The sequence below is a fragment of the Rhamphochromis sp. 'chilingali' genome, assembly GCF_963969265.1.
Source record: "Rhamphochromis sp. 'chilingali' genome assembly, chromosome: 12".
Classification (NCBI taxonomy): domain Eukaryota; kingdom Metazoa; phylum Chordata; class Actinopteri; order Cichliformes; family Cichlidae; genus Rhamphochromis; species Rhamphochromis sp. 'chilingali'.
The window spans coordinates 4381808-4501817 of record NC_137939.1 but is presented as its reverse complement, the minus strand read 5'-3'; the positions used below and the strand labels follow the sequence as shown (position 1 = coordinate 4501817).

General features: G+C 41.2%; 12 protein-coding genes across 15 annotated transcripts; 5 read left to right on the top strand and 7 right to left on the bottom strand.

Annotated features, from left to right (window-relative positions):
- The first annotated feature begins 9043 nt into the window (after positions 1–9043).
- spsb1 (splA/ryanodine receptor domain and SOCS box containing 1) lies at positions 9044–17764 on the top strand. Of its 2 annotated transcripts, none has more exons than XM_080898154.1 (3): positions 9044–9208; positions 12692–13572; positions 16712–17764. In XM_080898154.1, exons 2-3 carry the CDS (start codon positions 12879–12881, stop codon positions 16837–16839), a joined length of 822 nt encoding a protein of 273 aa, XP_080754280.1. In that variant the 5' UTR covers positions 9044–9208; positions 12692–12878; the 3' UTR covers positions 16840–17764. The 2 variants fall into 2 exon arrangements, with proteins under 2 accessions (XP_080754280.1, XP_080754281.1); XM_080898155.1 differs by lacking the exon at positions 9044–9208 and adding an exon at positions 9592–9776.
- Positions 17765–22195: 4431 nt separating this feature from the next.
- On the top strand, positions 22196–28767 carry slc25a33 (solute carrier family 25 member 33). Of its 2 annotated transcripts, none has more exons than XM_080899686.1 (7): positions 22196–22385; positions 24124–24297; positions 25422–25499; positions 26605–26705; positions 26902–26968; positions 27666–27946; positions 28059–28767. In XM_080899686.1, exons 1-7 carry the CDS (start codon positions 22345–22347, stop codon positions 28256–28258), a joined length of 942 nt encoding a protein of 313 aa, XP_080755812.1. In that variant the 5' UTR covers positions 22196–22344; the 3' UTR covers positions 28259–28767. The 2 variants fall into 2 exon arrangements, with proteins under 2 accessions (XP_080755812.1, XP_080755813.1); XM_080899687.1 differs by lacking the exon at positions 22196–22385 and adding an exon at positions 22560–22674.
- Positions 28768–33983: 5216 nt separating this feature from the next.
- On the top strand, positions 33984–44209 carry LOC308407804 (uncharacterized protein). The gene is made up of 8 exons (XM_080899684.1): positions 33984–34518; positions 35094–35132; positions 35214–35522; positions 35662–35970; positions 38030–38344; positions 38465–38614; positions 38716–38788; positions 40876–44209. Exons 1-7 carry the CDS (start codon positions 34485–34487, stop codon positions 38757–38759), a joined length of 1200 nt encoding a protein of 399 aa, XP_080755810.1. The 5' UTR covers positions 33984–34484; the 3' UTR covers positions 38760–38788; positions 40876–44209.
- Positions 44210–44482: 273 nt separating this feature from the next.
- Positions 44483–50979, bottom strand: LOC308407805 (uncharacterized protein). Its single transcript, XM_080899685.1, has 7 exons — positions 50646–50979; positions 50412–50510; positions 49842–49873; positions 49449–49474; positions 49266–49319; positions 49112–49174; positions 44483–45193 (listed from the first exon to the last, which is right to left on the bottom strand). Exons 1-7 carry the CDS (start codon positions 50725–50727, stop codon positions 44983–44985), a joined length of 567 nt encoding a protein of 188 aa, XP_080755811.1. The 5' UTR covers positions 50728–50979; the 3' UTR covers positions 44483–44982.
- Positions 50980–52099: 1120 nt separating this feature from the next.
- LOC308406594 (uncharacterized protein) lies at positions 52100–54706 on the bottom strand (the record flags this gene model as incomplete). Its single annotated transcript, XM_080897674.1, has 7 exons — positions 52100–52216; positions 52302–52421; positions 52513–52582; positions 52659–52725; positions 52828–53917; positions 53963–54549; positions 54667–54706. 7 exons carry the CDS (start codon positions 54704–54706, stop codon positions 52100–52102), a joined length of 2091 nt encoding a protein of 696 aa, XP_080753800.1.
- A 585-nt stretch (positions 54707–55291) lies between these two features.
- Positions 55292–57305, bottom strand: dnase1l1l (deoxyribonuclease I-like 1-like; the record flags this gene model as incomplete). Its single annotated transcript, XM_080899114.1, has 9 exons — positions 55292–55372; positions 55456–55552; positions 55632–55789; positions 55912–56024; positions 56479–56597; positions 56692–56778; positions 56859–56947; positions 57030–57176; positions 57255–57305. 9 exons carry the CDS (start codon positions 57303–57305, stop codon positions 55292–55294), a joined length of 942 nt encoding a protein of 313 aa, XP_080755240.1.
- A 2197-nt stretch (positions 57306–59502) lies between these two features.
- On the bottom strand, positions 59503–65119 carry traf3ip3 (TRAF3 interacting protein 3). The gene is made up of 14 exons (XM_080898737.1): positions 64982–65119; positions 63995–64405; positions 63743–63887; positions 63541–63658; positions 63412–63439; positions 63148–63177; positions 62558–62653; positions 61853–61924; positions 61465–61605; positions 61146–61283; positions 60920–61055; positions 60691–60836; positions 60264–60380; positions 59503–59998 (listed from the first exon to the last, which is right to left on the bottom strand). The coding sequence occupies exons 2-14, from the start codon at positions 64370–64372 to the stop codon at positions 59798–59800; spliced, it is 1746 nt and encodes a 581-aa protein (XP_080754863.1). The 5' UTR covers positions 64373–64405; positions 64982–65119; the 3' UTR covers positions 59503–59797.
- A 1885-nt stretch (positions 65120–67004) lies between these two features.
- On the top strand, positions 67005–72112 carry atp5pb (ATP synthase peripheral stalk-membrane subunit b). The gene is made up of 7 exons (XM_080898649.1): positions 67005–67116; positions 67691–67727; positions 67825–67970; positions 68503–68666; positions 68846–68971; positions 71273–71452; positions 71854–72112. Exons 1-7 carry the CDS (start codon positions 67089–67091, stop codon positions 71929–71931), a joined length of 759 nt encoding a protein of 252 aa, XP_080754775.1. The 5' UTR covers positions 67005–67088; the 3' UTR covers positions 71932–72112.
- A 129-nt stretch (positions 72113–72241) lies between these two features.
- On the top strand, positions 72242–83364 carry eps8l3b (EPS8 signaling adaptor L3b). 2 transcript variants are annotated; one of them, XM_080898648.1, is made up of 19 exons: positions 72242–73328; positions 73584–73696; positions 73782–73846; positions 73948–74106; positions 75985–76134; positions 76219–76304; positions 76417–76541; positions 76738–76859; positions 76960–77092; positions 77197–77282; positions 77414–77488; positions 78326–78471; positions 79540–79711; positions 80135–80178; positions 80303–80396; positions 81003–81119; positions 82027–82115; positions 82211–82343; positions 82424–83364. In XM_080898648.1, the coding sequence occupies exons 1-19, from the start codon at positions 73291–73293 to the stop codon at positions 82463–82465; spliced, it is 1989 nt and encodes a 662-aa protein (XP_080754774.1). In that variant the 5' UTR covers positions 72242–73290; the 3' UTR covers positions 82466–83364. The 2 variants fall into 2 exon arrangements, with proteins under 2 accessions (XP_080754774.1, XP_080754773.1); XM_080898647.1 differs by having other exon boundaries at positions 82015–82115.
- A 462-nt stretch (positions 83365–83826) lies between these two features.
- LOC308407485 (glutathione S-transferase Mu 3-like) lies at positions 83827–86830 on the bottom strand. Its single transcript, XM_080899135.1, has 8 exons — positions 86759–86830; positions 85711–85786; positions 85559–85623; positions 85380–85461; positions 85138–85235; positions 84954–85046; positions 84177–84287; positions 83827–83982 (listed from the first exon to the last, which is right to left on the bottom strand). Exons 1-8 carry the CDS (start codon positions 86792–86794, stop codon positions 83896–83898), a joined length of 648 nt encoding a protein of 215 aa, XP_080755261.1. The 5' UTR covers positions 86795–86830; the 3' UTR covers positions 83827–83895.
- A 7019-nt stretch (positions 86831–93849) lies between these two features.
- LOC308408089 (glutathione S-transferase Mu 3-like) lies at positions 93850–99322 on the bottom strand. The gene is made up of 8 exons (XM_080900171.1): positions 99183–99322; positions 95698–95773; positions 95553–95617; positions 95380–95461; positions 95154–95251; positions 94958–95053; positions 94386–94496; positions 93850–94237 (listed from the first exon to the last, which is right to left on the bottom strand). Exons 1-8 carry the CDS (start codon positions 99216–99218, stop codon positions 94148–94150), a joined length of 654 nt encoding a protein of 217 aa, XP_080756297.1. The 5' UTR covers positions 99219–99322; the 3' UTR covers positions 93850–94147.
- Positions 99323–106739: 7417 nt separating this feature from the next.
- On the bottom strand, positions 106740–110578 carry LOC308406593 (low-density lipoprotein receptor-related protein 1-like; the record flags this gene model as incomplete). The annotated part of the gene is made up of 4 exons (XM_080897673.1): positions 106740–107995; positions 109090–109234; positions 109905–109943; positions 110571–110578. The coding sequence occupies 4 exons, from the start codon at positions 110576–110578 to the stop codon at positions 107858–107860; spliced, it is 330 nt and encodes a 109-aa protein (XP_080753799.1). The 3' UTR covers positions 106740–107857.
- Positions 110579–120010: the final 9432 nt, after the last annotated feature.

The following is a 120010-nucleotide window of genomic DNA, read 5'->3' as shown; positions in this document are numbered from 1 at the left end:
GAAAATGCCCCTGCTGGCATATCTCTCACATACCCCACGCCATTTTCAGTAATGGCATCCCTTATAATGAATAAGCCATGAGGAGGGGCCCTTTTACATGTCCTATTAGATTACCTCTGTATGCTTTACCTGGCTACTGTCACTTCATCGCCTTTGCTTCTCCACTTGACTTAATATTCTCTGACACTGTCCCAGCCAAGGACACAGTGGGTAAATATTTGTAAAGCCTCACAGATTATGTGAGCGTATAAATTCAAAGTTGTTTCATCTATTCGGTATGCTTAGTTCAGTGGACGTGTGAATACACTCTTGCAGAAGACTTAATCAATTTTAGCAACTAATTGCCTTTTTGGTTTTTTGTGCCACAGCAGCCGGTCATCTTTTAGTAATTCTTTGACTAAACTGAGGTTAACGCTAAACCGTGAGAATAAAGGTTATCTGTCAAGTATCTTGACTCCCGCAAATAATGGAGAAGGCTGTAACGCTTGCCTGGTGAGTTTACGTGCGGCTTTTTTTTTTTTCTTTCTTTTTGCCATTCATAGCTCATTCCTCAGCTTCATTGATCTGTCCGGAAAAGATAATAGACACATTGATTCACAAGCTCAGCAGCCTGCTTGGTTTACACATCAGTTCAGAGTAATTCTCAGTAGTCCTTAGTCAAAAAGCAGAATTGCCTTGACTGAGGACAGACTTCTTTTGAAGGTGTAGATTTACCATCTTTTCTGTGAACACCTTGTTTCGTTTGGTTTTTACAGCACAGCAAAATTCTGAGCATCTGACAAGATGCAGCAAAAAAATAAATAAAAAATACAGAAATCTGGAGCGTAGTTGGAGTTGAATGCTATGTTAGAGGGTTTTAAGGTGGCGTAGGAAATGTGACATTGCTGATGAAAACTGGACTCAGGAAGGAGGTTGAGGCGAGCTGGCAAAAATCTCTGCTCACTTCAGTCAGTCAGTCTTACGGAGATGGACTGAATGCAGCGTTCCTGACTTCGTAGAATAAGGTGGTGTGTTTGACTGCACCAGTGCTTCTTTGCTGACCTCGTTTTGTAAAGCTGATGAGATTCCTCCCAAGGCCAAGTCGAGTGAAAAAGACACTGTTAATGACACAACAGATCAAATGTGGTTATACTGGAAGGACTGTAAGCACGCAGAGGGACAAACACACTGTGAAGTGTGAATTCCCGGCAAGTGGAGCGGTCCAAGATATCTTTTATTTCCTGATACGGATTTTGAAAGAATCTCTTACAGTATTACTAACCCCCTGATATTAAAGATCCAGATTTGAAGGCCGAGCTTGATATGTGAAACATATGAAGTGCAGGGTGTCATCAGTTTCTCCCTCAGTATGAGAGAGATGGTAGTACAGGGCTGTGATGGATTGATATAATAGCGAGAGGCTGAACTTGTGACAGCTGGCTGCTCTGTTGTGAATGAGCGGCAGCTCTGTCAGCTGTCAGTGTCAGCACCAGCCAGTCTGCTCTCTACACTGGCGCTGGAGCAAAGCATAATGCCCACATCAGCCTTAAGAGGGAGAGACTGCAGCTGGAAAGTCTCGATTAAGCTCTCATACAGCTATAATAATTTCAAGCATGCCCGTGAACAACCCAGTTTCCGTAAGATCTGGCATGCCACGCAGAATGTAAATAAAAACAGATTGCAGTGATCTGTTTAACTGAAAATACCTCAAAGAGCACATCAGATACTGAAACTAAGATAAAACACACATGATGTTGCACTATTTAACAACTAATTACGTTTATAAGATTAAGAAATGAGCATCTTGTGAGGCTGATCTATTTAACCTGTATGTAATCGGGCACTTTAATATTCTCATTGAGAATGAAGGTGAATTCACAAGAATACAATCAGCAGGCACAAACAAGAGAACAGAAGAACAAAGAATGAAGAAAACCATTAGTAATATAGTTTTAAGATCTCAAAATTGGTCCCTATTTCGAAGCCAGTTTGGAGATTGTGTGAAATATAGTAACTGTATCAAGGTTAGTGTAAACAAGTTAAGTATTTATTGGATTATGAGCTGAGTTTAGTTTATTTAGCTTGAAAAAGACAAGAGATGCGAGGTAGTTTGGAAGCGTCAAAGGCTTCATAATGTGACAATAAGGTGTCTGTTTACTCTTCGCTGTAAGGAAACACGCCCATCCTCTTGATACAGTAAAAAACAAGGAGTGTGAAATTTGTGGTTAGTGATTAAAAAAAAATAGGGTTTAACTGCTAGAGTGTGGATGGGGTAGCAGGATGACACAGAACACGTCCTTAACTTCCAAACAAATCTTATTTGATACGTGAGTTTTTGAGACTTCTACACCATCAGACCTCTCAAACCTAAATAAATTGCACAATACATTTTAAGCAAATACCAGTTGTAGCAAATATGGTACAAATTAAAACTCATGTATACTAATTCAGATCTATTTTTTAAACCTTTGTTAGAAGGTCCAATAAATACTCCATTAAAAAAAAAGATATGGCATTCGTTTCATGGTTCAGGCTTTAAAGGGTTAACATCCAGCACTCCTTCGAAGAGTGTGTGGGCAAATCATGCTTCTCAGTGTGAAATTGCTAATAACTTGGGGATTTCATCATCTTTGTTACACATAATTTAAAAAAAAATCCAAAGAAGCTTTTCTCTCTCTATCCACTGAACGAATGGCAGTGAAAGCTCTACTGGGGGCACAGGTTTGGGGACACACAAGGTGTTGAGTCATGTGATGAAATAAGAGCAGGTCTTGCTTATTTCAGCATGAAAATACCAGACCTGAGTCTGCACACCAGCGTAACACAATGTGCTGTTTAAAGAAGAGCCAATGCCTCTTAAGTAGTATTAAACATGCCCCGTCCCCAGATGTTAATCAGACTCTCATTATTATTATTATTATTATTTTTACTAACTTCAATTGTCTGAACTTTTCAAGTTTCTGTTTGATTGCCATATTTTTAAGACAAACAAAAATAAAATACATGGATTTTTTTTGGGGGGGGGGGTTACCATTTGACTGTCTTTGAGAAAAAAAATAAAACAAAAAAAAGCAATGTCATGTAAATGCCTAAAATTCATACCTGTAAATATAACATTTCACAACTAAATTTCTATATTTCTTTATGGGAAGAAATTAAAGAAACTGACACAAAAACATCACCATGAAATCATCCTAACATCCTGTGTTGGTGACGTTATGATTGTCCTCTTTGAGACACTGTTGTCTTCATGTTTTTGAACAAAACCAATGGGTTTCCATAATTATGTGTGCGTGTCCTGTTCATCTTGCATGCAGCCTGTTGGTGTGGTCTTTTTTTCACTTGTTTTGTGCTGGACTATATTCTGCCTTCCCAGTTTTTGGAGGAGCGCTCCATATCCTCCATAACAAGTGTGTCATATAGACATCTGTGCTGTCTCTTGGCCTACATTCACTATTGCCATTTGTTACTGCCACAAACAGGTAACACAAAGGGACAAAGATATATAATATATAGGTTCCTCCAGAGTGGCCTGTTGATGTGTTTATCTGCCTGCGACCCATTTTAGCAGCAGAAGCAGGGGCAGAGGCTCCGGGGTGATTCTTCACATTTTCACTGTCTTCACCAAAAGAAATCCACGGCTAAACGAGTGAGTGTTAAACAGAAAAAGCCCGACTCAAAATCAGAGGTAGTCTAGGAGGAAGAAAGGTTAACATTATTTTTACTGATGGCTTTCATTTATACTGCTTTTAGTCTGCTTTTTTTTTTTTTGTTGTTAAATTTTATAGCTACACCGAATTAAATCGACATTATACACAATTTTAATTACAGCGCATTACTCCCACTTCATGTGTACTATTGATAAAAACTCCACACTCATTTCAAGTCTGCAACAGTTAGTGTTCTTTAAAGTGTACACAAATTAAATAAACGAATTGAAAAACAACCAAAAATTCATTGCTTGCTTGTCTGCTTTCCCAGTTCTTCCCATTTCTGAGCCTGCTTGTAGTGCTCAGCTGCAATCCCTGATGAAAATCTTCAAAATGAATCATGGACATATAGTTTTTTTTTTTTTTTAATAATAAAATTGGATCAGCAATTTTCTGAAACAGATGGGACTGTAGTTTTTTACTCAAACAGGAGTAAGCACCGGATATTTGGAAACTATTTTCATCCACAGATTAATTAACATTTGGTATTTCTGGCAGCCTAACACTGCATGTGCGCCTGAATTCATTTCTTTGGTTTTTTTGTGACCGTTGTAGAGACAATAAAAGTGTGGCTCGTGTTTTATGACAATGAACGCCTATGGCTCAGAGGAACGCTGGACCCTCTTAACACACATGCAGTAGTTGGATTAAATTGTTGCTTTTTTCCCCCTCAACAGTAAAGGAAATTTAAAATATCCCCAACAATGATTTAAATACGGAGCATCACATTAATATTGTCTTTAAGCTTTGCCTGAAAACTCGTCATTATTGTCTTCGCTTAATGAGTCAATATCTTGCGTTACAGTGAACACAGCTTTGATATTTAATTGTATATTTTTATCTACAACTATTGCACACTGCTAACAACCTGACAGCATAAGGGTGTTATAACACCTTCATCCACTGTAGGCTTTATTCATGCCATCCATTATTTTATGCACCTGATGAGCCAGATTAGAAAATATGGTTTCATTTCACTGATTCGTGTTTATAATTTCTTGCCATGTAGATGTCTGCCTGTCAGGAAAGAGTTGCCGCTGCAGATTTCCAAATTGGATGGATACCATGCTGAGCTCGTGGATGCATGCTTGCCTTATGGAGGCAGCCAGGAGAGCCTTAACCACGCGAGAGTCTGCTCCTGCCATCTGCCGAACCGCTGTGTGACTGATGAGAAGGGCTGGTGCGTGTCCTGGATACTTTCTAATGAGCAGTGTGAGCTAATGCCGGCCTACACCTCATCAGACACCGGTCACTTGCAGGCTTTATCTCCAGTTGGGATGCGCACGGTGAGTTTTGCGTCTAGCACCAAACATGCACAGCAAATATTTCTGAGATTAATTTCTGATGAATACACTAATCAGTTATTCAAATATCCCCTAGGATGAAATGGTTACCTTAGAATAATGCAGATCTGTCTGCAGTTACTGCAGTAACCCTCTGGCTGAGCTTATTTTGTTGAGAAAAACACCATTTAATTTGCAGATCACCCAGGAAGGCTATCATCCACCTGGGACCCCTCCCCGGAGGTGTGCCGTTCCACTGCTGATTGCCTCTCTGTTTTAGCAGCAATGCACCATTCAAGTCTGCAGGCAACTTGACAAATGAGCAGCGACCTGAGCAGAGGGGATGCTTATACTGCACCACACATCCTGTCCCATCCACAGCCTCGCGTCCCGCAGTGGTTCACCTTTCCCAGCCGATGCCCTTTCCTTATTGTAACGCTGTAAGTCACACATGTAGAGTACATGCTTAAATTCATGCTTGCTGATTCACGTACACACAAAGACGCTGCTTAAAGAGCGTGTAAGTGATCAGAAGCCTATGTATTTTCTATTCTTTCTTCTTCATATATGCTAGGCTGCCCAAATTGATCGTGTAATTTTTCATCATTTGGCAGAAAATGATAAACTGGAACTGGAACGTAAGCACATAAAAATAAAACATTTTCCCCAAACTTTAAAGTGTGCCGCTTTTCTTTCTTTATATTTTTCTTTTACATAATTTTAAAGTCACATTCTTTTAGTTTTGGACCTTTATTTTGACAAGAAAAGACATCTGAATTATAGCTGCAGTGATGGGAAAAACAGCAGCAGGCATTTCTGACAATTTATGTCATCTTCTAAATAAAGTGAATATCCAATTACCTGCGATGTTAGGAGATGAATCTGTTGGAAATACAAGTGCGATTAGAAGCTTGTATAGCTTAACATAAAAAAGGGAGACCATCGTTGTTAAAAAGTTGGGGGGGGGGGTCTACTTTTGCTAGCCAGACATCACTATTCACAGACTGAATTATGTTCTAAACCTCACTGTCTACGCTCATTTCTTTAATAACCGATACAGATAATTTTTTTATTGCTGTGTAAGGATTTCTGCTTTACAAAAATGGACTCTGCTCGTTTTAAATTGCAAGCAGTCCTCTGAAACTTGAGTAGTCTTCTCACCTACAGCCATGAATCTATTTAAGTTCTCAACCTCCAGTACACTGAAAGAGGTGTAAGCAAAAAAGCCATCAGGAGAGCTTCATCAGTTGCAAATCTTTATTTACTCTCTGTGCACTTTTGTGAGCCGGCTAGGAGATAGATTTTTCTGCATGAAGTATTTAATAGCTACAGAAGCTTCATCAGTATGTAGTCTGCAACTGCATCCAAATGCTTTAAGACAGCATCCACCCACCGGTCCTCCTCAGAAACTGCACCTCGGAGCGAGTGAGGAGCAGAGTGTCTGACGCAGCATGCGATCATTCACCTTGACTGCGTGAGCCACTCGCTTGGACTTGCCTCGGCGCAGCTGTCCGCACACACAGAGGCAGAGCACTCTGGCAGCCATGGTTTGAGTGGGACGTACTATCGATCCTGCTGAAATGATGGTTTCTAAAAGGGAGGCAGTAAGCATGTCTGCACGCCCCTCCTCCACTTTGGAGGGGCCCTGAGATATCACCGAGCTCAGCACATTGCACCATCACCGTATGGGGAAAATGGGATTTTCACAGGGAGACGAGCTGAGGGGAAGGTAATTCAAGTCGCCACGCTATGCTCCTCACCAAGGATGTAAAATGAGCCATGTTACCTTCAGACGCCTCACAGAGTGGACAAACAAGGTCATTTTAAAAAGTCCTATTAATTCCAGGCCTTGACATAGGCACAAGTTCTGAAGTTAACAAGGAAGTGAAGAAAAGGAAGATGGTTAATTAGCACTTTCATCCACGCAGCTTTTAGTGTGCAATCAGGACAAGCGCCACTGTGTGAATTATTATTCTGAATAAGGTGTAACTGATGTGGAGTTTTGTGCAGACTGTGCGATGCTCTAAACCTCATCCAGAAGGTGAGTATTCAGAGGATCCACTAGATGGCAACACTGTCCTTGTGTTTCCCAACATTTGCGCATATGTTTGCTCTGACTTTCACATTATTAGGAAATTCTGTGCAGGCTGTTATAGCAGGTCCGCTTCCACTCCATTCATAGGTGGCATGCACTGTACAGGAGCTTTTCAGAGATGTGAAGCTACTGCACCCTTTGCGTAGCAGATGACGGTTGTATGAAGAGCATACATGTCATGTTTGGTACAAATCAGTCATCACTCGACACACACGACTTTCCTTGGGGGGGGGGGGGGGGGGGGGTCAGTGTGTCAGTGAGTTGAGTATGATTTGCGACCTACTGAGCGACACTGACTGATGGCTCCGAGGACCGCAGCTTACCTCAAAATCATTAGCTCCTTTTTGAAGCTGTCCAAGTGAAAGACAGCCTGAAGGTCAAGGTGAAGAAGAAAATGCATCAGTATCATCATGACGGTCATATGGTGTCTGTGCATACTTACTAACTGTGTTAATCGCCATCACTGTTACATATCCACGCATAAGGACAAAATATTACATCATAATTAAGTTCAACGATACACAAGTGAACACAAAAGCAGAAATATCCTATTATTCGTGTTTGGTGTAGCCATTATAAAGAAGTATTTAGACTGAATATAAAACCTCCAGCACATACATGTGAAAAATATGCCTTTCTTTTTCTGAAAAGTCTATAACAGCAAATATAAGCTCTGAATTAACAATAAAGGACTTGTCTACCCTCCTTTTTTTCACTCTCTGTTTCTGTCTCCTCTTTATGTCGTTAATGCTTCTCTTTTTCCAACTTGGAACTCATAGCATGCCAGCTCCGGCACTGTATAGCTACACAGATAATGTGGATAATAACATAAAATGAAAAGAAAAGAAAAAAAAAAGACTAAGAAGATGAGCCTATAGAGAGTCTACAGCGCTCCTCTTGGCAAAGTAAATGTGTTTGGCACAACAAAGCATTCAGACCGTGATTCTGCTTAATAAAACACCCAAACAGGACAAGAAAAAACAATAAAAGTGAATAAACAGTTGATGTGTGGGGTCCTACTTGACTTCTTTAACACTGAAGGGTGAACTATACTGAAGTTAGCTTTATACTGGAACATTTCAGTAGGTTTTCCATTTACAGCAATGTGTAAATTTTGTTTTCAAGTCCATGATGAGGTGTATGATTGTTTAGTATCTACATATGGACTCACTGCCACTTTGTTAGGTACATGTTATTAGTACTGGATTGTTCTTCAGAGCTGCTTTACACCTGGTTTATGCTTCGGCAGGAAATCTACCTCATAAACTTCCATGTGTGATCACAATCATCTGTTGTCTACTTTTGGGAAACCTGGGTGAATTGTTGCTTCAGTTTTCTGTTCTTAGCTGACAGGATCTGCACCAGGTGTGGTGTTCTACTGCTGTAGCCCATCTGCTTTAAGGTCTGATGTGTTGTGTAAGATGCACTTCTGCACACCTTGGTTGTAATGAGTGGTTATATGATTTAATTTTCCCTTGCTATCATCTCAAACCAGTCTGACTATTGTACTCAACAAATATAGTTGCAAAGCTCGTGATGAGTGTAAATGCATTTGATAAATATTTTTATATTTGTACACATCTTTGACCACATGCACAAAAAATTAAAAATAATTTAACCCATGATACTGGACTGTAGGACCATTTAAAAAAATACATATATCTTCGGATTCATCTTATGAAAAATACACCTTTTCACTATCTTAAGACGCCAGAAAGGTTAGCATAACAAAACAGTTCTCTAGAAAGTGTTCATATCAGCAGTGAAATGTATTAGAATCTGATATTATAATTGGGTTTACATCTTCACTTCGGATTAAATATCGGCACCGCATATTATTTTTGATTTTTCGTGAATACATTTATGGCCTAAAGAAAATCAGCATAAACTGCATTACCAACACGAAGCCATCTTTGCTGTAGCTGCAGCCGCTCTGTGGGGAGGTCCTAATCTGGTCTAGCAGCTGGGAGCGTTTGACCACGTGACGCGAGAGCTGCTAGAGAGCAGCCATCACCATTTCACCTAATTCATGCCCAGCCTGGGAAAAAAGGTAAGAGCACAAGGAAGAGGAAAACTACGATGGAGTAGCTGAAGCCGTGCCTGGTCTCATCCACTGTGCTGCCGCCTCACAACTTAACAAGGTGTGTTTGCCGTGTGCTTTTCCTCTTGTGTTTTTGTGCTTACTGTGTCGAAACGTTTGTTTCGCTTCTAGTGTTTCTCTTTACATCACATTTAAATATCTGATATAAAAAAATAAAACAACGCCTGCAAAGCCTCCTCCCCCAGTTTAGACATAGCGACACAGTTTACTGGTTACTATCTTCGTCCCCCCCTTCTCTCTTTTATTAACATTAGCCATATTGTGTAGCTGCTTCAGCTAACGCCGACGGTTTTTGCTGTTTGTCGGATAACAAATGTTTCGCAGGCGGTCGAGTTTCAGGTAAACAAAGAAAAAAAAAAACCCCGAAGCTAAAGAAAGGCCAACCGTAAGAAACGGTTGACTCACGCGCTTCTTCTGTTTGTAGTTGCGCGTGGACGGTTCCACGAGCTCGGACCACACGGTCGCCAGGTCCATTTAAAACTATTAAGCCCAGGCTGCTTTTACGGTAGCTAGCATGGCAAAACTCTGAGGAATAAGTGTCCAGAAGGCCTACATACGCTCATTCACACCCTGCTGCTTCAGCTGCCAGCACGCTTTACTTTCACACAGTAAGTTTAGTTTTTATTCGGGCTGTTGTAGATGCGTGTTGGTACCAGTTTAGTCAAGGCCTGGAGGTAGAGGCACTATTGTTATACCTGGCTTCTCTTATGCTAATAGTCTGTCCTCAGTTTCAGAACGTGTGTGTGCTGTCTGTTTAAAGCTGTTTAGTTAGACATGAACCAATCAACAAAACCTGGATATTCTAACTTGAAAGGCGATCTTCATATGCCTGTGTAAGGTTGCATTAGCTATAGCGTTGTGCTAAATCGTGGTGATGACAAACTACAAAAAGTTAAAACTCAAAACAAAGCAGACTATATTAAATTCTTGAATGCACTCCTGTGCGACACAATGACTGTCTTTATTAAAGCTTGACCTGTATGTATTCAGGAAATCAGAAAAACAGGCTGTGGTTTAAGTTCAGGTGGGCCTGGTCTAAATTGAGCCTTACAATAGAAACAAGTGTCTTGATGCATGTTCAGTGATGTCCAGATGAACAGAATCAACTTTCCCGGATAGAAACAAATGTTTCCTTGGCTCAGGAAATCCGGCGAGGCCTGTCCTTCTGCATTTTAATCAGCTTCAAACCATTTGGGGGGCCCACGAACCCTAAACAAACCCAGGCTAGGATCCCAGCCCAAATACACCCCTCCACAAGCCGTCTTTTATACTCCCTGTGGGTATGTTTGTTTTGAAGTCCAAATGAAATCAGGGACGACTTCTTATTGTTCTTGCATTTTTGATTTGCCTGCTAATGTTGCATGCGGTGTAAGGTGGCCCTGTGCGGTGGGAGGGGGAGGGGGGGATGGTAAACTCCTGGCACAGAGAGTGTGCAAATTAACATGTTTCACTCTCCATGAATGCTGGACAGCCATCGAAAAAGAGATTGTTTACATTCAGATGCTGGCCACCCACTGCTTGCTTTTTCTTCCCCCCTTGCTTTCCAATCACTAAAGAGACATGACCCATTTAAATGGTTGTTTACTTGCATTAGAAGAAAGGCCAAAGCACTGCTCAATGAACTCTTGTCTACAATTCAATTAGAGTGGCCTTCCCTGCAGCACCATTTTCCACATTACACAATGCTCTCTACAGCTTTGCTGCAACATGGGCAGAAACGGGAAGCCCAGAAAGCTGCAGCTGTGACACCTGGGCCCACAAAAGTCACATATGTCTTTGGGATATTATTTCCAAACTAATCTTGCTACTGATTGCTTCTGGGCTTATTAAGGGAAACATGCTTCATGCTGTAAAAAGAAAAACTAGTATGAAAATTAAATTTGAAGACATAAATTCTTCATTTTTCTTTAACAGTAATGAGAAGGTAGTCCATCAGGCTTTTATTGTCCAGTTTCTCTGCTGAAACTATTTCTGCCTCAAAAGAGCTCCTGTCCAGCTGTGCTTCTCTAAAACTTTTTTTAAAACCAGACATTTTATTACAGCTTTTCCTGTTGCCCTCTGACTAGACAGCAATATAATAGGAAATGGCTGGAGTTTTTCCTGTCTTTTTTCCCCCTGTTTGTGGAGGTTGTGGGAATATTTCACTTTCACATTTGATGCGTCATGTTATCCTGTGGAGAATGCTGCTTTTTATGCTCTTTTAACATTTCCAAAGCCAGCACTATTAGAAGATTTAATCGCATTTGTAATGCCGCAGAGCAAAAACTCCTGTTGATTTTATTACATACATTTTGTTGCATTCAGGGTTGGCCTATCAGCCACTTGATAAATGGTCGAAATTGGCAACGTCAAGTTTTCGTGAGTTCTCAGATGTACTTTTCTTTTTCAAGAAATGTTGGTAAAGTAATGCATGAAATTGAGGACAACTAATCAAATAAGACTTGAATGTTTTTCATGTTGTTTGTGCAACGTAATCCCAAATTAAATTACTTAGCCAAAAGGAGAACACAATAACATGGGTGTTTACCACTTACACATGCAGAGCTATGTACACTGCATGGATCTGGAGCTATATTTTATCCAGACGGTTACATTTATGTGAAAAAATCTAGTTTTGTCGGTCTGCACAACCACATCGAGCCACAGGCATAGTCGGATTATGTGGTTGTTTTTCTACATCTATAATAAATGAATTCAGTTAAGCAAAAATTCAAAGCTGATTATCACAGTTTATCTGCTGCAGTGTGATGAACGTTGACTTCTGGGTAAAATAAAACTGAAGCATACATTTGTGCTCATATCAAAAAGAGTTTTAAGCAGACACATTCCTAATAGTATAAAGTGATAACACCAATAGGATAAATTTCCTGTCATGGATTTTATGGGATGCTGCCATCTCGCCCAAACCTATATAGCCATTTGTTTTATAAGACCCTGAAGATGGCATCTATAATCTGTCGGTTATTAAATGTTGAGCTGTAGCTGTCCAAACTGCCACTTTAACTAGGTCAGCCTATTCTCTGTGACGAGTCTAATCCATTATACAAAATCGTTTCAATCTAGCAAATACACTGTTGACTAAGTGATGAGAACTCGTTGGTCTTGTCTTTCTTGGCTGGCTCAGCATAAGAACTGAAACTGTTGAACTGGTTTAAATGGGGGGGGCGGGACTCTGCCTTGGTCTCACTGTATGAAAGCTGAAGAGTTTTAAGTTAAAGATAAATGAATGGCAGTGATGTCTTTTGTTAAGGTTGTAGAAATGTGGCTGTGGTCAACAGATGCCTGCTTCCTGTTGTATGATGATGTTATCTTGTACTTGGTTTTATATCTTTGGTCATATGACAGTGCCTTCTTTATGTTAAATGCAGTCAGTCATGAGAGCAAAGTCACTCTTGAGGGTACATAAGACTTGCTGTTTTCCTTATACGGATCCTGATGATGTTTTGTTTTATCTAATGCTGTCATTGTCTTAAACAGATTAGTTTGAACTTTGTTCTGCTTTCATTTCCTCTGACCTCATCAGGTTGGCTTCCAGCTCGTCATCTGGCCTTGGCTGTCTGCATCTAACAAAGCAAAAGGACAAACCTGCATCTTAGGTGACCGCAGGACACTGGAATAGAGGGTCTGTGGCTGATTACTCCCCCCATTAGTCTTTGAGGAAGCGGGGGGAGGAAGAGGAGGAAGAACGAGCTGCTATATCTACCTGTAGCATGGGGCAGAAAGTCCCAGGTGGCATTAAAACCATCGATATGCGGGATCCAGCATTCAGCCCCCTGAAGTTGGAGCTACAGGCCCTGAATCACACTAAGCCATCACGACTGGATCTGCTGCTGGACATGCCACCCGCGAGCCTGGACATCCAGGTCCAACACTCGTGGAACAATGATGACCGCTCCCTCAACGTCTTCGTCAAAGATGACAACAAGCTGGTGTTCCACCGGCACCCTGTTGCGCAGAGCACGGACGCCATCCGGGGCCGTGTTGGCTACACAAGGGGACTGCATGTGTGGGAGATAAGCTGGGCCATGCGCCAAAGGGGTACACACGCTGTGGTCGGAGTGGCTACAAGTGACGCACCTCTACACTCAGTGGGCTACACAGCTTTGGTAGGAAGTAATGCTGAATCCTGGGGCTGGGACCTGTGCAGGAGTAAACTCTACCACGATGGCAAAAATCACCCAGCAAAACCCTACCCGGCCTTCCTTGAACCAGACGACACCTTCATAATACCAGACTCTCTCTTAGTAGTCTTGGACATGGATGAGGGGACTCTTGGTTATATAGTAGATGGACATTATTTAGGGGTGGCATTCAGAGGACTTAAAGGCAGGAAGCTGTACCCTGTGGTGAGTGCTGTGTGGGGACACTGTGAAATACGAATCCGGTACATAAATGGACTTGATCGTAAGTATGAATTTTAAATTAAATATTACTCCCGTTCAGATTGTCTGTCATGTTCAGCTGTGTCATTGTGATCTCTTGTTTACTGAGCTCACCTAACCAGTGGGAGGATTTATTGATGCAATAAAAAGAGGTTTAACAGTTAGGGCTTGTCCCAGTGTCTAAACAGGCCATGTTACCAAAGAGTAGCATTACTGTATTTGTGTGGCTACCTCTCTAAATGTTATGTAAAACAGTACATATATCATTACACAGTGTGTTATCTTGCTGTTCAGTCCAGATTACTTAGAAATTTATATATAGATGCCTCTCTGGCTTAATTTGCCTGATATCAGACATAAAATGGAAGTTAAATCACTATTAAAGTCTGACATTGCATCCACTCTGGCAGCAATAGTAAATGTCTCAGTTTTGGTAAACAATTTTGGATCACTCTAAAGTAGAAATGTAATATATTTATATATAAGTATGTGGTGTCTCTCTCTCTCTCAGTCTTTGTCTACTTCAGAAGAGGCACAAGCGCAGGTTGTCTTCAAATCACAGGGCTGGTGTTTCAATTCCTGGTCCCTTTGTAGAAATACAGAATCATCCTTAGACAAGCCACCAATGTCAAGCTGCTCAAAGTATCAGGCCCTGCATGGCAGCTTCTCGACCATTAGTGTGATTAAAAAGTAGTTACCAGTAGTCAGCTATCACTAAAAAGGTGTGGTATATGCTTAGTTCATTCATTTATTGACTCTTTTTTTGTTTGTTCAAAAGAAGGAGAAAGATTTGTAAACACAAAGTGCAAACAAAAGCAGTCAAAGGTAACATTTTTTTCAAAGGTAACAAAAGCAAAGACAGGAGAGTGAGGACTTGTGAGACAACAAATAAAAAGTTTCAGAAGTTCACTTTAAGCAGTTCTTTGTTTCAAATGAACTTTGACCAAAATTAATTTTGTGACAAGTAAACTACATTTTGCCCTCTTCATGGCCAGATTTTAAAGAGACGGGCAAATAAAAACTTAATTCCAAGCGTATCATAAGCTACATGTTGCATTGTAAGAGGAAATCTGTTTTATATTAAAATTGCAGGTTTCTCAGGTTAATAGAGTGCATAGCAAACTCCTGTCAAGTCCCAGAGCTCTCTCCATCAAGTTAACATCTGAGGTTGCCTTTGTCTTACTTTCAGTTTTTAATCCTCCCTCTTTGCCAGCTCAGAATGGGGATTTTTTTTTTCTTCAATGTTTTTGGTTTGGTACATTTTCTGTAGGTATTCTAGTTGTTCCGCTGTCTGCCATTTCACCTACATGGGGAAACCTACTAATGGGTATCGGGGAAAATGACAACACTGTCTTCGTGTTTTGGTTGTTCTGTCTACTTCATTTTCTTGGTAAAGGTACCCTGTGTTAGGCTTTTCAGATTTAGTCATTTTTCTAATCCGCATTTCTCAATTATGGATTAATGGTTATGCCTGAATGAGCGAATGGTATCATATTTGACAAAATCAGTTTCTTATGTATCCCTTGTCTGAGGTGTTGTCTTGAGATTACCTCAGACAGCTGTGTCCTATGCTGAACTAGTGCATGAACAGACATGCTGCAAACTTCCCTTTCTTGTCATTGCCTGCACTTTGGCTTGCTTTTAATCAGAACCAGGTGATCCTTTATGTAAGTGTACAAAAAACAACATGCTAGTTGTCCCATCAGACAAATAATAAGAAATGACTCCAGTTGGATTAATCCCAGTTATTCCTTGGCTCATGAGGTTTCAGTGAGGAAAGATGGTGCTTATTGAAACATGTTGTACTACCCGGATGTCCCAAGTGTTCTGTGCTCATTAGATTTTTATGTTGAGCTCAGATCTCTTGACCTAGTTTCAGCCTGAATAAAAGAAACTGTCATATACATAAAAGCCTCTTTGAAGTTGATGATTTTTTTTTTTTTTTAACTGTTGTATTTGGAGCAGGGAGATCTCTAATCTTAAGTAGTCTTGTTAAACGCACTTGGTATCATTATATGTAGTTAATCTTGTGACTTGATCCAATGTGCAGAGCTGCCACAGCAGCTGAAGTCCACACTTTTTGTTGTCTCAAACAAGTCCAAACCTGGAGAAAATACGTATACTAGAGTTGCAAAGTTGAGATGAGATAGCCTTTATTTGTCAGTTGCAGGTCTTTTGCCCATCTGTTCCGCACATACACATTTTATGTTCTACATTTTAAAATATGACAAAAACTGTAGTGTACCAGTATTTGGCACTGAAGACTTTTGTCTTTTAAATAAACTGAGACGGCGTATATGTTGTTGCTCACGAAGTGAAATGTAGGCAGTAAAGTTAAATAACCTAGAATCTTTGTATCAGAAACTTCATTCTCCTGCTGCTACCTCCATTACTCTTAAAAAAAAACAAATAAACAAAAAAAAAACTGCCTGTATTACCAGGTGATTCTTATGGGACAGGCATGGTTGTGCATTGGTCATATGCAGTTTTGCATGCACTTATATATTGTAGCTGCTTACTGTCGTCAGAGGGCAGTGTCATAAATGTGGAACAACTTGTCTGTGGGCAACTCTTGTTTGCATCAGGCTTGCTGACAGATTCTTGACTTCTGCCTGCAGAAGTGGAATTGAGCTAGCCCTACAAAAGCCAAATATGTGATCAATAGATTTTGTTGTTTTTTTTAAAGGAATATTTTAGATGCATTATGGTGTACTCTACTATTTAACTTGTGTAAGCTGTCATATAAACAGCTGAACTGCATTTGCAGTGTTCTTTTGTCCATGGGGCATGTGTGGATCCCAGATGTGTTAATACTGTGTTAGAAATCATCCATTTTATTTCAGAGTGCATGTTTTGATGGTGTGAAGTGCCTTTGAATATCTCAAGCCTAAAAAACTTAAGCTCAAATGTGGAACATCATAATGACTGATGTATGGAGACATAATTAGTTTTTGAGGGGGAAGGTTAGAGCTCAAAATTTGGCTACAGTCCACTGAACCTGCTGCCTTCTCTAGAGCAGCAGCCTCCGGTTAAAACAATGTTATTGGACATGACACGATATGCACGCTGCCTTTTTGCTCGACTTATACATGCTCCTGAAATTAGCGTCTGTCTCTGCAAATGCATAATTTTAACTTTATCACCCTCTTTCTCTCCCCCAGCTGAACCGCTCTCTCTGATGGACCTGTGTAGGCGTTCAGTGAGGGTGGCATTAGGAAGAGAGCGTCTGAGTGAAATCCATAGACTACCCCTGCCAGCCTCTCTCAAGAACTACCTGCTCTACCAATGACGCCGCCGACAGTCACAACATTCTGAGCACACCCTCATTTCTTTGTTTCTCTGGGATCATTCTCGGGTTAAACCTGTTTGACAGCATTGCTCAAGCCTCCAGGACTGAATCAGCCTCATGATTCTATGAGTACGCTTCCATGTCAGTGGCTGGACTCCTTTTCAGTTTCTTATCTTGTTTTTAATGACTCTTTCTCAATTGTATTATCTAACTTTATCAAATCAGGAATCACTGAGCACTATGCACACGCTGATCCAGGCGATGCCCTGGCAGTCACCAGTTTGTAGGTTGCTGTGGTCAAGGTAGTTAAGTGGTCAGTACCTCTGCTGTGACCTCCAGACTTTCTGATTTATGCATTAATGGCTTGCAGGCTCAGAAATGTGATACGCTGTAGTACTAAAACACCTAGTGATGAATTGGCTCAGCAATGCATTGCCTGTATCTGACCACAAGGTGGCAGCACATATCAATCTGTAAAACAACTTAAATTGAGCATTATAACAGAATTGTTTTTAGAAATCAGAAGATTTTAAAAGTGGTAGTGGATTAGAAAAAGGAAAAAAAAAGTGCTCCAGACACAACACAGAAAAGAGATGCTTACCACTCCATAGAGAGCGTCTGTAGTGCAGTGCGGTTAGTGCACTGTGAGGCCCCTGAGCTGCTCTGACCTCTCACTGTGCTATCAGGTTTCTGTGATCTAAAAGGGCCGCATCACTAGCCATCAGGCATCCGACAGGAATGCGATCAGCAGTAATTTTAACAGAAATATAATGTCACTGTGATTATTTGTAGCATGCATCTGCAGGAATTGTTTTCTCAATAGAGTCACGTCTTTTTATCATTTATCACTCCTGCTTTCTTGTAGTGCAGTAGTTTTCAACCACATGCCGTTGAGGCCCAAGAGTTTTTTTGTTTTTGTTTTTTTTGGGTTTTTGTTTTTAAATCAGTCTCTTCATCGGATGACTTCACTGGTTTGCACAAATTAAGCCAGGTAATGGGGAAAACAAATGAAATAGCTACTTTAGTGTAACAGCTGACTGACTCTTGGGTCCCACTGGCTCATAGCTGAGAACCATTGATGTAGTGTTTGTGTTTATTACATTAAAAAAGAGGGGCAAGGGGAGTTTGAGGTAATGGGCTATGTAGATGCCTGAATTCACAAGCTAAAGTTTTAAGGCACTGTACTGAGATAAAAAATGACAATCTTCAACGTGCTGCACAAATGTAATAAAAGGTCAAATTGCCAACGCAAATATCATAGACCTGTTGTCGCTAGTATTTTTAAATGTGCAAATGTGACACACATTCAGGAAGCAGCTGAACGTGGACACACTTCACTTTTCCTTGCTTGCAGCTTCCTTTTTTATTTGTACTTCTTGTTGTAGATTTGTTTGTAAGTATCTATTAAAGATGATTTCAAATTATATAGTGTGCATTGTTTTAACTGCAGCCAAAGCAGTACAATCTCCTGTACTCTACAAACTCCCTGGCTGTGTTCACAGTATGGAAACTATATTAGAAGTACTGTAACTAATGGTCATTATTAGGTCTCTTTACTTTAATAATTCTTTCTTAAATTTTTTTTTTAATTTTTAAAAAAATTGTTTTTTTAAGAATGAGACCGTTTTAACACTTAGATGACAGAGTACTGAGATTTGCTGTCTCCAACTCATTTGATGGAGATTAACCATTAAAATAAAGGGAGCAGAGATGGTGTCATTATAAACTGAAGTAGAGTTGTTTAGTTATTCCTATCTAAAATATAATGGATTTGTAAATAAATCATTCAGTCATTTTGGAATAGCTTTGTCACTGGATGCTTAAGGAAAGAATAGGAAACAAACGGATGCTACATTACCATCATCCTCCCACACAGGTGTTTTCACTGTTTGGTCTCAGTGTGTGGAGCAGTGCGTGGGTGTGTCCACTGAGTCTATGTTTGTACCTGTTTTTCTGACATGAAACAGGTAATTGTGTTACTAATCACAATAATTAATGTTTTGTTCCTAAACAACAGAACCTTCATTTATGTCATTAATTAGGGTTTCTCTGTTTAATGTTAACATAGCTGCTGTGAATCCAATTACTGAAATGACTTGCAGATATGAAAGAACACTTATGTCCTCCCAGTTAGATTTGAGTATTCCATTGATCCTATACTTTTTATGCCTAGTAGGTAAAAATACTACAAGCGGCAAATTTGATTGTATTCTTATGTGCTGGCTTTCAGATGGGACTGATTTTAGTGAACAGGTAGGAAAACATGAGTGTATATAATGACAATAATGGCTGAATTCCATTTCGCTGATTCAGAGAGAAGTAGTTGTGTGTTGAGCTAATGTCACACTGCGATGGCTTCCTGGGAGACATGGATATCACGAGCCTTTATTAATGATATTAATTACAAATGACTGCATCAAGGCTAAAGATTAAGAGTATTTTTGTTTGTGTATTTCTTTGTTTTTGTCTTTGTTTTTGTGGCAGGAAGTGTTGCACTCTAGTACTAGGTAAACAGACTTTTGTGACCTCACTGGACCAGATGTGAAGTCTTATCAGCCGGATAAATGGAAATCACCTGTGTGGAACAACAAGAAAAACAAGTTTACTTGTGTAAGCTTTCAACAACGAGGCAATTCAAGATATGAGCTAAGATAAAAAAAAAGAGTGTTTAAAAAGTTTTTAATCTTGAAGTTAAACTGAAGATTAATAGTTAAATTAACATTGTACACTATGACAATCCAATGCTAGATAAGAAGAAGAAGGTTTGTTCTGCATAACCTGAGAGATCCAGAAACTGACTCATGGATTGTCTAAGTTCTTAGAAAACAGGATGCCATTATAAGGATCTGAGACACTGGCTCATGTGATCCACTGTCCTGTCTTTAGTGAGAATGCTGCCACAGCTCAACACTGGACTTTTGGTAGAATCCAGCTCATCCACACACACATACATACTGTATATCAGCGGTTTCCAACCTTTTTTGCGCCACGGACCGGTTTATTCCTGACAATATTTTCATGGACCAGCGTTTAAGGTGTCGCGGATAAATATAACAAAATAAAACTAGTACCGGTACCGAAAAAAAGAAAATTTATTCATAACACACGTGAAAAGACCCAGGAAAACAGAGTAAACGATAAAAACGATAACAAAATAATGCTGAAAACCGATAAAAACCCTGAAAACTATACATTTCACACCTGAGCCTCAACTCTCGCGGCCCGGTACCGGTCCGAGGCCCGGGGGTTGGGGACCGCTGCTGTATATGATAAACCATGGGGGACATCTTAAGCTTCTCCTAAAATTTGCATTTAAAGCTAAGTTACTGAGCTGATTTACTTGAAAGATTTTAGCCATACTATACAAAGACCATGGGGAACATTAGCTTTTACAAACTGGATCCTTTGACCCACAACTTTTAGGTACATAAATAGCACGAGGTCTTCTGAATGTCAGTGAGATGCAGAGCCACATTTTGTGGCTCCTGACACTGCATGTCCTACCACATTTCACAGCCTTTATTTTATTCCTCATATAATAAATACCAATTAAGAAATATATAGGTGCTGGTTTACAAGTTTAAAAAAAAGGTAAACAAACACACTCGGAGTGCTTTAAATGGTAATGGGTAAAACCAGTAAAGTCGGGAGCAGGCAGTGGTGGGATGGGTGTGGGTGGGATTTAACTTTCAAGACTGCATCAGTCTCCGAGGCCTGTGACCGTTTCTTTGACGCACAAACCGAGACCCTCCAGTGCATGAAGAGGTTTTAATTTAATTTAATTTTTTTTATACAGAACATACCTTATTAAGCAGCTCTTTTAGCAACAAAAGAAGACTGATTTGTGCTTAGAATGCTTAGAAATGCTAGAAATGTTAGTGTGATAGTGAACAACCTGTTTTAAAGATTAAAGTAAAATTGATTAGAAAAACCTGAAATAAAGAAATCAAAGCAAACATGGGTTTTATAGCTATGAACAGCCACACCAAATATGCATTTATTGCAACTGGTCACTTGATGTCAGCATTCGCAGTACTTAACTAACCATAAAAACAGTTGGTGGTTTTGATTTTTTTTTTTTAAAAACTTCTCTAATGAGACTCATTCTAATTCAAAGTATCAGATTGCACAACCCTTTTAAAACTACCTGTCAAAGTGGGTAGGCCAGAAGATGATTTATAGGACATGAAAGAGGAAAAACAAAACGCTCCTACGCAAGTGTGTTCCTGTGTTCCTGCACTTTGGACTGAATCTATGCTTGTGCAATGAAAACTGATTAATCTAACTTCTCTGGGCCCCAACTGTGAAACGGTAACAGACCTAAAAAAACTAAGGCTTTCCAATAAATTCAGCATAGTAAAAATATATTTGTCTGTGAAATTAGACGTAGGAAGTGACATGATCTCCAGGGCACCTTGTGCCAGAGGCTGCCTCATTTTCTTCCAATCAAAGTTAGCATGATTTGTTGATAACCCAAATGAAATAATAATACATATAAGTAAATAATAATAAGAAGACTAAAAAAACATGGAAATAGCAAGTATAAGCTAAGTTCCAGTGTCAGTGCTCTCACGTCAATAACAAAAACATGTCAATACAGGTTTGCAAAAGCAATTTAAAACATGACAAAATGTGCCAGTGAGTCTGGTTTGACGACGTTGCGGCAGAGAGACAAATGTTGTTGCACAGACAAACAGCCCGCAAGGTGCAAAACAAGGTTACAAACTCTCTCTGCTACCTGTCCTCAGTGTAAGAACAGCTGCAGTAAAGTATTACTGCACACTATAACATGGGTGGATGGCTCATGCCACAACGCTGCATATCTATAGTATACAGCCATTAAGTGATATTTTGTATTGAGTTAACTCAGAGGTCTTCCTGTTGATAAAGACTTGTTGTTTTTACTTTTTATATCCCTCTTTCCAGGCTCGTTACAGGCACATGTGCAGAAGCTTGAGGTAGCAAATGTTAGATAATTGGTCTGTGATATGTTTACAGATTAGCATGTTCGGTATTTCTGTCTTATGCCTTGCTTCTATACTGACTTTGATTCCTCTTTTTTTCAGAGCATACCTCCACCTATGCACCCACTAAAGAGTTGGTTTGAGTCATAAACTATAATTCCCCAATGAAGAGCAAAAGTAACACAAAAGTGTTTTTGTTGGAGTCAGGAGGCATCGATTTCTGCTGTTGATGCCAGTAGTAGGACCAGTACTTATGTAATAATAATTTGAATAATAATAACTTGAAACAAGCAAAGGCGCAGGGAGGGCGAACACATGGGCCTACGTCACGGACAACACCCACCAGCCCGCCCTCTGACGTCAGCACGATCGGCTCTTCAGGTCACCCTGTCGCTCCACTAAGCCTGTAGAGGGACGCAGGAAGACGAACAGGAACAGACTGGGAACATAAAACCATAGCAGTGTGTTCTCCTCGGTACAAGCGCGACTTTGTTCGAAAAAGTGATAAAAATATGTTGGACTTCTGAAAACAAAGAAAAATATGGCACAAAAAGACACGCTGCTGCATCTCTTCGCCGGGGGGTAAGTCTCATTAATGCTTTCGCTTCAAATTCACGGTATTAATAGCTCACATGTTAATACAACACGAGAAGCTTGGGCAACGTGTTACTTAATAGCTATATAACTACTTTAAACATGATTAATTTAAGGCATTTGTTATATGTGAGAGCCCACAGCCACAACATGCTGAAACAGAAACGGGAGCTAGCTCGTGTCTGTACTTCGTGACCATTTAATTATAGTCGGACACGTTTCTATTTTCACTTCAGCGGTGGGGCTTTTTGTGTCTTTTAGTAACTACATAAAAGAGGCGAGCAACGTTTGTGTTACCAATCCATATCTTAGACTAATAATCCAGGTAACGCCGCGGTGAACAATGAAACCCCCGGCTTTTATTCCCGTGGGTGAGCTAGCGTGCAGAAGTTTGCTAATGCCGGTTAGCTACCGTTAGTTAGCATTAGGATGTTAAAACGTTTGGAATTGTGGGATGTCGTAATATTTTTGAGGATGATAACATCGTGTTTAAAATTTTACACTGTGTAAAAACTAACATTGTGAAGCGTGTGTCGATATTGTGAAGTTGCGGCTATATGTAAGCGTGTCGTCGCGTTTGTGATGCCTGTGGTGCAGTCACGAGAGGAGAGCCTTTAGCTCTGTCATGTCCTTCTGTGCTATGTAATCCTGAAAAGCTGGACATACATCAATACTAGCGATGCCAGCACCAGCTGTTCAAATTCTGAGTATTTTTTTGTAATTAGGCTGATAATATTTAAGATTGAGAAGCCGTGTAGCATCGGCTTAGTGTTAAGGTCGCGTGTAACATCATTGGCTTGTTTTTTTAATGACGCCATTTTCCCCTTGAAATTGTTACGGCTGGCCTTAAGGGTATTTACTGATCTTGGCTTGTGAAATGCCCAGTGATACACATGTGGTCTTGAAAACACAATGAAAATTGAATTTACATTAGACATTATACATTAAAGTGGGGATGCCGGCTGAGCTTTTAAGCCAGCCTTTTCTGTTTAAAGTCGAGCTGGTAATATCAACTGTGCGCACTGTTCTATCCATTTCCCTGGGTGGCTCATCTTTGTGGTTATGATCGAAGCAGCTCTCCAACGCTTTATTTCAACAGGGTTGCGTGTATGTGTGTGTTTGTTGATTACGTAACGTCTACCTATGCAAGAGTAGATTTTTCTGTGCAACCCCAACAGGGGAGGATGAATGATTAGTGAACAGAGAATGCACAACTGGGTCAGGGGTTACTTTTGCTAAGATGTTTGACTCTGTCCTTCAGACACAGAGAAGCTTAATCTAATCTCTTCTAGACTTCTAAGCTTGTCAATGACAAGGTTACACGTTTAATAAAGCTGCACCAGAGAATGCTATAAAGACCTAAATAAATAGTTTGTGCAGAAATTAATGAGAATACTATGTGCACTTTTCCAAGTGTAATTAAACAGTCTGAGCTGTAAAACTCCTTTGCCAGATGTGTCGGGTTAACGCACAGTGTTTCCACAGCAGACTAAATGACCTGTTCTTTGACCGTAGATGTTCATTGCACTTGGCCCAGTAAGCTCTTAAGCTGTTTTTATTATAAAAACACTCTACTCAGTCAAAGTATGGCCAAAAAAAAATAGACTCTCACTACTCTAAGCAGGTTGGCTGTCATTTAATAGATGGACTGAGGAAGTATCACCTTCTCTGCTCTGCAAAATATTAAACGTCCTAAGGCCAATAATCCTGATTTTTCTATGTGCAGGTGTAGTGGTACAATGGGAGCCATCGTGACCTGTCCCCTGGAGGTGTTGAAGACACGGCTGCAGTCCTCAGGCTTCACCCTCCGGCCTGTCTTCCAGGTTCAACTTGGCACCCTGAGTGGCACGGGGGTTATCCGACCAGGGGGTGTCACACCTGGACTGCTGCAGGTCCTAAGGTAAGATGTTTGTGTTGTTGTCAGGCAAATGGAGCTGCAGCAACCTGTCTGAGCCATTCCCTGCGGCATTTGAATTTCCCTACCTGCAAATTAGGACAGTGTGTTCCTTTGTGACGCGTTGGGTACTTTATTATTATTTGTGTTGGCACACAACTGTTGTGTATTTAGGCTTGCCTGACCTGTCGATGTAAAGTGTTTGTGTGGTAATGTTTGAGTCAAATAGTTGTATAAACTCCTGTGAGGTTCTTATGTGGTCTGTGGAAGTGGGTTGGGAGGCTGTCATTTGCTTTCTGCTTTCGTAGTCTTAAAACGATGCCTCTAATCCTGTCCTATATTAAGTGGGGATTAGGGGCACTGTATCCTGCTCCTATCAACTCCATTTTACCAGCTTTTTGAAGAGACAGAACAGTCCTTTTCTATGAAGCTTTAAGATATGGATAAAACCAGTCTTTATGGCGTCCATTAAAGTGGTCCTTTAATGAATATGCTTGAGGCTGGGAAAGACTAGAAGCAGTTCCAGTGGGGAGGTTTTAACCACAGTGCCATCAACTTTATATAACACTCCGAGGACTGAACAGGTCGAGACTGGTGTCGGCCTCAGCAGTAGGCTATAAAAACTGCGTATTCTGTAAGACATAAACATCTCTTCTCACTGAGTAGAGGTTTTGAGTGTTAATGAGAGGAGTGGAATGCATGGACCCTGCTTGATTGACTAGGTTTACATTACAGAAAATAACCCACACTGAAGTTGTAGCCTCCCTCTTTGGTCAGTCCCACACAGAGTAGACTGTCACATAGAGATCAAATTTCCTTCAAAGAGTTTAAAAAAAACACTGGGAACACCGTCGACGTGACAAGTGAAACGCTGTCAGATGGACTGGGTTCAGTACCAGCTCAAGTGAACTGGGCTGGTGTAACACTCAGAGCGATTGCAGGATCACGATTGCAGCTATCAGATTAAATCCCCTAATAGAACCTGGAACAACCCTGCACAGACACTTGCTGCAGCAAATATGGAGACAGTTTAACATGTGTGGCAGTGCAAGGTTTTTTTTTGTTTTTTTTTTAAAGGTCATTCAATAAATCTGTCTTTAATGTCTGGTGGTCCTTTGCTTCTGTTTTAGATCCATTCTTGAAAAAGAGGGACCAAGATCTCTTTTCCGTGGACTGGGTCCGAACCTTGTGGGTGTTGCCCCTTCAAGGTACAATGAATTCAATGTTAACCGTTCACATGTTAGTGGCTCTTTTTCTTTTTCATCTGTCACCACATTCTTTCCATTTTTTTATTTTATTTTAAAGTCTCAACAAAAAGTTTCTGTATTAGTGATACTTCCTGTTGGCAGCTAAACGCACAATGAGATGTTTTCTTTTTCAGAAACAATAAACAAAGCAGAGGAAGTAAAATGGAGCAATTATTTCTGAGTTTGCAGTTTTTAATGAGCATAGACACTTCAGAGTGTTTTAAACCACAACTTCTAACCAAAAACAAAAAGGAGGAGACCCTGCTTATGTTTCTCTTCTCGTGGTTGAAAACAAACTGTCTATAAACAGGAAGCCGTTATCATGCCAACAACTTCCGAGTCTGTCTGCCCCCTGCCTCGGTTTCGTGACTGAGCTGTTTTGCTCATCTGGGCGGGCTGCCTATACATTAGTAATTGTTTAAACTCTAGATAAATGGGCTTCTGTGAATGAGGTTTGGTATTAACAGATGCTGTGGCGAGAATATGTTGATATTGTTGGCTGTGAAACAACATGCCATTTGTTCTATTTTTAGTGTCAGCAAAGAGTCAGTACTTCTTCCTGTTTCCCCGGAGCTGATAGTGTTGAATGTAAACTTTGCTACACAACAGCAATAAAAGTGTGAAATGAATCGTCATAATACTTATGCCCTAAAAGCCGATTAGACTTTGGGACTATGTTAAAGTGAAAAAGGTTATTGATTAGTACAGGTACTTTTCCCTGTTGGTTAATTAGTAACCACAGGATTATCCTTTGGTCAGTAGTTCCACTGTCTCTCCACTCTTCAGGCCAGCTGATATTCAGAGCAGCTCTGTGGGCATATGTTGTGCTCAGTGCTTATTCAGCTCGTTCTGGTGCAATGACTGTGTGTTCCAGAAGCCAAGCAGAGAGGGCAGGGAACAGATTGCTCTGGATGCGCACTGTCAAAGGCTCACAGCAGCCTGAATGGAGTCATTACATAATTGTTATGAAACCACATTTACTTTTCTTAAAAAAAGGCATCCATAAATAAGCACGTTGATGCCTCTGTGCAGAGTTCTTAACAGTCTGTGTTTCTGTGTTTTTTAGAGCCATCTACTTTGCTGCATACTCGAAATCTAAAGAGCTGTTCAATGGGCTGTTTGTCCCTAATAGTGGATTGGTACACATGTCATCTGCTGGTGTTGCAGGTGAGACTTCTAAATTTGACATGCGTGTCATTAACATTAGTAAAATGTAACGCACTTCAGTTCTGTGCAAAAATGTTATCACTTATATTTGTATATCATGTGGACAGCTTCATCATTGGCTGCTGTTATGGGATCACTTTCATATATTATTGTCCAGGGATAATACTGAATATCCTCATTTTGCTCCTATTTTCAGCTTTTGTTACCAACTCTCTGATGAACCCCATCTGGATGGTCAAGACCAGGATGCAGCTGGAGAAAAAGTAGGTGTACAGTTCATTTCTTCTATCTCGTATGTATAAGATTTATTTAGTTTTTCTTTAGACACCGTAGTGTTCAGTTTCAGATCTGTGTAAAACGGTCTGGCCTATTCCAGAGTCTCAGTGGGTATGAATGTACTCCATATACCGTGACCTTAACAGAAACCTTTAAATTGAGCCTACCTTCTTGGTACTGTCCTTGGGTTCTGCAGTGCACGAGGCTGAGTGTGTGACCCAGCTCCATAAATACACACTGCTGACGCACTGACCTGCACGCAGAAGAGGAGTCCATATTTGCATTGCCAAGTACAGGGCAGTAGTATCATGTGAGGTCACAGGAGCAGGTCTGTTCAGGCTGTCTTTGAAGAGAAAACTCATATCTTGTAACACAAAGAGCAGCTTGTTGAAGGAGGGTTTAATAACTTAAAGCAACATTCAGTCAAGGTTAGACCAGCTGCTTGTTCATCCCAATAAGGAAACTCGATGATGCTTCAGTGTACAGTTGACTAAGCATTCACACAATAAGAAAATTGTTCTTTTGTAACTTTACATTATGACTTCAACTTTTTATTTATTCCAGTTCTTGGCCTCTGGTGTCTTGTGATACTTGTAACGGATGACTAAAAAAACCATGATTGTTCCATTAACCCCTTCACCACATGTGATTTTTGTCACTAATGAGCATGTCTTAACTTTTCAGAGCCAGAGGAGAGAAGAAGATGAATGCACTGCAGTGTGCTCGATATGTTTACAAAACAGAGGGAGTCCGGGGCTTCTACCGTGGCCTGACTGCGTCCTACGCTGGCATTTCAGAAACAATGATCTGCTTCCTCATCTATGAGACACTGAAGAAACAACTCGCCAAGAGGCAGTTCAGCTCGCCTAACGGTGAAAAGGAGAAAGGAGCGTCAGACTTCCTCAGCCTCATGATGGCAGCTGCTTTTTCAAAGGGTTGTGCATCCTGCATAGCCTACCCACACGGTAAACACACACACACCCACACCCATTGTTTACCTATTACAACATAACTAACGTCAGAGAAGAGGAAACTTAATAGTTAACCTTTTCCAATTCTTCTTGTGTGTCCCCACAGAGGTCATTCGGACAAGGCTGCGCGAGGAAGGCAGCAAGTACAAGTATTTTTTCCAGACAGGGAGGTTAATAGCAGTGGAAGAAGGCTATGCAGCTTTTTATAGAGGACTCGTTCCACAGCTAATTAGGCAAATCCCTAACACAGCCATCGTCCTCTCCACATATGAACTCATTGTCCATCTGCTGGGAGACTCCAAGTAAAGACATGTTTGAAACTGGGGATTTTCCTGACGAACTGTGGATGTCACGCAGAACCCAAAGCACACTGGGCCTATAGACTTTTGAAAATGCAGCACATAGTTTTTTTTTGATGTGGTGCTACAAAGACTCTCAAGATGGAGCTAAAGCAGGTTGTACTGTCGTCCAAAGAGCTAAACACAACATTTTATTGACATATTGTTAGCTTGTTAAAAATACACAAGAGGTCATGGTACTCATTGAACCTCCAAACCTGTGGAAAAAGGTCATCTTCTCTGAGGACTAACTTTAAGTTAATTAAATTATTTTTGTTCTGTTATTGTTTTTGGATCGTGTTTGTTTCCTTGTATCAGTGGAAATTCCACCAGCATGCACGATTTGACAGGTTTGAAGGAATATTATTGAGAAGCACTGAAAAGTGCAGTTCTAGATTATTTTCGGTTCTTGTTATACTTTGCCACAATCTGCTGGGTTTAAAGTTTAAGTTAACAGAGAAATGTATCATATTTTTTCATTAAGTCTGTATATGTGTAATATATTAACTGTATGTTTTCTTTTGTGGAAAAGAGAAAATAGGCACCTTTTGCAATATAATGAAAACATGGATGGTTAGTTGACCAGTGGCTCAATAAAATGCATCAGTTGGCTGACAAAATAGTTGTGTTGTAAAAATCTGCCTTATCTGTTAACGAGGATAAAGCATGAAGTATGAGCATTTTTCTGCGCAACGATACAAAAAAATCCCTCAAACTAAGTGGACTGAACGAGGCACTGAGCCGACTACGAGTAAACACGAAAGTGTCGCTTTATTTAGTCTACCCTGTGTGCGATCATCTTGTGTTTTATTGTCTACGTGTCTGAGTAAAGCCTGATGTTGTGTATGTGTTCATCCATAACAATGGCCAAAAAAGCGTCACTGGTGTTGACTAATCAGCCAGTGAGACTGTTCTGTGTGATGATAGATCTAAGCAGTGGTTCTCAAACTGTGATGGGGAACAAATGCGAGTGGGTACACAGAGAACCTGGGGAGAAATAAACAAGTTTGTTTTTAATTCAATCTGGGCAGTTTTTACATTTTAGGTTTTTTTTTAATTGTTATTGACTGCCAAAAATTCTAGTGTGTGAACAGAACAAGTTTGAGAACCACCAGTTTAGGGGAAGTCTGCATGCATGTGGTTTTTGGGTTTTTTGTTCTAGTTTAGTTCCCAGAGTGTGTTTGCTTGTTTCACTTTTGAAGGTGTTTAGTTTTATTTATTTTTATATTATAAAAATGAGAGCGTTTAACGAGCATGTTAAAGACATTCAGAACAGATGTTGAAACACAAATAAAGCACTACTTAAAGACAGTGAAATTTAAGTCATGTACACATCAAGATGTTTACCACAGCCTCATTGGGCTGGATAAATAAATTGACCAAAGAGAGAAATTCATGTCATCAAACTATAGCTTTTATTTAATTTCAGAGAACTCAAATTGGATTTTTAGTAAAAGTACATTCAGTGTAAAAGCAGAGCAGATGTTTGTGGGTTCAGGCTGATCACTGCTCCAGGGAATGGGAAATATCCAGTAGAAAACATGGGTAACGTATTAGCTGCAGGTGTACGAGTACCTATTTTGGAAACTGCAGTGTAACAGAAATGGCCACCATTTTTGTAAACAGGACACAGATCAGAGAAGTTGTGAAATACTTAATAGCCATCAGCTGTGAGCAGCCTGCTTGTTACGGCTGGTATGATGATGGTACTGCACTCTGGTCACAGAATTATCAGTGACTGCGAAGTTCAAGCCTAGTGCCTAAAAGAGTTCAACTTTTAATTGAAAAATAACCATCAGGGTTAGTTTAAGGCCAGAATGACTGAGCTGGTGGTTGCTGCAGTCCCTCTACATATGTGAGAGACAGACATTTCCAGCAGAGCTTTTACAACTATTGACTTTTTTAAGAGTCAGCTTAATGTGTGAAACGTGTGTGCTCCTTCCCCATACATCACCCATTATCATGAGATATCATTTCCAAAAAATGGCATGTTTATTATTGAATAATAACAGGCTTTTATATCTCTTTATCAACATAGACAAAGGGTATTGTTTCAAAATGAAAGCAAATATTGACTTACCTTACCTTTTTATTTTTAGAGTCCACACAGGCTTCAAAAATAATTGAGTAAGGTGGCCTTGACTGCCATGTTGCATTTGGACTACATGACAACTGCCATCGCAAATTCTTGATTGGATGAAGTTCATTTCAAGGTCATTTTAAGCCTCTACAAGTAGTTTTGGTTCTGCTTTGGCATTAGCTCTGTTTATATCTGCATGTGCTGGGATGGGGTTGTCATGTGTGGGGGACAAAACCACAGCCTCATCATCTAAGACATCTCGTCAAATGAAAGAAAAATGCCATAAAAGCAGGTATTTGTTAGTCACACGTTTTGGGAAACCATCTGAGTGCTCAGTGGTGAATCATCAAGAACTTGTCCTTTCTGCTGCATTTTGTTTTAGTTGATTCACTCACATGGCCCTCTCCAACCAGCACAAACAGGTTTCTGACCAAAGGACTGCGGCTAAGGCTGTCATGTGGAATTCCCATTCTAGGAAACGTATACAGGGTGTGACTTCCTGATAGGTCACCCTTTTATAAAGGCTTTAAAAACTGTTTTTATATTTACTAGTAAAGCCCTTGGTAACTCACGATTATTTAAGTTAATATTTAAATTTGAGAGAGAGGGAGTTGCTCTAGCTCTGTTTTGCATTTTATCTCTCAAATACACAGAGCAATGAAAAAGTATTTTCTCCCTTCCTGATTTCTTTAAAAATCTTTCTCACAATTAACAAATTTTAATATTAGTAAAAAATAAGCAGAGTAAATAGAAAACGTAGTGTGCAACCTGACAACGTGATGCAGATCTCCCAAAGCAACATATCATATATCATATAAAAATGATAAAATCTGATTGAGTTGCTTTGCAATGACCTTAAACAGGTCTTCATGCTCGAAAACTGTCCAGTGAGGCTGAATTAAAACAACTGCAAAGATCCACAGTGATGTGAAAAACAAATACTTGATTGCAGTTCTTGCTCCCATGGGTGCCAAACTGTTATTAGACTTAGGGAACAATTATTTTTATTTCACACAGGGCCAGGTAGGTTTGCATTTCTTTTTTTCCCCCCTTAATAAATGAAACCATCATCTAAAAACTACATTTTGGATTTACTCTGGTTATCTTTGTCTAATACTACAATTTGTTTCGTGATCTGAAACAAGAGGCCAAATACTGTTTCACATCATTATATATACACACAAGAGGTAAGAGACTGTCAACAACATGTCAAACTTAGACGCAGATGAGCTACAGCAGCAGCAGACCACACTGGGTGCCACTCCTGTCAGCTAATTAACAGGAAACTAAGGCTACAGTTTGCATGGACTCTCTAAATTGGTACAACAGAAGACTGGAAACCTGAAAATCTGCTGTCACATTAAACCAAATTTTGTGTTTTGTATGTACTGTGATAGTACAGAGCCTGGCATTTCCAGGTATCTCTACAGCTATGAGTGGGTGGTTTGATCCAAATATCCATAGTATCAATATCAACATGGGCATTGCAACTAGATCGTTACACATTCACACACACTTCAATTTCAAAATGAAGGGAGATGCCTGCTGTGCTCTATTGTGTTTTGTAGTGTGCGATCATATGACTCAACAGTGCTGAGCAGACAGTGAGTGAGAGCATGATGGCAGGAAAAAAAGGAGACTCCTGTGGAATTATTTTGTGGCTGTAAATGAAAACACAGCAGACAGTGATGCGTGCAGGAAGGATTTTTTCTGCTATGACAACATTTTATACAAACATGAAAAACTGTGAAAATAAGAACTCGGAGCAGAAAACAGAAAATGAAGAGACGAGGAGGAAAAATACCCTTAGCACACTGGCACTGTCCTTCCAGAGAGGAAACGAAGATCCAGGAAACTTATAGCTGTGGTCAGAAGTTTGCATATTCTCATGAGCATGAATATCATGTTAATTTTGGGCTTTTAATGATTTCTTTGAACTGTTTTTTTCCAGGGTGGAATGATTGTACAGCAAACATCTTTAATGACTTTAAAAAACATGAACTGGGTGCAAAGTACAAATTAATTTGGAATTTTCTCCAAAGTATACATACAGGCTCAAGTATATACATACATTCCCACTAATAGTGTGTGAATGTGTGTGTGAATGGGTGGATGACTGGATATGTAAAGCGCTTTGGGGTCCTTAGGGACTAGTAAAGCGCTATATAAATACAGGCCATTTACCATTTTTACCATTTAATATTTAGTTGACATGTTGCACCTCAACCAGATTCATTTTGTAGTCACCAACAAGCTTCTGCCATACTTTTGGCTTGATAATTGATTGCTCTTATTGGCAGAATTGGTAGAGTTTATTTGAACTGGTTGGTTTCCTGGAACAGACTCTGCTTTTAAGTGTAGTCCATATATTTTTTAACAAGGTTGAGGTCGAAGCTTGGGAAGGTCAGTCTAAAAGCTTCATGTTAACCTGCGTCAGCCTTTCCAAAACCAGTTTTGATGTGTGTTTGGGAATTTGGAGGTAGTCGTCCTCCATCATTCTATCCACATTGTCCAATTTACCAGTCCCACTGGCAGCAAAACAGCCGCAGAGCACGATGCTACCACCACCGTGCTTGACAAATGATACAATGTTCTTATGTTTGAAAGCCTCACCTTTACCTTACATATTTTTTTTAATTGTGGCCAAATAATTTTTGTCAGCAAATTTCAGTGGCGCTTGAAGGCATCAATTTGGAGCAGGTGATCCTTTTTTCTTCTCAGCAAAGTGAAACTTTCTTCACTGTGGACAGAGACTTCTGGTGTTCCAGCAATTTCCAGTTCATGGCAGGATTGAGCTTTGGTTGTTCCTGAACATCCTAACCAATTTCCTTTCATCTGAGGGTGACAGTTAGGGCCTTCTTCCAGAACTTGGCAACGTGGTGACACATCTGAATAACTTGTACTTATGCACAGTTTTTTTGAACTGATGACCTTAGAATCTGCAGTTGTTTGGAAATGACTCCAAGAGACCTTCCCAACATATGTAAATCTATAATTCCTTGGACTTTGCCATTGTTCTCAATATTGGTCAGTCCAGTGACTGACCATTTGTAGTAAATCCTAATCACTAACAATAATATAATAACGCTTGGTCTTGTCAATTCAAAAGACACTGTAGAACCTTCAGCACCACTTATTAAAAGACTTAAGTGAGTAATGTACATATTAAAATCTGCTTGTACATTTTGGACCCTTAAAGATGAAAGAAAATCCAAAATAAAATCAAACGTGTGCACTCAATTCTGGTTTTTAAAGTAAAGTAATGGTGTATGCTGCACAATCAATCCATCCTGGAAAAAAGAACAGGGATGAATGCCCATTATGACTGTTAAATCAATGGGAAAGCAAAAATCCAAATATGTAGTGGTCATTAAAACGTATTGATTTTTAGCATATTAGTGATGCATTCATGCTATAAATCCTGACACCGTGCTTTACCCCACAAATTCCGCCTGCATAAGTTAAAAGTATCGGTATCTGTACTTGGTGATAATGGTTTTTGCAGTCCACCACTTCCAAAGACGAAAGGTGAGACCAGCGTAGCACTGCGGCTGGATGGTGACCCCTGTCTGTGGTAGAGAGAAGGAGCCGAGGCTGGGAGAGCAGCTGTGCTGTGATTCGTTAGTACCGTCTGGATAGGTTGGAGGATTGGTTGTTAGGAATTTGTTTGGGCGGGTCGCAGCAGAGCTGATCCAATCTAGCAGGGCCTAGCACGAGCGAAGAACTCAGCACCTGGCTGGCTAATGTCACCGTTGACGTGAGTACGGCAGCCAGAAGGCACGTAGGTAGCTATGGACGTTGCAACGCTGTTTGCAACACCTGGATTCGTCACAATGAACAGCAGGAGACTCACTTGATCTGTGCGCAGGAATCCACTGTTCACCACTCCATTGTCTGCCACTGCTCATATCTCGATAATGTTTTTATCTACGGCCGCTGCTGCCCCACTGTTAGCTGTTTACACTCGGTTAGCCGTTAGCCCTTTCTTCCTCGTGAGTTTCTGCTTGGTTCAGTAGCCCACCCGAGTCTTCTTAGCCGATGTGTTTCAGCGGCTGTCTGCACCAACAGCAAGACAACGGGCTCCCTGCACAGCCGATGGAAGGCTGAGGAGAAGATGCTGATGGGATTCCTTTACATCCTTTTAACGGGTAAGCTAAAAATGCCTAGCTTGGCCTGTCTTCCAGCTGTATGTGAATTAGGTTGCTCTGAGGTTGGTGGCTCATATTCTGGTGATTATAAGATAACCAGGTAGGACTTTGTCGTTGGTTACACATTATATATGTATTCACCCACGTGAAACTAAAAAAACTAACAAAAAATCTGCTTAAAATCATATAAGTGGGCAAACTGATTTCTAACGTTACAAAACTGTTTCGTTAGCTTATATAAACAGTAACCACTATGGTATAACTTTTACTGCGAATTGCATCGGAATTGCTCAGCTAAAATGTTTTTCAATGTGACCTTCATGAAGGTCTTAGTGAGTGCTATTTTAAAATGGACAGTTATTGCAACTTTGATGAATTGTTGGGTGACATCTGAGGCATCTAGTCCACTGAAATCAGGTAGAAAGCCTATCAGGCACATCTTTACGGCTTCACAAACCATTAACGGATCACAAGGTTGTAGCTGTAGTTTCCCACTCCCACCAAAACTGGACTCTCTAATAATGAACAAGCAAGAAAATGGCTACTATTCTTTTGTTTTTGTTATTTCCTTTCAGGCCTGCTGGGTGCTCTGTGGGATAGAGTGACCGCTTTCGGTAAGCCTAGAACTGATTTAAACCTCCTGCATTCACAGGCTTGCACTTTGTATGTCTAAGTAGTTTCCTCCTGATCCTCAGGTGGGGTCAGACTAGTGGATGGGGACAACAATTGTTCTGGCAGAGTTGAGGTGCTTCGCCACAAGGAATGGGGAACTGTCTGCGACTACGGATGGGATTTCCGGGCCGCTGATGTAGTGTGCTTGGAGCTAGGTTGTGGCTTGGCTGAAAATGTCCATAATGGTCTAAGATTTCGTAAAGCCAGTGGACCTATCTGGCTGCATCAAGTCCAGTGCTCTGGACAGGAGAGCAGTTTATTACACTGCAGTGTTGTCCTCAACAGCAACCTGCACTGCACCCATGAGAACGATGCAAGCGTGAAGTGCTCAGGTGAGATCGAACAGTGCTGAGAACCAGTGCTGAGTCATTTCTGCTTTGTTGATACATAAAGACTCTGGACTGAGTGTCAGTGTCATAACTGAAAAATGTAATGTAATGTTGTGGTTATATTTTTTTTCTATTCTCTCAGGTACTCTTTTAACACCCATCCTCACCCTGATGTCACCCCACACTGTGTTCTTCCCCGGGGAGTCCGTTCGCTTTGTCTGCAGGGTTCTGTTGGGTCATCACCTCAGTGACTTTCACCTGTACAAAAATGGAGTGTCCACACCGCTGGTTACACAGAGAGCAGACCAGACCCAGAATATGATGGAGCTCACCCTGTCCGATGTAGAGACTTTCCACCAAGGCAGCTACAGTTGTGGGTACAGGATCAAGAGTGGCTTTCCTACAAGGCTTCTCAGTTCCCCACCCAGCAACGCAATCAACATCACTGTAGGTGAGTCACTGCTGCTTTGACAGTAACACTATTGCGCCATTGCCCTTTTCAGTTGCACATTATGTTTTGTGCAATCTGCTGTGGTGTGAATCTGAAAACTCAAGAACACTTCAGATGTCTTTTGTGTCTTTTTTTTTATCATAAGAGCCTATGCAAAAGGATCAGCATGAACAGACTCGCAAAATATTTTCTGCACTCACAGAGTGCACAGAGGCACCTCGGTGGGAGACATCTTGATAAGGAAAACTGACCTTGAAGATGTACAGAGTGTTAGCAGGCAGACTGGTTCAGACTGGTTAGTCACACCCAGCATGTCTGCCATAAACAGATGGGTGCTCACACAGCAAAAACAGCATTTTAGAAGCGTCTGTGCAGATTTCTGTTTCCATTGTACGACATCTGACTGTTTATTAATGTGTGTCAGATTATTAAAATGTTATTGATGACTGAGAATGAACTCGACCTCAGTTCCCTCAACTGGCTAGAAATGTTCAGATTAGATAGGAAAATATACTATATTGCCAAAGTATTCACTCATCTGTTTACACACACTTAAAAAATTGAGTGACACCCCATTAAAACCCTCTATAGGTTGTAATATGATATCAGCCCACCATTTGCGGCTATAATGGCTATTCTGGCAAGGATTTCCATAAGGTCCAGGAGTGTGTTTATGGGAATTTTTGATCATTCTTCCAGAAGGGCATTTGTAGGTCAGACACTAATGTTGGACAAGAAGCCCTGGCTCGCAGTCTCTGCGCTAATTCATGCCAAAGGCATTCCTTTAGGTTGAGGTCAGGACTCTGTGCAGGCCAGTCAAGTTCTTCCACACCAAACTTCCTCCTCCATGTCTTTATGGACCTTGCTTTGTGCTATGGTGTACAGTCATGTTAGAACAGGAAGGGGCATCTGGGGGCCACTGTTCCCACAAAGCTGGAGCATGAAATTGTTCAACTTGTCTCGGTACGCTGAAGCATTAAGAGTTCCCCATAATCCCCCTCCATAAAACTTTACACTTAGCACAATGCAGTCAGACAAGTACTGTTCTCCTGGCAACCGCCAAACCCAGACTCATCCATCAGATTGCCAGACAGAAGCGTGATTTGTCACTCCAGAGAACTTGTCTGTATTGATCTAGAGGCTAGTGGCGGTGCGCTTAACACCACTGCATCCAACGCTTTGCATTGTGCTTGGTGACGTGAGGCTTCGATGCAGCTGCTCAGCCGTGGAAACCCATTCCGTGAAGCTGTCTACATACTGTTCTTGAGCTAATCTGAAGGCCACATGAAGTTTGGAGGTCTGTAGTGAATGACTGCAGAAAATTGGTGGCCTCTGCCAACTCTGCGCTCAGCATCCGCTGTCACTCTGTGACTTTTTACATGACCTACCAGTTTGTGGCTGAGTTACTGTCTTTCCCAATTCCTTTAATTTTTTTTATAATACCACTAACAGCTGAATTTGGAATATTTAGCAGTGATGAAATTGCAGGACTAGACTTGTTGCTCAGGTAAAAAGTCCAGTACCACACTGAAATTCACTGAGCCCCTGAGAGCGACCCATTGTTTTACAGCTGTTTGTAAAAGCAGTGCCTAGGGCAGTGGTTCTTAACCTTGTTGGAGGTACTGAACCCCACGAGTTTCATATGCGCATTCACTGAACCCCTCTTTAGTGAAAAATAAAATATGATTTATTTCAAATTCAAGACATATGTTTTTTATTGGTGCACAAAATGAGCCATGCATGTCACGGTGGAGGCTCTGCCGAACCCTTGAGACCGACTCACCGAACCCCTAGGGTTCGATCGAACCCAGGTTAAGAACCACTGGCCTAGGGGCTTGATTTTACACACCTGTGGATGTTGAAGTGATTGAAATACCCAAATTCAGTGATTGGAATTGGTGAGTGACTTCTTTGGGGAATTTTGTTTTTTAAAGTATTTTGACCAAAACTGAAACCATGTTGGATTTTTCTCCATTTGTCCATCTTTTTTGACATTATTTTAAAATTCTGACATTGATTAACCAGTTTCACCGTTTCATTTTTATTGGCTGGTCTACAGTGGAGCTCCTGACTCCCCAGCACTGGTACAACACGTCCGCTGAGGCCCCGGCTGGTTCTGTCATCAAAGGCCAAAGTTTTAATATCACCTGCTCCACCCTACAACAGTACCCCGGGGGTTCCTTCCAGCTGCGTTTGATCCGCTCTAATGGCACAGTGCGCCAGACTCTGCCCGCACTCACCCCGTCCGTCACTTTCACCTTTCCTAACGCCCAGAGCTCCAACGAGGGCTACTATTACTGCCTGTACCGGGTCCAGCTAGGTGGGCGTACCTTCGTCTCCAGAGAGAGCCAGCCCCTGCCTATAGCTGTCAGAGGTGAGACTTTGTTGCATGTCGATATAAAAAAACATGTTTTTTTGTTTTGTTTTTTTAAATATTCGTTTTATTTAGATATACAAGTTACACATACCTACAGAAAAGTCCTCTCGTTCTCAGATCCAGATCCCATCCTGAGTCCAATGGGTATCAGCTGGCTCGTGTCTGGTCTGACATTTGTGGTGGCTCTCATCATCATAGTCATTGTGGCCAAGGTACTGTGTAATAAGGAGAGGAAGCCCTCAGAGCTGGAGAGAGAGACCAGAACCTGTGAGTTCCTTTTTCACCTGCAGCAGAGATTTGAATAACTCTCTTTTCTGAAAGCATCCTGTGTATGTACCCAAGGGTAAGAAGTGTGCTTCTGTTGGCAGGTGTGGACAACACTTATATTGCTTTATCGACAAACAAGCTGTGATCTGGAATGCAGGCAGCAGATACCTGAAGGTATTTCAGTACATAATTCTTGCACGAACCACAAGGTGCACCGGATTATAAAGCGCACTGTCGATGAATGGGTCTGTTTTCATACATATGGCGCACCGGATGCTAACATAGCTGTGTCGCTAGCGATCACGTAGCACATCATTATATACCAGCTAGCCCAACTTCAGTAACCCTACAAATATCACTGTTGTTAAGTTTTCTGTCTTCATTTATGTTGGAAGTGATAGCAGAGCTGTAAGTTTTAAGTTTTTCAGAAATCTCTCAGTCAGAACATGCAATATGATGTTTAGGAGGAAACTAGCGAGCTAACTTCCTGCTAACTTCTAACTCCATTAAATTTTATACATTCTGTTTTCATGGATGCCTGGATGTTAAACTTAATTGTTACACCCGGTAAAGGCAAGGCAAGGCAAGTTTATTTGTATAGCACAATTCAACAACAAGGTGATTCAAAGCAGCAACGCTGATCATTTTATTAAAGATGAAAGAATTTAGACAGTTTTTAACTCTCAGTGATGCTGCAGTGTTTTGGACCTGAAAGGGACGGAGTTTTGGACCCAGATTACTGTGCGAGGCTCCTGACTACGGTAGCCGTAATGCTCCGACAATCCGTCAAGCGGTGCGGCTTCGTAGCTTACCAAAGACATACTAAAACATTTTTTGACAGATTTTTGAGCGCCGTGTACCACATAAAATCGGTTCAAGGTCAGTACGCACAACCAGAATTCATACATAAGGCGCACCGGATTATAAGGCGCATTGTCGATTTTTGAGAAAATTAAAGGATGTTAAGTGTGCCTTATAGTGCGGAAAAATATGGTAACAATTTATCTTCTGACAGGGATAGAAGTTTATTAATTTTTGCCATTATTTGTTTTAAAAAACAGTTTAATGTGGTGTTTTTTAGTATATAAACTAGCGCTGTCGAAATTAACCGTTAACGCAAACTAATCTGCCATTACGGTCAACGAGATTAAATTTTTAATGCAATTAACGCATCTGGAGTGCAGTATGTCAAAAAATCTGAAATTTTTCTGTCAATGTATTTTGGGCAATTTGTCCAAGTGGAGGTACCCTGGCACATGTGCAAATGGGGAGTTGTTCTGAAAGTGACGGGCAGCTGAACCAATCAATTCAATATTGAAAATGATAAACGCACATTGGCTCGCTCAATGGGAAATTTGAGTATTAAAAAAAAACAAGACGGAACAGTCAACCGACATAAAGTATTATGCACATTGTGCAAGAAGGAATTTTCTTTTCACCGAAGCACTTCCAGCTTGAAATATCTCATCGACGTGAAGCATACATTAGCTGGGGATGCTGCTAGGACTTTGGCTAAAGCGTCACCCAGCTTGCGACAGTACACTCGCGCAGCATTGGGGACTCAGTAAGTCTACCTCGGAAATATTGACTGACACAATTGCCAAGTGGATTGCAACAAACTGCAGACCTATTAATGTCATTGAGAACACGCGCTTTACATATCTTTGGTTCCTCGTTTCAAAGACTTGAAGTGCCTCCCCAAGAGTGGCAGAGAGAGAGTGGATACATGTTTATGGAGTTTTTTGTTAACACGAATGTTCAAGATGTTCAATAAACGTGTTAAGTGTGTATATTTCCCCTTTTTTTCCGAGTCTGTTTGCACATGCAAATTTAAATGCAATTAATATGAATAAAAATGAATGATATTTAATCGTGATTAATCAAAATTAATCCACAGTAACCCTGTGATGAATCTGATTAACCATTTTTATTGTTTGACAGCACTAATATATATATATATATTATATATTAGTGTATGTTGAAGAAAACTATTCAAATTCTCTTTGGATTTAAGCATACATTCTTTGTGTTTACTCTGCATTTACTTGATTATATTGCATAAATGTCAGTTACAAGCTTAAATACAAAGTTGAAAAAAAATGTAATTGCAACCAGGCTATTGATCAAGTAAATAAAATACAAACATGAATTTCATGTGCGTTATAGCCACTCTAGTAGTTTAATTTATTGCTTATATGCTTTTGTAGAATTTGTGTCTTGACTGACTTATTGGAGAGTAATATATATTTCCCCTTTTCAAGCCAATTTTCAGGGCTCTCCGTGTGTCCTTCATGGATCTAGATGGCAGGAGATGTAAAAACAGAACCAACCAGCTTGGCTCCTAATCTACCACACCTTTTGGAAAAGGTGCCAGCTGGAACCATTTCACTAAATCCTGGATGAGACAGTCTTTACTTGTGATTACCACCGACCAATCTAAGGCTGCGTTACTTCGTTCGTCTTTGTTACTGTGGCAGAACAAAAGACCTGAGTGACCATTCAGCGTTGCATCGTTGTGACACTACCACAGAAGACTGTGTCTGAAATCCCTCACTATAAAATGTATGGGATCACTACATGCTATTTAGCGGACTCATTCAACCCCACAATGCACTGCAAACAAGCCCAACACGGAAGAAGAAAAATGGCTAATATGAGAAAGGAAACAAACTGCCACAGAAGTATGTGCATTAATCATTAGGGGGAAAAAAATCCTTGGTGTAATATATATTTATCACAAAAATGCATGCCTGTATTTATTTAGTCGACACCTACCCATCATATTTGAGTAGCATAATCCTCTACACAGGACTCAATGAAAAGTAACAAAGCGTAGTGAATGATTTCAGACACGGTCTGACGGACTGTAGAAACTATTTCTGGATCCAAGTCGATAAAGACTCAGAGTAGCTGTGAGATTCACTCAGACATGACTATTGCTGTGATGTATGAGGTGGAAATTGCTACTAAAAGCTAAACTGGGGAAACTGTGACGTAGGTATCTATGTATATGTAGTTTTTTTTTAAAAAAGTGACGCTAATGAGAGGCATTAAAGGCTCGATGCATACTTGCCTACAGATCAATGATCCTTAAAGAATAAATTGCCATTTTTGTATGTAAAGTTCAACACTACTATGCATCTTATGTCATTAACAATGTAATGAAGAGGTTGCTGTTTCAGAATAAACCGTATTCTGTTTTGGATAATACTGTGCACGTCTAGTTAGCCCTCTGCACTTTTACTGCATTCTTTAACATTTGCACACTAGAAATCATAAACTTGCACATGACAACTTTTACGAATTTGCTGGTTGTTTGAACATTTTGACGGTTTATGTGTGTGACTGTCTTGCAGGCGCTTGAGCAACTGCTTAGATAATGATAGCCCACGATGATTACCATGCAGCTTAGAAAGTGTGTGTAAATGTATTTGTGCATTTTTATTTTTTTTTTGTAGTAAGTGGGAGTGCTAATTTTAGTGCAAAGTGGATTTGTGGGGTGGGGTGTGGTTGAATAGTCCACACAATTACCTCCTACCTTATTTCACGGAACACTTTTCCTTGAGTTTGTTGGAAAAAGTCAGGAGGTCAAGGAAAGGTGTGAAGGAGATTGAAGGAGGGCTTCTAGCAGTACTGTGCAGTGCTGAAACTACAATATCCAAAATGCACTTCTTAATTCACCCGCATGTGTTCTTTACCATGTCGTTTCATGCAGGACTTATAGCCTAACAAAATGAGACTACATCTTATTTTCTTATTTCATAGCTGGATGGAGATGCAACACTCCAAACCTTCCAGCTCCCTGTTCACTTATCCCGGCTGACATAAAGCTCCATGATGATCCAAAAGTGTGGCAGTACAGACACTGCAAATGCAAATCGAACTGTTGTGTTCCTTAAAGATCTAAACAGCTCAATCTTATATAAATAAACCTGTTCTTCATGTCAGGTAATTCCCACCAAAACATACCTAGAAGCAGATTTTATCACAGTAGCAATCCTATTAGTTTGGGAGTGATAAACAGCCTGTTGTTGAGAATTCAAAAGAAACTGGTAATGGAAATGGACATATTTTAATATTTACATGATCTGTGCCAGGTTGTCACTTTTCTTAACTGTTTTCATGATGGTCGTATGATGCATCCCTATGAGATTAACTCAGAAGCTTGGTCTAATCTATCCTATGCCAAACACATGAAGCACTGAAGCACCTTTCCTTAGTATTCAGAGAATTTGAGTAGCTCTTATTAAAAGCTGCCTCACAGATGCAGATACGTCTGGGTCACTTCCCTCATGCAAGAGCGCTGCTAAGCAAATCTGACTATTCAGCTGCACCCTAGCATTCATGCACCTGTTTTTCTTTTCCTTGGTCCCTTTCAGTGTGCTCTGCGTATGTGTCCCCTGGGGGTCTGAACACTAAAGGTTTCAGTCAGCCAATGGCACAGTGGCTTCATAGTGTTATGGAGGTCACTATGCTATTGATTGAGCAACTCTTCCACACCATTGTTTCTTTTTGGTTTTTTCAGTGGCCTAACTGGGATTTCGGGATTATGTTTTTTATTATAGTACAAAAAATTAATTTGCCATAGTACTAGAAAAGAGGAGCAGGAGCAGCGACGTGTAAAAGCCTGGCTGATGCCCAGTTAGAGTATTGTGCTGGTGATTGTAGAAACCAAATAAGTACACTAAACTCATGTTCAAGAAACCAGCTGGAGATGATCTGAGCTTTGTGCCATGGTACAAGATTATTATATGCTCATGTTACTTGAGCCAAATTCTGACCGTACCACCCAAATACTGAAGCAGAAAATTGAGACTTGTGCTTTTCCGGTCTTCTTTTGTTGAATTTTAGCGAGCCTTTGTGAATCCCAGTCTCAGCTTGCTGTTCTTAGCTGATGGGAGTGGCACCCAGTGTGGTCTGCTGCTGCTGCAGTCCATCTGCTATGCATTCAAAGTTGCTTATCTACATACCTTGGTTGTAATGAGTGGCAATTTGAGTTATTCTTGTCCGACTATTAGCTCAAAGCAGACTGACCATACTCCTTTTACCTCTGGCGTCAACAAAGAAAACTGCTGCTCACTGGATATTTTCTTTTTGCACAATTCTCTGTAAACCCCAGAGATGGCTGTGTGTGAAAATCCCAGATCAGCAGTTTCTGAAATATTCAGACCAGCCCATCTGGCACCAACAACCACGCAGTGTTAGAAGTCACTCAAATAATCTTTCTTCTCCCATTCTGATGGTCAGTTTGAACTTCAGCAGGTCAACGTCTACCTACCATGTTATGGGCTAATAAGATATTTGCTTTACCACGCAGGTGAATAGGTGTACCCAATAAAGTGACTTCAATAAAAAACAAAATACCTAAAGCTTTAAATGTTTACATATATAAGCTTCGTTTTTAATAGTTACAATTTTGAAACAGGAATACAAAACAAATCACAACAAACCCGGCTGATGTTAAAGTTGGATTATGTAGTACAAAAATATGATATCCAGCTTAATTATACTGAATCAAATCATAACACTGGGGGCAACAGCTCGTCTAGTGCACCTTTTACATTTTTAACCCCACCCAAACTTTTTTTTTTAAAATCTCCAAATACACAGAGGCACTTGCATTACAGCTGGTTTGAAAATGTCCAAAATATACTTGATAACTGAAAAATGGAAACATTGTTGGACCCGTAAACTACAAATATTTAAAAATACACAATGAATTCAAAACACCTGCATTACTAGCAGTATGTTGAGGGAAAAGGGTACATACTGAATAACTAAGTGGATATGCAGGTTGGGTTGACGCAGTGCCACGAGTTTTTGTTTTGAGGGAAATAGCCTGTCAAAAAATATTGAGAGAAATGTATGCATGTTGTACAAGTTTGATGTTTATTTAAGAAAAACAAAACAAAACCCTGCCACCCAAATTTTGGTCATGCAGACAGATTCACTGTGAACTGCAGAGGCTAAAAGAGACAATCAGCTGAAGCTTTAAAATATGAGCTTCAAAATCTTGCGTGATACTCTTTGGATGTTTTATGGTCAACTGCGGCCATATTTGGACTAAGCTGTGGACGATCATCTCTTAAAACCTCGACAGATCACTTGAAACTGCAGATGGAGGGACAGTTTGTGTCCAGATAAAAAAGAGGAAGATTTTAGTGTGTTTTAAAGTGGTGGGCTGGTTGATTCGAGTAGTGATAATGTACTGAAGCTCAGTGACAAATAAACATTTTGCCTAAAAGCATAAGCAGAGAATGTACTGCTGTTAAAAACACAATCTTGCATAAAATGTCTAAAATGCATGCATTTAATCATGTGCATTCCTTAAAATTCAATATAAGGAAATAATGGTTTTAAAAAAAAAATCATTTTATCCCTTTGGGGGTTTCATTTGTCTCCATAGTGGAAAAAACTAAGTAGAGGAAGACTGCCACAGCCAGGAAGAACACAAACTGAACCCACAGTGGGATCAGACGTGATGACTTTGGTGCATCTGGAACATCTTGACCTGATTTCATGGGTGGCGATTTAGCGTAGGTGCTTCTGTAAGTGGACGGAGTGTCATACATGTCGGGTCTGGAAAGGAAATCGGGGGAAATCATGCATCAGCACATAGTTAAAATTCTGCATCTCAAACTAGTATGATATCGCTTGTTTTTATCTGGCATGAAAATTGCTCCCACAAACTTTCAGTTTGATAAGAGGTCAGTGCAAAATAATTAGAGCCTCCTAAAATATTACTGGTGTGCTTTTGGACTGATGGTAAGACAGAATATGATGCTATGCATATTCTAAATTAATGCTAAAGGAAATGTTAGATAATTTTCTGACTACATTACAAGTTATTACTCTGCATCAAAGATTAAAATTCAACTTTAGTAACGTGTGAACTTAAAAGTTTCAAATTAAAATGAATTGTATTACCAGTGCATCAAAATGTTACATTGTAGCCTGTCTAATTACACTTTCTTTTATACACTGTAATTGGTTCACTTTTAACAACACATCATTAAACACCAGAGGTGGGACCAAGTCATTGTTTTGCAAGTCTCAAGTAAGTCTCAAGTCTTTATCCTCAAGTCTCAAGTCAAGTCTCAAGTAATGTCAGGCAAGTCAGAGTCGAGTCTCAAGTCACTGGTGTAAAAGTCCGAGTCAAGTCACAAGTCTGAAACTTTGAATTTCAAGTCCTTTCGAGTCTTTAAAAAAAACAAAACGAAAAAATAATGTTGCAGTTATATGCTAAATGTAAATATTAGACCATGTAATTTTAAAATCTGTGTTTTTCTCAACACATGACAAAATAGTGAACTTAGAAAATATACACAAATTGTGAAATTGCACCTCTTTAAAATGCAGCTCAATTAAACCTAGCTCCAAGAATAATTTTCACCGACAGTTCTGAGATAAGCTGCATGTTATTCTTGGATGCGGTTGTAGGACCGGCTTTAAAATCGCATGACAAAAATATCATACACATTAAAAAAAACTGTATCACCAACGTAGCCTGGACAACATTTGCTAGTTAGATGAAGTCAGCTATCTCATCTTAGCATATTTATATGCATATTTATAATCATACGGTTCTTGGAGTGAGTGCATACACTCATGAAGTTTAGTAACTTCAGGTCACTGCAACAAGCCCAGGTACAGTTTACCGACGGATGGGTGCAGGACCTTGAAACGCACCGTGTAGAACATAGGTGTCAAACTCTGGCCCGCGGGCCAAATTTGGCCCGCAGCCTAATTACATTTGGCCCGCGAAGCCATACCAAATTACTATCAGAGCTGGCCTACTGGTATTATACAGCTAATATATATATTGTTTAGTATTAAGCTTTGCTTGTTCCATATTCAGTTTTTCAGCAAGTCTTTGCGTTTGATAATTGTTTCATTGTTGTTTTTCACAGTGTTTGAGTCCATAAGAAAAGATTCATTCAATAAATATTAACGTTAGCCCGCGACTTTGTTCCAGTTTTGAAATTTGGCCCACTGTGTATTTGAGTTTGACACCCCTGGTGTAGAACGAAAGACCATCGTACGTATCATAAGTTTACCAGTCTCACAAATTGTCGTCATAAATACACATTCCTTAACCGTTTATTAATAGGACCTTTGAGCTCAACGGTAATTAATTAGTAGTGGAAATAATTTCTGGTACCCATCACAGAAATGTAGCAGTGACAATAATACTGTATGCTGTAATCGTACTGGGCAATTAGTGATACAAAAAACCTGTTTTATCCTGTGAATAAAAGTATATGTTTTTGTCAATGTACCATAATAACAGAAGCGAAACGCAATATTGTGTCAGGACAATTCACTATTTATGCACAATAAACACAATAAATAAAGGAGCATAGCGCGACAATTTCTGTTCAGCGCCAGACTTGCTTGTAACCTATATCACTAATTATGTTATGAAAATGACGTATTAACTACAACAGCAGACTGACCTTCGTGTAAATGCTTGGAGCAGACTAACCTATGAGCTGGAGTGTTCTGGGACGTTATAATTGGTCTTTGAATGGCTGCAATCCAGGCCATCCGTCGCGTCTTTGTTACTTCGGAAACATGGCTCGAACAATTTCTCTTCAACGACGTAATCCGATAACAACCGATCTCTTTACCCGTCGGCTTCCCGTGGCTGTCATGCGACCGGCTATTGCAGTTAATAATACAACAGCTTCTTGACATTTTTGTGTTTCTTTTTATCGCTGTATAACTGATTTCAATTGAAAGCCTGCGTGCGCTAGTACCGCTTGCCACGAGTTCCCAGAATCCTTTGCGGTTCTACCCGTGAATCACGTCACATTTTCAATCTCTATATAATATGCATGTTAAATTTTATATTTGGGGTAAAATATCAAGTCTTTTCAAGTAAACCGGTTCAAGTCCAATTCAAGTCCCAAGTCATTGGTGTAAAAGTCCAAGTCAAGTCACAAGTCTTAGAACATTTTTTCAAGTCAAGTCTAAAGTCATAAAATTAATGACTCGAGTCTGACTCGAGTCCAAGTCATGTGACTCGAGTCCACACCTCTGTTAAACACCATATCTGCCTCTGAACGAGGAGGAGGTGAAAGCGTAAAATAGCAAGAACACTCAAAGAACAAATAACCAAAATCATAGACATAAGGTTTGCCCTGAATATAAGTTTCTTTCTAAATAATAATATATGATCCAAGAGTTTTGATGCGTATGGGTAGTTTCTAGGAGGGTTGGGCATTAAATGCAGCTCAATACTGTACACTATGGTGGCCTTATAAACACAAGTCAACCTCTGGATTTAACTAAGTGAATAGCAGAAACCTTTCACTAGATAATTACTGCAGTTATTAATGTGTTTCTGCTGGGAGCAGGTTATTTAGTCCTGACTGAAGCACACCCATGTCAGAAAACATATCCTGTGCTTGTGAGAAAAAACAAGATGGACCTGATGGGCCAAATTATTAGCCCTGGAGCAAGCAAAGAGAACAACTAAAGAGACTGCTGAAACTATTAAAGTTGGGTTAAAATTATTCAGAACATTATTTAAACCTGGAAGTTTTGCTTGGGAGCATAATTTGCATAATTTTATCCATGATTTGTAATCGTGGATAAAGGTCAAGTGGTTTGATGACTCCAGGTCTAACCTGCTCTCGAGGGATTGCTCATCAGGAAGAGAAGAGAGGAAGCAATGCACCCATCATGCCTAGTGCCTCCTGTACAAGCCTGTGGGGGCATTGTTATGATCTGGGGTCTAGGATCAGCACAGTTATGTGCCCAAATTAAGAGGTCAGCTGACTATCTGAATAAGTGTTATGACCAGATTTTTCCATCAGTGGATTTCCCCTCCCCTGATGACAATTCCAGTTCATCACACTGAAACTAAAAGAGTAGTTCAGGGAGCACAAGACATCATGAATCCTGACATTAACCCCACTGAGACTCTTTGAGCTATGCAGAGAAGACTTTACGCTGTGCTCCAACAATACTGTCATCAATACAGGATGTTGGCAAAAAATTAAAGCAACTCTGGATGGAAATAAATGTTGTGGGACTGCATAAGCGTATTGAAATGATGACACATCCTCACAAGGGAGCTGCCATATTAGACCATGCAGGAGGCACAGCATGAGATAACCACTCACTCCCTGTGAGCCCACGGGACAATTACCTGTGCTATTCTCATAAAAGCGCAATGGGACATCATACAGACTTTGCACTAGAGAGCTGTCAGTCTAAATGATTCTTTAATGTGACATGGATATTTTGATTTCACAACTTCAGAGCTGCAGATTCTTAAAACTAAAACCAAAGCATATCCTTGTTTTTAAAGAAGATGAAAAAAAGCAATGATTTGAAATTCATTTAAACTCTTAACTCTTAAGGAGGTAATGTATTTTGAATGAAAAAGCATTCCGTTGCTATTTGCATTTACCCGGTGGCTTAGCATTTTGAGGTTGAAGTTTGTCTGCAAAAAAAAAGAGGTATGACCATAGATACAAAAATACTTACTCGTTACCATAACTGCTTCTGTTGTATTCAGGCTTGGGCTTCGAGTAGTTCGAGTAGGATGTCCTGTAGAGGGAGAAAAAGGTTAAAAAACAATTGTTCATGAAGGGTTTTTGTGTTTCTCCCAAAAACAGCAGTTTGTAAGACTTTCACTCACTCGTGCTGATAATCTCTCTCATTCCACTCTTGTCTGGCCCTTGGGTAAGCCCCCCTGGACAGAGACACGCAGCAGTTACTAACTTAAGATTGTTTTGTTTATTTAAATGACTGAACAACAGGGGGGATAAAAGCAGGAGAAAGGGAGTTCACAGGATGGTGGAGGATTTGTGAGAAAACTGACCTGTCACCTGAGGCTTCACTTTTGGTCTGCAAAATAGAAACAAGAAAATTATGAAATGAAATGAGTACTGTTCCAGGTCAGACAGGTATGGCATTTTGCTACGTGTAAGTACAACTAACACATTTCTGCTAGAATCAAAATGCGTCTTTTCACTCCAGAGTAATGCAAAACAATTGAGGCCCCACCTGAGGCCTGTACTACGAAGCAGCATTTCATCTTATCTACCCAACCTCAGGGTTAACTTAGCAAGCTGATAACTAGCTTTGTGTGACTGGTTCTCCTGGCTGCTGATGTTAGCCTAAATGAAGTCCAGATAATGGGAAGACAAGCATAATATCTTGAACTCGCTTTTGCAGTACAGACCTCTGGAAGGAGTGCGGAAAAGATACTTACGGGTGTCCTGTAAACATAGGTGACTTCCTCCTCTGAAAGAAAACACAAATATCATGTTCACTACACTGTTTCCTGCACATTCTTAACTCTGACTGTAGTGAATGACGTGATCAACAACCTCTCATTTGAAACAGAACAGTAAAAAGCCTAGCCAGCTGCTTGGCTTGGCTAGGTGTTTCTTTGTGTGGAAGACAAAAAACAACAACAAAAACAACTTAAATATAAATACTAAAATGAATTATTAAATGCACTAAAACCCTACAGATAAATAAATTTTTGTACTGAAAAAGACCCCACTCTTACTATCTAAAATTAATTATGAAGCTACTGTCAATCATTACCTTTTTATTTGTTTATGTCTATATGTTCAATTGCTTTAAACGAGCTTAGGACATTGTATCTTACTGGCCTGCCTTTAAATAATAAATAATATTAATAATTACACAGAAATTACTACGATGTAATTCCTTTACTAATTTATAGTCTTTGTAATTACGATAGTATAGAGTTTCCACGCCTTTTAAAGGACACGAGACAAATTTGACACATATATGAAAATGTGAATCGCACCCTCTTCTCTGTAGTAGGTTTTGTCAGGTGATGGTTTGGCTCTTTTGCCTTTAGCCATGGCCTCTTTCAGTTTCTTCTCATACAGGTTTCTCGTAGATTCTGTGAACAAACAGGACACGGGGAACCTTTATTACAGGTAAAACTATTCATCTAGGAAAGAGCTGTAAAGTTAGCTGACACGGATACTGATTCAAAAACGGGCGCATAGGAAACAGTTGTATCTGTGCCACTCACCGACCACAGGTCCGTGCTTTATTCCGTATTCATCGAGCAGGTCGCTGATTTCCTGCGCCGATTTGTCACTCAGGGAAGACATTTTCGCTTTGGCTTATTTAAAAATGTGTTATTTATCTCTCTCTGGGCTCTCCTTTCGGTTATGTTTTGCTTGTAGTTAGTTTCAGTTACCAAAAAAAGAAAATAGATAGACCTCCTCCCAACGATTATGGCTGAGCGCTCGTTTTGTTGCACGATTTGGCGGGAAGAGCCTCAGTAGAGCGTGCGGAGTCGAATGTTGGCGTGGGAACGTGGAACACCTCAAACCCCGCCCTCGTTTATTGAGCCAAATGTTTAAAAAAAATCGCACCTTAACTAAACTTTTACATGTTTCCGTTTCCGTTTGAGGAACTCTTCTTTGTTTATTTTTTTCTTCCTTTTAGTCGATTTTCTTTCCAGAACCGAAACAGCGCCACTACTGGGCTAATGTTAATAAGACTACTGAGACCGAAGTTTCTGATATAAAATGTCGACTTTTTGTTACACGAAACAGTTCACAAAAATAGAAAATGATAAAAATCTAATGATAAATAAATAAATAACATCATAATATTTAAATATTTAAACTAGTCATGTCCACATGAATTATTGAGGAAAATCTAAACGAAATCTAAAATCTTAACACTGACAGACACCAATTAGAAACTATATTCATGAATACGAATCAGCCCAATTTACAAAGAAATACAAAGAAAATATAATGTATATGATGTGCCTTAAATATATATATATATATATATATATATATATATATATATATATATATATATATATATATATATATATATATATATATATATATATATATATATATGAATGTTTTATCTTGTGAACTATAAACATGTAGGATTATAACTTCCACCTGTGTAAAAAAACAAACAAAAACAACACTTTCTTCCACTGTGAAAAACAACAATGAAACAATTATCAAACGCAAAATCGTGTTTAAGTTCTTGAGCAGCACCACTTTACAGATAAGAATCTCCAACAGGACTCACATGAACCGGAAACCATAGTCAGAGCCCAACTTTAGCTTTTGCCTCTAACATATCTTTGTACTTCATTCTTTTCTGGTTTATATTTGTAAACTAGAAACCATTGTTACGGAGTAAAAGGTCCCACAGGATTTCTCTCTGAGATGTTGTGGAGTGAAGTTCTTTCTACTAAACTTAATTTATTCCAGGCATGGTTGTCTTCACGAAAAAAATGGAGGACTGTTTAACCTCAGCTCAGAAAACATCACTGTGAGCATACCTTATCTGGAATTCATGCAATTTAGCATCATTTTGAACAAACACAGCTCTTTATTAAGCAAAAAATCTGCACAACGACACATACTTAACTTTACACTGCATTCTTTACAAACATGTGCGAGCACACAAACAAGTTTTAATGACCAAGGACGTTCCATAGCCCTAAAAGAAGAAAACCTGGTTGAGCCATTCTCCTTGATCCGTAGCCAACCAGAACATCAGCAGTCCCATTCCGGTCAGCACACCCATCTTCAGTATCAGCTTCATGATGCTGCCACCCTGTGGGACCAAAGTTTAAGCACGTGAACTGAAAATAACCAAATCACACAGAGCAGACATTCAGTAATGAGCTGTGATTTCACACCTTGTGTTTTTCTGTGCAGGTTTGTGTGTTGCTGAGGTCTGGCTCACTCTCTGCTAGCTGAGCTTTGGGAGGATCACAAGCAGGTTTCATTGGCAGGGTGTTGTCAGGCTCCCTTGGTTCCTGACCACAAACGAAACAATTAAGTCATGTGTTCATTTATGTGTATGCGTGCATGTCTCCACAAGCAAAAAAAAGAAGAAGATTTTCTTACATCCGATGACTCTGTGGAGCTCAGGTCCTCCCTCCCGCCGTCTGTGGAGCTGCTGAGTGACTCTTCATCACTGCAGGGAACAAGAGAAAGCAGCGTTTTGGTTGGGACGGGAAAAATAAGGTTTACACATCAGGAATTCTCCTTACCTGTCACTTTCATAGCGAATGACTTGAGACAATGGCTCTGCACAAAACTGAACTTTTATCTGCCTCCCTGAAAAATGCACAGGGGAAAACAGGTTAATTTATGAAAACGCTTTCAAAATGTTACAGAACTTATTCTGATTACATTTAGAGACTTGTCCTCAGCACTCACCTTCTCTTTCATTCTCCTCATCGCCATAAAAATCGTTGAAAGCTTTGATTCTCTTCTCTTCTTGCTCCCAGTTCCTTTCTTCTTCATAGTCCTCCCCTTCCAGCTTTCCCTGCTGAGAGATGCCAGAGGCCTCAACATTGTCGAAGAAGAAGCTGTCATCGAGGGATCCCTGGTAGGAGGGGCTTTTAATTTTGAGAACTTCACTCTGTACCTCAGAGTAGCTGATGTATTCTGGGTGGTCCTGGTTAACACCTGTGGGAGTTGTTTCTGTCATGTCTCCTGTGGTTAACAGGTATTCAGTCAGAAGGCTATCAGTATTTAATACATCAAATTCCCAGTTGAGGATATCTGCTCGATCTGCTCTGCTCGTGCCATATATCTGACTGTCGGCCGGCTGCTTGTTGTTTTCAAGCTCTTGAAGGCACCTACGAGCCCCGTCGTCATCACTGGAGCTGTAGTCGCTCTCAGATGTGTCTTCTTCATCGTCAGACTTGGTCGCGGCTGTGCTGCCTCTGTCTCCAGCTGCTACGTCCATGCTCATCAGATTCTCAGCATCCATCTCTAGATCTCTGCTGTACAGATACCCATCTTCCTTCTCATCGCTGTACTCAGCGTGGTCCATCTGTGTAATATCTTCCACAGGTCCTTCCATGAAAGCATCCTGCTGCGTGTATGAACTGCATTCAGATGTACCGGGCCCAAAATCTGGCCTGCTTTCCTGATTTTTTGTCCCATCTTCTGCATATTCACAGGAAGAAAAGTCTGAGGGGTAATCTGCAAAGCTCTCACCTGCCTCTTGGTGCTCATCCCCTGAGAAATCTTTCATTTTCTCTGCATATTCCCCTTTATCACTTTCACCAGTGAGCTCCTGCAGATTTTGCAAGGATATGCAAGGAAACTCTGAACTAGCTTCCTCAGGATCATCCCCGTAAATGTTTTCCACCTCTTCCTCCTCCTCAAGAGGCTGTCCGATAACATTTTCCTGCTGTTCGATTTTCATGCCCTCACACTCAGAATCAGATGATGTGTCTTCTTCTTCTTCTTCTTCTTCTTCTTCTTCTTCTTCTTCTTCTTCTTCTTCTTCTTCTCCTTCTTCTTTTTCTTCTTCTTTGCTTTCTCCCTTGTCCTCTCCTACCTCTGCAGCTTTTATCACAGTCTCATTGCCTCGGTCAGGGAATCTTTCCAAATAGGACACGTCCCTGTCGCACTCAGCCTCACCTCGCTCCTCGTTTCTAACTTGAGGGTTTTCAGCATCCTCCGGGGCCAGAGGTTGTCCCTCAGCAAAGATCTCGTCCTCCTTATCGCTGTCGTTGAACTCATCACTGCAGCGCACTGACATCAACAAATCCCCTGATGTCTCTGCCACTCCTATGTCCTCTTCCACACCCTCATCATCTTCTCCAGAGACGGAGCCTTCGTGCGCAGAATCTCCATCTGAGCTCATGTAATCCTCCTCTGCTGTTTTGCCACCGTCCACGGCACCGATCCCCTCACCTTTAAAATCCTCCTCATCTGTTTCATTGTCCGACTGCTCTTCGTAAACATTTTCAACCGTCTCTTTGGTTTCAAACAGAGCTGCCGCTTCACCTGTTGCTTCCTGGAGCAGTGCCGCCTCTTTATTGTTTGTTGTTAGGTTTTCTGTCCCGTCTTCATCAGACTTTTCTTCAAAAGTTAAATTCTCAAAGTCCAAATCTTCGTCCGGGAATGGAGGAACAGATGTCTCTGTAAAAACAGCATAATCTGAATAGTAATCTTAAAAACAAACAAACAAAAAAATGCAAAAAAAGTAATATATGTGTATCTATAAATGCCAGAAATAACCACATATGTATATCTTACCTGAAAATGCATCTGTTAGGAGATCAGTAAAATCTTCCATCTTTACAAAGACAAAACCAATAACTTATCTTAGAAGTTATATCGAGACAAAAAATTAATGCATTGGCACAGATAATCTCTCGTCTCAGAAAGGAAGAGCGCACGAAGTAACTCTCATCTGTTGTAGCTACAAGCAGCTTCCTGTCAAACAGACCGTGCAGAGGTTACATATTTAAACTGAAACATTCAATGAAATGCACGACACAGAGTCTCCACGTGATGTTTACCTACCATCAAGGATGAAGATTTAAGATGATTTTCTCAGGTTCCTCTGGAAAGCAAAGTCCAAAAGTGATGTTTTGTGTTTTCGCGTTGCTGCAGGAACGTACCTTCATGAGCTCATGAAATGATGTCAGCTTTGATGTGGTTTTGGTTTCAGGGGCAGAATATAAACTCCAGCAGTGAAGCACGCAGTTCTTACTTGCTGAAAAAACTCAAGTTTATTGGTGCAACTGAGAGGAGTGCAGTGCCAGTTTAGGATCATTATAAAAAACAAAAAAACAAAAACATAGCTCTGTATTTTGTTGGTTCACATCATCCACTCATTAAAATCAAGCAAAACACTGCAAAAACATTAGTGATTGGTTTACAGCTCATGGCGGAGGAAGTAGCGGTGGTTGGCCTTCAGGTCAACTTCTACAGGAAAATGGTCGCTGACCTCAAGAGCCTGAAGTGTCAAAAGAACAGAACAAAAGGTGAAGTTAAGTCAGAAAATGAACTCGAGGGAGGGGTTTCTTTTGAGAGGTTTACCTCTGCCTCAGTTAGATGGAAACGCTCTTTAAAGTTGAAGGGCTGAGCTGAAGCTGGGACTACACTGGAAACAACCTCCGGTCCGTGCACGATGATCCTGTTTCACAATGAGGAAACTTTATAGTTGGGCATAAGAAACTCCAATATATGTGCACCAAGTCACTGTAGACACCGACCTGTCGTAGGCACAGTGTGTCTTCTCCCTGACGGTGGTGTCTTGCTCGTCTCCGATTAGCCAGTGAAATTTGGGGTCACTCCTCAGGCGCATGGCTCTCCATCCTTTGGTGGTGATGTAGCTGCACCCAGCGTTCAAGTCACCTAAGATGATCACATTCTGAAAGCACGCCATTAAAGGGAAGTTAAAAAAAATCATGAAAATTCTTACAAACAACATGATGAGGAACCAAGATCTTGCTAAAGAAAGCAAAAGGGATTAAACGATGTGTTTCAACCTACATCTGTCTTCCACTTCTTGTAAATCCTTTTGAAGACAGCGTACAGTTCATCGAGCTCCTTCATGGCGGTTTTCGGACTGGTGTGCTGCCCTATCAGGACAAAATCCTTCACCACTGAAAACAAAAAACATCACAAAGCGCCGCGGTCCAGTCTGACTGTGTGTCTCTCATTCAGACCTCCAAATTCAACAAAGGTGCAATTTCTCTGTGACGTTGATGGCTGCGTGAACTTTGCTGGATCTTTATTCACCTTTGATCAAGGTGAGCTTTAGTAGCAGCACAATTGTTTACAGTGTAACAAGATTCACTGAAGATTAACCTACAAGGTTATAACCCAACACTAACAGTCTGTGACACCTCTGGAACAGTGGCTCATCGTTAACATTGTTGTGAAGCAAATAATTAGAAAGCAAAAATCATTTAGAAGCCAGAGAACCTAATCATAAATCATTAAGTCGTTTAGATTTGCCTAGAGAAAACGATTCTGGATGACAAGTCAGAATCATTTTTTATTTTTGCCAGCACAAAGCTCTTTGAAGTTTCATGTTTTTCCCCCTTTTAACCTTACATGTAATGGGGGAGTGAAAGTGGATGATGAAGGGCCCTCTGGAGAAAACATCAGTTTCATTGGTCCCCTTTCCTTCGAGTTTAGGGTACTGATAATGCTCTTTGACCTTCAGCACATTGCTCCTGTAAGTCATGGGAGAGGAAAGCACACTAGGTTTAGCCTGATCATATAAGGAAACGGCTCAAATGCAATGGGAAATACAGCATGAATTACCTGTAAATGTAGACATATTGCTCCTTATAGGCCTTCCTCCCGAGCCTTTCGGTTTCCACGTAAGAGTAGGGGTTGTATTTGTCAAACCTGGTTAGAAAATAACATCAAAATTAAAGTTGGTCAGTGTTATTAAATGACACAGAAGATTCACCACATAAGCCTTGTACCTGTTAAGATCCTTAACCAAAGCTTGTATTACTTCTCCTTTAGAGTCTCGGACCTCCTGAATGAGACACAAGTCACACCGAGAAAGAATCTTGGGAGCAAAAGCAGAAAAAACAAAGATCCATCAGCTTTGTTCAGCTATCAATCTAGGTGTTTTTGTAGACACATAGTACCTTTAGCAGAATCCCCATAACCTTCTTGTTGTTTGCCTTGGATTCTCCAAAGCTCTGAATATTAAAAGCACAGATTTTAAGGGACGACGTGACATCCAGCAAACACAGCCCAACAACAAACAGCAGCCCTGTGGTCCTCATCGTGCTCTGCAAGCACAAAGAAAGTTTGCAAGAGCCTCACTTGTCATGTTTTAAAGTACGCTACAGAAATCTTCAGCCCCTTACCTTCAGTGCGTTTGTCACCGGGAGACTGATCTCAGGCCAGCAAAGAGCCATCTCTTCAGTGACCACGGGAACATACAGGTAAATGTGGGCGGGGGAGTCAGGGGGTGCAGATGTGTGGTGGATATGCTGTGTCAGCGCCTACTGAGAATGGAGCTGTATCTGGAACAGTTAAAAGCACCATAATGAACAATGACTCCGTCCAACTCAGAGAGCTCAGCTCTGAGTGCGTTTTGTCTCCAAGTTTGAGCGTAATCAGACAATAGATGCGGTCATGTGTCATGTCCGCTTCATGAACATGTGTGTAGAACAAATCCTCCTGTCAGTTTGGCAGCTGGTAATTACCACACGGTGCTGTTAAAAAGAACATTCTGATGACTGGTGCAGTTTTTACTGTGATGGCTCTGCCAGTGTGAGGCAGAGTGTGCAAGAGCACTCTTATAGGTGTAAAATAGACAGTGTTTTCTTTTTCTTTTTGGGACTACAGATGAAATCCGCATAGAGTGCCATTAAAATGGGATGAGCACTCTTAAAAATAGCACAAAGAAAACAGTTTATGTACGTTTTGTGTGTATGTGTTGTTATATTTTAACATTGTTTTGTCTTTTGTGGCTTTTCTTATTGTTGTTGCTTTAGTACCTTCCAGTAATTGTTCTATATTACACAGCAAAGCATTTAATATGATGCAGTTAACATTTACATGTATAAAATGGGCCAGCGCAGTGCAGTGGTTAGCACTGTTACGTCCCACCATTTAAATTCCTGATTGAAGCCTCCTGGTTGCCCGAGGCCTTTCTGCATGGAGGTTGTTCCAGTGACTCGGGCTTCCTCCTGCAGTCTAACGAACATTAGGTTATATGTGATTCTAAATTGGCTGTGGATTTGAGAATGTGTGGGATCTGTTCAGGGTTTTCCTCCCCCATCGTCCCCATGAGCTTAAGTGGATAAGTAGCTAAGAAAATTAGCCACAGATTTATAAAATCATTTTTTTTGCTTAATATGATGCCTTTTATAAATTAAACAACCTGAGAATCTGAAATAGTTTTACAGCATTACACATCAATAATAATGACCCAGTGTTTTATATAAATAATGTAACTGGGAGGATTCATTTTGCTGCAGAGTGAATACTTACATACTTGCACTCTCTGGCCACTTTATTAGGTACACATTGCTAATACTGGGTTGGGCCTTCTCTTCTGTCTAGATCTGTAGTAATTCCTCATGGCACAGACTCAACAAGGTGCTGGAAACATTCCTCAGAAACATGATGACATCTACATTTGTTGGCTGTACACGCATGATGTGAATCACAAGTTCCACCACGTCCCAGTGGTGACTGTGGAGCGTGGTGACGCTGACATCTCGTATGTTCAGAGATGCTCTCCTGTATACCTTGGTTGTGTGCAGAAAAATCCCAGTAGATAAATGGTTTCTGAAGTACTCAGACCAGCCCATCTCGCACCAACAACCATGCCACAAAGTCACTTAATGCCCTTTCTTTGACATTGTGATGCTCGGTTTGAACTTCAGCTGGTTGCCTTGACCATGCCTGCATGCCTGAATGCGTTCAGTGGCTACCATGTGACTGATGTATTACCACATGTGACTTGGAAGATTAGATATTTGAATTAATGTGCAGTGGAACAAGTGTACCTAATAAAGTGGCCAGTGAGAGTATATAACTAATGAATGAATATGCTCTTAAGTAAGATGTGGTGGTGTTACTCTCAGTAAACTGAAGGACCTTAAAATGTCCTGCTGAATATATTAATTTAAAAAATAAACTTTAATGAAAATTATAGTTTACCTACAAAGTAGCTCATTGCTGTCAAAATAGAAATGACGCTCATTCCACTGACACACAGGTATGAAACTCACACTCCTGTCATCCTCTATGATCTCAAACTGGTTATAATCTGCACCAGTGACTCCATCAAAAATAGCTTACATTCTGGTTAACCACCTCTTCTCTCTCAAACCTCCCAAATACAAAAAATCTTGTGTGTTCTCTGAACAAAAAACAATTATATGTATATATATATATATATATATATATATATATATATATATATATATATATATACTAGTGTAAAACACTGTTTAAGGTCGTGACCTGAGATCAGTTTAATGTATCGTGATTTACATTTGCCCTTTCTTGGGGGCACACTGCATCTCACGCTATATATGCTGTGACATGTTTCAGTAATTCAAGACTAAATAAATCAGTCATTTACAGTATAAAAGACACGTTTTATTTTCCGCTGTTCTCATAGTTAAACTCACAGTCTCTTAAAATGCAACATTTTCCAACAGTTTGGGCAAATTTAAAATAAGCATTGCCGAGTTTCTTTACTTGCACTGGAACTTTTTGCTCACTTGTCCCCAACACCAACCCGACGCAGCCTCACAAACATCACACAAACACCGAGTTCCAAGTCGAAAGAGTTTTTAAATACAAAAATGTCAACAAATTACATTCTATATAAATCTAATTTTGACATAAAGCAACAAAACGTCAACAAAAAACAAGATTTAGAGCAATGTCATATTGGTCTGAAGCAGCCCGAGTGTCGAGGAGAGGCCATTTTCATGAGATAATCTTCAATACGTGTCTCTATGTCTGAGTACAGGTCCTCAACTTGCTCCCTGAAAGGCGGATGCCACAGCCACAGCATTACGACCCCTGCTACAGTGAGGAGTAAAAGGAAGAACAAGCACAGCTTCCACCAGGATCCACACGGTGTCTAAACAGGAAGAAAAGAAATAATTTAGTCAGGTGGATATTAAATCATCAGCAGGCAATGATAACTCATGTGCATGAGCAGCTGCTCAGCTGGTTACTGCAGGGCAGCTGAAGCAAACTGATAGTGTTGAAAAGCATAGTGGGGCAGAGTGTTAGAATTATGTAGTGGTTTAATTACTGGCTGATAATATAAAGGCAATGAGAGCTTTCGAGTGCTGCAAGGGCATTAAGTCTCCCTTAAATGATCTCACACACACTCTACTCACTGGTCCCCTGCGGCGGTGGCTGAGCTGCCGGAGTTCGTCTCTGCACTGCGACAGCCGGGCCTGGCTGGACTGACACTCCTGCTCCATAGCGTGCAGCTCTGCCTGCAGCTCCTCACACTGCACGCACACAATAAAGAGCGTGAACATGCAGAAATGCTCAAAATGCACTCTAAATGCTGGTGATCCTCAGACAGGCACTTTTCAAAATGTACTTGCATGTGTGTTAGCACTGTGGTTGGAATGCAAACATACTGCACACGATTACCTTGTATATAAGACAAAAACAAATAATAGGGGTAATATTTTTACCTGCGCCTGTTAGTGACTTTGTGAAACACTAGGCTGGGACATTCCTTGTGTGGCAAGCTTGGATTAAAGAGTCAGACTTGTGAATGAGCTACAGTTTACTGTAATGTCCATGTTTTACCTCTCTCTCTTTGAGCTGGAGTTTCTCCTGAGTGTGGCGGAGCTGGTCCTCCAGCTGAGAGTCTCTCCTCACCGTCAGCCGAGGCTCAGGTTCCTGTGACGCCAGACACTCCTGCATCATGAAGTCTTGACTCTCCTCTTCGCCATCTAGGGCACCGAAAATATTATAAACATATTGAATGTGCACTATTTAACAATAATCCTAAAAAACACCAAACGTGATGTCTTGCCTCTGAGTTGCTGGATTTCTTCTCTTAGGGTCTGGTTGTCTTCCTCCAGCAGACAAATGTTGTACTGTAGGTCCTGCTTTTCTTGTCTCAATGAAAGCATCTCATCTCTCAGCTCACGCTCTCTGGCTCTGCACAGCTGATAATTCAAGAAATAAATTCACATTTCTAACATTTATAATTAAACTTTTGACCGCGCACTCATGCACGTTGTCACAACCTAACATACCTCCACTTGGCTGTGCAGCTGTTGCAGCTGTTCATTACTGAGGTGCTGGCTCTCCCTGAGTTTTCCAGAGCTCAGCTTCAGCTCCTCATGAAGGCTTTGCCATTTCAGGGCCTCTGCCTTTGCTGTAATTAGCGCTTCCTGTTGACACAAAATGTAATGTTTTTAAAAAGAAAAATCATCTGCAAATACTCAAATTAGGAAACTTGCTTCCAGGTCACCAGATGCTGAGTCTATCAACTAAAAGGCAAACAAACTGAAACCTCAGTGACATTTGTTTCTTTTCTGCGTGGTAAAACAGAGAAAAAAAAAGATTTTTGACCTGCAGAGTCTCAGCCTTGCTGAGGGCCTCAGTTTTCTCCTGTGTGGCCTTCTGCAGGGCAATCAAGGCCTTCTCTTCATATACCATCCTCTGCTTTTCCATCTGTACCACCAGCTTCTTTACACCATCTTTTGGAAACTTCTGCAGGGACACAACACTGCTGAGTTAGTTGTTAACACCCAGTGAGATCCAGATCAAAACCACAGAGACTCACACTTAAGATGCTACACTATCACCCTGTGACAGAATAATGCCAGAGCAAGGCTAGTTACTGGAAAGAGTAAATGTCTGACTTCTTGGACAGTAAATAAATAATAGCAACAGCAACAAATCACCACCAAGATATTGTAAAAATTAGTGTGGTTTTTACAGACTAAATTACACTCACCTGCAGACAAGCTTGCAGCTGCGCCTCCAAAGCCTTGATCTTGTTTCTCAGCAGATCTTCACTGCAGCGAGACTGTGTGGGTTAGAGAGGAAATGAATGACTGTCACGCTCTAACCTGCAGATGGAAAATTAATGGTTCATGTGCCAAAAAGCTGTGACAGCGCGTTGTTTCTCCGAACGCAGGTGCATAAGGGGAACTCGAAGCAACAGTGAGCCTCAAGGGAGATCACAATATCTGCGTGTGATACAACGCACTTTGTTATAAGTGCAAAAAAGACCCCTCATGATAACATACCTCAGTGAGAAACAACAGGTGGAAGACCTAAATAAATGAGACTGAATAAACTGTAGATCAGGTTAGCTGCTAAAACAAAATCTAAAGAGGAAACAAAACTAAAAACAACATCAATATTTTCCTTTCATTCATTGCAACCAGAGTAGCCAAAAGAGATGTAAAGAGGATGCATAGCACCTTTAACAGCTACTGAGTGGCACACCCTTCCTGTATAAGAACGACAGCTTGCACTCGTCCTATGCAGTATAGAATTGCGCAGAAGCAGGAAGCTCCAAACCACAGACTGCACAGGCCTTCCTGACACAGCCGTAATATCAGCCAGTGCACCAGAGCAGAAAGAAAAACAGTGTGGCCTTATAAAGTGCGAAATGTGTGTTATCCGATGCGTGTAAACAGAGGGAGAGCCTTACTGTCCATATTTTGTTGGATGAGTTCACGAGGTTTGTCGTGCTCTCCTGGAGTTCAGCCAGCTTCTTCTTCATCACATCTTCTCTCCACAGAGCCTCCTGCCAGAAACCCAGCAGCAGCAGAAAGAGTTACACTAACGCACAAAGACAGTTTTCATCTGCTTTGGACTGCACAGGTCATCGGGTCCTTATGTAGCATCAGAGCACATTAATAAATGTATTACTTAATATTGAAAGCAGTAGTGATGACAGATCAAATGTGATGAGAGCTTAACCGTTTAAAACCAAGCGTATTATATCCGATTAGTGAGTTTTGTGAGTTTTTGACTTCTACATCATCAACGTGATAATTTTTCTTCCCCCCAAAAATAAAATAAATTGCACTTTACAGTTTTAAGGAATAAATTGCAAAAATAAGCCTAATGTAGCTAATATGATACAACTTTAACCTCTAATTATTATTTCTTATTTCAGAAGGGCCACTAAACACAAAAAATTTGACTTTTCTGGCATCTATTCCTACGTTCAGGCTTTAAAACCTTAAAGGATTCATGAATCACAGGATGATTTTAGGATAAATATTGTTTGCTTACCTGTAGGTAGTCAGCTAATTTCTGAATATCCTATTAGGAGAGAGATAAGAGACAGTAAAAACAGTAGAGCTTTATAATTAAAGAAAAAACTTTTGCATCAGATTATAGAGCATCTATTTCCCCTCAGATTAGCCTAAACTTTATTTCGACTAATCATGTCGTGTGACGCTTACCTGACTCGACCCTAGCCCTCACCTGTGGCCTGTGCTCCCACGCCTTTTAATCTGTCACCTAATTCTAAAACAGCAGGACTGTGAAACTTACTGATTCTTTAACGGTGATGAGTCCGGACCTGCACAGAGGACAGTTTCTCATCAGAGAGAGAAGACATCAGAGATGCTTTTGCAGTAAAATCGCGGTTTAAAGGTTAAACTAGAATTAAATGAGACTCACTCTGTCTGCACGCCGGTCTCTCTCAGTATCTTTTTCTGAAGAATGCTTTCAGTTTGTACAGATGATTTCTGGTAAATCTTCTCTGTTTTGATGAGTGTTTTTGTGGTTGTCTTTTGTGCTGTATGTGGAGAAAAACAAGGCATGATTCAACAGTCCCTGGTCAAGATGTTTTGCGCTTGGCACGATGATTTATTCTTTTTACCGTTTACACTCGTGTCCTTTTTATGAATACTCTTCACCCTGTGCTGCTCTGATTCCTTCACAGATGGCGTGGAGGTAGGTGATTGCTTCTTTGCATGACTTTTGTCCTGCTTCATCACTGTTATCTGTTCTGACCACAGTGAGGCCTGAGGGAATGAGAGGAGAGCGACGGGGAAGGCATTATTCACAGCAGACCTATGAAGACATAAATCTGATCTGGTGATAAATGTGCCAAATTGATGCAATCTTTTACCCATGTACTGGTGCTTGGATCACTGCTTATGCTGCTGTTTGGTGTCAAAACCATGGGCGGATATCCTTTAGCATTCTCGGTGTTTGTTGAGCTTGAACTGTAATACTTCATTGAAAATATCTGTGAGGGAGAATTTCTTCTCGATGAGCCTTCACGCCACACTGGGCTCACCGATCTCCTCCTCAGAAACTCCAACTGCCTCTTCTCTTTCAGTTCTTTCTTTATCTGCCAGGTGGTACTGTCTCTGGGAGGGCTGCGGCATGAAGTCACATTGTTACGTCCTCGCAGGTACTCACGCTTCTCTGCTCTGATGTCCAATATTCGGTCAAAGTGTTTCTCCGGCGAGAGTTGGAATCCACTGATGGTCAGGGCGTCCATGGCAGCTCCCCTGGCTGTTATGTCGCCTCAAGCCTGCGAGGACAGCGTGGCTTATCAGGAAACTGGTTACAGTCATTCACAAAGATCAAATTCATGGCATGTTATTAGCTGAGTACTATCAAGTGATGTTGCGAGTAGCTAAAAAACAGCTTTCTTTTAAGTTGCAGAAACATTGTGATGGCTAAAGGTTATAAATGAAGAAACTCAAACTGCTACTTACTTTAAAGAAAAGGTCTGAAATGTAGCTTCCTACCAGGGTTGGTGTAAATGAGAATTTTTCAAGTATTTATGATATTTTTATTCTGGAGAGACTTAAACAAAGAAAAGTTATGTGTATGATGAGGTCATGCTGCAAACTGATGTGAGCCGTATACGCATTAAAAGTAAACTGCCAAAAGTGCCTGATGTTTAGAAAGCTGTGTGTGTGGAGCAGAGGCGGTTGCAATAGTAGCTCAGAAATACTAATGCAGAAGCTGAACCTTACAGGAGAAGCCCCTTAATTACAGGGTGAAGCACTTCTCATCGATAGACTAGGCCCTGGCACCTGCAAGATGATAAAGCGAGGACAAACTGCTGCTTATTAAGCAGGAAACCATGGTTGAGCCTTACCTACTGGGCCATCTCATTCAGTGGGGAGAGCGCTTCATGAGGTTGTTGATAAGTCATCCATTTTCTCACTCTTCTGAAATAGTGCCGGGTTTTTTTTCGTGCCTGTGTTTCACATGTAGCTGTTTCTGTTGAGCATAGTTTTTACAGGAAGTGAAGAGAACCACAGCGTCATATGTTCCTCTATCTCACCAGCCACTCACACAAAACTGATGCCATACACGGGTGGGCCTCAAGATTACAGACTACACAACTAATTCCCCCTGTGTGCAGCCTGGGATAAAACACTTGGGAGATTGGTGTGCGTGTGTCCTTTATTAGATGAGTAATTTTATTATTAGCAAATGATGCATGTGGGCTTGAACACTTTCATTAGTTAGTTTTCTTGTGCATGCTTGTGTGTATGTAACAGTTAACTTACATAACAATAACACTAAATAGCAGTTTGGCTTCATATTCTGTGTGGTGCCGTTTTTGTTTAAAGTCAGCAACCTTTCAAGATTAATTGATCCAGAAAACTTGATCTTATCATAAAAAATGACCCCAAATTCTCTGCATTAACTCCTTAATCACTTCTATTAATCCATTTTCAATTTCAGGGCAGTGTGTGCGTGTGTCTTTGCACGCAGTGCCCACTAGAGGGCGTTGACTCCACAAGCGCTTCTGTACTCTCGCGTTGTTTCACGAGGATTTCTCCTGTGTCCGCCATCCTTACTAGTGATGGGATTTCCGGCTCTTTTTAGAGAGCCGGCTCTTTCGGTTCGGCTCACTAAAAAGAGCCGGCTCTTTCGGCTCCGAACCGGCTCTTCAGGTTGTTTTGTTGCTTTAATTAATTTATTATTAACAATAATATAAAATTATGCACAAAAGGAATTACTAACGTAAAAACAAGTGGTTTTATTTATATATGTTTATATATAAATATATGCGGTGGCCCCTAGAGACAAAACACGTACAAACTCCAAAACACATTTCTAGCATGAACTGAACTTCCAAAGCAGAGCTACTAGATCACTTAAATTACACAATTGAAAGCATGTGTGTATTGTTTGTATATTTATACACAGGCACTCATATATATATTCAAATAATTTAAAAAAAAGTTCATTTACCTGTTATTACCACACACCAAATCCGGTCGTTGGTACTTGCTGGCTTGTGTAGCCACAAGATAACAAAGGCTCAACACTGCGCCCAGCATCCTGGAGCACTTCTGTTGTCTTTTGTACGTGTTTTGAGTTTTTATGTGCTTCTGAGTTTTTATATGCTTCTGAGTTTTTACGTGCTTCGGAGTTTGTACGTGTTTTTACGTGTTTTTGGAGTTTTTACGTGTTTTGGAGTTTGTACGTGTTTTTACGTGTTTTGGAGTTTGTACATGCTTCAGAGTTCGTACGTGATTTGAAGTTTGTATGTGCTTTGTCTCTAGGGGCCACCGTAAATATACTTTTATTTATTCACTCCACATAAAATGTAATAAATAAATCATATAATACAAAAATCAACTATTCACATTTCAAGTTTTAACTATTTAAATTTTCAGCTTTTTCCTTTCACAAATTTAAAGTGAAAAGAACACAAAACACTGCAAACCACAACACAATTAAATATAAATTATAATATGAAAACTAAAAGAACATGCATATTCTCTGTCATATGGACCTGCATGAATAAACTTTCTCAATCCTTTATCATCTGCAACCGAAAATAGTTGTGGATGATTACTATACCTTTCTAATGTTGTTGTCCCTGCCTCTCTTTCTCTCTCTCTGGCTCTGTTCCTGTGCTACTGAGTGTAACTACCGCCCCTCCCCCCTCTGCCCAGCGTAAAGCACAAGGCTCGCGTGCAGAGTGAAGCGGAAAAAAAGTGCGAGAGAGAGGCTGAGAGAAAAAAAACAAAAAAAAAAAAACCCACGTGACGGCTCGCGATAAGGAGCCGGCTCGCGATAAGGAGCCGGCTCGCGTCGTTCACGTCAAAGAGTCGGCTCTAAGAGCCATTTCGTTCGCGAACGACCCATCACTAATCCTTACGGCTCTTTGCAGAGAAGGGCACAGAGAGGCCGAAACAAGAGTGCCCCGGTGTTGTAGGAACTTGGTACTTCATCCTTCAGACATGCTGTCCAGGCTCGTTTTTGTCTCAGGTATGCATCAGAACAGCTTTTAAAATGACAATAAAGGCCACTTACTGCTGGTGCCAGCAGACTGTCAAGCAGGAGGCAGGAAAGTTTAAAGTGAGCTGAAGGGTAAAGTGAAGGCCGCACATTGAATTAGACATGCTAATGCTAACTGTCAGCATAGCTTCAAGCTCCTCGGAAATGGTAGCAATTTTATTGGCTGCAGATTTATATCAGACGTTATCAAAGGTAATCCTGGATATTTCAGTGTTTCTGTATTTTGTTGTTTTAATTATTTGGTCACAGGCAAGTTAATCGACGCTACGTTAGCTAACGTTAGCTCTGCACGCCTAAATGTCACCTTATTGACAGCTAGCATCGGTCGGCTTTCTGCCCTTTCTGCGATGTTTTATGGAAAAGTTTGTGTTAATTTTGATGACCTCACAAACTGATCGCCCGAAGCCCATCAAATAGCTACCAACACTAAGTGTTATAGTTCTGTGTTGGACTGCTTACACCGTTAATGTTTTCAGAAGTTTGTTGTTAATGGTGTTTATTGAGAAAACAGTAATTAACACTTGTACTTTTTTGTGGGTTTCAGCTAGTGCCCTGAAAAGCAGTGGCCCCATTGGAGCTGGGTATGTTTCATTGTAGTGTTGAATGTGTGTGTTTTAATACCAATATTCAATAACATATCAGAAAGAAATGCTTAGTAATCGTGGTTTTCTCCCTCAGTGTGGTCCATGCATCTCGCTGTCTGCACACATCATCCCAGAGTCTTGCTCCGGTGCCCCCTCTGCCAGAGAAGGGAGGGAAGGTCCGCCATGGCTTCATCCCAGAGGAGTTATTCCAGCTGCTGTACCCCAAAACTGGAGTAACAGGTGTAGTCTTTAATCAAAAATGATCATTTAATATTATTCATATGTTGTCTTAAAGAAAGTGAAAAGTCACAGAAAATTGATTGTGTGGACACAGTATTTTCTCTGAATCAACTGGATTCTTCAACTTCTCTTTTTTGCAAGGACTACTTAAAGACTGGTATGTGATTATGAGCAAACAGCAATTTGCTTCCACTGAAAGCATCCAGATGATTGGTGAACGTGCTTCATTTGACAGAAACAGAACTTTTGAAAACTCCTGTTTTTGTGAATGCATTCACAATAAGTATTTGTTTAAAAAAAAAAAACCTGCAGCGTGAATGTTTTTTTTTCTTCATACCTTTACAAAAAGAAATGAATAAGCTAATCAAAAGCAAGTAAGAACAAAAGTGAAAAATAAGTCTAACAATTAAACTTTTTTCATAGATGGTTCTTAAGATTCTGTTTAAATATATCAACAGTCTCCAAAGGTCTTAAGTGCAATGGTAGTTACACATCTCACTTTTACTTTGTATTTCCCCTCCTCTCTCAATAGGACCCTACATGCTGGGTGCTGGCCTCCTCCTGTACATGCTTTCTAAGGAAATCTATGTCATCAACCATGAGACATTCGCTGCAGCCTCCATAGGAGCTGTGATCATCTATGGTGTGAAGAAATTTGGGCCAAGTGTTGGAGCTTTTGCTGACAAACTGAACGAGGTAGGCTGATAACCACTGCTTTTCTTTCTTTCTTTTTTTTGTGGTTTCATATCCCTTTTGTCAAGTTTTATTTATTTATTTTGTTTGGACACAGTGGAGAGAGTACTGTACCAAAGGACTTTTCTCTTGTGCACGACCTTTCCAATGACCCCAATATTTTCTGCTGCTTTTGTCTTCAGGAAAAAGTGGCCAAGGCTCAGGAGGTGAAGGACGTCGCCATGTCCAGCTTGGTTCAAGCCACTGAGGATGAGAAGAAGGAGCAGTGGCGAGTAGAAGGAAGGGCGATGCTCTTTGATGCCAAGAGGGTAAGCATCACCATCCTTTCATTTCTGTTTTTATATTCCAGTATCTTAACTTAAGTATTCCAGTTAACATCATTTTGACAGCTGCCACCTTCAGCTCCAAGAGCAGAAGAATTATAACCTTGTGTGGGTCTGTAGTGTAGTGGTTAACACATTAGCCCTAAGCAGTCACCACAGCTGGTAGCTCTGTATGTTTGATTTAGCAGATATTTTTACACCTGATGCCGTTTCTGATACAATTCGAAGTGAAATTTCTCCTACTGGGATCAAACCAGGGAGATTCTGCTTCTTAGGCAAATCCATAAACAAGTACACCGTGCAGCAACTTTTCCATTAGTACCTACTCACGCCGGCTTGGCTCAGTGCGTTTTTTTAGGGTTTTTCCATTAGGTCATAGTACCTGATACCGGGACCATTAGTCCTTAGTACCTACAAAAATCAAAACTGTCATCTTTGAAACTCTGCAAGGGAAATGGCTACAAAAACCAATGCCGGGTTCCCCGACTCTGACGAAAAGCCACTGACCAAGCAGCAGGTATCACATCACTTTGACGTACACCTTTGTTGTGGCGTTCGTGTTGCGTACAAATGATGTCACGGGACGTTTAGCCGTGTTGCAATAACAACACGGTGCATATAGGTGGTACTAGACAAGTACTAATGGGTAAAGAGGCTTTAATCTGCCAGTGTCTACAACAGAGACTACGCCTAGTGATAAAATAAATGATTACATCAATATTTATTTATTTTTTGATCCTTGGTGAACTTGATGATCGTGGCTTGACACATGACTAATGGTCATTTGTAACATTACTCTCGTCTTATTATACAGTGCTCCATTTTCTTTTCAATGTCAGTTTAAAAATTTTTTTTCCATCAGTTTCTCTGATAATTTCTCTGATTGAAGTAGGCAGTGCTCAGATGGATTTATTGTGGCTGAAGTAAACACCCGTTTGTGAGCGCATGTTGATCCTGAAGCTGAAAACCTGGGTTACCAAAGAGTTGATACCAATTATCTGCGACTGGGTTTTAGGTTTTATCAAGCAAGCTAACACAATGACGGCCCGGCTGTGTTGAACTTGCTTTGTAGTGTACCCCACAGTACTCTGTGGGAACCAAACGATCTGTGGCGAGACTTATTTTTTTGTTAATGTGAGTTGCTCATCACTCTGGGTGGCTATACCAGTGTTGATAATAACTGGGTACTTTCAAAATGACATTTTTCAGTTTAATGATACCACTGTTTGAAATATGCTGAATAATATGTAGGTTAGACTCGTTCTCTCGTGCAATTTTAGTGTAATTAATTTGGCAACAAAAGGAAAAATAATTTGAGGCCATTCCTGGCTTATTATTCCATCCATCCATTTTCTGCCGCTTATTCAGTTTTGGGATGTGGGGGCAGCAGTCTGACAGAGATGCCCAGACTTCCTCTTCTAGCTCATCTGGTAGGATGGTGAGATGTGTCCAAACTCTTTGAGAGACATCTCTCCGATGTGTCTTGGGTCTTTCCTGGAGCCTCCTCCCTGCCGGACATGCTTGAAACACCTCACTTAGGAAGGTCCAGCAGGCGTTCTAGTCACATGCCTGAATCTAAGTTGGTTCCTTATGATGTAGTGGAGTAGCATTTCTGCTCCCTCCTGAGTGACTGAGCTCATCACCCTATCTCTGAGAGAATCCAGCCACCCTTCAGAGGACGCTCATTCTTTCAGTCACTGTCCAAATCTATTAGCCACGGGTGGGTGTAGGAACATGGACTGACCGGTAAATCAACAGTAACCGTTAGTCCTGGGCCTAGCCTAATATTTATCTAATTTTAAACAATTTTTCAGCATATTTATTTATTTATTTATTTGTTTGCCTCCTCCAGGAGTAGTCTGTGAAAAGAAAATGTGTAACTTGTTGAATCCAACCACATGATGGTGCTCATTCTCACACAAATGGAGAATTTCCACTCAAAATAAACTCAGTATACAAATGTTGCCAGATTTCGGACTGACAGTACCATTTTAACATATATAGCTAAACTATCTTGTATAGATGTCACAATAGAATGAATTTAATTCTTTAGTCTGTATATAAATGCATTACAAATGTCACAGCCCTAATTTGTTTGGGACACAGCACTACATGATTGAAGTCTATGTCTGAACATGTCCTGACTGAAAACACATTTTTTTACTTCAGTTATATCTTTTGTTAAAAGTTTTTTTTTTAAATTATTTTGAAAAAGTATCCCTAGAGCTGGAATTTCACATTAAAGCTGTTACAGTTAAACATTCCTATCTTCTGTTTTCCTCTCAGAACAACGTGGCCATGCTGTTGGAGACCAACTACAGGGAGAGGCTACATATGGTGACCAATGAGGTGAAGAGGCGCTTGGACTATCAGATTGCGCTGCAGGACCTCAACCGTAGGCTGGAGCAAGAGCACATGATTAACTGGGTGGAGAAGAGCGTCATCAGCAGCATCACACCCCAGCAGGTCAGTCTTTATTTTTCTTATTTCTTTTCTAGCTTAGGGTGCTGACATCCAATAAATAAAAGTTATTAAAGAAAACCTTTTTATTTATTTTTCATGAAATGTCAAAAAAACCAAACAACAGAAATCTTTAAGGATTTAAAAATAAAAGTCTCATATTTGGGCCGTGATGGTTTAGTTTGTCAGATATTTCATGTTTACTGATTTGCTTGTGTTTGTTTTATATCGGCAAAGCTCGTGTTGGCAGAAAAAGTCTTGGTGGAAGATTTAAAAAATGTCAATGTTTTTTCTCTAATTTGTTATATGCATATGTATTTTTACTGTCTAATCAATTCACTTCTAGACCAACTCCTTGTATGTTTCAGAGTTTTAATATCATATCTTTTTTTGTTTTGTTTTGTTAGGAGAAGGAGAGCATTGCCAAATGCATCACAGACCTGAAGGTGTTGGCCAAGGCCACTCAGGCCAAAGCTACAGCCTAAACTGTCATCGCTCTACAGAAGCCTCCTCTAGTCCCGGACTCATCGCTCGAAGACGAGACGTCACCTTTCTTTGCAGAATAAACTATTCTTTCTTTATAGATTGTCTCTGTCAGCGTTATGGGTGTGTACAGTATTTACACGTCAGCAGATGATAAAATAAATGGTTCTCTTATCATCTTCAGCTGGTTGTGTCTTTCTTATTCAGAGTTTGCTCTATTTTGTGAGTGACATCACAGTTTTATATCCATGGATAGTGGCACAAGAATAGGAACACTTGAGACCTTTGATCCCCCTGTAGGAAGAGGAGGAAATGCTGCTATGAATAATTTCAAAACCTTTGGCCTCATAATGTGCCACTACCTTTTTTCCATGCTTCAAATACTTATCCTCAAGTGACAAATTGGGCCGGCCCTTGCGATCTGTCACTCCCATCACGTAGTTGCACTTTGATCCTGCTGCTTTCACGAGGAAGTTAAGGAAATTTTTCTCGAAGCTGTTTGTGAGGAACACACCCGCTATGAGACCTGTTGGTGCCAAATTCGTTTGAAAGAAGGGAACGATGACACCGGAGCAGAGCTGAGGCTACAAGGTAAAACGGCATGCAGCAGTTATGTGAAGGTCAAGTGACAGGTTATATAGGAAGTGGTTTAAAAAGGAAAAAGCTGCTGAGAACAGCACTGTGTCCTGCTCTGAAATGTGATGTTGCTTTTACAGAAAGTGTGTACTTGTTGCCATGAAAGCTCATCACCTTCAGTCATAGCTTAAATATACATAACCAAATAAACTAGTCTTAACCACTCGATGTGTTTAGAAAATGTGTATGTAGCCGCAATAACAACCTGTCACTTATACCAATATCTAACACAAACACCGAGGCTGGTTTGTGTATTCATGAGTCTTCAAGATAAATTATTATTGAGACTGTTTGCTAATTTAGTCCTTGGACTTAAAGCAGTTCTTGTAATTGATTTACTTTATATTAACCTCTACTTGCTTGATTAGTAACTCTGCGTATATTTATATTTAATCTGTGTTTAATTTTTAATGGAAAAAAAAGCACTACCCATGATAACATGGTTATAAATAACAAGAAAACAGGCCTCGGTGGTGTCACTTGTATGGAAAAGCCTTGTTGTAGTTTTCTATGCTGAAGCAATAAAAGCACACTGAACTGAGGAAGTGTTTCTTTGCTTATCAAATCAATTTGAACTCTAAGTGCTAAGAAGAAATCTTTTGCTCCAAGCTGTGAGAATCTGAAAACTTTCCAACGTAAACAAATCATTTTGTGTTTCTTACAGGTTCAAGTGGTTTCTGTGTGATTCCTCCCAGTCTAAAGTTTAAAGCCGGGGTAGACTGAAGATGTTTGGGAACAGTGCCCCCTTCTCCTATTTCCCAAAGTTGGTTGATTTAATTTTCCTTTTCAAGTTCACTAGTTATGTTTAATATGCTATAAGACGCTGATTTGCGGTGTTTCTGATACATACCCGTTCACACCCTTACATAATAAAACAGCACAGTGCCATAGTAACCCTGAAGCTTACTTGAGCTGTGGACTGCGGATAGCTTATCTTCATATCGCTGAGCTTTGACTGAGATGATTTTATGGAGGTGGAAGGAAACTGAATGTTAAGGAATCATTTCTTCTTCTTCAGGGGCTTCACATCGGAGGACCTCCCTCCGAGGCGGGCTTTCCAACAAGATGAAATTAGGGAGAGTCCGCTGAGGAGAAGTGACTCAACCAGACCCAGTGGAAGATCTATTTACAGTATGTCCAGGCATTACAACACCTCATATCTAGGTATACATATTTTATGATGATATTGCACAAAATCGAATGTTCTTTACATCAGTACAGAGAAAGGAGTACTCGGAGACACTGAGCAAAAATCCTGACAGCATCAATGTCAGAGTGGAGGTAAATGAGTATAAACTCTACATCATCATGGACACATACACATTACTAACAGCACAACATTTAGCTCTCATCATCACTGACCCTCCTAATTGAACCCACAGCATCTTTTCACCTGTGAGATTGATGGCCAGGAGGTGAAGACCGTGGACGACTGCGTGGCTAAGCTCAAGAACCTGGATGCCAAAGGTCGTCTGTGGCATCAGGAGATGATCATGGAGGTTCAGGGACCATATCTTCTGCTCAATGACATTGAGACCAAAGTAGGTTCATCACTTCTAGAAGAACAATGAAATGTCTGGAACGGACATTATAGTATGATTGTTGGACAGAGTTTTGAGTCAGCACACCACCACAGTGGATTTGAAACCCTCAAAATGTGACTGAAGTGAGGATTTTCAGTTTTAATTCAGGGGGTTTAAAAAAATTGCACTGATATTATTGACATATATATATATATATATATATATATATATATATATATATATATATGTATATATATATATATATATATATATATATGGACAGGTGATTCCCTAACGTGTAGAACTCATGGACATCATCAAACGCTGTGTTTCACCTTCAGCTGCTGCTTGTTTGTGGGTCTCTGCCTTCAGTTTTGTCTTTAGTGACTGAAAAGCTGGTCGGTTGAAGTAAAGAATATTATTTATTTTCCTCTCTTGGTTTGCTTTGGGTCCATTTGCACTGTGAAGTGCTGTCCAATTAACAGTTTTGCAGCATTTGGCTGAATCTGAGCAGAAAGCACTTCACAGTCCATCCTGATACTTCCATCAGCAGTCACATCATCAATAAACACTAGTCTATTGGTGAGGGATCCACTGGCATCCATACATGTTCACGCCATAGCATTGCCTCCATTGTGTTTAACAGATGTGTTATGTTTCGATCACGAGCTATTTCTCTGTTTTTCTCTGTTCCATCATTCCAAAGATTTTTCAGAGCTGTGCAAGCTCTCTAAGATGTTTTCTGGCAACGTTTAATCTGACCTTCCCGTTCTTAAATATAACCAGTGGTTTTGTATGCCTAACTTGTGGGGATAGGTTAATTGGATAATCCAAATTGCCACTAGGTGTGAATGTGCGAGTGAAAGTGAGTGCGAATGGTTGTCTGTCCCTGTGTGTTGGCCCTGCGACAGACTGGCGACCTGTCCAGGGTGTACCCCGCCTCTCGCCCTATGACAGCTGGGATAGGCTCCAGCGCCCCCCGCGACCCTGAAAAGGATAAGCGGAAGCGAACGGATGCTAAAATAATTAAGACATCAATTAACCGATGCTAAACCAGATTGTTGTGGCCACTACTAAAGTTGTTGCTGTCTCTGATTATTGGTTTACTTTGTTTTGTGATCTTAATGATGGCTTCCCACATTTACATTGACTCATAATTAAAATGACAGTGAAAAGCTATAAAACACAAATTCATCCCTTTGAATTAACTTGAGATATTAAGTCTGCTTCATTTGTCATTAACTAACATGGGAGCAGGCCTCACCTGTTAGCTGTCCAATTAACTTTGGGCCTCTCCACATGGGGCACTGTGTGTCTGTAATTCCTAAATATTTTATGCAGCACTTTTATTAAACCTCTCGAATTAAAGCGGAAAGTCTGCACTTCAATCACGACTTTATTGATTTAAAATCTGCTGTGGTGATTGATATACAGCAGCAATAATGCAAACTTGTCTGTGCAGGAAGTGAAATGGTATAGTAATGTTACTTCATTGTCTCAGTTTGTTAGTAAAATTATGTAAGTTTGGGATTTGAGGCCACTATTTAATGTTATTGTTCCACTTCATCCCAAAGGGTCCTGATGGGTTTGAGATTAAGGTCACTTTCTTCAACAAAACTAAATATAATTCTGTGCTGTAGCAGTAACATTTCCCACACCAAAGAGTATATAAAAGTGCAACCAGGTGAAGCAAAACCGTTACACAACCATAACTGTTTAAAGCGCTAAGCTGTGTGTGAGAAAAATTCTCTAATTATGAAATGGAAACATCTGAAAAACATGTAAAATATGTATGAGCAAAATAAAATGCCAGACCATTTTTAAAATTCTCCTTTTCCCTCTTTTTAAAGACTTTCAGTGTTGGCTATTAACGTTCGATCAATCTGATTTTGACAGACAGAACTGGACTTGGTACCTTTGAGCTGTATCGTGCAAATCAAAGCTGTGCTGGACAGCTGCGACTTCAACTCTCTGCTGGCGATAACTGTGCAGGAACGCAGCAAACGCAACCGCCGGTGCTTCATGTTCCAGTGTGAGGAGACTGGGGTGAGTTAACTTTGACCTCCTCAAAGTCGCCAGAGATCTGATGATAATTGTAATGTCGATTTTTCTTCCCGTTTGCTCTATCAGGCCGATCTGATCAAGAGCGACCTAGATAAGGCAGTCCAAAGAGGAGGTGGTAATCTGGACCAACACAGAGAGCCTCCGGATGTCAGGTAGGGTGTTAAAAAAAACGAAAAACCTAAAACATGGGTAAGATTTAATTACAGGGAAGCAGGAAGGACAAATGTGGAAAGTACAGTACATTCATTAATCATTTCTTTCCAGGAATGAATTTGAACCCATGACACAACATAGGCTGGGAAGTTTCCGTCAGACTGCGCCCCCCTTTATGCAGGAAGAGTGGAGAGCTCCAACCCCAGACTTCATGGCCCCATCGTGGCGAGAGCCGGGTACAGTAGAAACATAAAGAAATTATCATTATTATCCAAGAGAAATTCAATTTATTTAATGAATTCACTGCGACTGAAATTCACTTTTTACATTTCTTCTCTGCAAATAAGAAATAAACTCAGTATTTTTAGTATTCCGAGTTTAAGTCACACCAGCTTCTGTTGAAATTTTTTTTCTCTCTTTGTTGCAATGCAGATCATATGCCTTCCTCACGTCCCTATAGTCCACAAGTAGAACCAATGAACCGTTTAGACCCGTATGACATGCAGAGCAACCCAGAGATGGACCGTGATAAGACAGAGTCACAGAGGAACACGGTTAGTGCTGTGAAAACTTCTGTATTTTCTATGAATTATTGAATCTTCCTGTGGAATTATCTGTCTTATCTTGAGAGTTTCATATGATGCTTTCTTTTAGGACATTTTGAACCATGTTCTAAATGATCTGGAGATCTTCGTGGGCAAAGTTACAGCTGCAGTAAACACACCTGGACAGCAGGGGGACATGGGCAAGAAGAAGAAGACAAAGAAGAAGAAAAGCAAGAAAAATGGTAATAGCCTTCATCAGTCTATGTTTTTCACAAACAAGTAACCTATGAAGGATAACCTACAGATACAGGCAGTTTAATAAGTGCTTAATGTGACTGCTTATCAGAGCCCTCGGGACCACCCCTCAATCTGCCTTCTTTGGATGAATATGCCTTCTTTCTTCAGAAAGTCAAATATGGATTCAATCTGCTGGTAAGTCCTTCAGTTCAGTCTCTGCACATTACAAACTAACGTGAGGAGTTTTACAACAAACTTGTCTAAATGCTTACAGTTGTGACTAAAAGCACTGGTGTGTGACTGAAAGAGTCGTTATCATATTACAGGCCCAACTGGACGGCATACTGGTCAATCCTTCTGCTCCTGAGTTTGTCCACGTGCTCTTCTCAATTTTAAACATGGTAAGCTCACTACTGCTACGACTGCTGCTATATTATGCACAGTGATGGGAATAACGGCGTGTGTCAGAACAATGAGGCGACTTCTGTCTCCAGGTAGAAACAGGAGTGATACACCTGCTGCTGTCAGACCTGCAGGTATCAGGTTGTGATGTTCTCCTTTATAGTGGACAGAAATTACTTTTTTGGAGTGGCACAAAGAATTTGTGTGGCATCTTATTGAATGCAGAACAGCTGATGGTTCTGTAAATAGTTTGAAATGGTTATTTTAAAAAAAGGTAAATGGCTGCAAATAACTTTGTTGTTTGCAAAACCTGTGCATAGGATTTTAAAATTGACAATTGCATTTAAAGTTATGAAAGTTTGAAATATGATTCAATAGACATGTTTGTGGTTGTTACAGTAAAAAAATCACTTTTTCTACTCAGATTTTATGTTTTCTGACTGAGTTTAGATCAATTGTGTTAATACAGTCTGTCAAAATAAAAACATGACTGTAAATTCAGACACGTGAGTTTGCGCTGAAAAGAATGATATCAAACAAGTCAAAGTAAATAGTTTTTAAAGGTGAAATGTGGAGGGAAAATCAAAAGTAGTAAAAAATGGCCAATTATACCCTGGACCCCAGAGGGTTAAACTTTTTTTTTTAAAGTAACGCAATAGTTACTTTTCAAGTAATTAATTACTTTTAGAAGCTTGTAACTCAGTTACTAACTCAGTTACTTTTTTGAAGAAGTAACTAGTAACTATAATTAATTACTTTTTCAAAGTAACTTGCCCAACACTGATAAGACATAGTGCTTGTTTGGTTATAACTAGATTCTTTCTTTTTTCCAACAGACAGTTCATCAGTATCCGTTTGACCTGCCTCCCAATGTGATCTCCCCCTTGCTGACAGACCCCGCTATAGGCCTGCTAAAGCAAAATGTCACCCCGGAGGAGAACCAGCTGTGGATGTTTCTGGGAGAGTGTTGGAACATCTCCAGGTGAGGCAGCTTTAACAGTCCTCTAACACTTTTACTAGTCTTTTTATCAAGCTTTGAACGTTCTCATATATAGCCCTTTAACTTTAACTACATTTATACCTTCCTTGGCACGCCCTAACTTGTTGTGGGCCGTGTCTGTTTGCATGTGCTGTATTCAAATTGATTCCTGTGTGCAAAAAGTGTTTAATTTGGAATAATCAATGTAAAACATAGAAATACTAAGAAAGAACCATTCCTTGTTTTCTGAATGACTCATGGATTCATTTTTAGTCAGAAGAGCTTTACGGTTGCTAAGTTGTGAAAATAAATTCAGACTCTGTGTTTATGCTCATCTGGAAGGACACCTGCAGCTGAGAATCATGTTCAAAGTTCAACAACCTCTTTAACATTTACAGCGAAAGACTTGAGGGATTGTTGTGCAACTTGTTTACCAGTTTTTTAACCACAGGCTTGACTTTTATTACAAATGAGAAATGGTTCACAAATATTTAAAGATTACTATTAGTCTGACTACACTTAGCCAAATGCCTCACACACAACCCAAAGGTTCTCTATTATTTATTTATTTACTGCTGATTTATGCACTATGAATAAATGAGTAATAAATAATATAAATAATTTTATATTATGGTAAACAAGGAGAACACAGTATAAAAAAAGAACCTTGCATTCATGAAGCTGTATTTTAAAACATGGATTTGAGCTTTACAGTTGTTGATGGAGCTAAAAGCGACCATACTTGGCCAAGAAAGTATTGCACTTTTTTTTTTTAAGTTATCAAATTCATTTGTCAGCTAATTGTAATGAAAATTATTTAAAAGGCACCAACAGCACAAACATGTTTGAGAGGCCCGGTTCAGTTGAAACTGGCTGACAAATGACAGAGTTGTCTAGCAGATTTATTTAAAATTTTAAACAGATGGTTAATAAAAATAAAATAAATAAGCCCTGTATCAAAAAGTAGCTTGTGCAACTTTTTTTTTTTTTTTTTTTACCAGGTTGTATAAGTGTTATTTTCATGGATGAAGTTGTGCATTTTATAATTCCTGCCCTCTGTTTCACTTGCAGGTCTCGATGGCCGGACGATAACGTCCCAGATTACATCCCAGAGTTCTATGATGGCTGGCAGCCCCCTCCGCCCCCTCCTCTACCATCCCCGTCGCCTTTTCAGAACGGTCCAATGAGCAGAAGCAACAGCCAACGCTTCCCAGGCCGACCGACGCTGCGGCAGCCAGACGAGGTACGAACTTATTATGACCCCCTGGTTCATCCTTAACAAAGAAGCTCATCAAACAGTGTAGCATACCTGGGTGTGAACTCAAAGTATTGCAGCAGTCATGCCCTTTAAAACTTTTTGTTTCCGTGCTGATGCTTAATTGTTATGCTGTAGCTCCATCTGCTTTAGGAATTGGTTTGGTAATGTGTTTATAGCCTGGTAGATTAGCAGATTGCTTTGAACTGTTGTTTTGCTTACCTGAGTTTGTCTCCTAAACCAACTGCACAATCTCCACTAAGTGGTTGTATGAATTGTAGTCACTGCTGCCATCTGGCACTCAGCACCTTTAAATCTAAATTTTCATGGCAACAGAAAAACAATATCGCCAATGAGGCCATCATCAAGAGGTTTTTCAGTTAATCCTGGTGTATTTTATGACTTTTACAGTTTATGGGCAACAATCCATGGGGTCCATCACCTCCACCAGCACCGTAAGTGTTGTTACACAGCAGTAAATATGGCTTAATGATCACATTTCTTCAGTATACCCAACACTTTTTCCTCCAATTTTATGCACTGCCAATACGAAGTGTATTTCGTCTGCTGCTCTTTCAGCTCCAATGAACCACCCCAGAGCATGCGTGTCATTTACAACTTCATGGCCAGAAACAACCAAGAGCTGAGTGTTATGAAGGGTGAGGTGGTTGAGGTGAGATCACAAATATTATTCAACAACTGCAAATACAAGATTTATTCTTACCTTTTCCAACACAGTATAAGAATTGTCTCTAGCTTTAAATAAAAGCAGGATCTGTAGTGTTTATCTGATGTAGACTGTTTTACATCATTGAAATTTAAGAAAACAGAGTAAAAAGCAAACCTTCATTTACCGGGAACTGGATGAGGATTTTGTTTTAGGGATATACCATCACTCTGAGGGGATCTGGATTATCAGGTATCATTATCAATGTAATGCAACAGTAATTTGGGGCATTGCAAACTTAAATAAAACTTAAATTTAAAATGTGTTGTAGATAACTTTTTCCAGCTCCAAAAGAAGAAAAAGGGGAACTGCAGATCTTTTCAATTCCTTCCAGCCTTTCAGCCACTGTCACATATTTTCCAACCAGTATTGTAACTATTGTGAACCTTATAGAGGAAATTAAAATGCAAAACTAGAATCTGAAATAACTCTAGCAAACACTGCAGCTGCAGCACAGAATGACTGACAGATAAGATTAATATTTCTTTAAACTTGGAGTTTCATTGCCAAAATCCAAAGTATTTGAGATATTTGGATTTGGATCTTTCACAGGTGATCCAGAAAGCAAAGCAGTGGTGGCTTGTTCGTAACGCGCGTAACCAGGAAGGACATATTCCTCTGAATGTTTTGGAGTCGTTAGGGAACCCCGAACCCGTGGACGACCTACCGGTGAGCTGAGCCGCAAGCAACCTGGGAACCCATCAACAATTATCTGTTTCCAGCAGGACGACTTATCATAACTGTTCTGCTTTTCTTTTCTTACGAATTGGGATGAATGTTAAATGTGGAAGAAGTTTAATGTCATGTGGTTTCAAGATTTTGGCAAATGCTTTTACTCTTTGAATCTCCACACTGTTTACTTGCTTGCAGTCAAACAGCTGCTCAAATAGACAGACAGATACTTTATTGATTCCACAAGGGAAACTGATTTGTTACAGCAGCATAATAAAGAGTAGAAATGTTACAGTCTACAATAAACAACACAGTTAAAAATGAAAGTGCGACAGGCGGCTGGTAAGGGCCTTACACTATGAGATAGTGCAGGAATTAATAAATTTACTACAGTGATAAACAACAAAAAAAGTCAAATTAAGTCAGTTAAAAAGGTCTGAGGGAGAAGGAGCTCTGCTGCCTCTTGAGTGTGGAGTGGAGTGGGTGTGATGAGTTGTCCATGATGGAGAGCAGTTTGTTCAGTGACCTCTGACGCTAACGGACTCAAACGCCTCCACATTCTGACCAATGATGCTTCTGGCCTTCTGGATTAGTTTGTTGATCCTGCTGGCATCTCTGGCACTGATGCTGCCCCACCCACCAGATAACGGCAAAACAGATGGCACTCGAAAGGATCTCCAACATGTTGCTGCAAACATTAAATGATCTGAGCTTCCCTAGAAATCGAGCAATGTGGTTTTCCATCATTGTTTAAACACTACCCGCCAATCAGAAACCAGAAAGCCTCATGTCAAAAATACTTTGTGCCTTGCGTTCAGATTGGGCATATTCATAAGCGTGTACATAAATAAATATGTTTGCTCATAAACAGCCTTCACATTTGATATTTCAGTCTTCCTTCCAGCGAGATCCTCGCGGCCCTGTCACTTTGGACAGGTCCTCCTCACCTGCAGAGGTGCAAGCCTGGCTTGAGTACAAAGGCTTCTCCAAAATGTGAGTGGCATTCTCCACGGAGTAACAGACAAGTTCATGTTTGCAATCTATATAACACTTGCATTTAATGTCATTTTATTTCTTCTCTTGTACAGCACTGTCAGGAGCCTCGGGGTGCTGAGTGGACAACAGCTTCTGGGAATGAATAAACAAGAAATAAGGACTGTGTGTCCAGAGGAGGGGGGCAAAGTCTTCTTCCAGCTGCAGGCTGTTAAGTCAGCCATTGCAGTAAGTAAATTTGTTATAATACGCACACACTCACAGTTAAATGTTAGCATGTAAGTAATAATTTATCCTGTTTCCTGCAGCTGGCCAGTGAACCGTCAGGCATGTACAACGGCCGCTACTAACGACCTGCGTCACTGCGCCGGCCCTTCAGATGTTTCTCATGTGTGCAATTAAGGGTGTTGAATTTAAACTGTCTGAATTGATTTCGCTGCTTTTCCATAAATTAAACTGTAACAAATGTTGATTTGCTGTTTGAAGTGGCAAACTCGAAGATTTTAATTTTCAATGAACATGCGCAGTGCTCGCCATCAAAGGTAAAAGTCCATTGATGGAGTGGTGGGAACAGTACTCAGACGCAAAGGTGGATGTCAGAGACAGGGGGGGTTATCTGATAACTGTTATCTAAACCGGTGACATCATTCTGCATCTGTGTGGTTACTGTTTGCCTAGCAACAAGTCCAAAGTGGACTGGAAAAAATGCTTGTGGACACAAATGAAGAACGGTTTGGAGTTGTCTTTTCAGGAAACTGGACAATGCTATGGAGAATTTAGCCCATGATGAGCCTGCTGATTAAAACAATGCAACATTAATATATTTGCAGGATTAAAAACATTGTTTTTGGTGGTTATCTTCCTTAATAGAACGCTGTATTAAATTACTATTATTTTAATTAAGCATTTTCTACTGCTGCAGCTTGGCATGAAAAGAATTTAACTGGTAAAACAGTCAGTCAACAATTTTCTGCTACTATTCACCCAAAAAACAAACCAAAAAAAGCCAAGAAGTAACTTTCATCCACATCAAACTGTTAAATGAGCTGCACAGCTCTTCAGTGAGGATACTATTTGCTTTCACTGCACCCTGCTGTTCACAGACTCGTACTGTGCAGCATAAAGTCAGATCACAGCTACTTACAAAATGATGGACCAATTTATTCAGTTATTTCCTGACCAGTAAGCACAGCTGCTGCCTGAGGTATACGAGTTTGCCACTTTCAAAGGAAGCGTCTATATATATATATATATATATATATATATATATATATATATATATATATATATATATATATATATATATATAAAAAACGTATCAATGACAGCAATTAATTGTCAGTTACTCAAATACTAGTTTATACCGTAATCTTGCTTTTTTGTGCTTCCAGTAATTTCGACTTTGTATAGTTTTTCCTGATGAAATAAAACGAGTACGTATGTAAACAATGGCTTCATCCAGCATTTGCCTCATTGACTGTGTCGTGTGTGATCAACAAAAACATGAGAAACAATCGTGTGTTTTGTTGTGAAAAAACTGAATCGCCAAAACAGAAAAGTCAGAACAACAGTTTCTTTAATCTGTTTAAAAAAAAATGTCCTCGTGATCAGTGCAAATTATTATTTTTTCCCCCACAAACCTAAAACCATAACTGAGTTTAATGGCTTGAACATATTTTTGGCAGTGTAATGTGATTAAAGCAGGGTACAAGCAAAGTTAACATTGATGTTATTTCAGCAGTTGCATTAATTAACATTTTTCAGGACTTTCTCGGCCTTGTTACTTTCCCCACTGGGCCATCCTGTTGTTTATCGGACACTTCATGAATCTTGGTGACTTCATGTAGGCAGCAATCCTCTCCAGAGCCTACAATGATATAGGAAGACATCTGGTTAAAAAACAAAGCAAAAGCTACCTAGCGGTGAGTTTCAGTAATGTCATTGACATGGGGGCTCCGGGAAAGAAGCCAAAGTGACTGAATAACTTTGTAGTATATATTTGAGAAAATACAAAGTGTAAGTTGCACTGATGGTATCTGATGAACACTGAAGTCTTCTCACCTCAAAACGTTTCATTAGATCATTGAGGTTCTTGAAGTTCTCCAGGCATTTAGGCTCGAGGGCCCTGTGTTCATCCAACAGCTCGTACATAACGAAGTCCACAAAAGTGATCTGTTGAAGGCAGCAGAATTTATAGTATAATCAAACAATAATTCATGAGCAGCATTAAACTTAAAGAAAGCCGGTCCTCTCTGCGAAATTTTATAGCCTATCAAAGTTCAACATTTTGTTTTCCATTCACAAACTTACTGTCTGGTTCGCTTTCATCGCTCTAATCATCTCTAAACAGCCCAGGTGTAATCAAGAACCGGTATTTATGGAAGTTTGTTTCTGCCACTTAAAAAAACATTTTTGCCATTTACAAATACAAACTTTGGGTTATTAACTCAAACTTTTGGACTATTGAAATAATAACCTGACTTTTGATAGATGGCATTTTCCCCCAGTGGTTTTAACAAGCTTCCATAGTAGTCTTGGCTCAGGCAATAAAATGTGTTAATGGCTAATTGCAGAGTCAGCAGTTTGATTTTTGCAATGCAAACATCCCCCCTGACTCCTGTCCCACAGAAACAGGTGACAGTTTAGACTTGCATCCACAATGATGAGCACTTCAGAGTGGAAAAAACAGCCTACACAGAAATTCCTTTTCTTTTCTTTTCTTTTCTTTTCTTTTCTTTTCTTTTCTTTTCTTTTCTTTTCAAATTCCGCCCCCTAGTGTGGGCACTGAATACAAAGCAAATACAAAGACTCTCCTTTCTTGTTTATGGAGTAGCATACCTTGTCACCAACAAACCACTTTCTTCCTCCGAGGAAATCCGAGAACTGCTTCAGTGTACACTGCAGATTCTTCAGGTAGTCTGGCTTCTGATCCTGATGTCAGAGAAATGAAATTGGCTTTAGTAGAAATTAGCAGTTATTAAAATGAATATTTTTTCTTTCTTCTTTAAAATTTAACACGCACAATGTTTAAGTAGGTCAGCTTAATAAAGACAAGCCTGAGGTCCATGGCCTGATTCTCCAGGACGTCCACTCGGATCTTTTCATCCTCAGTCTCTCCACCTGTTATCAAACGACACCTTAGAGGTCCGAGTTACTTAAAAGCATTGGCAGTATTAGTTTGTCAATTAATATAATGTAAAAATCTACAAAGAAATCGCCTCTTTTGAACAAAGTATTAATTTGTTATAAATTTTTAAAACTTACACATGTTGTGCTTACGAGCAATGTATCTCATGATAGCATTGCTTTGCGGTATTTTCCTGTTTCCATCGACCAAGTAGGGTAGCTATGGTGAGATGTGAATTGCAGCATTAGTGTTAGCCGATGGTTTAAATTTGCAAACTTTCCAAATAATTTTATATTTACAGGTTAAACTCTCTTACGTTGGGAAAGTCCATTCCAAGTTTGAATTTGACGTCAGTCCATTGGCTCTTGTCGTAGTCGGGAGCTGCGTAAGAAAACGTGACGTGAGTAAACCCGATGCTCAGCCCGAATTATGACAGATTTGTATCACTGGGTTAAAATGCTTAGTTACCTTCCCCACAGACGTATTGCTTTTCCTCATACTTGTCTCCGGTGTACTCCAGCAGGAGGCGGATGTGCTGGCCAAGCTGCAAATGTCCAATAATCAGGTGAGACACACATATCTGTGTTTTTTAGGCTAGTATACTGCTAGAGTATTTGAAAGTGTGCAATTGGATAGCAACTGGAATCCTGCAGTACTGACTTAAATAATCGTAGTCTCACATGGAACGCAGGAAAAAGATTATTTGCGCATTTACGCACGTGGCACAGTAGCAGTAACTTCAATAACTCACAGATTTGCGTTGTTCTGCACATCCATTTTTAGACAAATTTCTTATTTATAAGGTAGAATAAGGCACCTGGGCTGTATTGGTCCAGAGATCACACATACTGAACCACAGTCAACCTACTCTAGCTTCTAACGGAGGTTTCATCAATTTTCCTTCAGACGTTTGCCATGCCAAACACGCGTGTAAGACCTACACTGTGTTATGTGTAGATACGTCATTGGTTCTCTTCGTTTTGGAGGACATAACTTGTGCTGCTCTTGGCAGAATGCAGTTTTCATTATTAAAAATGAATTTTGTGATGAGAAATTAGGAGGTTGGTCACCTGCAAAACTTTTGATCCACATCAATCCATTTTTGCAAATTTCATCTGATTACATCAAAGTGTTCATAGAGTCAACTCTAACATGAAATAATATGAAAGAAAACCGCCTTGCAACCATCTTAAAGGGTTGGTTACTTTAATGCGTAAAAATAAAAGGCAACAAAATAACCTCATTATATCTTTTGGACCTGTTAAAAAGGTCAAAATTAGGAACAGTTGTTTTATTGACAGTACCTTTATTGACCTCAGCTGCTGAAGATAATCTAGATTTTTTTATTAGCTCTGTTTGATATAATAACTAAACAGCAGTGCTACAACAATCAGTCAGCCTCCTTTGACCCTGTACGCTTAGGGTGACTTTATTACACTGTAAATACAAACTCAACATTTCCTGGATTTGTTTCAAAGTAGGAGCTCTTTAATTCAACAATGAAAGTAGAACTTACCCCGCGAGTATCCCAGTAACCCAGTATCATTGTCATTTTGAATCCCTTTTCCAAATGTAGCTGAGGGAGACCTGGGCAGCTGCGGTGGTGCAAAGTGTGGTTGGTGAGCTGCTGTCTGCAGCCTATAAAAGGGGACAACAGGTGGGCCGTGCTTCTCTTATCTTTTGGTTCATGGATACAATAAATCTGCTGCATGATGCTGGACTGTGAAGACATTCATGCGTGTGTGTGTGTGTGTGTGTGTGTGTGTGTGTGTGTGTGTGTGTGTGTGTGTGTGTGTGTGTGTGTGTTGCTCTCAATGTCTTCCTTTCATGTAAATGTCTCATCTACACATCTGCATTCTTTATGATAATGTAATATATGATAACGAATATCCTCCACTAAGAATCTGCCCTGCATGAGACTCGTCAGTGATTGACACAGACTATGTATGAATCTGTCTTTGTTATCAAAGAGATAGCTGAGTCACGGTGAGTCTGCAAATCGGGATTCACAGACATCTAAAGAACAAGACGAAGACCGATATGAAGTTCATTTTTGCCAAGTCACAGTTCAGTTACCAGATTTACACTACTGTCTTTATCAGAGGACAGACTTTGCACAAGCTAGTCTACGTGCAATCTTGATGTAATTTCTCGTGCCAGATAAAACCTTCGATAAAACAAAGGGTCGTTTTGTTAAACGTGAAACGTAACTTAAATATAAATCCTGTCTTCATTGTGTCCAGTACACGCTGACAGGTCAGGTCATCTTTTCTACTCATTCTTATTAAAAATGAAAGTCAAACATAAGAAAAGGCACTTAGAAGTCCCAGTAATGTGTATTTTTAACAAACACAACCAGGATTACCGAACCTTTTACAAACAGCACGTACATGTCTCTGGGTGGACACACAATGCTTTGAACAATCAGTCATACTGATGACACCAAGACCCAAACTGAAAGGAGGAGTTTGTAGAGTTGGCTCACTTTCAGTTCCCTAAAAAACAAACAAACAAACAAACAAACAAACAAACAAACAAACAAAAAAATTGGTTTAACTTGTGCAAGGACTGAACACGGAGGGAGAGGATCAGCATACGTCACTGACTGTACTATTACTCAGAGATACGTTACTCAAAATTTGATGCGTTTCTTAGTTCTTTAATTTTGAAGAGATTGAGGTTTATAATTGGTTTGAGCTTTCTGCAGAATGTGACCCACATCAGGGGTGGAGATGAGCTGGACATGAAAACAAAGCAGTCTTTGTTTCACATCTTTTTACTCGCTCTGTCATATTTCCACAGAGCTCCAATGATTATCAGCTACTAGCACAAGTGGTTACTCCCTGTGTTCTTAATCAATAATGCCCTCAATGCTTGTTACTTTAGAAACCACTTCTAAATGCATTTGCTTTGAGAGTAAGAATATTTGAAGAATACTGAAGATGGAGAATTTTCGGGGCCTCCTCCAGGTCCCACAACTATTCAACCACGATCTCCATTTTGACCATGGACATTATTAAATGGCCGTTATATCGCATTTTAAACCAGTTTGGCTGCTTTCCACCTCATCCATCTTTTTTGCAGCACCAAAAATATATTACGTTAAAAAGTTCAGGACTGGCTGTGTTAGCATTTTAAATTTGTCTGTTTGCTGTAAATTTATTTGCTACATGTAAACAAAAATGTTAATGGAGCAGGTTAAACTTGCTTTATCAAAACCTTTTAATGAACTTGAAGAGACTCACTATAGACAGATAATATAAACAGAAAAGCCATTAAAATAATATTTGAATATCTCATTTTCTAGTCTTAGATTTACTAAGTCAGGCTGTATCTGATTGTAATCTTAAACTGTCTCAAACAATCAGTGGAGACTTTGTTAATGTTCATAATAAACATGGAAAAAATTGTTTTGCGCAGTCATGATGATTTCGATCTTTGACCGCTGCATGCTAATCAGTTTGTCCTTGAGTCCACGTTAGTGTTTGTGCCCAATCTGAACATATATATTTTTAAGCCTTTACTGAGATATTACTGCTAGTGCAGAGGCATAAGTGTGTATTTTGTTGATCTAAAAGTAAGCTGACCCTAATGGCTTCATGCTGTAGCTTGCTTTCCTTTGCTTATTTTCAGATAGGTGGCCAAACCTGTCATGTTATTTCAAGTTATAAAAGCCTGCTATCTCAGTCTACTCTATCTCTCTGGCAGCCTTCTACTCGTATATGGTCTCTACAACCTTTATTTGCTTGGCACTCTTATGGAACGCTTTCATGTAACATCTCAGTCATCCATATATGCCCTGCGCTCCTGGTGCCTTGAACTTCCACTCTCCATCCTACCTTTACAAAATTATTAATCAACATTGCTAAAATTGCAAGAAATTCTCTCTTTGTACAGTTGATGCAGATGACTTCCATCTTTGATCAGTCAGTGTTGGAGCCAGTGTACATGCAAACTTTATTATCTGTTAACATTATGAAAGCTTGAAAAAGAAATATGACACAAACTGTGAAAATACAGAAAAACAGACACTTCAATATTCTAATCGCCCTCTTCTTCAATGGTATCCTTTTGTTTCACACCAACCGTCTTCATGTCCTCCTTCACTGCAACCATGAATCTTCTATGTAGTCTTCATCTTCTCCTCCTGCCTGGGTGCTCCATCTTCAACATCCCTTGTTCAAAATACCCACGATACCCTCTCTGCACATGTCCAAACCATCTCAGCCTTGCTTCTCTAACTTTGTTTCCAAACTGCTCAACCTGAGCTGTCCCTCTGACGTACTCATTTCAGATGTTTTTTTTTGGGTTTTTTTGGCCTGTCCCGTTTGGCTCTTTTGCCCTCAGAATTGTTGTCTAAAGGCAAAGAAAGATGCCCAACGGATTTACTTTACCAAACTGACCATCCCAGCCTTGCCGTAATGGTCCATTTGATTCACCTTTTATTGTTTATTTTATTTTCACTTACTGAATACGGGACAGACTTGACTGGGGGAAAGAAGGGGAGAAAGAAAGAGGGAAAGAGAAACAGCTGAGAAGAGGGACGGGGGAGAAGGGCAAAAGACAAAAACCAACAGAACGGGCAGAGAAAAAAAAATGCATATATCAATCACCTGGATCACCTGCTGAGAAAGAAAAAAGAAAACAAGCAGAAGAGAACAAGAGTAATAGAATAAACAACATCACAATGATATATGGGAATATGACAGTAAATACTAAATATTAAACATTATTGTGCAGCACATAAGATCAACAGAACACAGTGTGCTTTGAGGTAGGAGCCAAAAAGGGTGTAGTTTGTGGGTGTGATCACCCGTGTGTACACCTGTGAGCATGGACGCGCTTGTTTTTTGTTTTTTAAAAGGTTCCTTCATGTAATAATCTGCTAGAGGGTGTGGGGGGGCCACAGCCCCGTCCTCCAGGGCGTGAAGCAGGTGTGGAGGAGATCAAAACTCCAGACATCCAGAGGCCCCCAGAACACAAGAGACCAAAGAAGACCAACAGAGGGGCAGCCGCGCCACTGTCCCAGAAAGAGCTGAGGAGAGTCCCAGATGAGGGCTCACTCAGCAGCCGCGGAGCAGAAGCCAGGGGGAGTTGCAGTGACGCGCCCGTGAGCTCCGCCGGCCCCCAGCTGCGCCTGAGTGACCGAGCCCCAGGCCGAGAGGCCGGGGGCACCCCACCTCCGAAGTGGCCCGAGCGAGCCCCAGGCTCCAGGCCCCGATAAGCGGCCGCCAAGGAGTGAGCCGGTGTGTACCTGGACGCCCATCCCCGGACACAAAGAACCACCAACGCACCGATGTCTGAGGGGGTCCGCCACTGGCAGGGGAAGTGGTGGTAGGGGGAGATAGGCCTCCAAACCTTGGAGGGCCTGAGATGTCCCCAGAGAGGTGGCGCCTGACACCCAACCTGACATATAGACACAGACATACAGGCACACACAGACACAAACATCCATTCCCACCCTCATGCTCTCATATGCACTTACTCCACACTCAACCAACGTGGAGACAGACATAAAGAGACGTTGTACACACGATCACACTCCCCAAGCGTACTCTACAAACCGGGTCTAGGTGCCCCCGCCCCTGGAGGGGGGAACTGCACCCAGACCCAGGTGGTGTTTCCCTTTTCCCTGCGGTGGGGGGAGGCAGACCGCCCCGACTCCGCAGCAGCAGGAAGGCTCCACACTCCAGACCGCAGTCGGACGGCCAACTCCTCCTCCTAGTCCTAGCCCCCCTGCTCCAGCAGGTCGCAGAGAATGGGGGTGAGAGAAGACTCCAAACCTCCCTCCACCCGCTCATTGTAGTGTTGATGCATGTGTGTTCTAAGGTGCATTTAAAACCCAGGAGGGCTTGGAGCTACCTGCCAGAGAGCAGCAGGTAAGCGCATGGTCCCTCCTGCTAGCCCTCAATGTCTACGTGTATTTAAAATTGAGAGGTGGGCAACGATGCCAGGGGTGGGGTGTACACCCTGATGGTACTTTGGACTCCGTGTATCGTGCCCACCCCCAAGATCCTATATGTATGTGTAATGAGAGTGTGAGTAATGTGAATGTCTAAGTTGTGGGATAAAATTGAGGCAGAGGCAGCCAGAAGGGGACAGAGGGGGGGGTAGCCTCCTCTGCACCCTGGTGACATACCCCTACTCCAAGGCCCTGCATGTGTGGGTGGTTGTGGTGGAGCGGGAAGAGGGAGGCAGCTGGAGATGGGGAGGGAAGGAAGGGAGGGGCAAGTGACCCCTCCCTGGGGCCAGCTCCCCCGCTGACCCCAGTAAGCACCCCCATACTCCGCGACCCGCCAGGGAAAGGGGGCCCAGAGCCCGGGACAGTCCACCCAACCCCACCACAGAGAAAACTGCACCCACCCCACCATCCACTCATCTTCCAGACTACATAAGACAATAAACACCCAGGCTGAGATCTTCCTCCACCTCTCCTGTATCTCCCCCTCCTGCAGAGGGAGCTCCTGAGGAGAGGAAAGCTCCTGCAAGATGTGACAATCTCCCCCACCAGTTGAAGAGCCCCCCAGGTGGCTCGACGCACCGGCGGCACCCTGCTCCAGGGCTGGGCCCCCATGCACCCACCCGCCCACAACCCCGGCAACACACCAACCAGGACCCAAGCCCCCGAGGCCCGGTCCGGGTCCCAGCCCAGAGACGGAGCGCCCCCAGAACCTCACGCCCATCCCGGACCCACCCAGGGGCAGCCAGGCTACCAGGTCAGTAACCCACGTCCGTCAGCACAGACCCTCCCCTAGCCCCGCTGCACGCAGCCGCGAGGAAACAGTCACCTGAGAGCCAACAGAGCCCCTAACCGGACATGACCGCTACCCCGGGTTGAGCCCCCCAAGGAAAATGCCTCCGGGGAACCCCCCGACGCCCTAAGCCTGTCCCTACCCCCACACCAATCACAACAGTGAAGGCGGGACCAAACTATGACCCCCCACCCCCACTAGGTGATGGAGCTGATCAAAGGAGCCCAGAGCAATTGATCTGATGTGGTGGCAGAGGCTGTATCAAGGCTAATGTAATCTAATAGATAATTTCTATATTGGTTAGAATTAAGATTATTTTTATTTTTCCAGTTCATGAGGACTGTTTTCTTGGCTATGCATAGGGCAGTGAAAACCATATGGGCTATATTCTTTTCTGAAGTGACATTATCTAAGCTGCCCAACAAACACACTAAGGGGGAAGTTGGAATGTTACATTTCAGACACTTCGATAAGTCTTCACATATCTCGCGCCAAAACTTCTGAACTGGTGGACAGAACCAAAGAGCGTGGATATAATTGTCCGGTGAATTGGTTTGGCAGTGTGAGCAGTTGTTGGTAGACGTAAAGCCCATCTTGAACATCCGATGACCTGTACAGTGCACTCTATGTAATATTTTGTATTGAATTAATTGAAGACTGGGATTTCTAATTAGATGAAAGGTTTTTAAGCAAATCTGAGACCAGAAGTTTAGGTCTAAGTTAACTGATAAATCCGCTTCCCATTTTGCAATAGGAAGTGATATTGATTCATCTGTTTTAGAAAGCATTCTGTATATTTTGGATAGTAATTTGGGGGGTTTAAGAGTAAGAAATTGAACCACACTTGGTGGTGTTTGTAGTTCAACTTGACCCGGTTTAAATTTCTTTTTTACTATGGATTTAATTTGTTGATATTCTAAAAATCTTTTCTTGTTGATCCCATATTGTGTAACTAGTCCGTCAAATGAAATAAATTCTGTTCCTTCTAGTATATGTTCTAAGTATTTGATTCCTTTATCACTCCAATCTGAAAAGTTTATCATATTATTGTTTTGTAATGTCAGGGTTGTTCCAGATAGGTGTACGTTTGCATGGGATTAATGAAGACGCCGTCAATTTTAGAAACTCCCACCATGCTGTCAGAGAAGAGCTGATGTTGATGCTTTTAAAGCATTCATGTCGTTGGATGTTTCAGATCATTTCAGATGTTAATGACGGTGTTAATGAGAGCTGGGCAGAGATGTAGGATTTACTATGCAAAATGTAGAGAATGTTTAGTTCAACATTTGTCACACGACAAAAGAAATGTCAGAATTATGGTAACCGTTTTGACACAAAAAGACCAAACATGTTGAAAGATCAAATTCTTGGAAATATTTTAGAGCTTTTTTGTAATTTTGCTTGTCTTCAGGAACAGTTCTCCAGGCTTCTTAAAGGACATTCAGAGCACTTATTTCAATATTGGCTGGCTTTTGTCCTCTTCTCTATTGAAACATTGTTAAAAACAATGCCTCATAAATTTTGACAAGATCTCCAACACCACTGGCTGAGATGCAGCCCCAAACCATGACAGAGCTTCCACTGTGTTTTACAGATGGCTATAGGCACTCATTGTTATACCGCTCAAACTGCCTCCATACATTTTTTTTTCTAAATCCCCCCTTCATTAAAAAATGGCTCCCTGACCACCATTCCACAGAAACCATTTCTGAAGAGGCTTCAGTGGACAGTAGATGGCTCAAATCAAGAACCGGATGCATTTTCTGCTCTCGTGCTGCATTAAACTACATCAGATACATTTTGATGCGACTTGCTGTGCAGGACATTACGCTAAGATTGAAACACCAACAAAGAGTCAGAACAAAATTCACTTTAATGTGCCAAAAAACAAACAAACAAAAGGTTATAAATTCTAACAATAAGTGCTTTCATTAGAAATGTTTCAGTACAAATTAGTCCGGACCGCCCCAAATCTGAAATCATTAATGGTTTTACAAACGGCATGTTACGTAATTAAACACCATCAAATCTACCAGTCAGAGAGCAAAATGGCACTTTTTTTTTTTCCAGTCATGACTTTGGTGTTAATTTGACAGTTTCATTAATTAACATTTTTCAGGAATTTTCCAGGGCATAAAAGGCACTGTTATTTACTATTTGTTTCCAAATTTGGCCATCTTGTTGTTTATCGGAGCCTTCATGAATCTTGGTGACTTCATGTATGCAGCGATCTTCTCCAGAGCCTGCAATGACATAATGGCCGTTGATTAAAATAAAAACACTGGAATTTTAAGAAACGAAAGGAAACTCCAGAGCCAACACCACACAAAGAAAGGTAAAAAAATAAAGGTTAAATTACATCATTAATGCAAAGACTTTGACTGTTCTCACCTCAAAACGGTTTAAAAAGTCTGTGAGGTTCTTGCAGTCATCCAGGCATTTGGAATCAAAGAGCCTGTGTTGGTCCAACAGCTCGTACATAATGAAGTCCACAAAAGTGATCTGTTGTGAAGAAAAGTTGCATAAGCATGTTAGAAGTAACAGAATCTGTGGTGTAAATCAAACAATAAGTCACCAGCCACGTTAAACCTGCAGAGAATCGGACACTTCTGCAGCTTTATGAAGCCCTAGAACACTAAAGTTCAACACTTTGATTTTCTATCCACAAACTTACTGCCAGGTTCACCTTCTCCTCCAATTATTTATAAATCAGTTTAAGAACCAGTATTAAATTTAGGCTGCATCCTGCCTAATACTGATGAGCTAGCACAGCATAAAAAGTACAGGTTTTTCTCTGCACAACTAACAAAATAATTTATGTTCACATCTAAAAACAATGTACAATTTAGAGTGAGAAAAAGGGCCTCAAATTGTCAAATTCTGCCCCCAGTTTGTCTATTAAATTTAAATCTGTAAAAGCAGCTTTAAAACAAGACTCCTCTCATATTTATGGACAGGTATACCTTGTCACCGGCAAACCACTTCCGATCTCCGAGGAAATCGGAGAACTGCTTTAGTGTATTTGGAAGCATCTTTAGGTAATCAGGCTTCATCTCATCCTGAAGAAACCAGAGAGATGACACTAGCGTTAGTGGAGTTTTAGGGAATTCAAAGAATATTTATATTTATGGATATTTTTTATTTTAATTAAACACTCACAAAGTTGGTGTAGCATAGCCTCACAAACCCATTTCTAAAGTCCATGGACTGGTTCTCAATGATGTCCACTCGAACCTTTTCACCCTCAGTCTCTCCACCTGTTGTCAAAGTTTACAAGATTCACATAAATAATAAAGAAACTAACAGTAATATTAGTTTAACATTGATTTACAATATAACTTGGAAAAAAAATCTTCTCAAACAAAATGCACGCTACTGTACTTACACATGTTGTGCTTACGAGCAATGTATCTCATGATAGCATTGCTTTGTGTTATCTTCCTGTCTCCATCCAGCAAGTAGGGTAGCTATAGTGAGATATAAATTCCAATAATAATGTTAGCTGATTGTTGCATTCTTCACAATTGAATTTTTAGTCGCACTTTAAAAAACTCTTACATTGGGAAAGTCCAGTCCAAGTTTGCTTTTTACATCAGTCCAGCAGGTCTTGTCATAGTTTGGAGCTGTGAGACATGAATTAATTAATTAGAGAGTTATGAGTTTTTTCCCCCCTTTAAATCAATAGGCTGAAATGATAAGTTACCTTCCCCACAGACATAGTATTTGTCCTCGTACTCTTCCCCAGTATACTCCAGCAGGAGGCGTATGGGCTGGGCAAGCTGCAAAAAGCCAAAAATCAGAGTTGAGAGATTTTTTTTAATGTACATTAGCACCTCTGAACTGTAAAGTCTGCATAAGAATGTGGGCAGAGGACATGCATTGGACTTCACTTACGTAATTCACAGATTTACTGTGGTACAAACAAAATGGGCCAGTGTACACGTTTCATGAATCTGATGCCAAATTTACAGAGGGCAAGAATGTTTCCATGCACATTTTCGTAAATGAAGGACATAATTTCAGAAGTCTTGTGGTTTGTTTAGCTATAACCTGGAAGATTTAAGCCCTGCTGTGATGATGCTTTTGGAGAGAAAAGACTTTCTCCTGTCAGCGCTTCCAAACAAGACACATTTGTTCAGTCTTTTTCCCCATTTATACTCTCATGAACTTTAATATTCAACATGTTCACTGAGGCCTGCAGAATCTTGGAGATGTAGCTCTAAGGTTTTTTGCAGTTTCTCTGGGAATGGTACGGTGTGACCTTGGGGTGAATTTACTGGGACATTCACCCTTGAGAAGTTTAGCTTTTACAGTACTGCACCTGGCGCTGTGAAAACTCTTCACATGCTTGTACATGCCCAGGACACTACAGTTTGGCTCGTGTCACGCCAGCTTCAAAACATCACCCAGGTTTAAAGCTGCAATCGGATCCCTAATTCACTCAATTCTTTGCCACATTAAAGAAAAGAAATAAAATAAAAATATGAAATTAGAGATCATTATGGCTCAACACTTCTCTATGATTACACTAGTAGCCATTAGTTAATTCCACCTAGAGTTACTCACAGAAAAGACAAAAAGACTTGCCGAGACAGTTTAGGCTATTAGAAAAGCACATGTTCAGATGGGTATTTTCTGGGTCAATTTTGGGATTTTGTTTGTATTATTTCTGTTATGTTATTTTGTCTGCCTCCTTAACAGCTTAACTTTGTAAATAACAAACTTTCAAGTCAACTGCTTCTTTTGGTGTTGAACTAGAAGTGAACATTGAACACAGACACTGACAGAGCCCTCCTAAGTGTGAATACTGAACCTGATATAATAAGGATTGTAGAGCAAAGCACAAATGTGGAAGTTCTGTCCAGCTTAAACCAAAATAAAATTAACCCTCTTTTTAAAAAGGTTTTTTAAAAAAATAGTTTTACACATATACATAGGTAATATATGGCTGTTAAACTATACTGCACCACCTTGTCCTGAGGTAACTTTTAATGGAGCATGTAGAATTGGATTGATCCAAGATTGAGACGATTATAGCTAATTGAAGCACAGGTAAAAGACTTCTTGAACTCCACTTGTGGTGCAGGAAAGACTACTGCAAATATAAACCATGATACATGAAAATGATTCCAATAATCAAAACCCAAAGTAAAACATTTGAAGTAAATCTTCAAATCAGCTACATTGACTTTTACTCTACTCTTTAAAATTACAGCATTATAGCTACAAGTTTGTCTAACAAATAGGGCTGCCACGATTTGTCGACTAGTCACGATTACGTCGACTATCAAAATCGTCGACGACTGATTTAATAGTCGACGCGTCGTTTGAAGCTTTGTAAGATCACAAAAGACGCAGGAATAAGTGGCAGGATTTAAGAGTGTAATAACGGACTGAAACAGAAGATGGCAGCATTGCATGTACAAGGATGTCAGCTACCGTTAAACCCTGAAGAAGAAGAAGAAGAAGAAGAAGAAGCAGCTGTGTCCCAGAATTCATAGCGCGGCCCAGCGCAGTTTCCAACAATGGCGGCAGTTAGTTAGTTTTAATGTTACTCTTATTATTCTTTCTGGGTCACAAAATAAACGTTTAACATATTTTCAGGCGAGAATGTAGCTGTGTAAACCTCAAATATCTGCTCAGTTTATCAGGACACCACATATTTTCAAAAGCGCTCCTACGTTTTCGGAGACATCTGTTACCCACTAGCTCGTTAGCGAGCCGGGGGCTAGGCTCACTAGCGCCGTGAGAACACCGGACTCCCCGCAAATCGTTTTCAAACCCACCGCCGTCTTTCGCTACTCAGGTTAAATATATATGAGTCACTTAGATAACTTAAAATGTTATTGTTTGGCTTTTTTTTGTATTTTATTTGTTCCTGAGTAAATCAGTTTGTCTGAGATTAAAGTTATAGTTTTTACACAGCTGAATAAACGTCAAGCAGACAACTGATTATCAGAAGTGTGAGATGCTCCAGAATATACTCCAGTGTCCTGTTATATTTTAGATAGCAAGGAGTTTATTAAACTTCACCGAAACAATCTGCAAATTTCATTAAAATTTAATAAACTATCATCTTGTCTTTATTTTTAGTTAGCACAGACCTTAAACACTTAAAGCTGTAAGCTAATGATAGTTATATAAGAGCAGATGCTGCTGGTGCAATAAGCTGTAGTTTTACGTCCAATGGATGATGATCTGATTAGTCGACTAATCGCAAAAATAATCGGTGACTAGTCGACTATCAAAATAATCGTTTGTGGCAGCCCTACTAACAAACAAAAGATCCCTGGTTCGGCCCTAGGAGGAGACACAAATCCCTTCTGGGGTTGTGCCAAGGAGTGCCCCAGGTGCAAAAACTGCAGAATAACACGTGCTCAGCTACCTGCTCAAACAACCCCCCTGTGAATAAAGAAGCTCTATAGCTGTATCATCAGCTTTAGCTCTAGATTAATTACGAAAAATATTTAAAGCGGCCACAAAGAGACAGTTTGCAGAGCCTTCTGTAATGCAAACTGCACAAAATTCCCATGCCTTATGAAAAAACGTGAACATAACTAATAAATATTTTTATTTTTTAACGAGAGGCTGTAAGGTTAAGCTCTCGTGGCTTGTTCAGATGGCTTCATATGCCAGTAAGTCTAGATTAATGGGAGGAGCAGAAATTCATGAGATTTTGCAGACAGCTGAAACCATTTAGAGACTTGAACTCTGCTCACACGAGCAGCCCTGGCACTGTGTGCACACGTCCCTGTGCTTTGACAATGTAAGAGGTTTAGAAATGAATATGTCCCACACAACTAACCCTACACTAAAGTCTGACTCGTTGAATAATGTAACCTCAAATGTTACTAGCATCTCGGCTCTAAATAGCGTAACACGTCAGCTATCAGGCGACACTGACAAAGATAACAGTTTGTGCAAAGGCACGCCGAGCTCGGCTGTTTTGCAGTTACATAATAACTTAGCGAGCTTCAAACAGTTTCTATAAACAGTTACACATCTTAAAAATTAAACACACTAACGCTATCCGCTAAAGGTTAGACGCCACCGAGGTTTAAAAACAGAAAAATGGCCATGATAAGACGGGAAATCGGTATTTTTGTCGATTAGATGGAGGTTCAGCCGTTGCGAACAACTGCGGGCTGCACACATGGAGTTTTTCAGCTCCCTGTTAGCTCCACTTACCCCACGAATATCCCAGTAAGCCAGTGTCATTGGCATTTTGAATCACTTTCTGAGACCAAATGGAGCCGAAAGAGACAGTAGCTTCTGCAGCGGAGCGCAGGTCTGCACGAAGGCGGGAGATGAGCCGGTGGAGGGGGACAGGCGGAGCAAGTGGGCGGGGCGAACCGGGCGGTCACACATTGCTGCTCTGATCCGGTTCTTCGGTTTATGCATAAACAACTACTGCACGCTATGTGATTCTGTGAATCTCGTGCTAATCTCAGGCTTCTTTGTTGTCTTTAACAGGTTCTTCCTCTTTTACAAACAACATCTTCAGTTCTGCACAGTGCAGGGCCGTGCACAGATGTTTGAAGGGGTAGGTGCTCAATGTTAACAAAGGGCACATAGAACCAGGCTGAATACCAACAAAGCACATTCATCAGGAATATAATATGGAATCGCATCATACTATATCACTGTCATCAGGTGGGGGAATGTAGCCTGTGTTTTACTGATAGGGTACAATGTTGGTGTTGAGGGGTTGCTGCTGCTCCTGATAGTGCTGGAGGGCAGGGCTGTGTTGATCTGAGACTGTAGACATGGTGGCTGATTAAACAAGTATTATGGGATAATAATAAAATGCAAAGATCGGTAACAGTGCTTGGAACCTTAATGCAACAGATTTTAAAAACGGTGGGAAATAAACTAGGCTCTGTCTGTTACTCACTCTTTGCCTCTCTCCCTACTTCCATCTCCACATCTGATTTGTCACTCTCAACTTGCTGTCCATTTGAGAACAAGGCACGATTTGCTGTTGCATTAATGTATTATTTAATTATCCACACTTAACAACTCTGGCACCTAATCCATAATAGAGTAATGATAGAAAAACGTTAAAGAACCAAACCATTACAATTGTGTTTATTACTCTTTAAATACTTGAGTAATAATTATATATCCATAAAACATGCCCACACACATGCACAATGACATTTACATCTTCTCCATAATGTATATACTATGACACAAGTTTGCACCATTGTGCTGATCCATTATTATTTATTCCTGTCATGGTCCTGAGTCTGACGACTCAGTGTTTTGTGTTTCCTTATATTACTCCATGTTCTTGTTTATTCTGGTCATGTCTTTTGTTAGGGTTTGCCATTTGTTAGGTTTCTGTTCTGTGCCTGCCTGCTCACACTTCTCTGTGTTCCCTCTGTCCATGGTGTCCCTGTGTCTGCTCGTGAATCTGTCTGTTAAGTTCATTGTTTTATTCTGAAAGTCTCTGCCTCATGTGAGTGTGTTCAGGTTACATTTCCCCTGCCTTGTCAGCTCTGATTTCTCCCCGGTGTGTTCCCCTCCTGTCTCCCATCCCTTGATTACTGCTGTGAGTATTTAAGCCCTGTGTGTTCTCCTGCCTCTCCTTGTTCGTCTGCGTTATCTCCTTCCGTCATCCTGTGTGGTTCCCCTGCATCTGTCTACGTCTCCCTGCATCTCCGTTTGTGTCTCTAGGTTTCAGATTTGTTTTATTCTTAGTTTTCCCAGTTAGGTTTTGTCTGTTCTCGCCATCCTTTGCCTTTTGTTGTACGTCATCCTCCTCAATAAAAGCCCACTCACATCACTAGTGCCTGCATCTTGGGTCCTTTAATAAATTACACACGGCTCGCCCCGCTAGCTGTGACAATTCCTAGTGCTAAAATAACAAAGTAATAAGAACAACAACAACAAAAAGTAATACATATAAAATAATGTATTTATGATGATTCAATTTGTTTGGCTATCCATTCTGCGCAAGGCAGAAAGCTTATTAAATGTTTAAATCGTAGAGATACAATAATGTTGCTGCTGTAAAATCAGCCTTTTGACTCTTTTGAAATATGAATCTAATATAATCTGTTTCTTAATGTATTTTCTTTAAAATACAGTGTGTGTTTTTAATATCATAATTAGAATAATCCATGATTATTATAATGCCATGAACCATTGAGCAAAGCATATTACTTGATACAGATACAGTGGCTATTATTCACAGAACAAAGTTTTTAGCCAGGCTGTAAACATATTTATTTCTGCTGTTAATTTATTGTAATGGACATGAACATTTTAAATACTCTTTAAATAAAACAAAATTAAATGTTCACACTTCAGATGTTTTGGTAATCGAATTGTTTTACTTGATTGGTCGATGGTAATTTTTTATGGGTGAGATTTTTTATGGGTAAGAGAATCTTGCTGATTCTCCTGGAGTGTCTCGTTTTGATCTGGTTTGTTAACACTGGCCTCTTTTTCTGAACTTGACTGCTGTACTGTCTCATACCGGGCTTGAGAATTGTCTTGTTTGGCAACGTTGGACTAATTTTCTTGTTTCTTTCTTGTGTCTTGCAGAGCCTGCAAAGACTCCTGAAGTAAGATATTTTCTTTTTCTGTTTTCTGGAGTTGGTTTTTGATGTTTGTGTTCTCCTGGTTTTGCTTCGATGTGAAGCTTTGGTTTTTTCCAACTCATATTTTCGGTTTTGGACCTTCAAATCCTTTTTCTTGGAAAGAGCCTCACTGGCGCAGAGTTTTGCTTTGAGCTCTGCAAACTCACAGTGGGCTCTTTGTTCTTATTTTTGTGTTTTCCAACTTCTTCTTCTAGATTTGAGTTTTGAGGAGCTGCTCGTGGTGTTGTTCGATCTCCTCCTGCTGTTTTTTACATTGGACCTCCAAATCAGCTTCTCTAGTTCCTTAGAAATATGGTATCATATTCCTCTTCTGTGGAACCAGGCTTCCAGTTTGGATTCGGGAGACTGACACTATCTCTACTTTTAAGATTAGGCTTAAAACTTTCCTTTTTGCTAAAGCATATAGTTAGGGCTGGACCAGGTGACCCTGAATCCTCCCTTAGTTATGCTGCAATAGACGTAGGCTGCCGGGGGATTCCCATGATGCATTGAGTTTTTCCTTTCCAGTCACCTTTCTCACTCACTATGTGTTAATAGACCTCTCTGCATTGAATCATATCTGTTATTAACCTCTGTCTCTCTTCCACAGCATGTCTTTATCCTGTCTTCCTTCTCTCACCCCAACTGGTCGCAGCAGATGGCCCCGCCCCTCCCTGAGCCTGGTTCTGCCGGAGGTTTCTTCCTGTTAAAAGGGAGTTTTTCCTTCCCACGTCGCCAAAGTGCTTGCTCATAGGGGGTCATATGATTGTTGGGTTTTTCTCTGTATCTATGAAGCGCCTTGAGGCGACTTTTATTGTGATTTAGCGCTATATAAATGAAATTGAATTGAATTGAATCTAGTGGTTTTCAAGTCTGAAGAGTGTGTGTGGAGCCTCTGTGGTTTGTGTCGAAACCTTCACACTAAGCTCTGCAGCTGTGACAGCTGTGTTGCTGTCTTCAACCGTAGTGTGACTGACTTCAGGGGTGAAGTTCTCCTCTGTATTGCAAAGATCGGTGACAGCACTTGGAACCATAAGAGGAAAGGGATAGGTGCTCAAGCCCCCTCCGCCCCCGCCTCTGCACATGCCTGGCACAGTGCATCCATGGATATGGATGGGCTAAATTATGATTTATAAATCCACTTCATGTAAGCCAACTTTGAATCTTGTATGTGAGACTTTTCGTTTTATTCAGACACAGCTGAGTCATGGTGAGTCGACATATGTCACGGCTGCGATGGCAGACGTGTGGGGTTGTGGTAAGGACCCAAACGCAGGCACTGACGCAGATGCAGTGAGTGAGCTTTACCTAGTGAGGTAAAGAGGATACAGGAGGAACAGAGAATGGCATACAGAGAAACTAGGAAAACCCTAAACTGAGAAAACTAACAAAACTGACCTGAAACCTACAGATGGACCAGCAACAAGCAGCAGAAAACACAGGGCTTATATACTCACAGGGGCAATCAGGGAATGGGATACAGGAGGGCAACAGCTGTGAGAAATCAGAGCTGACGAGACAGGGGAAACGTAAACTGAACAGACTGACATATAACAAGGACCTTCAAAGTAAAACAGGAAATACAACAGGTATGCACAGACACGAGCTTAACACAAGACATGGCAACAGGGAGGGAACACAAAGACGTGGGACCAGGGCAGGCACAGAGACACAGAACAAAAGGAGCTCGAAATACAAAACAGAAACAAAACCTGAGACTAAGAAATTCCCAACAAGAATGAACCTAAAACATAAGATAATAATCAAAACCAAAACCACTGAGTCCACAGACTCTGGACCATGACAACATATTTGGACTCCTACACAGACTCAAGTCAAGTAGTCAAGTCAAGTATTTATTTATTGTCATTGTCAAAGAACAATGAAATTGCGTTTGGGGCTTCCGTACAACCCGTAAAAAACAAACAAAAAACAAACAAACAAAAAAAACAAAAAAACAAAACAAATACCCCTTAAAACCCAAGTGTAAATATTTAACCCAGTGTGACTTCAGTGCAATGAGACAATCCTTAGCAACAACATGAGAACAAGACAGGTAATGTTCGTAGGACATTCAGACAAAGACCCGAGAAACATGACAAAATGCAACAATGCAACCCGTTCAATATTATTGTACTGTGAGATATGATGGTTGTCTATTTAAGAAAGGGGGGGGGGGGGAAGAGAGAATAAAGATATAATGCACCAATGCAAACCAGTTCAGTGCTATTAAGAAGTTGGATATGGTTATTGTCCGTGAGAGGGGGGCAGAGAGGGGAGGGGGGCAGAATTCAGGAGCCTCACAGCCTGTGGATACAGGCTGTTGGCCAGTCTGGATGTTCTGGCCTGTATAGACCTGTACCTTCTCCCTGAGGGCAGCAGGTGGAAAAGGTGGCGCGCAGGGTGATGTTGGTCCCGCAGAATACTGTGCACCCTCCTCAGACAGCGAGTGGGGAAGATATTACTGATCTCTGGCAGAATTGTTCCAATAATTCTGCCAGCTTCTTTCACCACCCGCTGGAGTGCTTGCTGGTCGGCCTTGGTGCAGCTGGGGAACCACACTAGAAATCCATGCGTCAGGACGCTGCTGATGGCACAGTTATAGAAGTTCAACATCAGAGGTCTGGGAATGTGTGCGCTCCGTAGTCTCCTCAGGTAGTAGAGGCGCTGTTGGGCCTTCCGTGCAACTAAGGTGATATGGTTGCCCCAGGACAGGTCCTCGGTCACAGTTACCCCCAAGAATTTAAAACTGCTCACCCTCTCCACCGCCTCACTGCCAATGAAGAGAGGCAGATGGTTGTTATGACCCTTCCTCCGGAAATCTACAATGATCTCCTTGGTCTTTTTGGTGTTTAAGACCAAGTTATTGTCGTGGCACCATGACTCTAGTTGTTGCACCTCTGTCCTGTAGTTTGTCTCATCGTTGTTGGATATAAGTCCGAGCACTGTGGTGTCATCGGCAAACTTAACAATGAGATTGGACGCGCAGGAGGAAATACAGTCATGGGTGAAGAGAGTGTATAGCAGAGGGCTCAGAACACACCCCTGAGGGGCACCGGTGTTGACCACAAGGGTGGAAGAGGTGTTCTTACCCACTCTGACACTCTGTCTGCGGTTAGTGAGGAAGTCCACAATCCAGTTGCACAGAGAGGAGTTAAGTCCCAGTTGGTGGAGTTTGGGACGGAGTTTGTATGGCCGGATGGTATTAAAAGCCGAGCTGTAGTCTACAAAGAGGAGCCGTGCATAGGTGTTCCTGTGTTCCAAGTGCTTCAATAATGTGTGCAGCACTATGGCGATCGCATCCTCAGTTGACCGGTTCTCCCTGTATGCAAACTGGTGCGAGTCCAGAGATGGTGGAAAAACAGCTCTGATGTGTTTAAGACACCTGCAAAAGCCTCCTGCAAATAACAGAGGAGGTGCGATGTTATAACAGACATTCGTGGACTGTTTCGAAGCGTTACGCCAAGTCTTCGAGACGCCTTCAATCAGACTTAATATTGTTTATTTTGATTGTATCTGGGAGCAAAGACCATCACTGTACTGGTTCTTCTTGTCAAGCTAGACAAACCAAATTACTCCAAAGTTTGATGTTCCGCTTAAGAAGTGCCTTTTTGTGTTATTTCTCGTCAGTCAGCCATAATTTGTTTATTTTACATCTTTCATTTGGTAAAGATTGTATTTTTTACTGCCTTGTAATATAACATTAGCCTTATAATCCTGACAACAATATGCAAGTTGAAGGCACAAAAAAAGCTTAACGGTATGTTAGTTCCTTTTTACCTCTAGTACATCAGAACAGCTGACACGAGAGTCCCCAGAGTTTTGTGCCTTGACCAAGTGGTGGTTAAAAACAGAATATTACGTGCCTTGACAACACTTCCTGTCACACCGTGCGTGACAGTTAGGAGGTGACAGACGCATGAAGGAGACTCCAGGTGGACTACTGTTTCAAAGGCACACTTGCTGTTTGGTTAGCCTGCTCTAAATGTATTATTAACAGATGAAGGATGAAGTGCATTTAAAGCTTATTTTTCTTATCCGTTTTAATACAGATTATTCCTCCTAACAGCTTTAGAGACTTGCATGACATTGGCACAAAGGGAGCAATACATCTTAACACTACTTAAATTTGGCTCAAGATTGTATAAAACACTATTCTTGTGTGTACTGAAATCAAAAGAAACATACTTTTTTTTTTAAGAAAAAGCTATTCTTGGGATTGTCTGTTGACTGAAAGACAACACTTCCTGTTTAATAAATATGATGATTTATGTAACAAGACCAAAGACTTTCATTACAATTCAGAAGCCTTTCCAGATTAAGCAACATCCAAACAAGTGCTTTCTACATGTTTGTGTTTTATTTCTTCATTCTTTAATGATAAGTGAGGCTATTTCCTAATGTACTGAAGTATGAAGTAGACTGCTTCTCCTCTCCATCTTTCCAAATGACAGACACGGCCATCGTACATTTCTACTATAAAAATCCATTTAATTCCTTATATCAAAAAGAAATCGAATTATAACAAAACAATCAGAACCACAAACGTGGGTTTTTGCCAGTTAAAGAAATTCTCCAAATGAAATATGATTGTTCCAACTTACATGGCGATTTAACAGAGCAGGATGTTAAAAGCAAATAAGCAAGAAAAAAAAACAGAATTTAAAGAAAAAATGTGATGAATACTGTTAACATTTGAGGACTAAAGCCAGAGTTTCCTCTTGGTTAAGTGTGTCTGTGTGTGTGTGAGCACCATGCAGTGATATGGTAGGTATGGCTGACAAGCTGAGGTGATTAAAAGCAATACGGTGAGCAGTGAGACATAGAGCCACACTTCCCAGACTAAAAATCCGGATGGTTAGCAGCAAAGCAAAGGAATGGAGAAAGGAATGCTTATCAGGAAGCCGATCAGTCTCCTTCCTGAGAATGCACTTAACAATGAGCATTAACCTAAATTACATGTCCATGTAATTACATACAGTGAAGGAAAGAAAAAAAAAATCCAACCTCCCACAGAAGTACGTACCATCAGACGGTCTCCCTGGCCTTTCCTGAAAGTATGTTTACAATCAAAAGACGAGGAACAAAAGTTGAAAGCAACCGTTCTCGGCTAATTACTGGTCGCAGGTTCTTTTTTTTTTTAGAGGATGACCGGAAATTCACAGAAGCTTGTCTCTACTCCAGAAGAGTTTCAGAACAAAGCCCCAGCTCCTGTCCAGGGTGTCCTGCAGTAGGCTAATCCAAGGCCACGGATATCATCCCAGGCTTTTTCATCCTGGAATGTGGACTTAATTACAATCATCTTCATCCAGCGCACACTAACACACTGCCATGATTCATTCATCGGTGACACAAAGTATGTCAATTATACAATGACTTAAAAAAACAAAAGAAAAACATTAAAAAGTACAGACTGCTATTTGTTACTGATGTTTGTATTCCTGGGTATATTTTCAAGACACTTTGTTAATAGGTTCATATATATGGAAATATATATATTTATAATATATATATATATGTAACTTTAGTCTGTGCAAGGAGGTAAAAGACAATCACTTGAATGTAGCTCTTTGCAACAACAGATCAGATGCCGAGTCTCTTGTGCATACACGTGCAGTTAAACATCACCTCGCCTTTCCCTCTAAGACCTCCAGTAGCAAACATACATATACACAAAATGTGAACCAGCATCCAGGAAGCATTCGTGGTGAGCACTGACGCATCTCCTCTCTTTCATGAACAACGAAGACTTGGCAACATTTTCTAGGATGGAACAAAAATGTTTTTTTTCTCTTTTCCCCTACACAATTTATACAAAAATAAAAAAATTAAAATTGTTCCACTGCCATTTGTATCTTTTACATTTGCACAGAGGTAGTGGCTGAATGCGTGAGAAAGGTGTGTGTGTGTGTGTGTGTGTGTGTGTGTGTGTGTGTGTGTGTGTGTGTGTGTGTGTGTGTGTGTGTGTGTGTGAGAGAGAGAGAGAAGTTGTGAGGAAGTGAGCAAAATGAAAACGAACTGGATAAAATGTCTATAAAATGATTTCTTTTCCGTCACCAGAGGATTTGTTTTCCTTTTTGTCAAAGAACAAAATATAATACTGCAATCACTTAAAAAAAGTAGTTCTTCATTTTATACATTTTATACAGTGTTCTCGTTTTTATGTTTTTTTGTTGCTTTTCTTTTCAGTTGGTAAAGGCATAAAATGAGAGAGCTCGCTGGCTCTAGGTTGGGCGAGGCAGGGCAATGTTGGCAGAGTTCAGTCCATGCCGAGGTCTATGCCAGGGGGTCGCTCATGTCCTCGTCAACCTGGGAGAGGAGCTCCTTCTTTTCATCAGTGCTCGCCAGAGAATTGCGGCTGTTGTGGGCACCCATGTACAGGGTGGCATACACTGGGTTCGTGAAGTTGGTGGGCTGCGGAGTGAAGAAAATTTCTCAGTGACTCAGGCAAAAGAAATGAAAAGATTTGGTATATTGTGAAAGAAGCAGTATTTTTCTTATTCAAATAGGCTCAGCTCGCATAAATAACAAGATGTTTCCCAGCTCAGTGCTGAAACCCTGGCAGACATTTGTGGTTTGTTATGTTTTCTGTGTTTGGTTATTTGTTTCTGAAAGTCTGGGCACTAATCATCTGCCCCCAACAAACCAGTAGGTGTATTTCCAGTGAAGAACTTGAAACTTCTTTTTAAGCACTCGGGACTTTATGGACAATTCCTCATTTGATGTTTTATGATTGTGGTGAAAAGTGTTTGAATATAGTGACCATGAGGGCTCCAGCATAAAAGCTTTATTCAGCTGCTCCCCTTATTCACAGTGGATTTCCGTTCCTGACACCCCCAAGGGATTTTTGTCTCCAGCTGGGATTAAACTGGAGATTTTTTCACTTCTTAGGTGAATGTAAAAGAAATGGTATTTATATAGTGCCTTGTGCTTTTATCTGCTGAATGCATTCACACACACAGAGGTAACTCAGGGTTCAGTATCTTGCCCAAGCATTGATCTGTATACAAACCACTCGAGCCACAACGTGTAAACCATGAGACTATGGAGCCACTCATCAGAACTAAAGTATATGATTCACATAATTCTAACAATATTCATTCCAAAATTCATTACAGATGCCAGAAGTAAATACCATAACGACATCCACTGGTTTCCTAAGTCTTGCTTTAAAGCTTTTGCATTTGGACTGTGGTGATCTCGATGGCAAAAAACTGGATATAAATGTAGAAAAGTGATTACAGATCAGTCAAGACAGAAAACTGTTTTTCACTAGACGTCCAAAGGACAGGAATATATTGAGAAACCCAGCTACTTTCATCCAGTGTTCTTTAGATCACAAAGAAGGGTCTATTTACTGTCTATAATGACTCCACAACCAAAACCAATTCATTAAAAAAAAAAAAACTCACAAAAGGACTCATAAATGTGGAAATATCTGCATGGTTAGCCACTACCAGGCATTTTCAGATATTTTGTAATGAAACTGCTTTTTTAAGCTTTGTTACCTTGTCTGGGTCTAAAGCAAAGTCGGAGTCCAGAAGTTCCCCAGCATCATCATCAGGATCTCCTTCATAGATCTTATAGGCAGGGTTTCCAATCTCAACATTCATGGCCCCGTTGGTCATTCGGTGGTGCTGGAAGCCCTTGGCACTGCAGAGAAACAGATCAACAATTATCTTAGAAGCAGATTCAGACCCTTGTTTAAAAGAATTGATGTGCTAACCTCAGAAGAAAGCTAGAGTGACTAAAAGGTGTCTTATCATAAACCCATATCATAAATTCACTCAGCACTGGCTATGTACAATTGACAAGAACAAGACAACATATATCAAAGGTTTTCAAATGAGCTTTTGTGTCAAAAGGCCATTTGATCAAACCTATCGAATATACTGCAGCATGTCCATTGCGGAGAATGCTGGATTAGATTGCAAATATTCGGCTGTTTGCAAGCATATAAACATTTTTCAGAGATGCACAGTTATACATTTTACTCTGCAAGCACATTGCCTGAGCCTAATATTTACAAATGTAAACAGGGAAAGGCATGGAGGACAATGGGAGGACGTCAAAAGTTCAACTACTCGTGCATCACCAGAGCTATTCCAGAGTGAGTAGGCCCCCTGTGTTGTTGGGTGGGAAACCCCATGGAAGCCAAACAGAAGATGGCAAGCGAGGACAATGGAAAGATTTCGGCACTGAACGACAGAATGGACAAAAGGATAGACAAAAGCATAGCAAAGGCAGTCTGACTGTATTTTAGGGAAAGGAGAGGAGAGGAATTGGGGGTCAACAGGTGAATTATGTAACCCTATCAAGTTACCGCGAGCACTGAGAACGAGATTTGCCCGGGCATAGAGACCTGGGAGACAGGGAAATAGATGGATATGTGGGTAAGTGTGCTAAGCGGACATTAAAACAATAAAATATTATATATATGCCTGTTAATGTCTACTGGGATCTTACGTGCACTGTGGCAGCAGTGTGCGATTGTCTACTGAACACTGTCCATGTGCGCAGTAGTTTGAACAGGTATAGCAGCTGGGTTGGATCTGACCATTTGGACAGCTTCAAACATACAGGAAAAAAATATTAAAGAAGATCCTAATGCAGCAGAATAACAATAATAATAATGATTCCCACGATTTCAGAATGATATATTCCATGCTGTGCACTGTTAGGAAGCACAAAATCCACAGATTGCTGGGTGACCTTGGGTGAAGAATATTCTGGCAGTTCAAAATAAAAGCCAGCAAATATTTACAAATCCAAGTCTAATCGATGTAGCACAGTAACCACGTCCCACACGATACTCACCTGCAGGAAACCTCCCCTGAGGCTGACGTCAAACATTTGCCCGTTCCGCAGAACTGACATTTGTCCAGCTCACACTGGTGCCCGACGTACTTGGTGGGGCACAGACAAAGTTTGGTGCCGTTGGAGGTCTGTAAGCAGGTTCCACCATTCTCGCAGAAGCCTTAACACTTACATCACCATGGCAACGGACAGTTAACCCATAACAACGCATGTAAACGCATGGCAACGGACAGATAACCCATGGCAACGGACAGTTAACCCATAACAACGCATGTAAACGCATGGCAACGGACAGTTAACCCATGGCAACGGACAGTTAACCCATAACAACGCATGTTAACGCATGGCAACGGACAGATAACCCATGGCAACGGTCAGGTAACCCATGGCAACGGACCGGTTACCATGGCAACGGACCGGTTACCATGGCAACGGACTGTTAACCCATGGCAACGGACAGTTAACCCATAACAACGCATGTAAACGCATGGCAACGGACTGTTAACCCATAACAACGCATGTAAACGCATGGCAACGGACAGATAACCCATGGCAACGGACAGTTAACCCATAACAACGCATGTTAACGCATGGCAACGGACAGATAACCCATGGCAACGGACAGTTAACCCATAACAACGCATGTAAATGCATGGCAACGGACAGTTAACGCATGGCAACGGACAATTAACCCATGGCAACGGTCATATAACCCATGGCAACGGACAGTTAACCCATAACAACGCATGTAAACGCATGGCAACGGACAGTTAACCCATAACAACACATGTAAACGCATGGCAACGGACAGATAACCCATGGCAACGGACAGTTAACCCATAACAACGCATGTTAACGCATGGCAACGGACAGATAACCCATGGCAACGGACAGTTAACCCATAACAACGCATGTAAATGCATGGCAACGGACAGTTAACGCATGGCAACGGACAGTTAACCCATGGCAACGGTCATATAACCCATGGCAACGGACAGTTAACCCATAACAACGCATGTAAACGCATGGCAACGGACAGTTAACCCATAACAACACATGTAAACGCATGGCAACGGACAGTTAACGCATGGCAACGGACAGTTAACCCATGGCAACGGTCAGGTAACCCATGGCAACGGACCGGTTACCATGGCAACGGACCGGTAACCCATGGCAACGGACTGGTTACCATGGCAACGGACCGGTAACCCATGGCAACGGACAGTTAACCCATAACAACGCATGTAAACGCATGGCAACGGACAGTTAACCCATAACAACGCATGTAAACGCATGGCAACGGACAGATAACCCATGGCAACGGACAGTTAACCCATAACAACGCATGTTAACGCATGGCAACGGACAGATAACCCACGGCAACGGACAGTTAACCCATAACAACGCATGTAAATGCATGGCAACGGACAGTTAACGCATGGCAACGGACAGTTAACCCATGGCAACGGTCATATAACCCATGGCAACGGACAGTTAACCCATAACAACGCATGTAAACGCATGGCAACGGACAGTTAACGCATGGCAACGGACAGTTAACCCATGGCAACGGTCAGGTAACCCATGGCAACGGACCGGTTACCATGGCAACGGACCGGTTACCATGGCAACGGACCGGTAACCCATGGCAACGGACAGTTAACCCATAACAACGCATGTAAACGCATGGCAACGGACAGTTAACCCATAACAACGCATGTAAACGCATGGCAACGGACAGATAACCCATGGCAACGGACAGTTAACCCATAACAACGCATGTTAACCCATGGCAACGGACAGTTAACCCATGGCAACGGTCAGGTAACCCATGGCAACGGACCGGTTACCATGGCAACGGACCGGTAACCCATGGCAACGGACCGGTTACCATGGCAACGGACCGGTAACCCATGGCAACGGACAGTTAACCCATAACAACGCATGTAAACGCATGGCAACGGACAGTTAACCCATAACAACGCATGTTAACGCATGGCAACGAACAGATAACCCATGGCAACGGACAGTTAACCCATAACAACGCATGTAAACGCATGGCAATGGACAGTTAACGCATGGCAACGGACAGTTAACCCATGGCAACGGTCATATAACCCATGGCAACGGACAGTTAACCCATAACAACGCATGTAAACGCATGGCAACGGACAGTTAACCCATAACAACACATGTAAACGCATGGCAACGGACAGTTAACGCATGGCAACGGACAGTTAACCCATGGCAACGGTCAGGTAACCCATGGCAACGGACCGGTTACCATGGCAACGGACCGGTAACCCATGGCAACGGACCGGTTACCATGGCAACGGACCGGTAACCCATGGCAACGGACAGTTAACCCATAACAACGCATGTTAACGCATGGCAACGAACAGATAACCCATGGCAGCGGACAGTTAACCCATAACAACGCATGTAAACGCATGGCAATGGACAGTTAACGCATGGCAACGGACAGTTAACCCATGGCAACGGTCATATAACCCATGGCAACGGACAGTTAACCCATAACAACGCATGTAAACGCATGGCAACGGACAGTTAACCCATAACAACACATGTAAACGCATGGCAACGGACAGTTAACGCATGGCAACGGACAGTTAACCCATGGCAACGGTCAGGTAACCCATGGCAACGGACCGGTTACCATGGCAACGGACCGGTTACCATGGCAACGGACCGGTAACCCATGGCAACGGACCGGTTACCATGGCAACGGACCGGTAACCCATGGCAACGGACAGTTAACCCATAACAACGCATGTAAACGCATTGTAACGGACAGTTAACCCATAACAACGCATGTAAACGCATGGCAACGGACAGATAACCCATGGCAACGGACAGTTAACCCATAACAACGCATGTTAACGCATGGCAACGGACAGATAACCCATGGCAACGGACAGTTAACCCATAACAACGCATGTAAATGCATGGCAACGGACAGTTAACGCATGGCAACGGACAGTTAACCCATGGCAACGGTCAGGTAACCCATGGCAACGGACCGGTTACCATGGCAACGGACCGGTTACCATGGCAACGGACCGGTAACCCATGGCAACGGACCGGTTACCATGGCAACGGACCGGTAACCCATGGCAACGGACAGTTAACCCATAACAACGCATGTAAACGCATGGCAACGGACAGTTAACCCATAACAACGCATGTTAACGCATGGCAATGGACAGTTAACGCATGGCAACGGACAGTTAACCCATGGCAACGGTCATATAACCCATGGCAACGGACAGTTAACCCATAACAACGCATGTAAACGCATGGCAATGGACAGTTAACGCATGGCAACGGACAGTTAACCCATGGCAACGGTCATATAACCCATGGCAACGGACAGTTAACCCATAACAACGCATGTAAACGCATGGCAACGGACAGTTAACCCATAACAACACATGTAAACGCATGGCAACGGACAGTTAACGCATGGCAACGGACAGTTAACCCATGGCAACGGTCAGGTAACCCATGGCAACGGACCGGTTACCATGGCAACGGACCGGTTACCATGGCAACGGACCGGTAACCCATGGCAACGGACCGGTTACCATGGCAACGGACCGGTAACCCATGGCAACGGACAGTTAACCCATAACAACGCATGTAAACGCATTGTAACGGACAGTTAACCCATAACAACGCATGTAAACGCATGGCAACGGACAGATAACCCATGGCAACGGACAGTTAACCCATAACAACGCATGTTAACGCATGGCAACGGACAGATAACCCATGGCAACGGACAGTTAACCCATAACAACGCATGTAAATGCATGGCAACGGACAGTTAACGCATGGCAACGGACAGTTAACCCATGGCAACGGTCAGGTAACCCATGGCAACGGACAGTTAACCCATAACAACGCATGTAAATGCATGGCAACGGACAGTTAACGCATGGCAACGGACAGTTAACCCATGGCAACGGTCAGGTAACCCATGGCAACGGACCGGTTACCATGGCAACGGACCGGTTACCATGGCAATGGACCGGTAACCCATGGCAACGGACCGGTTACCATGGCAACGGACTGGTAACCCATGGCAACGGACAGTTAACCCATAACAACGCATGTAAACGCATTGTAACGGACAGTTAACCCATAACAACGCATGTAAACGCATGGCAACGGACAGATAACCCATGGCAACGGACAGTTAACCCATAACAACGCATGTTAACGCATGGCAACGGACAGATAACCCATGGCAACGGACAGTTAACCCATAACAACGCATGTAAATGCATGGCAACGGACAGTTAACGCATGGCAACGGACAGTTAACCCATGGCAACGGTCAGGTAACCCATGGCAACGGACCGGTTACCATGGCAACGGACCGGTTACCATGGCAACGGACCGGTAACCCATGGCAACGGACCGGTTACCATGGCAACGGACCGGTAACCCATGGCAACGGACAGTTAACCCATAACAACGCATGTAAACGCATGGCAACGGACAGTTAACCCATAACAACGCATGTTAACGCATGGCAATGGACAGTTAACGCATGGCAACGGACAGTTAACCCATGGCAACGGTCATATAACCCATGGCAACGGACAGTTAACCCATAACAACGCATGTAAACGCATGGCAATGGACAGTTAACGCATGGCAACGGACAGTTAACCCATGGCAACGGTCATATAACCCATGGCAACGGACAGTTAACCCATAACAACGCATGTAAACGCATGGCAACGGACAGTTAACCCATAACAACACATGTAAACGCATGGCAACGGACAGTTAACGCATGGCAACGGACAGTTAACCCATGGCAACGGTCAGGTAACCCATGGCAACGGACCGGTTACCATGGCAACGGACCGGTTACCATGGCAACGGACCGGTAACCCATGGCAACGGACCGGTTACCATGGCAACGGACCGGTAACCCATGGCAACGGACAGTTAACCCATAACAACGCATGTAAACGCATTGTAACGGACAGTTAACCCATAACAACGCATGTAAACGCATGGCAACGGACAGATAACCCATGGCAACGGACAGTTAACCCATAACAACGCATGTTAACGCATGGCAACGGACAGATAACCCATGGCAACGGACAGTTAACCCATAACAACGCATGTAAATGCATGGCAACGGACAGTTAACGCATGGCAACGGACAGTTAACCCATGGCAACGGTCAGGTAACCCATGGCAACGGACAGTTAACCCATAACAACGCATGTAAATGCATGGCAACGGACAGTTAACGCATGGCAACGGACAGTTAACCCATGGCAACGGTCAGGTAACCCATGGCAACGGACCGGTTACCATGGCAACGGACCGGTTACCATGGCAATGGACCGGTAACCCATGGCAACGGACCGGTTACCATGGCAACGGACTGGTAACCCATGGCAACGGACAGTTAACCCATAACAACGCATGTAAACGCATGGCAACGGACAGTTAACCCATAACAACGCATGTAAACGCATGGCAACGGACAGTTAACCCATAACAACACATGTAAACGCATGGCAACGGACAGGTAACCCATGGCAACGGACAGTTAACCCATAACAACGCATGTTAACGCATGGCAACGGACAGATAACCCATGGCAACGGACAGTTAACCCATAACAACGCATGTAAATGCATGGCAACGGACAGTTAACGCATGGCAACGGACAGTTAACCCATGGCAACGGTCAGGTAACCCATGGCAACGGACCGGTTACCATGGCAACGGACCGGTAACCCATGGCAACGGACAGTTAACCCATAACAACGCATGTAAACGCATGGCAACGGACAGTTAACCCATAACAACGCATGTAAACGCATGGCAACGGACAGTTAACCCATAACAACACATGTAAACGCATGGCAACGGACAGGTAACCCATGGCAACGGACCGGTTACCATGGCAACGGACCGGTAACCCATGGCATCCTCACCCCTACCTGTTACGTGTTGCATGTTGTCCATTGTTTATTTACCTCTCACCAGTCGGCAGCGTCCGCCATGTTTGTCTGTGCTAAATGTCATCTGCGGTGTGCTCAACAGCTATTTGGTCAACAGGCTCTAGAAGAAAACAGAATCAAACTTACGTGAACACAGTCTGTATCCACACTTTTGTTTCCTCTGTGACAGCCATCCTGTTTGGTAATCTGCAAACTCAAGAGCTTGTTGACCACTGTATCGTAACCAGAGTGGTTACTTTGTAACGTCCTCATTGTTTAGTGTTACTGATTTGCCAAAATCACCGTCTCAAAGCCTTGAATTTCTCCGTTTTGAAGCACAACTTCTAGCAGTTGAAATACAAGGCTATGGGAATGTGGCATTCCTGCCACATTTGCTAATTTTGTAGCTCTTATGGACAATTTCAGCTTTAACCCAAAGTTTTAACTGCACAAGTGTTTCCAGATTTTCTGGATTTGAAAATTATAACAATAAACACTCAGTTGTCAGTTTATTAGGGAGCTCAAACTAATGCAGACTAACAACAGTCCTGCAATAAAGGCAACTTTTCATAGTTTCATCTTCATTGTAAAAAAGAGGAAATATGGTTTGTGGTGCTGTTTTCATGTACTGCATTATACAGTAAGGTGTTCCTATTTGCTTTTCTTTTTTTAGCTTAACCTCATTTACAGAAATGAGGGAACAACTGATATAAATTAGGTGTACCTAATAAAGTGAGAACTGAGTGTACATCCTCTGCTCTTCTTGCTTAAAAACACTCTTAAGAAATTGAGATGTAAACAGAAGCAAATGTCCAGATTGACCTCTTGGTCGTCTAACATGTGTGTCCCCCTGTCTCTCACCCCCCCTCTCCATGCCTACTCACAGATCTCCGAAACCAGCCTTTCCTGCGAGTGGACGCGTTGATCCGGAGCGGTTGGAAGAGACCCTAAACCACTTATTCGTCACTTATAGTCCCCTCCCTATTGTAACCCTTCCCTTTGTCCCAGTGGCGCATCTCAACCCTGAGGCTGCAGATCACAAAGACTGAAAAGCGAGGACAGGACAAAGCCCTTGTTTTAGCCCGGTAATTTATTTATTTATGGATGCCCTTTTACAACCACTTTAAATGAGCAGGCATGATTACAGAAGCACAACGCGCTACTACTCCTTCGTCACCGCGAGCAGAAGGCTTTCCCTGCTCTGTCGGCACTGACCTTTGGGAGGATGACCAGAGCACAGGTGAGGCCATCTGAGGACTGGAGGAGGAATTGTGCTTTCACTAACAAGTGCCTGCTAGCATGTGGATCTTAATGTGGACATTCCTAAAACCCATTAATATCCGAAGGTTACGCAGTCATAGCAGGATTTAAACTGGGAGGCAGCCAAGATAAATTGCCGACTCTTCTGCTGCTGCTGGGACGCCTGCCTTTAATGACCAGTCTCTCCAGGCATTTGGCGGGAATGGGGGTGAGTGCCACAGGTCTGAAATCGTTCAGACATGTGACATTTGACTGTTTTGGGATGGGAACGATGGTTGCTGCTTTGAAACAGGATGGTACCAGTGAACAGGACAGTGAGGTGTTATATATAGAGGTGAAGACGTCCGCCAGGTCCGCAGCACAGTCTTTTAGCACCCGGCCCAGCACTCCATCCGGCCCGGCCGCCTTCCTGGTGTTAATGCTCCGGAACACACGCCTCAGCTCATGAGTGCTCAGGACCGGAGCAGGGTCGGTTGAGGGGAGAGGGGACAGGACAGGGTCGGTGTTCTCCCTATCAAAGCGGGCATAAAAGAGGTTTAGGTCCTCAGCCAGAGTAGGACTATCGGCTGAGGGTGATGGTGTTCTCCTTTTGTAGTCCGTGATAGCCCTGATGCCTTCCCAGACCTGCTTTGGGTTTGTGATGTTCTCAAACCTGGCCTCGATACGCCTCCTGTGCTGCTGCTTGGCAGTCTTGATGCCTCTTCTCAGGTTAGCCCTGGCAGCACTGTATGCCTCCTGTAAGTTGTTGAACTCTGTGTGTCATCCAGGGTGGATTATTAGGGAACACACGGAGTCGTTTCCAAGTTGTTACATTGTCCACACAGAAACAGATGTAGTCCAAGACAGTGGAGGTGTAACTGTCCAATGCGACACGATTGTCAGTGTCCTGCACCTTGAATACCTCCCAGTCTGTGCAGTGGAAACAGTCCTGCGTTCGCCATGTTGGTGTACACCTGGTCCAAAGTTCTATCTCCTCTGGTAGCACACTTCACATTTCGGTGGAAATTGTGAAGTACAGATTTCAGGTCCGCGTGATTAAAATCCCCAGCCGCAATAAAGACACTGTCCGGGTGTGCTACCAGGCTGTTATTGATGCTGCTGCTCAGTTGTGCTAACGCTAGCTTAGCATTAGCATCTGGTGGAATGTAAACAGCGCAGATGTAAACGGCACAGAGCAGAGCAGAGTCCAAGGTTTTATGGTTTTACAGCCTTAAGCAGAATTTGAACTAGCACCCCCAACCTCAGCTAAAGCCCATATTATATTATATATATATTATATTGCCCATGATTGTTTATTTCTGTATTATAAATCTAGCACAGGGATGTCAAACCGACTTTTTGTTTCATGTTGTGGGCCACACAACAGCCCACTTTGACCTTTTGTGGACCAGTGAAACTGCCCTTTCTCTCAGTGTAAACTTTAATCCCTGAGATATTTTAATACAGGCTTAGTCTGTAGTCTGCTTAGTCTGCTTATGCCTCTTGCCGGCTCTGATACAGAGAAGTCTGAAGATCAGAAAGCTAATTCATGCATAATTTACCGTGTGTCTATGAAGGTTCTCAGTCATCCAGGTCATCGTAGTCAAAGGAGCTTGCAAAGAAAAGCGTCTGGACTTCTTTAAGTTACTTGAAGACGTTTCACCTCTCATCCGAGAAGCTTCTTCAGTTCTAAGGTCAAATGGTGGAGAGTCCCAGATATAAACCTAGTGGGAGTATCCCCCCCACAGAGGGACAAAAGGACCCCCTGATGATCCTCTAATCGCCTGAGCAGAGGTGTGAAACTGGGTGTGGGTCCCAATCAGCCAGAGTTTCGGGTGAGTTCATTGTGAAACCTGGCCCCACCTTATCATGCAAATTCCTGAGATCAGATGGCCCAGGATGTGAGTGGGCGTTTAATTTACCGTGGACATAAAGCAACAGTGATGTTCTGCTTTTAGAAAAGTTCAGTGTAAATTTATGATACAACTTGAAAAAGACGGTGGCACAGTGGTTAGCACTGTTGCCGCACAGCAAGAAGGTCCTGAGTTCAATTCCATCATCAGGCGGGGTCTTTCTGTGTGGAGTTCGCATGTTCTCCCCGTGTTTGCGTGGGTTCCCTCCAGGTACTCCAGCTTCCTCCCACAGTCCAAAGACATGCAGCTTGTGGGGATAGGTTAATTGGATAATCCAAATTGCCACTAGGTGTGAATGTGCGAGTGAATGTGAGTGCGAATGGTTGTCTGTCCCTGTGTGTTGGCCCTGTGACAGACTGGCGACCTGTCCAGGGTGTACCCCGCCTCTCGCCCTATGACAGCTGGGATTGGCTCCAGCGCCCCCCACGACCCTGAAAAGGATAAGCGAATGCATGGATGGA

Excerpts from the sequence above, each read along its gene's own strand:
- LOC308407805 (XM_080899685.1), bottom strand. The coding sequence starts at position 50,727 with ATGTCTTCCCTGAGTGACAAATCGGCGCAGGAAATCAGCGACCTGCTC. Across the intron at positions 49,175-49,265 it reads GAGAGAGATTATCAGCACGA|GACATCCTACTCGAACTACT; the intron begins GTGAGTGAAAGT and ends CTCCCTCTACAG. Across the intron at positions 45,194-49,111 it reads AGAAGCAGTTATGGTAACGA|ACCCGACATGTATGACACTC; the intron begins GTAAGTATTTTT and ends TTTCCTTTCCAG.
- traf3ip3 (XM_080898737.1), bottom strand. The coding sequence starts at position 64,372 with ATGGACGCCCTGACCATCAGTGGATTCCAACTCTCGCCGGAGAAACAC. Across the intron at positions 63,659-63,742 it reads AAAGGACACGAGTGTAAACG|CACAAAAGACAACCACAAAA; the intron begins GTAAAAAGAATA and ends CTCCACATACAG. Across the intron at positions 59,999-60,263 it reads GCCACCGCCGCAGGGGACCA|ACACCGTGTGGATCCTGGTG; the intron begins GTGAGTAGAGTG and ends CTTCCTGTTTAG.
- slc25a33 (XM_080899686.1), top strand. The coding sequence starts at position 22,345 with ATGGCACAAAAAGACACGCTGCTGCATCTCTTCGCCGGGGG. Across the intron at positions 22,386-24,123 it reads CTGCATCTCTTCGCCGGGGG|GTGTAGTGGTACAATGGGAG; the intron begins GTAAGTCTCATT and ends TTCTATGTGCAG. Across the intron at positions 25,500-26,604 it reads GTGGGTGTTGCCCCTTCAAG|AGCCATCTACTTTGCTGCAT; the intron begins GTACAATGAATT and ends TGTGTTTTTTAG.
- LOC308408089 (XM_080900171.1), bottom strand. The coding sequence starts at position 99,218 with ATGCCAATGACACTGGCTTACTGGGATATTCGTGGG. Across the intron at positions 95,774-99,182 it reads CTTACTGGGATATTCGTGGG|CTTGCCCAGCCCATACGCCT; the intron begins GTAAGTGGAGCT and ends GGCTTTTTGCAG. Across the intron at positions 94,497-94,957 it reads AGTGGTTTGCCGGTGACAAG|ATCACTTTTGTGGACTTCAT; the intron begins GTATACCTGTCC and ends TCTTCACAACAG.
- eps8l3b (XM_080898647.1), top strand. The coding sequence starts at position 73,291 with ATGTTTGGGAACAGTGCCCCCTTCTCCTATTTCCCAAA. Across the intron at positions 80,397-81,002 it reads TGAAGGGTGAGGTGGTTGAG|GTGATCCAGAAAGCAAAGCA; the intron begins GTGAGATCACAA and ends GATCTTTCACAG. Across the intron at positions 82,344-82,423 it reads CTGTTAAGTCAGCCATTGCA|CTGGCCAGTGAACCGTCAGG; the intron begins GTAAGTAAATTT and ends TGTTTCCTGCAG.
- spsb1 (XM_080898154.1), top strand. The coding sequence starts at position 12,879 with ATGGGGCAGAAAGTCCCAGGTGGCATTAAAACCATCGATATGCGGGAT. Across the intron at positions 13,573-16,711 it reads GTACATAAATGGACTTGATC|CTGAACCGCTCTCTCTGATG; the intron begins GTAAGTATGAAT and ends TCTCTCCCCCAG.
- atp5pb (XM_080898649.1), top strand. The coding sequence starts at position 67,089 with ATGCTGTCCAGGCTCGTTTTTGTCTCAG. Across the intron at positions 67,117-67,690 it reads CAGGCTCGTTTTTGTCTCAG|CTAGTGCCCTGAAAAGCAGT; the intron begins GTATGCATCAGA and ends TGTGGGTTTCAG. Across the intron at positions 67,728-67,824 it reads AGTGGCCCCATTGGAGCTGG|TGTGGTCCATGCATCTCGCT; the intron begins GTATGTTTCATT and ends TTTCTCCCTCAG.
- LOC308407485 (XM_080899135.1), bottom strand. The coding sequence starts at position 86,794 with ATGACAATGATACTGGGTTACTGGGATACTCGCGGG. Across the intron at positions 85,462-85,558 it reads TTGGAATGGACTTTCCCAAC|CTACCCTACTTGGTCGATGG; the intron begins GTAAGAGAGTTT and ends ATCTCACCATAG. Across the intron at positions 85,236-85,379 it reads TGCTCGTAAGCACAACATGT|GTGGAGAGACTGAGGATGAA; the intron begins GTAAGTTTTAAA and ends GTTTGATAACAG.
- LOC308407804 (XM_080899684.1), top strand. The coding sequence starts at position 34,485 with ATGCTGATGGGATTCCTTTACATCCTTTTAACGG. Across the intron at positions 35,133-35,213 it reads GGATAGAGTGACCGCTTTCG|GTGGGGTCAGACTAGTGGAT; the intron begins GTAAGCCTAGAA and ends CCTGATCCTCAG. Across the intron at positions 35,971-38,029 it reads CGCAATCAACATCACTGTAG|TGGAGCTCCTGACTCCCCAG; the intron begins GTGAGTCACTGC and ends GCTGGTCTACAG.